This window comes from Mytilus galloprovincialis, chromosome 12 (assembly GCF_965363235.1).
Source record: "Mytilus galloprovincialis chromosome 12, xbMytGall1.hap1.1, whole genome shotgun sequence".
Taxonomy (NCBI): domain Eukaryota; kingdom Metazoa; phylum Mollusca; class Bivalvia; order Mytilida; family Mytilidae; genus Mytilus; species Mytilus galloprovincialis.
In genome coordinates this window covers 13792288-13936466 of record NC_134849.1, presented here as the reverse complement: position 1 = coordinate 13936466, position 144179 = coordinate 13792288, and the positions used below count along the sequence as shown (strand labels likewise).

At 31.4% G+C, this 144179-nt stretch overlaps 3 protein-coding genes and 2 long non-coding RNA genes across 8 annotated transcripts; all 5 read right to left on the bottom strand.

Moving 5' to 3' along the window:
* Positions 1-9464: 9464 nt before the first annotated feature.
* Positions 9465-20059, bottom strand: LOC143054330 (fibrinogen-like protein A). The gene is made up of 9 exons (XM_076227309.1): positions 19942-20059; positions 19029-19097; positions 16335-16406; positions 16090-16161; positions 14761-14820; positions 13250-13389; positions 12539-12635; positions 10470-10634; positions 9465-9702 (listed from the first exon to the last, which is right to left on the bottom strand). Exons 1-9 carry the CDS (start codon positions 20006-20008, stop codon positions 9488-9490), a joined length of 957 nt encoding a protein of 318 aa, XP_076083424.1. The 5' UTR covers positions 20009-20059; the 3' UTR covers positions 9465-9487.
* A 59615-nt stretch (positions 20060-79674) lies between these two features.
* Positions 79675-85187, bottom strand: LOC143055039 (uncharacterized). Of its 2 annotated transcripts, XR_012971922.1 has the most exons (3): positions 84792-85187; positions 80585-80647; positions 79675-79839 (listed from the first exon to the last, which is right to left on the bottom strand). It is a non-coding gene; the product is annotated as an uncharacterized LOC143055039 (long non-coding RNA). The 2 variants fall into 2 exon arrangements; XR_012971921.1 differs by lacking the exon at positions 84792-85187 and having other exon boundaries at positions 80585-81470.
* Positions 85188-86192: 1005 nt separating this feature from the next.
* LOC143055093 (fibrinogen-like protein A) lies at positions 86193-104119 on the bottom strand. 2 transcript variants are annotated; one of them, XM_076228240.1, is made up of 10 exons: positions 104008-104118; positions 94147-94215; positions 93656-93724; positions 92529-92600; positions 92264-92335; positions 91758-91817; positions 91104-91243; positions 89880-89976; positions 89384-89548; positions 86222-86601 (listed from the first exon to the last, which is right to left on the bottom strand). In XM_076228240.1, exons 1-10 carry the CDS (start codon positions 104072-104074, stop codon positions 86387-86389), a joined length of 1026 nt encoding a protein of 341 aa, XP_076084355.1. In that variant the 5' UTR covers positions 104075-104118; the 3' UTR covers positions 86222-86386. The 2 variants fall into 2 exon arrangements, with proteins under 2 accessions (XP_076084357.1, XP_076084355.1); XM_076228242.1 differs by lacking the exon at positions 94147-94215 and having other exon boundaries at positions 86193-86601; positions 104008-104119.
* A 2510-nt stretch (positions 104120-106629) lies between these two features.
* LOC143054839 (uncharacterized) lies at positions 106630-117460 on the bottom strand. Its single transcript, XR_012971841.1, has 5 exons — positions 117392-117460; positions 110802-111218; positions 109329-109406; positions 108182-108363; positions 106630-106947 (listed from the first exon to the last, which is right to left on the bottom strand). It is a non-coding gene; the product is annotated as an uncharacterized LOC143054839 (long non-coding RNA).
* A 2153-nt stretch (positions 117461-119613) lies between these two features.
* On the bottom strand, positions 119614-141042 carry LOC143055092 (hydroxyacid-oxoacid transhydrogenase, mitochondrial-like). Of its 2 annotated transcripts, none has more exons than XM_076228239.1 (14): positions 140879-141042; positions 139940-139980; positions 139360-139403; positions 138922-138975; positions 137838-137992; positions 134717-134913; positions 132991-133068; positions 131763-131868; positions 130311-130466; positions 128834-128932; positions 125757-125835; positions 124688-124784; positions 124042-124199; positions 119614-120539 (listed from the first exon to the last, which is right to left on the bottom strand). In XM_076228239.1, exons 1-14 carry the CDS (start codon positions 140938-140940, stop codon positions 120456-120458), a joined length of 1410 nt encoding a protein of 469 aa, XP_076084354.1. In that variant the 5' UTR covers positions 140941-141042; the 3' UTR covers positions 119614-120455. The 2 variants fall into 2 exon arrangements, with proteins under 2 accessions (XP_076084354.1, XP_076084353.1); XM_076228238.1 differs by lacking the exon at positions 128834-128932 and adding an exon at positions 126706-126804 and having other exon boundaries at positions 140879-141041.
* Positions 141043-144179: the final 3137 nt, after the last annotated feature.

Below are 144179 nucleotides of genomic sequence, written 5' to 3'. Positions count from 1 at the left end.
TTTCCAACCGACTGCTCAACATTGGAACGGAAGTGAAATGCATCGAATTCGAAAGTTCATATTGGTTCATAATCAATTATTACAATTATTTTTTTGAAGAAGTTCCTTCAAAGTGGTAAACAAAAATAAATAACAATGACAAATTATCAAAAACATCAAATAAATAAAGGAACTTAAGGTAGCACAATACAAAGATTTTACTACTTCCAATCTCCAACCTTTAAAATGCTGTAACTTTCTTAAAGCTGCATATAAATCAATAAAAGATGTGTATATAGATAGATAAATGATTAATCGTTTATATGAATGCAATATTTTTGTTTTGCAATCTTTATGTAATCAATTGTTATGCAATTAAAGGCAAAATCTTGGTCAGTTCACTTGAATAAATTTGGCTCTTTCATCTCTATAGCTACACAAGAAATTTTACCGTTATCTTCATCAGCACAGCAGGACCTACAAAGGGGTGTTTCAAATTATTGCTATCGTATTCCATTCTATCAAAAATTTGTAATTAGTGTAAACATCCTTACCACATATCAGTAGATAATGTATGATTAGGTGTAAAATTTGATCTATACATTCTATCCAAAATCTGAGACACCATTTTGTAGATAATGGTTCTAGGAACAACATATAATAAAATCAAGCCTCTCGAGGGATTCATGAACAAGCAAACTTAAATTGAAAGTGAAAATTTCTTGTAAAATGTTGTAGACACAGTTATCATTTTAACTGATTACATAATTGTTGTATAATACTAACATTGCATTAATATAAACATGATAAAAGAGTAATCTGTAAGCTATCCATAGATACCACTTTTATAAATTTTCAAGCATTATAAAGAAAGTTACAGCATTTTAAAACTGGGGATTTGGAGGTATAAAATCTTTGTATTGTGCTACCTTAAATGTCAGTCCTTCTCAAAAAAATACTAAATATAATAAAGTAAATAGAAACGAATACCATCAAGCAAATGAATTAACAGCCTGAATAATTAAGTAATGAAAAGGGAAACAAATCTATTCCTATAACATTCTTCTGAAAAAACAAACACGAACCAAATCGCTTAATTAATATTATTTTGTTTTTTGTCCATAGATTTACGAGTTTTGAACAACGGTATACTACTGTTGCCTTTACTTATCATGCACTCACATTACTCAAGAGATCGAGCATGTGAGCAAGCTGTATCCTTTAAATAAATATAAAAAAGGAGATGTGGTTTGAATACCAATGAAACAATTACCCATCTGGGAATAATGTTGCAAAAAACATATATATTTCCTTTGCGTCAGATGAATATGAAACAGAAATAAAAGCAAACAATTTTATCAGTCACTTCTATTGATTTTTACTTTTTTTTTGTAGTCTTTATATGACATGCTTTGTTTTGTTTTTAAGTAATGATAAATGATAAATGTTGCCGCGAATGACTAAACATTGATCAAAGCATATGTACGCGGTGTTTTATTCCAATACGTTTGTTAAAAACAAAATTATCATGTGAAAGTGTTTACGTCAAGTTGTTACAGCTCGTACGTTGGTGGTCTATATAACAACAATGTGAATGGTAGCTCGAGTATTTACTATTAAAACATCACTAACCAGTAGTAAAATTACAGTAAAGCAAAACTAGAACGACATGAATACAGCATTAGTCTTAATCCTTTGCACTTTATTGGTAACTAATCACTCAGTTGAAGGTAAGAAATCCAGTTATCACTATTTTTTCGAAAACGTAGAATTACGAAATTTTAAATGCTAAATTTAATGTCAATGTTATCGTGTGAATAGCCAAATCCGGGAGATACAGTCCTTAATTTATAAAAAAAAATTAACATTTTGTAACAGCAAATTTAGTAACACAAAAATCTGTATTTTCATGCCAGTACAGATGTGTTTTGCACAAAGAACTTCCTTACAATTTAGTGTACCACAACCTACATGCTGTATCGTTGGCGTCGATAAATTTATTTCTTTGCTTAGCATAGTACTAACTTTCCCCCTTTTATTTGTTAGAAATTAAGATTGTTTCTTTTTTTAGTTATAAACAGCTAAATTAGCAAACTATTACAGAACATTGATTTATTCTTATTTAACCTTAGATCGCTGCCCTATTGACATTCACCATTTGATTTATCTTTTTTAAGTATTTTTTTTAAATGAGATTTGAACTAAACAAATGATTAAACTCAATTTGAATCCTTTAGATTGTATTCCTGTCATGTAATGTTGTCATTTTAGCGATATATTTAACATTTCCATAAAGCCCTCACACAAAACCATGAACATTCCACCATTTTTTTCATGAAATGTCCTGTCTCTAGTCAGGAATATGGCAGTTGATATCAAATATTCCGTTTTTATGTATGTTGGTGGGTTGTTTTGTTGCACTTCCGTGTTTCTGTTGTTTCCAGTATTTTCCTTTTATAATTGGTGTGTTTCCCTCAGTTTTAGTTTGTAACCCGGATGTATTTTCTCTTAATCGATTTAGAACTTTTGAACAGCGGTATACTACTGTTGCCTTTATTAAAAATGACGAAAAGTTTAAAAAAAAAAGAAAATAGACGGAAAATTGAACAACGATGCTTCTGGTTTTTTTCTTTCCATTTTCAAAAATATTAAATGATTTCACTTTTTTTTCAAAATTTGTAGAAAGGATAAATTTTGAAAAAAAAATACTTCTGTTTCCCTAGACTGTTATTGTTATCTTTATGTTACAGGTGAAAGGAAACTATTTCATCATTCGAAATCCTGCTCTCATGACAAACATTCGAGGACAGGTATGTACAAATCTATATTGTTCTGACAGTTACAGGATCTGCTAACCCTTCCGGAGCTCCTGGGATCATCCTCAGTTTTTTGTGAGGTTCGTGTTGCTTAGTCTTTAGTTTTCGTTGTTGTCTCTTTTGTACTATTATTTGTCTGTTTACTTTTAGCCATGGTTTTGTCAGTTTATTTTCGGTTTATTAGTTTATGACTGTCCCTCTGTTATTTTTCGCCTCTATTTTGCAAACCTTTATTTCACTTTAATGACTTGCTTTAATCTTTTAAGGTAGTTGTAGTGACTAAATGTTTGATAAGAGATTTGTTAAAGGTTTCTAAGTCAATGTACTCTCTAATTTAAATTTAAAAAACTACGAGTCACGGGCAGTAATTTCGTTGTTAAAATACATTGGAATTAGTAGAACTATAGTTATCTTATACAGTTTATTATTATCTCAATTTTACCATATTTCATTAAACGATGGAATGAATTAACATTTTATAGAAACATGATTGATAAATACTTTAGATGTATAAAAAAAAGAGTGTTACCAGCTTTATATTGTTCAAAAATCATAAAAGCACAATTTTTCTTTCATGTGCAATAAAGTTGCTTGCTCTTGATTTTAAAAGAATGTTTTCTAATTTTTTTTAGATGTATACACTCTATGACATGTAATTTTTAAAGGTTTCATATTTTGTGTTTGTTTATTAATACTTGGCAAGACATTTTCAAACTTTAAAAAAAATGTATATATTTTTGCAGAATATCCTCTATATCCCTAAATATAGAACCGTTCGACAAAAATACAAACACACCTACACACATTATTTTTGTCATTTGTGTATTTACAAATATAAAGTAGAAATATTAGCAAATAGTGACGATAGAAAAAAGATCTTTTAAATGAAAGTCATTGTTGAAATAGATGATATTTCTGTTTTAATTTTAATACGCACAATTGCGAACCAAGATGGTGTTGATAACAATATCCTTGCAGCATATTACTGTAGAACCAAATTATTTTAGCGGAAACCTTAATTCGAGTTTGACACTTTCAATTCCACTTCGTGGTGATTTGATTTTGCGATTTTTAAATTCACTTGATGTAGCAAGAAAAGGAATTATCACAGTTTTCAATTTTTCGCGACGATTTCGCGTTATATTCTACTCGCAACAATCTTCAAAATAAATCGCATACGAAAAAAGTTGCTGCACAATTTGTGGAATCATTGCGAAGATATTGAGCCCAGGTATGACAAAATTTGTTGTATATCATATATACTATAAGTATCAGTTTCTTATCTTTTCTTTTTAGATGCACAAATATCATCGTCTACCATGATACCTACACCAACATCACCAATGACTACACCAACATTGCCAATGACTACACCAACAACAACAATCCCTAGACCTGGATAAATATAGACGACTTCATGTTAATGACCGTCAAGAAGTTTAAGAAAAAATGGAAACTTGCAACAAGCGTATTAAGTTTTTATATGTACATTGAATCATATATTAAACATGTTGAAGCACTTCTGACAAAATTGTTTGATTACGTATAGAGATTCAATGGCATTCATCAATGTTATCCCTGTTTATTTGTTGCATCACACATTTTAACAAAATTTCAACATTTTCTTTGCGAACAAATTATGCTTACTGGTTGATATTTTTTTTATCAGTTTGAATTCAGGTTCACATCTTCCATTTTGAAAGCCGCAAGTACCTACTTATCTCTTTTATTTTCCAAAACGTATATAAGAATAGACATTTCAAACCAAAATTTATATTTTCTTCTCTTTCTATGTCTATTTGGAATGGAAAGACCTTCAAGAATGTAATGTTCTATCTAAAACACTCTTTCAAACTTCTACAGAAAATTACATTAGCCTCAGTTCTATCAATCTATTTGTAGCAATATAGAAAAAACACCCCAAAAAAAAGCATTTATATTTAGCAAATATCAACAACAAATTCATCAATTTAGAATAACTATGCTGGAACTGTCGGGCTTTTCGAGCTACATGTAATACACTTCTGAAGTACCTGAGCTAACTTCCAGTTGTTTGTGGTGGTTGTGTTGTTCCATCTATATAAATGATTTGTTCCGTTTTGTTTTTGACGTTTATTTTTCCTTTTCCTTTCTCTCGCCTTACGATTCTGTAGTCCTTTTTTTAGTTGAGGTTTTATTTCTTGATTCTATTACGGAATATGTGTTTGCCCTCCTTTGCATCGTATACAGCAATGTACTGCTTCTTCTGTTTTGATAGCATTATAAAGGTATTCATTTTGCAAATTAACGAACATTAACATGTCAAAGGTAAATTTTAAAAGATAAATTCCATAAAAAGTGACAAAATCAACCATCACCAATCAACGAAATGAGTGAAACTGTCATATTCCTGTTTTGATATAGGCATTTTGCAATCAATCATGATATTACTTAAAATATGACTGTAAAATAATCCTATAACAACTATGGCACATCTAATTAGAGCATTTTTAAACCAAAAAGGAGTCTGCATTTACCAGTTCTGACAACCGGGTAAAGTTTGTAGTAAAGAGGGGCAAAATATATCAGATAGGCATTCAAACTCATAAGTCGAAATAAACAGACGCCATGGCTAAAACAGAAAGAGACCAATAAAGAACAAATGTACACAACATAAAAACTTAAAGACTGATCAACACGACCTAAACCAAATATTTTGAACAAAGCATACTAGAGCTGTGTGTTGTAAGTGTAAAATCATTTTAAGCAGAAAGTTCAAGTCCAATAATTTTGGAATAAAAAATATATAACTATTTTCAAAATCAAGGGGTATATCCTTATTACCCATTACAACAATAGTGTAAATTTTCAAGTAAATTAGCACTGTTTAACCCTGCCGCATTTTGCGCCTGTCCCAAGTCAGGAGCCTCTGACCTTTGTTAGTGGTGTATGATTTTTTATTTTCGTTTCTGTGTATATTTCTGAGTATAGTATGACGTCCCTAATCACTGAACTAGTATATAATTTTGTGTAGGGGCCAGCTGAAGCACGTTTCCGGGTACGGGAGCTTCTCGCTGCATTGAAGACCCATTGGTGGCCTTCGGCTTTTGTCTGCTCTTTGGCCGGTTTGTTTCTCTTTGACACATTATCCATTTCCATTCTCAATTTTACTCATACCACATCTTCTTATATCTAAATCATCCCGTTTTAGCGTACAAATTTATGAACATGTACACATGGGCAAATTTACTAGATAGTGACACTTTAAAAAACTTTCCGGAACAAATAACCATTAAATTTTCCAAATCGAGTTTTTCATTCCTACTTTGTAAAACGTCACAAGCCTGAGCAGAGTTGATGATTATGAGCAAGGATTATGTTGAATAACGTTTTGTCTTTTTTCTGAATTTTGCTGATAAATATTTCGCATCAAGCATGTCAAGTTCACAAATAATATATGATTTTCTTGAATTACATTTGTATATATTCTTATCACCTTAATTATACGTTACAGAGTTATTTTTATTTGTTCTTGTACACTTTTTTTTCGCTTTTCTGTTCATTAGATCACACACTATACGGACTTCATATACAGGAGTGTGCTCCTTACGCAGAAACTGCTCAAACAAAGTTATAAGGAGTACAGATTAAAATTTACACTCCGTAATTTTACGGACACCATCAAGAATGGTGTCTTTGTCCAAAATAGCTAAGGGCAATGTTAGATTGTGGTTTGTCATTACGTCGTCTAATCTTATAATTACCCGATTGTGACTGTTTTGCTGAGTGTGAATTTGCATTGCTATAAGACGTGTAACGGTACTTTTCTATCCTAAATTCATGTATTTAGTTTTGATGTTAATTTTGTAATTCTCATCGGATTTTGTCAAATGTCTTGACGTCTTTTCGGTTATATTCATGTGTTATGGTAAAGAAAGTTAATCACTGCCTTCATTTATTAGATTTGATTTGGTTCAACGTAATTTGTACGATGTATTACGTTTGCAGTTTGATTCAGAATTAACCGGACATAGAATATAGTTAATTGTCTAACTGCTACCTCAGTTTGATATTAATAAGTATTGCAATTTTCATTGTTATTTAATGTTATATCAGTATTTAGTACAAATATAATCTTACATCAATCCTAATTCTATATTATTTTTATTAGATAGTTTTATTCATTCAAATGTGACGTCAGTTTTTGTGTGCTGTTTTAATAGTTAAAATGTGACGTCATTTTTTTGTCTCTCTTTTTTACAATTTTAAATCTATCGTCACTTTTTGCGTTGAGGCCTTAAATAACTCGGCTGTGTTTATTTTTGTGTTGGATTATTTCGGTTTATATAATGTATCCGGTTGTTTTCTGTAATTAGTTAATACTTTAGTTTGATCATGTATATCTTTTATATAGTCATTTTATAAATTTACTGTTTGCAAAAGTATAAATTATTCTAAATAATAAGGATGTTCTTATCCCAAACAGAAAACCCTAGCCGTTTTTGGCACATTTTGTTTTGAACTTTTGGTCCTCAGCGCTGTTCAACGTTCTTCTTGTTTTTGCTTTCGAACTTTTGTATCTGGGCGTCACCAGTAAGTCTTATATGGACGAAACGCATTTCTGGCGTATTAAATTTTAAACCTGGTGCCTTTCGTTAGCTATTATTCGTGTGTTTCTTTGTCCAATATGTTCTCCTATTTAATTGTATTGTAGTCCTGTAATATTGTGTTGTCATTTTAATGTTATATTTAACATGGCCAATAAAGCAGGAGGTTTGGCATGCCACAAAACCAGGTTCAACCCACCATTTTTTTCCTTAAAAAAATATCCTGTACCTCGTCAGGAATATGGTCATTGTTATGTTATAGTTCGTTTCTGTGTGTGTTACATTTCAACGTTGTGTTTCGTTTTTGTCGTTTGTTTCCTCTTAATTGTGAATTCACATTATTATAAGACAGGTTACGGTACTTTTGTATCCCGAATTCATGTATTTAGTTTTGATGTTATATTTGTTATTCTCATCGAATTTTGTCTAATGCTTAGCTCGTTTCTGTGTGTGTTACATTTTAATGTTGTGTCGTCGTTCTCCTCTTGTATTTGATGCGTTTCCCTCGCTTTTGGTTTGTGATCCGGATTTTTTTTTCTATCAATTTATGAGTTTTGAACATTTGTATTCTACTGTTTCTTCAGGCGTGACCAGCTAATTATACACCCCGCCATTGTGTTACTGTGCTATGGTCATTTTTGTATTCTTGTCCCTCGGTTTTATTATTTTTTGTATTCTATAGACGGAAGTGCCTGTACTAAGTTAAGAATATGACAATTGTTTTTCTACTCGCTTAAAGTGTTTATTAGTAAATTTCTGATATTGACATTCGATTAAGAACTTATCGTTTGTATTTTTGTTATTTTACTTTTTCCTTAGGACAGTGTTAGCTTTTGTGTTAGGAGCTGTTTAAATGATAACAGACTTGATTGTTAGTGTAACATTGTAACATAAATATAAAACAATTACTGGAAGATTTACAGGTTCTCCTTATGGAGGACAAAATTCCAAAAGGTAACGGAAACAACAGTATTGGTATTGAGGTCGATCCGGAACTTGTTTATCATGTGTTTTTTTAAAACACCATTGTCCTTTATTACAATGTATAAGTCTTAAATGAAGTTGAATTCTTTGAAACGTCTTTGAAGTCATGCCAGCTAATATATTGGACCTTTGTTTTATCTGTTTGGTTTTGTTTGATGTCGAATGCAGATCATTTTGACTCTCTATGTTATATATGTTAAAAGATTTTGTAGACAACATCCGATTTACAATTTGTCTTGATATTTTCAGAAGTTGACCTTTTGTGTTACGTATAAGAAGTTCTCGTCATTTCCCAATGTCTTAACACATTTGGCGTTATTTTGTCTGCTGAAAATGAAATATATCTATATAGTTGCCGTATGCTTTATTGCCACCAAATGTAGATGATGATAACATCAACGCAACATTTGGGTAAATATGTTATATAAAAGAAATAAACATAGTTTGATTGACTTTTTCAGTGTTGTTGACTTGTTTGCGCATCTTATCTTGCTGATTATTTTTGACAGTTTCCAAAAAAAAAAAATGGATAAACAAACAGAGTTTTAGAACACCTAACGATCTTTTACTCGTTTTGTAGGGAAGATTTTTCAGAATGTGTTACACCTCATAGACATAGACAAAAAGACACAATTTGACCAAAATGTTCCACCTTTAGGAGTCAAATGCATGAAAAAATTATAAAAGTTTTACAAACACCCAAAGGAAGATTCAAGCTATTTCGTTCTAATTTGGATGGTTAAAAAATTCCCAAATCATATATCTTAGTCGATGATTATCTTTTGACTCCTATTGATGACAACTGTTTACCATTACTAATGCCATAAGACAAATGACTACGTACTTATAATACTCATATTTGGTAAAAAGTTTAACTGTTGTTAATGTTTTCTTCTATTTATTAAAAAATCTTCAGTTAGCAATCTTATGATAAAAAGGTTTTTTTAATCTTCAATGTGTTTGGTTTTAAATTGTCCTGTAATCAGTTTCTTTAAAATATGTATCTGAAATAGCTTTGAATGAAACGATCGCATGTCAAACAAACCTTCATGAACATCAACTTCATAAATATAAACACAGACATTGATTTAGTTTTTTTTTTTTTATTTTTTTTTTAAACAATTATAGTTGGCGTATCATCATAACTGAAGTTTTGGCTATGTTGTTGCTAAATTTGCTCCAATACGATTGACTGTTGAATTTCCCGTTCAGAGCACTGTAGTTACAGCTTTTATGCCACCATGGTCCCCCAGATAATACACACGCTCTTTCACTTTCATCATTATCCTGGTCGATCGTTGAGAACTTCATCCCATTATGATAAGCCATGTTATCACCTTTATTAACAATAAATAGTAAACTGATAGAACAATAATATTTATATTGATATAAATAAATGTTTGTTTGTTTTCAAAAAAGAACAAAAATACATGAAAACAGTTTTTGTAAGTTTTACTCAAGATGGAAACCATGTTTAAAACATTTCATTTAGAACACACAATGTATTCTTATTAACGTGAGTATGCTAGTATTCCCCCTTCCTATTATATTTTTTATTTTTTATTTTAGGTATCTCGATTTACACAAAAAGAAACCAACTAAGTTGTTTCCCCCTATTGATTTATTGACATTTTTTCTTAGATTTCAATATACAGACATGCTCTTTAAATATAAATGCTGACTAATTTCAATTTGATGCATGTAAAGTTGGTGGGAAGATATTACAATATTATGACAAAATTTGAAGTTAAATGTGTACACTTCAGCAAATTAGGTTTTAGTATGAACCAATGATTATAACGACAAAAGGAGAAGATATTCTGCACCATGGTCACGTGATATCTTATGTATTTCTTAAACTGTGCTTATAACTTATAAAATTTGATTAAAATAGATTTCAAAACATAAACGTGACCTTGAGACCCAAGGGGTAGGTACCCTGCTGCAGTGCCAGATGTTATATAATTTACGACACGTTTTCATTGATTTAGTTTCATTTAATAAACGCAGTTAAATTATAAGATTTTAAACCAAAGTTTTGGTGTTTTTCGTTTATTTTGTCCAATTCTGCAGTAGATCGATTAATTGAACTTTCGTATCTTACCTGCATTTCCACTATAACTGCCAATAGTCAGTCTGTACTTAGATGCTGCATTGCCTACCATAAACGTTTTATACAGAGCATACTTTTTTGTGTTAGACCTGTCCGTTAGGTCTATTCTCAGTTCATATTTACCACTGGATGTCAGCTTATGTATGTATTTGTTTCCTACAATACACATAAAACACTAAATTTGTAAAATGCAGAAAACAGATAAAGGTTGGCTCTTTTTTATAACAATATGAACTACAGCATAAATACTACACGACTGTATGTATCATATATCATTCGAACCGAAAATGTGTGTACTTCAGAAAACAAAATCAAAGGTCAAAAACAGTTTTCAAGGCAAAACTAAATTTATTATTTAATTCCAATTATTAATAGATATAAGAAGATGTGTTACAAGTGCCAACCATATAACTCTACATCCAAGTCACAATTTGTAAAAGTAAACCATTAAATGGTCAAAGTACAATACTCATTATGCAGTAGAATGATTGAAAACGTGCACCTATTTTCTTCTTTTTCCAAAGTGAAAAACAAATCATTAAATGAGTATCCTGAGTAAACGTATGCGTCTTTACCCCCCCCCCCCCCAAAAAAAAAGGGGGGGGCGGTTTTACTATTTAGAGCCATGTTTTTTTCAAAAGGAACAACCACCGTCAAAACTATACAAAATGTATATCTAAATAGAAAAGATATAACTGTCTGTTATGCCTCAATGAAAGTGGAAACCTGAGTAATGGTCGTGTATGTTTTATTGAATACATGAAAAACTGCTAACAAAACATTTTTTCAAACAGACTTATATTTTAGTTTAAACAGTGTTATGTCGTTTTTTCAGAAGTAAAATGTATCAATAGGATAAGACAGATTGACATCTTAAAGAAGACATTTTTTATGAAAAGATCAGCCTTTTGTATGCTTTTTTACGTTTTAAAATTGAGAAAATTGTGGTCAATCAACCCAAACTAAATGGCACTAGATAAGAACTTTTTTCCAAGCAGGCCAATTTTACATCGCTTTTAACATATGTTACTGTAGGTTGCACTTTGTAAATACAGCGGTTTCTCAAAACACGCCTCTTTTGTGGAAATCTTGAATATTCATAGAAAATTAATTTTGTTTACATACTGGTTCCCAGTTATGCTCTCTGTGTTCCATTTCACAGATACATAACATGGGAATGTTACCAGTAACTAAACATGCGCATATTGTTTACATTGAAATCTGTGGTAACCTTTCATTCGAGGGAGGGGTAGTTAAGAAAATCAGTGTTAGTTTAAACTCTGAGAAGTTCAGGACACATAAACGTTGAAAATATGCCGCACAGCCCTATATTTTGACCTTTGAAAAAAATTGTGGTGCATATGAAATTTCAATTCTAGGATAAGATTTTTTTTCAAAACTTCATAGTAAAAGTGGTACAGTTGTAGCCGTAAAAGGAGTTCCTATGGGAAATTGCATTGTCAATTTTTACAGAAATGCAACCTGTAACGCGTAGCAACTTTAATACGACATTTTTGATAAATAGAACCGCCTTTTATCCGTTTAAAAAGAAAGAAAGTTTCGGTTGTTCAACATGTAGCGTGCTTTTATTCAGCATTATAGAACATTTCAAAACATTTCGTGTCACTTTTATCACCGGAAGTGTGTGGTTGTTTAAGGCAAAATATTGTTTCAAAAAACATCGCGATTTATGTTTAAATGACCGTGTCCTTAGAAAGCCTTGAACCTTAAAAAGTAGATGTCCGGTTCGTGCATATCCTAGGCGGACAATGTCTGCATTTTTTTTCAGTTAGTTATTTGATAGTAGAAATTTCGGAAGTTAAAAAAATATCGTTTTAAAGAACCTTACTCACAAAAAAATTGGTAGTACGTATATGAATTGAAAAATTGCAGTTTTATTAATTTATTGTGGTAACAATACACCAAACGACTTTTTGACGACCATCTTAAATTCAAATAAAACCAGGACTGTGCAAATGTTTAGAGTGCATTATGAAGTGAAATTCAACTCTTTCAATATTCGACTTTTTCCTATTCCGTCACCGCACTACAAAACTTACCAAGCCAGTATTCACCGTTTAGATTCCCAAATCCGTTCTCATAATTTGTCCATTTCTTCTCAAAATCGACTGATCCATCTAATCTTCTTTGGATAATCTAGAAGATTCATATGCCAAAACGTTTATTTGATTGAATGAGAAAATCTTGTAAAACTAAACTTATTATTTTTGACTATACGTTATTAATATACTCGGCGATTACTGTGAGGAGTGTACATATTGAATTCGGAATGTATTGACATTGATTTTCTGCAAAAATAATTAAACAAAATTAAAATTTTGAACATAGAAATCTACTTATACATTTAAAAGCATATACGAAGCTTAAAACGCCAAGTCTTTATGTTGGAGTAAACAACTCTTAAAGAATATTCTTTTAACTTGATTTATACTTTTTTGTATGAGTATACTTTGTCTCCGTTTTGGTTTATTGTCTCTTCATTTTGTGGAATATTTTTTGAATTTCAAATATTTTGGCCTAGACCATCACTGAAGACACATTTGGATTAGAAATGCGCATCAGGTACAAATAAGTTGGTACCGTTTATATAATAGACGTTGTTGTTGTCCAAATTTAAACCTTAGTGATGTGAATCATTTTGTTATTACATTACTCAATTTACATAATAGTGAACGAATGTTAGTCTCATAATGGGTAACCAATGACGAAAAGAAATATCCTAAACTGTGTCATATATATTTGAAACTCACAGTCCAACCCCCGGCATCTGTTTTCATATCACAATAAACCTTGACCTCAGATTTGTCGGGATATATCTTGTATACACCAGATTCCGATTTATATTTCCTCAGCTCTGTACAATCCTTCGCTAATTTTATATCACAGATTCCTGAATCAATGATATAATGAAAAATTACAATCGTGTAAGTCATCAAACGGACATTTCTTGGCTTTTTGTTACTTGTTTACATCTAACATGTCTAAGTCATTTGGTCTTTTGTAGAGAGGTATCGTATTGACAGTCATAACACATGATTCTTTTTTATATGTTCTTGCTTTTTAAATAATTTTATCAATCCTTCTTAGGAGTCACGTGTATCTGGCTATGGTAGCAATAAACAATAAAAAAGCAAAAAAGAAAACTGGAAGGAAAAATGATTAGAATGATTAAAGTAATTATAGTACACTTAGACTTAAAAAAACATGAATACACATTCACACTAAGTAACCTGATTATAAACCATGGTATTGACAAAACTTATAGTTATTTTAAGTGCAACTGTGACCTGGAGAAATTCCAGAATTTTTATAGTTCTAGAACTATGGGAGACAACTACCGATCGATTTTATTACATATACGAAAGCTCTTTTTTTGAGAGCCCAGGTGGTCGTGTGGTCTAGTGGGACGGCTGCAGTGCAGGCGATTTGGTGTCACGATATCATAGTAGCATGGGTTCGAATCCCGGCGAGGGAAGAACCAAAAATTTGCGAAAGCAAATTTACAGATCTAACATTGTTGGGTTGATGTTTAGACGATATATATATATATATATATATATATTTCTTCCTTTTTTTTTCAAACAACAATGATATTTTCTATGATTTTCTTTCGTTCTTCAAATAGGGAGTACAACAGATTAAATCAGTTTGAAGTAACAAACAAATCTTCAGAGTAAAGAATCCAAACAAATTTCATTTCATCAGATATTCTTGAAAACATTTTCAATTTAGAATTTAGATTAGACAGATGTTGAGATCTAGAAGTTCAAAGCAGCCAGGTAATTTTATATCTTATTAAGATATATTGATGATGTTCTTTTCTTTAATAATCCAAACTTTTCTGGTTCAGTTACATTGATATATCCCCCAGAACTATCAATTAAAGAAACAACAGACACGGCTTCCTCGGCCTCATTTTTATACCTTAATTTGACATGCACAGTCATCTCAGTACCAGAATCTAAGATAAACAAGACGATTTTCATTTTTCCTCAACTGAGTAGCAATGTACCAACTTCATCTGCATATGGCATATACATTTTCTATTCTAACCAGTTATATTATAAATTTCTGCCTCCATAATTATGTAATGTTATGCCGTGAATAAATTATGGTAATGATTATTTATGTTTATTTATACTGTTCATGTTTTACATGCATGTATGTATGTAACGCAAAATATATTTTGTTCTTCTTTTTAAAAGGAAGCAAATTAACCGAATTTTAGATTGTAAACCAAATTAACAATTCTTAAACTTACCTTTCACGTCCTGTTTCATCAATCTCAATATTCTTGAAAGTTGCTTTTCTCCGCGTGATTCTAAATACGATATATATATTTAATGTTATAAATCTAGTAGTATGGCTGTTTCCAAAAATGCATGCTTATTTCAATTTAAGGTGGTATGGGTGACGTTTGTCATATTGGATTGTAAAAAACAGAGATTCTAAGGTCCAGATTTTCAATCAAGTAAGCAAAATCTGATGCAGGAATACAGATAAATACTGCGAATTTTCAAAAGAACCAATTTATAAGAATATAACTTATAAATTTCAAAATATTTTGACAAGTGTATATTATTTTGGTTGATTTTTTTATTGTTTTTAATTAGGCATATTAAGGAGAGGTAACTCTGAAACAGTGCATTTTCTAAAGGAATCTACATGGAATTTCCCTATTTTGTATTTTAGCCGGTGACCATATCTTTATTTTTGATATTCTCAAAGCCGTGTCTAAAAGCTGTTTTTTCGAAACTAATTTTACAATTCTATCATTTAGTTTAGTTTCCAATAACAAAATGGTGTATTTTCCTTTATAATCCGTACAAAATGTGCCATTTTGTCTTAATCTGTTGCTTGAGAAAATGCACGGTGACCTATCATTTTTTTTTATATTTTTGAACATATATCAATATATACATGATATACTACGTTTTGGCAAAGTATGACCAAATTCTATTATTTGTATTTTAGACTCCCACCTTATGTATGACCAAATTCTATTATTTTTATTTTAGACTCCCACCTTCATAACTATTTGATACAGGTTTATTACTAGTTATCTGAAGTATTGTATTAGAGTCTAAAAAGGTCCAATAAATAGAACAAAATTGAGACACAAAAAATACAGGAGAAGTTATCACACTTGACTATTCAAATGCTAGAACAAAATATCTCAACCTGAACATTTTTATGGTTTATTCAGCATTTGGTTATTGAATAGTGAAGGATATTTATCTCCAAACTATAAGCAAGATTTTATAAGTATTATTCTTAATTTGTCCTACAGGCCTACCTGACCATTAGACACGCGTGTAGCTCAATTTACACTACTTGGCTGCTACACGAGTTAATGAACATGAGGTTGATAATAACACCCTTTGATCGATTTTTTCTTCTGTTATCTGGGATTTGCTATCCCCATTTGCATGAGGAGTAAGCTATATCCTTAGATGAATAACTAAAAACATTTTTTTTGGTAAGGACTTTTTTATGTTGATATCGACTTTTGTATTTGCAATAATATCCCGTTGTAATTAAGAGTAAACTTGTCAATGCATTCACTAATCTAATGCAGAACTTAGGGTACCTCTAAGAATCCACTTAATTTCAGTCTTTATTTGTGTATTCAGTTTGACGATATCCTTGTACACTGCCATATCTTGAAATTAAAAAAAAATGATTTTGATATAAATGCACAGTATATTTCAAATAGAAGTTGTAATAACAAAAATCAATTAATTTAATTGTTCATGTACGTTAATTGTTCTTTAAAGCTACTGCGGAAATGACTTAAAACATAGCATTGCATTGAAAATCTTCACTTCTACTTACTACTAAGAATTGTCTGTGTATCCTTTTTAAGCTCTTTTGCAGTTTGGTAATTCTTTTCAGTTAAGCATATTCCTAAAATTACAGGATATCCACATATGAAATTGAAAAAAAAACATACATCAGATGACTTTGAAAGCTATAAGTTCTGGTGTACAAAACATGATACCGTTAATATTGTTAATTTTAGAATGTATTTTCCTTTGAATAACAAATTATTTATAAATTAAGGTCGGCCGGAAGTTTACAGATATTTCAAACAGTTTGCCAATTATATAAATATTTTCTTGTTGATGAAAAACATTGATGAAGTTTATTCATATTGACTTTGTTGAATTGAACAATAAAATGACTTATCAACTGACCACCATTTTTTATTAGGTGAGGGAGGAGGAGACGGGGGAGGGGTAATTTTGCTTTCTTGAAACATGATTTTTGCTGATAAGAAAATAATGACTTGCCAGAATAGATCAGCTATCTGTCTTAAGATGAATAACAACTAAATATATGTAACACTCCCAAACGTGTCCTTCCCCCAAAACGTGTCTATTTCTCCCAAACGTGTCTTTTCTCCCTAAACGTGTCCGAAATGTACAATATTTCCCAAACGTGTCCGATTTCATAACCCCCAAACGTGTCCGATAATTGTTATTCGCCAAAACGTGTCCAATATTTAACGCCAAAACGTTACACGTCTTTTAGCGCTTTTTCATGTATCTCTTAAATAAAATCGCTGATAACGTTTACGGCAATTCTATGATGGGAGACACACGTGATGAAGATGTCATTTATCAGATTAAGTTAGTTCGATGTAGGTTTTTAATGATTATAATAATTGCAAAATTAATCTGTTATTATTAAGTAACTTTGACTGCAGTTGTTTATTGTCCAGTTGCAAGTATTTCATATTCGTTTAGAGCGAACATACACATAGTTCTGGAGTTGAATTAATCGTTAACTTTGTTAATTCTTTTGTACTTATAAACTCCGATGATGCCTTTTATATTTATCCGAATATTGCATGGCAGAGTTTTAACAGTATTTTTTTTTTACTTTTGTCAATAGTTTGTGTGTATTTCAAAAGCCCATCAAATTATAAACTTGTTATCCGGGTTTTTAATAAATTTTAGGTTTCCACCATCACTAAAGACACACGATAAGAAACATAACGTCCAGTGCCAAATATTTCATGCATAAGTTTTATAGATTCTTTTTTTTATGAATATTACTGTTATGTGATCAACGTCGGTTTTAAATGCAAATTTATTTTGTAGTGTATAAATAAACTTTAGAATGTTGATTACGTATTGTCCAGTTGCAAGTACTTCATGCATATTTAGAGCTCACAATAGTTTTGCAAGTTTTAATGTTTTTACAGTTGTACTGTACACATTAACTTTAAACTAAACTTTAAACTGATGATCGCGTATTGTCCAGTTGCAAGTATGTCATGCATATGTAGAGAGAACATACAAGTTTTAATGTTTTTGCAGTTCTATGTAGAGAGAACATAGGCTACCTGTTGTTTTTTTTTTTTTACATTTTAACATACATGTTTTAATGTTTTTACTGTTCTTTTGTTAAGATAAACTCTAGACTGCTGGTTGCATATTGTCCAGTTGCAAGTATGTCATGCAAATTAGAGAAAACATACAATTTTTAATGTTTTTTTTCAGTTCTACTGAATAAATTAACTTTAGGCTGTTGATTGCGAATTGTCCAGTTGTCAGTATTTCATGCATAATTAGAGAGAACATTAAAGTTTTAACGCACAGAGAAAGGGACACTTTGACCCGTTAACTGTACTGTTTAACTCAACATGTTTGCTTACAATTTACAAACGAAATAGCCGAAATGACGCCCCCACTTTAAGCCAGTTTAATTCTTCCGTTTTGAAAAAGTACTTACGTGCTTATGTATATTTTTAATGAAATGGTAAAATTAGTATACAATGTACGTTAATGTAATAGCAATAACCAAATAACGCTTGATATGGACACGTTTTGGGGATTGGACACGTTTGGGGGTTAGTAGAGAAATGGACACGTTTGGGCGTTTATACAAATGACACGCTTTGGCGCAGTTTTCAACTAGACATGTTTGGGGGAATCGGACACGTTTGGGAGGAAGGACACGTTTCTGAGTGTTACATATATACTAAATGGAAACATGTGTATATGCTTGTCATGAGCCTTAAACCGGTTGTAAAAAGGCGAAGAATACTGAACTGATGCTTATCTATGTGTTTGCATATTCAGTTGATGAAAAGTTTGTTAAACACATGAGTGTTTCCCTTTGGAATAAGTTGAAAGTTTTTGGACACAGGTTAAGACTGCTAAATCAAAAAGGAAAGCTAAAATTGTAAAACTTCTCTAAGTGTATATACTATTCAATAATATTACATAATTCTTTTATAACCTATTCTTTTGATTTCTTAACTGAAAATAATACATTCCTAAATGCATGGTGAAACATAAAAGCACAAAAATACTGAACTCAGAGGAAAATTCTAAACGGGAAGTTCCTAATTAAATGCAAAATAAAAAGCTCAAACACATTAAATGAATGAATAACAACTGTCATTTTCCTGACATGGTACATGCATTTTCTTATGTACATTGAACCTGGTTTTAAAGCTAGCTCTCACATGTATGACATTCATATTAAATTTTTTCATTAGCATTCTATAAAATTTACCTTGTAATTCATGCAAAATATCGTCTACTCTGGAGTCTTCCTCTGATGATTTTCGAGTATTCCGCACATCTGAAATAAAAAGTATGACAGATGCCACTTGTGTTTCAGAAACCGCCGAATTCATCCCTAGTTGAATACGACTTTTTTTTAAATTGAGTGTAGTTTCGCCATTTAATTCATAAATCTTGATTCTTTTATCTAAACACAACGATTTCAATTTTGATCCCTCCGAATTGTGAGTGTATGCTGTTGTTAACTTCAATAAACAGTTTGCTGTGTTTTCCTGTTATTAAGGTATGTTCATATGTGGATGTTTGGGAAACCAGAATAGTAGGAAATGATTTTATTTTAGAAATAACACTTCATAGATTAAATGCGTCGCAATTTCGCTTCATCATTTACATGTAAAGATATGTTCGTTTTGTTGAATTTGAAATGTTTAATGGGAGAAAGAACAACTTGTACAAATCCGCTACAATGTGAATATTTGATAAATTTGTTTTTTGGAATTAAAGGGACGGACATGTGTATCATTTATTTATAACATTTGTATATTACAAGTGAAGTAGGCGCTTTATACAATGTATGACATATTATACTGTTGAATGTTCCCTTTCTGTGTATATGCTTATCTAACAATTAAATTATGCAACATAATTACAAATGTTTTATGACTGTGATTGCGCAATTTGTTTTGTTTTTTTACCTCCCTTGAGATATTTTGATATGCAGTCCATAAGATTATTAAAAAAAAACCGACACGTTGAAAATTTGAATAATTTCACCCGACGAACAAATATTTCAAGGTGAGATATATTAATATTAATATTTAAAAATCACAGTCTTTAAATGTTAAGATATTACCTTAGTGAAACCGGATTAACTAAGATTAAAAGTATTTTATATATCTCACCTATATTTCCTTGTTCTACGAAACAATTAACAGCTAACAACAAGGCACAAAACAATATCCAATGCATTATGTTGAATATGTTTGCTTTTCAAGTGTTTGATGCAAAATACTAAATATCTCGAAATCTTTTCCGAAAATGATTGGTGATGTGTATATTTTTATCAATATAGCATGACTTTCACAAAGTTCCACATGTTGCATTTGACAGTTGATACTTCATGATTCAACAAAACGGAGTATATTTTTCTTCAAATTTAAACATCGATCCATATCAAATATCAGTCAACAATATTTTCCGACAATAGTAGATCTAACAAATAGAAAAAAAATGGCCGACAGGCTTTTTTACAAGATAACATTATGAGAAAGATTCACTTAAAGGTTTTTTTAGCATTACGAATAAATACCAGCTTAACCAAAGGGTAGACGAATTTCTTATTATGGACAAACAAAAAATTGTAACTAGTTACTATTTTTCTTGTTAAATCAGTCGTGCTGCTCATGCTCGGTACCAGCAATATGTTTCGTTTGGTAATATCGTAATCGTGGAAATGGATGTGGGTACATTATGTTCGTTACAATCATTGACACCCATACTCCCTAAAGATCAAATACAATATTATGAGTTCGCCAAATATCGAATGGCTGAATTCGATGTTTATAGTACAACTCAAAAGGGTAGTGGTCTAGCCTTAAACCTTTTGCAAAAAAAGGATTTATAAATATATATATATATATATATAAATATATACAACTCGTCTAAACATCAACCCATCAATGTTAGATCTGTAAATTTGCTTTCTCAAATTTTTTGTTCTTCCCTCGCCGGGATTCGAACCCATGCTACTGAGATATCGTGACACCAAATCGCCTGCACTGTAGCCGTCCCGCTAGACCACACGACCACCTGGGCTTCATAACAAAGCTTTCTCTGGCCGTGTGTTACCTTTCCTTGTCAGTTTTAATCTAGCAGCGTACTACAGTACAGAATACGGGCGAGGGAAGACCAAAATATTTGCGAAAGCAAATTTACAGATCTAACATTGTTGGGTTGATGTTTAGACGAGTTGAATATACATAATGTACACAGCCATGTATCACCATCATTGCTGGTGATCCGATGGATAAATCTGTTGTAGAGTTGTCACTGACTTAGACGTACTTATTTATATAAATATATATATATAGATAACTAATCAATCCAACATTTCTGATATGAATGGTTTTAATTAACTAGTCTAGTACTTTCATGTTTTAAATAACAATCTTCAGATGAAACTATACATGATTAACGTAACTATGTAACGGTAGGTATTTAACGTCATAGTTGTCGTTGAGTATATAAAGGGAGATAAATCGTATTACACTTAGTCGAGATATAGAAGTATGGAACGTCATGATTACACAATAGAAAATGCATAGTTTGCATTCAATCGTGATTTAAATTTTAAAATAAAATGTTTTTCCTTGACTTCCCGTGTAATTTCACAGCCCATATGCATTTAATAAAATGGAAATATTTAAAAAAAAATCCTCCGCCACATTCGTCTAAATGTTTGCTGAGGGGAGTTTTTCTGTAGTGTGGCTGCCGTATCTGTTGTCTGTGAATGCGCACTCTTTCCCTGTTTGGCCGATATGAATTTCCTGGCAACCATTACATTGAACACAATAAATTAAATTCTCGGATTTACAAGTAATGTCTTCGTTGGTGAAAAGTGATAGACCATTTGGTATGTTCATTCCCTTGCCGACATGGATATATGGACATGCTCCACAACGACTATCTCGACATTTTGACACACTGAATGTTCTTTTTTGGTCGAATCTTGCTTGGGGAAATAGTCGTTTAAGGTTTTGTGGTTGCCATTTACTTTGTAGAAGTGTTTCTGAATTTATTAAACGGCGCATCTTTTCATCCTGACAAGAATAGATCAATTTGCTTTTGCAATGGGAATAATTTTAAAGTTACGGGGATTATGTGTAATGACGAACGGTATATCATCGTTGTTATTACTCTGCTCCTCTCGGGTGGAGCGTAATTGGTTGATTTGGATCTGTTTTGCCATTTCAATTCCCATTTCTATTGAAGTCTCTAGATAGTTTTGCTTGATCAAAAATGACTGTAGTTCCTCTAGATTTTCTCTCATACCTGCCAAAAATAGCACCGGTTCACGCTCGTTTAGTAAGCTTCGATGTCACAAGCCTAGATACGAACATTCCACACGATTTAGGCATAGAGGCAATACAATATTGGGTTGCAAAACATCGAGATACAATACCAAATCGATTCACTGTTGACTTTATACATGTTATACTCGATTCTACTAAACTTATTCTGGTAAACAATTCTTTCTATTTTAATGGCAAGAACTATTTGCAACATCGGGGGACAGCAATGGGAACAAAATTCGCACCAACCTATGCAACATTAGTCATGGGCTTCCTAAAATAAAGACTGTATCAAAAAGTTGAAAATAATTTTGGAGTTGAATTTGCAAAAAAAATTAAATTATCATGGCAAAGATATCTCGATGATTGCTTCATTATCTGGACCAAATCCGACGAAGAACTCCAAGTATTTTCGGAAATACTAAATAACCTTCATACCTCCATAAAATTTACGGAGGATGAAAATTTCAATCAATTGCCGTTTCTAGACATTCTTGTTATTAAAGATGGCACCGAAATTAAAACAGATATTTTTTATAAAGAAACTGATACTCATTAGTATTTAGATTTTAATTCGTGCCAACCATCTCATACCAAAAGGAATATCCCCTATTGTTAAGCAAAAAAAATATGTACAGTAGTCGAGGATGAACATTTGAGAGAGGACCGTCTAGAGGAACTACAGTCATTTTTGATCAAGCAAAACTATCCAGAGGCTTTAATCACGGGTGCCATTCGGTTCAACGAAAGAAATGATCGTGAAGACATATGAAAAGTCAGTAAATAATCTTATTTAATTAATTACACAGACAAATTTACAATAAAATAAAGCTGTCTGTCAAAATGGTTCAACATTATGATCAGTATGTGAGAAAATCTAGTTTAAAATTACATAGTTTTTACAAAACAAACAAAAGGCAGATTTCTTCTCGACTTTTCGATGACATAAAAAATGTAAACAAAGACGATTTTTTTCACAAATTGGAATAAAATAAACTACTTTTATCCGAATAAGGGCATTCTATTTGAATGAATCAAATGGTTCTCAAAGTTATGGTGTATAAACATAATCTGAAACGTGGTAAAAAAAGAACTATTTACACAAAATTGATTTTTCGGATCGTGAAAGATCAGATACCGTTTTTTTGGAAGATCGTGAAAAGGATCGTGAAAGATCTGATGCTACGAAGACGTTCAAATTATACTTCAATTATATGATAATTAACATTTGTTATTGGTATTGAGAAAAACAAGATTGGCCAAGATCCTCAATAAATTTAAACATTTAAAGTATTTATATTTTCAAAACAGTAAATTTTATATTATGACCCACCAATGTATGTATATTGTTATAATCCTACAAATTACACCCGTCACTTGAAACTTTTGTTTAAACATGGACCTCTACGCAATCCATATTATCGCTTGCTCAAGATATATAAGCGGGGTAACAGGAGATTTTATTTGTACAAGTACAAATAATACAAAACAAATTATTATTTGTGCATTTGTGAACATGTTATTTGTAAAATAGTTGGCTGATTGTAGGATGAAGGATTTTATTGTCATGTGAAGAACTCATTTATCACGAGTTATAGGATAACTACATTTTGTATTTTGGATCCTAAAATCTACATGTTCATCAGACAGGATTCACCTGACCTCGACTTTGCCTCATTTCATGGCTGAAGGTTTAGTTTTGTGGTCAAGTCCGTATCGCGGATTCATTAAGCTATAATAGGATAACTGTCTGTTGTTAAGGTTGTAAGGTGTACATTTTCGACTCCTGCAAGGTTTCAAATAACATTGACCTCATTATCATGCATCATTTGGCAATGCTCGTTTTATGTTGTTTGGCATTTTGTTTATATACCTATATGTAATAGCGCCACGGTATTTGGTGTATGGTGTCTGTGTGTCTGTCTGCATGTTTCATATATGACGTCAATTGTATTTGATATATTGAATGATAGTAAGATGTCTATGTTTGGTTGTCGATCAGGTTTCATATACTTTCGACCTTATGTTCCGAATTAATTGGCCAAACATAACATTTGTATTTGTCAGTTTCTCAGGTACTGTAAGGATCGGAACACCTATATTTGGTGTACCAGATGTTTGTAGAGATTTGTATGGCATGGTTCATCTGCCCCCTTTTTATGAATCATTGACAATCTTAAGCGTATTTAACGCTTCTAGTAAAAACCCTTAATATTACAGACGTTCAACAAATATACTATCATAAGTACGAGACATTTCAGCATTTGCGCTCTGGTATTCTTTAGTCTGTACTCTGTAGTAAAAAGTTATCTCATTGAAAATAAATCCATATCTGCTACGTTGTATATAAAGATACATAGAACTTAAGAAAGAACTGTTACACAAAATGTTGGTTATTGTTCAATCTCAAATTGTTCCTGAAAGATGTTGTTTTTGCTATAAGTTTTTGGTTGATGGTTAACATTTAAGTTTAAACGTTGCGTACCCATATTATTGGTTAAATAGTGGCTGTTTGTCTGAATTGTACTTGACTGATTCTCAGAACTGAATTTTTCACACTGATTTAGATACGTTTTGAGTTGGGTTTTTTTTAACTTTCGTGGTAAAGTGTTGAATTAAAAAATAATAATTGTTTTAATGTTCATTCTTATTAAAATAGTTACAGGCTTCAACTAGTTGCGGGTATATCAAATGGTAAAAGAAATATTGATTTCTGATAACTAGTATTAAGTCTGCTCCCGTATTATCTTTCACGATCAAAATAATGCGTTGCTTGATCTTTCACGATCAAGTTTGATGAAAATTCAACAAATTTCAAGGTTTTCATAAACAAATTAACGCTTTTAAGGGAAGAGCATACTTTTATTTTACTGTACTATCGGATACACCAAAGATTAAATTTCAAATATATCATGATATATGGAAATATGGCCATTATAGGTACAAATAGCGTGTCTTGTTTAATTAATTCGATAGACATGCATTGCGCCTTTTGTGTTTTTTCAAATAGTACTGCATATTTTCTTTATCTTATTGCAGAGTAATGTTGAAGAAGTTGAACCATGTTGACAGACATATTTTTTTGTTCGGATTTGTTCCGCGTTTTGAAAATTAAGCGATTTTTTCACAGATTCTGAACTAGAATTTACATTAAATGTCTCACGATCCGGTACCAGAGCTTTCACGATCGTCTCGCAATACTTGACTCCCGTTATATATTCTTTCAGTGACACGATCATTTCTCTCGTTAAACCGAATGACACCTGTGTTAATAGAAAGGGGAATTAAAATGGCAAAACAGATCCCAATCAACTAATTACGCTCCACCCGCGAGGAGCAGAGTAATAACAACGATAAAATACCGTTCGTCATTACACATAATTCCCGTAACTTTAAAATTATTCCCGTTGCAAAAACATGCAAAAGCAAATTTATCTATTCTTGGTCAGGATAAAAAGATGCTCCGTTTAATAAATTCAGAAACACTTCTACAAAGTAAACGGCAACCACAAAACCTTAAACGACTATTGACCCTAGCAAAAAAGAGCATTCAGTGTGTCAAAATGTCGAGATATCATAGTCGTTGTGGAGCATGTCCGTATATCCATGTCGGCAAGAAAATGGACATACCTAATAGTCTATCACTTTTCACCAACGAAGACATTACTTGTAACATGACTTTTTTTGTGTAAATCCGAGAATTTAATTTATTGTACTAAATGTAATGGTTGCCAGGAAATTCATATCGGCCAAACAGGGAACAGTGTAACCGAAATAGTGCACATTCACAGACAACAGATACGGCAGCCACAATGCAGAAAAATCCCCCTGAGCAAACATTTAGACGAATGTGGCGGGGGATTTTTTTAAAATATTCCCATTTTATAAAATAAATATGGGCTGTGACGTAACACGGGAAGTCAAGAGAAACATTTTATTCTAAAATTTAAATCACGGTTGAATGCAAACTATGCATTTTCTATTGTGTAATCATGACGTTCCATACTTCTATATCTCGACTAAGTGTAATACGATTTATCTCCCTTTATATACTCAACGACAACTATGACGTTACATACCTACCGTTACATAGTTACGTTAATCATGCATGTATAGTTTCACCAGAAGATTGTTATTTAAAACATGAAAGTACTAGTGAATTAAAACTATTCATATCGGAAATGTTGGATTTATTAGTAATCTATATATATTTCTATACACAAGAACATTAATTGTAGTGATCTTTAAGTATATATATATATATATATATATATATAAACAATTCTAAATTGAAAACTACATTCAAACCTATGATTGCGTTGGATAAAAACCGCAATTTTTATACGTGTCCATGTAAAAAAAAAATCGTTGTAGAAGGGTCTAAATACAGCACAAACAACATTTTCCAAAAGACCAAAAATGTGAACAAGTATATTTTAACAAAACGCATTTGACTAACTGATGTGCTTAAACCCTGCTGACTGCGATAAATTGATCACAAGATGTAACAAAATTGATCTTAATAATAATTTAATACTAAACAGAAAACAAAAAACTTGCGGAAAAGATGTTATACCACAAATATGAAGTGCAAAAGTTTGTACACCAGATCCGGATTTCGACAATAAATGTCTCTTCAGTGATGTTAGGGGTCGAAACGGTATTTGGAAGTCCATATAATTTACCTCAATTTAGGTAAGACTCTTGAATTTTAAAGAGTCAAAATAGGATGAACGGATTATGTAAACCGGAGGGAAAATATGATACAAGCCTTAGGTAGCAATACACAGTTAGGAGTTTAGTTTCGCATTTTGGCCCCTGTGGATTTTTCAATTAGGAAAGTTATTGTGTAATAAAATTCATTTTTAGACAGCTGAGTGCTAATTCACCCTTCAAAGATGGTTTATAAGAGCATCAAGATTATTTTTTACATGTTTTATTGGCTGTTTTCTGTTTGACAATCCGTATTTTCATAGCTAGACCGGTCATCGGTCCAGAAATTAATGTAATGTAATGTTTACACACACTTTTTTCTACACGAAGTTTTTGACGCAATTTTACAAAAAAATGAGATGCAAGACATATGATTTTCATTGGATTTGCTGAATGATATATGTACACAGTTTCAGAAAAGGTATTACTTCAAGCGATTGAAATTCTACTTTTAGCCAAATTTTGGGGAAATATGTGACATCTTTTCTCCCCTTTTTGCAATATTTTATAACAAATAAATGCAGATTGTTGCCATGGATACACCCAAAATAAGCTTGATATTGCAAGAAAGCAATGAAAAGGGGATGGTAAAATTTATAAGGGCAAATTTGAATATTTTTTCCTAACTGTTTATTGCTACCTTAAACGAAAAAATATAAACAAGTCTAAACCTATGATTGCGTTGGATAAAAACCGCAACTTTGTATCTACGTTGGTCATTCTTTTTTATGAAACAAAGCAATACCAACTCTTTCAATTTGTCCTTTAGTTTGGAAAGTGCAATAATTGTGTAAAGTGTAGAAAAGTCAAAAGTTTATATACTTTTGCAAGATGAGAGCGAGTTAGATTGTACGTTCTCTAATAGATTTTTGGAATTTTTAAGTATCCACATCTGATTCACGCCACCTCTAGAATAGGCAGTTTCACAATAACTTTGAAGCCCGTCTTTGATTGCTGATAACATAGATGTTAATAATTTCGAAAAGGGTTTCGTGGAGCACTTGGAAGACTCAGCAATATACCGTTGTGTGTAATAACACTTATGTAGTTTAGGTATCCAATACATCCAATACAGTGATTGAAATTCCAGTTTTTCATCTTTGGTTGAAATTCCAAAGAAACATAGAACAGACCTATGATTATCCAGGATTTCCTCTTTGGTAAGTGTTGTGAGGGTAGATGTTGAGTTTCCAAGCTAAGTGTCAATACCTAATTCGTTTATCTGCAGTTAATGTAATGAGTTTTACACACAAAAACGATGTTGTTTGGGACAACAAAATATTTGCCATGGAGGTAGGATAAGTGTTTTGCAACCTTTGGATCTTTAAAGATTGACGTAAAATGGGCATTGATAGACCCATTCAGTTTCAGTTATTAAATTATGACAGTGCCAAGACAGTGGCTATTTTACGGTTGATTATTTAATGTGACAGTGTTAGTATAAAATAAATGATATGATTTCAGCTTGAAAAACACGTTTGTTGTTATATCCTTGGTCGGGAACTCTTCTCCATAAAATGTTTTCACAAAACGTCAATTTTACCATCAATTATCATTTGTTCAGTACATTTAACATTTACAATAAATAAAATCCTTTCAATTCATATGGTGAAGCAAAACTTTTAAAACATCGTTTCAACTTCGACTTGTTTGAAATTTGTATTCCCAAAATGTAATATTGCTACATTGCTACAACCAAAAAAGGGACTACTTTTTCTTAACCCTTGCATTTGTAATTTATTGAAATATTTTTGATGTATTATTTTACAATATTATTAACATAAGTAACATCATTAACCGTCGTAGCATAAAAAGTAGAATCAACAACAACACTAGCACTGGATCTATTGGTTATTGGTTATACTTTGCTTAAATTCAAACTAATATATTTTTTTGAAATCTTTTTAACGGACTTTTGTTGGCTGTTTTTCTACATACATGTACACATACAATATTATATGTTTTTAAAATATCAATTAAACTCGGCATTTTTTTTATGTACCAATTTCAAGTCCAGAACAGTATGGTCACTCTCATTATTTATTATAATAAATTTTATTTACGAATAGGAGTTTTATACAACCTTGTCTATCTATGCAGTCGGTTTTGTTATTTTATTGATAGTCTGTTAAATTTGGCCGTACAATGACAATTCTCCGGAAATTTTGCAGTCTGCCAAATGCTATACAAGAAAACTACTTTGATTCTGATTTTTTTTTCAATTCAAGATAGTATTAGTGACTTCGAATTCATTATCAATAAATGAAAATAACTGTTCTCGTCATGAAAAATATTGCACAGCTGTACAACACGCCGTAGTAATAACTTTTGTGTATGGATTTCAAATCTTCCAACACCAGACCCGATAGCCAAAGATTTTGTTAAACTTTTCTCATTAATCACGGGTTCATACGTTTTATGACTTTTATCATTTCTTTAAGTTTCATTAAAATAATATTTGGATGTCATAAATGTGCAATTAAATATTTGCCGCTGGACGTTAATCAGCTACCAATACAAATAGTTAGCTATTGCAGGTCATTTTGTTCCTAATTGTGTCTTATTTGTTAAAATGTTATTCAGCATGTTACAGTTATGCAACGAATATTAAGATAGACCCCACATCCTTGCAATTTTTCTTTCTCTATGTTGAGCAGATTCCGCTGGGCCGTGCAGTTTTGGCAGTTATTCAGTGCCTGGCTAAAAAGCTCCACAATTCTTCTTCCGTCTTTCCATGTTATACTGTCAGTACTCTCTTCTGTTTCTAGTACCATTTCTTCAATTTCGTCATGCAAAGTTGTATTTGATTTATTTTTGTTCATCTCAAGTATTTCCCTTGATCTCTCTGCTCTTTGGCTGATTTCTCCGTCTTTTAGAAACGGCATGGACATTTTTTTAGCAGGTACTTTTTTTTAAATTCGCGCAACCGAATTTATGACGTCAGTGAATATTCCGCGAAATATGACTTCTTTTAAAGCGATGTCGCGAAATGTTAACGTTCTTATTAGAAACGTCGCGAAATTACAACGTTCTGGTTACCAACGTCGCGAAATTACAACGTTCTGGTTACCAACGTCGCGAAAACAACACGAAAAGTTTTGAAAACGTTATTATCTGCCCTGCTACTGTATCGTATTCCCTTAACTGCATGATTATTATCTTCAACCAGCAATTTGATTTTCTTTTGTTACAAAGTTTTAGTGTATTTTCGTATAAAGCATAAACACATATATCCTGGTGTTAAGAAGTAGATATATATACAATATTAGGTCAATGACAGAACAATATAAACGTTTTTGTATGAGGCTGAGAAACTTGGGAAGGGCGAGGTTTTACCGAGCTTTTCTTCAGTTTTTGACCGAGTACATACAATTTTATATTGTTCTAACATTTATATAATATTGTTTTTTATACTGCAACTTAAATTAATACATTGATAGCTATTGAAATTGTAAAAGTAATTTCAAACTTATTTCCATCCCTTAATGAACCTCTGATTGTGGAAAAGTAATCCATGATAAAATTGACATTGCACAAAACATTAATATGTAACTATATTTAGGAAATAAACACAACTAGATTTGTAATTGCTAGCAATAACGGATGGCACCCTCGTCCCCCCATTGCCAGGATAAAGGCAGCCATTTTGAAATTTCCAAGGTCAAAGAGCGTATCTACAAATGGAATTAATGATTTTTGTAAAGTTTATTAAGTTTGGAGCATTTTCAAATTTTTGACATTCTAGTCATTTCCATGGTTACGGCGGCCATTTTGAAATTTCGAACTCCAAAATGCAATTCTGCCCATGCCAGTTATTATTTCTGTAAAGTTTCATCTAGTTTGCACCATTTTGAATTTTTTGAAATTTTTGATATTTCTACTGTTTCCATGGTTACAATAGATAATTCCAAAATTCTAAAAGCAGGCATCCAATTGCCAGATGTCATGTTATATATCAATACAGTTTCATAGATCTCTATGCAATATTCTTAAAGAAAATGCAGCTCTTATGTATTTGTCCATAGGGGTCCTCGTTATGTTAAAGTTCAAACATTATTGGATCACTCAATTCTTAGAAACACGATGGACAAAATGTGTGGAAGAATAATAAAAATAAGAAAAAAAAGAAACGTAGAATAACAATACGTCACCCCAACTCCGTTGAGGGTGCCATAACTAGTTGCAGTTTAAATCATCATATCTGCTGCTGGATCGGTGACAGTTTTTTCACAAGGTGTCTTCTTGCTTGATTGTAAGATTTACCATCCTTACCATTCATCTTCTAAACAAATATTTAATCCTATTGGTCGCTGTAAACCATTCCCTTAAATACAAATCAACCAATCAATTGAAGTATTTGAATTTATTGTAAGATAAAAGAGTATGTGAGATAGAGTTCTTCTTAATTATATTCTTTAAGGTTTATAATTTTGAGTTGACAATTTTTCATCTCTGGCGCATACCTACTGGAGATAGGGCAAACAAATGAGAGTGCCGATATACCCTGCTCACAGACCATAAACATAAATTTTGTCAAAAGAAGGACGAAAGATACCAGAGGGACAGTCAAACTCACAAATCAAAAATTAAATGACAACGCCTTGCTAAAAATGAAAGAAGACAAATAGACAAACAATAGAACACATAACACAACATAGAAAACTAAAGAATAAGCAACACGAAAAAGGTTGTTAAAAATTTGTACTCATCATTTTAATTACAAATAGAAAAAAAAGGTAAAGGCTCTCAAAAGCCTGCGTCGCTTACCTGACTATACTTGGGTTTATGAAATCATATACTAAAGATAAAATCGGAACAGATACTTGAAAAGTGATTGCGGCCAAATTAGGTTTAATATTGGCCCCATCATTTAATAATAAATCCTGGTGGCCATCTGGAACAGTAAATCAGCAACAAAGGTGAAAATCTTCATCAGCACCTCATAAGGAACGTTTATGACTTGTGAAGTTTCATTCCAAGCAGTTGTCCACAAAAGAAGACATTTGTATGTATCCCCATTGGGTCCTATGTTAAACTAAGTCCCAAGCTGGCGGTCATCTTGGATGATGGATCGGCTACAAAGAAACAACACTTGGTCAGCACCTCATAAGGAATGTTCATGCTATGTTTGATTTCTTTCCATTCAGTGGTTCTCTAAAGGTAAACATTTGTATGTATTTCCCGTAGTGTCCTATGTTGAACTTCAGTCCCCACTGCGTCCAACTTGGGTGATGGATCGGCTACAAAGTAACAACACATGGTCAGCACCTTATAAGGAATATTCATTTTATTTTTGGTTACATTCCATTCAGTGGTTCTCTAAAAGAAGACATTTGTATGTATTTCCCGTAGGGTCCTATATTAAACTAAGTCCCCCATTGGCTGCCATCTTGGATGATGGATCGGCTACAAAGTAACAACACTTGGTCAGCACCTCATTCGAAACATTAAAGCTATGTTTAGTTTCATTCCATTCAGGGGATCTCTTAAAGAAAATATTTGTATGTATTTCACTTAGGGTCCTATGTTAAACTAAATCCCCCGCTGGCAGCCATCTTGGATAATGAATTGACTTCAAAGTAAAAACACTTGGTCAGCAAAACTTATGTTATGAAGACACGATTATTTTAAAGTAAACACTTTTAAGGTAACCATATAAGTGTTGCTATCAATTACCAATAAATCAAATATCTAGGTTAACACATTTATTTTGTGTTATGATTATTCTGTTACGGATTTTCCGTTTATTCTTTCACATTGAAAAGCAGCCGTAGTTTTTGTATACTCACCCATTCTTTCTAGTTAAATATTCTTCTAAATCCATTCTACATATAACTTTAGATATAGCCATAGAAAACATAATCTTAATCGATATGTCATACATTGCACATATATATTTTCTAGGGAAATTCTTTCAGACATCACAGGAGGGGCTTGGTTGTCTTTTCTTGCTTTGAGACACTGTACACATGCCTGTAATTCAAACATACTATTTTGTATTTATTATTAATTGTATATCTCTTATCCCCTTCTTTTACAAAGTTGTGACTCCCTCGAGAAAATTTGACCTTAAGTTGATTAATGTATTATTTTAGGTTCCTATCACTCTCCACGTGTTTTGAAACTAAAGCATCCGATTGTAGTCAGGATTATGACATTTGTTATCTACTCGTTTGATGTGTTCGTGTTTTTTGATTTTGCCATTTGCTTAGGGACTTTCCGTTTTGAATTTTCTTCGGAGTTCGGTATTTTTGTTATTTACCTTTTTAGAGTATTATTTGTATTCGCTTCAAATAAGGATAGAATTGTTCATCACAGTATCGCAATCTACCTGTATATAAGCTTTGTACAAATAGATTTTATTTCTTGATGTTTGATTGTACTTATAAAAGTTGTTTGTTTCTTTTGACTTATCATTGGTCGATAAGTTCATGCTAACTATTTTGTCAATGTTAAAAGGTAATAGCATTTTAAAACTCTTAACCATTATCTTTATAACTTTTGACATATTTGAAAATCGGAAACCTCAAAATATTGTTTATTGTTACTCATATATATTTGAGATATACCTGTAAATCGAATATCTTCCGAACTTTAACGCCGTAATGCAACAAGCTTGTAAAGTCAGATCTAGGGTTAAATATCACCTATAATATATTAAATGCTTTATAAAATTATATGTCATAAGCTTTGCAACATATATATGTAATCCAGACTAGTGAAAATAAAACACAATATAATTATAGTTTAACTACTGTCATACTTGAATAAACTTACTCCAAATTAATGACAAAATGTGTAATTTTTCAAATATCCAATCAGCCATATAACCGATTCATTGCAATACATAATTATAATACAACTGCATGGGTACAATATATATACGAATACATTTTGTATTTGCTGTTTTGAACCAGAATGTTTGATATAATTTAATATATGTTATAAAAGCAAAGTTCGACGCATGATGATAAGTTTTCTTAAGTTCTAAGTATTCATCAAAGATAGGTGATATACGTCAATAGTGGAACATAGGGGCCTCGGTGGCTACTACTGTTACTACTGTAATCACTAGCCAGTCAACACTGAGCTTGTGAGTTCGAACCCCGCTCGTGCGAGTGCACTCGACTTCAGTCTTAATTGACAAGTTTTGTCAGTTTTCCTATTGAAGGTCGGTGGTTTTCTCCGGGCACTCCGGCTTCCTCCACCAATAAAAACTGGCCTCCACGAAATAGCCTAAATGCGGTGCTTAAAAGTGGCGTTAAAACACCAAAAATCAAAAAATCAAATCAATAGGGGAACATTGCCAGTAATGAAAATATTGTATAAAATAAATGTGAATCAATTTTCTCAGATCTATTCTATACACCTAATTTGAAATTTAACCCTGCTGTTTTAAAATATAGATTTAAAAGTGAGAGCTACCGTACTATTTTTCAGGCTACACGTCGTCCCAAATTGTCAAATTTTGCATAGATTATAATGGATAAAAACACGTTTAGAATTTTGAAATAAACTATGAGAAGTTAAAACTTGTGTTCTTGCTACTGGTAAAAAAAAATGCAAAGATCACTACATTTTTTTACTATAAGAGTTATCTGCCCTTATATGGCTAAATTGAAAATTGAATCAAACAAACAAATATTCAGTATTTGTTCAAACAGTCTATATTATGCACGTTATCGCTTTTTTATTTAACCAATCAGTCTAATACATTAATTACATATGTGCCTAAATATTTGCAGATAGAAGCAAGTAACTTTTTACAATCCAAAATGGCGGGATACAGTTAATCTTCCTTAACCGGACCGTAAAAGGGCTGTATAGTCATTTAAGGTGGTTAAAAACTTCCATTTGTCTACCTTAACAGTTGGAATATACGGGAAAAAATAAAAAAGAACTCTGTAGAAAACTGACAAACACTAACCTTTATAATATTTCTATTCTCAAGAATTTCTTTAATCTTTGATAATGTGTGTTCAATATCGCTTTCCTCAATTGTCAAGACGTTTCTTTCAAATAATTTGTTCTTTTCCTTTTCTGTCCATGAGATAGTTACTGTTCTCAATGCCTTTGGTTTGGGATGCAATTCTATCCAATCAACGGCAGGAAGATTTTCTTTTCTTTCTTCATGTTTGAAATTATGTTCGTCAATTCTTCAATAGATGGAGTGATGGAAGTTTTTATATCTCCTTCAAACGTAAAGTTAAGAAAAACAGATCTTCTGTCTACATCCATGCTGAGAATGATATAAGGATAGAATTCTGGAAGAAAATGGCATAATTCTACATTAGTTTTCCATCTTATATTTTATCATAACTTATTCTAGCAGCTTCTGTCGTACGTATGTGAAACTAAGGAAATAAACAAGTATGTTAATAACGAATTTGCAGATGACAAACTAGAACATCAGTGTGATTGTAATTTCTTGTTGTTTCTGAGATACGACTTATTTGTTTGCAATTATTGATTATACCGATAACTTATTTAGATGTTTCCTTTTCCCAGTCCCTACTGGTATTTTTGCATCTTTCATTTCCTGCGAAAAAGTACTTGTTCTATATTCATTTTTTAACACTTCATTTATTTCATAGCATGCCACATTGTTAATATCATGCATTAAGTTTACGCTTAAAAACAAAGGGTTTTGTTATGATTATAATTATATCTACATCCAGTTGAATATGTATTACCGAATTCATTAACATTTCAGTATAGATCAGTATACTTGAAAATAAAGGTTATTGCTTTTGTTTTGGTAACAAAATGAAAAATGATCACTAAAAATGTGACACACATGCCTTTTATATTTCGAAAACTTGTGTAAAATGTATTTAATGATTCTTTAAAAGTAATAACTATTCCTAAAAATTAAAAGAAATGAACGATTCGTTCATGCAGTTTCTTAAATATCTGAAGAATATGCCATTTTTCATATAATATACAGTTCCGAACATTTTGTGAAAACCCCGAACTTTGTTTCATTTATAAAAGATGGCCATGTTTCAAGTTTGAAGATCTATAAAAGTCCTGTAAACGTATAATTAAAATATATTTCAAATCAACCCGTTAGATAAGTTTTTCTCACAATTGGTTTAAAAGTACACTCTATACATTATATTTATATATTAAATTCATATGTAAATTTTAACGTTATAATTATCTGATTGACTGAAAAATTAAATTAAAACTACGGTGTTTTTTTTCCAATACCCCTTTTAAAAAAAAACGACCGCGATTTATCAACACATACAATTTGACTGATGAATTGCCCGTATCCTTTCTGAAATACAAAATATTTCACAGCGGTCATATGAAATATTCTGTATTTTCCATTACTAGGACCCAATTATCAAACAATATTCGGAATATATATCGTGTTATCCACGTGGTGTTATCGTACGCTACAATATTAGAATTAAAATTATTTCAAAATATTTCCTTACATGTTATTGTCTAAAAACTTCTCTTGTCCTATAGAAATAAAGGTGAAAAAGTACGAATTTCAACTGAGTTATATTAAATAAATAAATATATATATATATATATATATATATACATGACATATATATACAAAAATTCTATATTTACATAAAAAAAAAATTATCGGAAATCCCATTATTTTTATAGTAAGGTATATAAGAAAAAAATTCTGATGACAAGCGCCTGTGGGTCAATTTGAATAATTAATTCTTCTTCAAACATAAACTTATTTTTATAGGGATACACATGAAAGCTAGAAATTAATTTATTCCTTTTATATCCAAAAAGAAGATTGTAAAAGGAGATTGTTCATCGTTGAATGAAGTTGGGAAACAGTTTGCAGAAGGGTTTTTATAAACAAATTGTATATACCAATTGTCTTGGTATTTAACCTTTTATCTAATTATTTAAATTTTTATATATCGAAACTTTTTTTAGGAACTCAAAATGATATAAGCTTCAACTTTATATGAGAACTTTACTCGATTTTTCGCTTTAAAATCGTAAATTGAGTTCGAATGGTTTAAGTTGCTTTATTTTTTAACGTACATATTTTTTTATTTATACTTAGAATTATCAAAATTAATATAATCTTACAAATAAAGTAGCCACAGTTCTTCTCTTTTCAATATATAACGTACATAAATATTAAAAATAGGTGTATTTATACTACATCCTATAAATAGACTTTTTAATTCCCCGGGAAATTTCACACTTATACATGGATACGTAAGAGTTTATTTTTAAAAAAATAAAATTTTCTTTGAACACATCACGATTTCTTCTTAAAATAAATAATATTCGGATTGCTATATTTAGGGCAAATTTTATATAAAAAACAAATCAATAATAATTCTCCCAACTTAAATAAAAAAAGAAATATTATGAAACGTCTTTATATCCCATTTTTTTAAAATCATAAGTTATCTTTCGCATGTTTCGTTCGATAAAATTAATTTCTCCTTTTTTGTTTATTTTTAAATTCATAAAGCAATATCAAGGTTTATGTTGACCCTATGGCTAAAATGGCCGTATTTTCACCTCAAAATTTACTCTGAGTACAGACAAACCTAGCTGTGCATCTGAATATATTTTAAGGCATAGCATGCCCTAAATAAATAGAATTCAAATGCATTGTATGATTTAGAAATTTCATAACTTAACTGGATTTTGCCGTGCACTTTTTTTCGTCCCTGCAGAAGATGAAAAAAATAACAAACAGTTGAGTTTCCCTTGATATGGTCCACTCAGATACACAGTTAAATCACCAATTATTGCCAGGTATCTATTGTACATCTATTGTCCATGTCAATCAATATCGCTCACTTCAATTATTACATGTACCTGTTGGGAAGTTCTCAAACCTGTTTCCGAACTTAGTTTATTTTGGCACCTTTTCGAGGAATGAAAAGAAGTGCACTGCAAATCCTGGTAAGTTTTTATTTTTCTAAATCAAAAACATATTTGAAATTTATTTATCTAGGGCATGCTATGCCTGGATATTTTTACAGATGAGTAGGTTTATCTGTACTCAGAGTAAATTTTGAAGTAAAAATACGACCATTTTAGCCATAGGGTCCACATGAACCTTAAGTAGTTTTCCGGAACCCCCCCCCCCCCCCAAAAAAAAAAGTTAAAAATGATGAATGTGTTAAAAGTGTTAATTGTTTTGATGTAAATTTGGAAAAGGTTTGAACCTGTAGCTATGCGAAAAAAAAATTTGCTTACAAAAAAATAATTATTTTCAAAATTGATGTTTGTTGTGTAAATGATCCCATGGAAGTTCACCTTTGAAAGTAATAATACCTGAAGAATTTTATGCACACAATAATTGTCTATGATGAAATTTATACTACATTGTACTACACTGTGTGGTTTATTGACTTTGAAATGTAGATTTCACGAAAAATTGTAATTTGTTGGGTTTTTGTTATCCTATCATGACATGTATATATACATGTCCATTGCAGGTGTCACAATCGGAAAAAACTATATTACATACACTTCCCGACACTTTGTTAGTAAAAATTACACATGGTAACGTCATAACCTATGGAAAGCCAACGGGGTCAAAAATTTTAATTCGTAATTTGTCAATTTGTAATTTGTAGTTGTGTAATTTCATAATTCGTAATGCGTAAATTATCAGTTTGTAACTTGTATATTTGTAATTTCAAAATTGTTAATTCGTAAATTGTCAATTTGTAACTTGTGACTGTGTGATTTCAAAATTCTTTATCGGTAAATTGTCAATTTGTATATTGATGTTTTGTAAAAGAGGGACGAAAGATACAAAAGGGACAGTCAAACTCATAAATCTAAAACAAACTGACAACGCCATGGCTAAAAATGAAAAAGACAAACAGAAAAACAATCGTACACATGACACAACATAGAAAACTAAAGAATAAACAACACGAACCCCACCAAAAACTAGGGGTGATCTCAGGTGATCCGGAAGGGTAAGCAGATCCTGCTCCACATGTGGCACCCGTCGTGTTGCTTATGTGATTACAAATCCGGTAAATAGTCTAATTCGGTAGGTCACATTCATGAAAGGGAAGGGGATTGTAGTTACGACGTAAGAAACATATCCGATATCATTTGAGAAACGGTTATTCCATAACGGTCAACCAACTCGTGATGGCGTCCGTAAAATTTACGAAGGGATGATTTCAACTTCACCATTTGGAACTCTTGGTTTAATAGCTTCCTTGTGAGCAATAACCCTCTATCAAGAAAATCATGATACGAAATGCAAGCACGGGAATATCGTATCAATTGGGAGATATATACCCCGTATGCAGGTGCTGCTGGAATGTTGCTACTCAGAAATGGAAAGTTCACAATTGGAAAGCTGAAATCATCTCTTTTGTCGTAAAGTTTTGTTTTCAAGCGACCCTCATTGTCAATTTCTAGATGTTAGTCAAGATTGTAACTTGTCGATTCGTGAAATGTCGATGTGTGAAATGTCAAAGTGTTAAATGTTGTCGTTGTATTATGCTAACGATCATTATGACGACAGATGGCGCTCGGTTTCTTCTTTTGTAAGTAGGATCACCTCCATATGGAATATATATCTAACTATTAAATTTACTGTACTTGTCACCAAGCCTGGGAGGGTGTGTCACTTCCTCACGGTATTAAGGTATATACAGATGTGTCGCTGGAATGGGCTTCCTTATCAACTTTGCAAATATATTTCTGTCTCTTGGCAGGATATGTCTTCTTAATATTTGACCGGGTCAAAATTAAACGAAATACATGAAATATGAGACGGCGCTGGAAAATTCATACTAATATCAGTGTTCTCCGGTGCAAATATTTGACAATGGTAGACAAACAATATATTTTATGTCTATTTGTCTAAAGAAACTGTGACAGTAAATGATATGATGTGTTTGCCAAACAACTGTTTACAAAAAGGCGCAACTTCAACCTATTTAAGTCGAAGAGTTTTAATTAACTCTCATAGGAGTTTTCTACCCTTTTGTATTTGAAATCTGTATTTCCCCACAACCATTCAAGTGATTGACCTGGGGTCTTTTGATTTGAGATCACTGACCTATGACCTCAAAATTGAGGTCAAGTTCAAAGGTCAATTTGACGTTCTAGATTTTGATCTTTTCTAAAAATTAGTTCTGGTTCATTATAAAACAATTAAGTCTTCTGCATAAACCTACTAATCTTTTATATCAGTTTGATTTACCACATAACATCAACACGGAGTGACATTTTCTAACATCGTTTTTTAAATTTCATTCATATTATCGAGATGGAAAGACCTTCAATTGTTCTCTGAAGAATTGGTTTTTAATTGTTTCTGAATTATTTCAAAATGTGATATTCGAATATCCACAGCATTGAAACATGTGTTTTTTTTATTCTGGACAGAAACAACATTACCTCAAAATTAAAATTTATTTGCACAGGAACACATTGTGATGTTCACTTTTGACCGATTTATCATAATCCTTTTATACATGTATCGATTCATAAATATAATATGATTGCGTTTAGATTAGATTTAGGGTTGTTCTTAAACTTACATTTGAAAATATACTTCAAAACAACTGTTCTCCGCTGTTTTATTGTTCTAGATATTGGCTTCTTTGTTGTTCAATTTTTTGTGTCATATTTCATTCATCGGTTTATCTATGAAATAAAAACACGCTTTGAAAATAATTCAATTTGAGAATCTTTTAAATAATATGATTTTAGTAGTATCTGCTTATGTAGATTGCATATTGAACAACTGTCATACAAGTGGGAGATTGAGCTAGCTATAAACACAAATTTAATCCACCTTTTTCTTCCATAAATGGTTGTTCCAAGTCCAGTATATGGATATATATGCTTTTCACTTGTTCTGTTGATTGATAATGTTTGATTGTAACAGTTTCTATGGTCTTTCCATTTTGAATTGACCTTGGAGTTTTATATTTTTATTATATATTTTTTCTGACACAACCAGTTCGCATTTGTACGGGAAATTCATGATAGCTTGCTTTGTTTATGTGATTGATAAGTTCTAAGATAAGGCCGCATGTGACAATCTACTCAATTCAAATGAAATATATAAGAGTATTTTAAGAGCTGTCTTTTTGACACTTTTTCTACACAAACTTGTTATACTTATTAAATCCTTGCCTGTGTTATGTATGCACATACGTTTTAATATTGTATTTATATAGTATCATATATCAAAACGCCACCGTTCAGTGTATGTCTATTTGTTTTGGTTTAAATATCCTTTTGCTCGATTAAAGTCATTTCAATTGGTATTTTAAAGTTTGTCTTTTATGTTGTAATATTACACTATAGGTTCTTGTTAGGGTGAAGATTGACGCCGGATACAACGTTTAAACCCGCTGCATTTGTATGCACCTTCCTAAGTAAGAAGTATGTTGATCAGGGGTTTTCGCTTGTTGATATGTTTCATAGGTGTTTCTCATTTCTCCTTTTTTACACAGATCAGAACGTTTGATTTCGTGTTTGTATTGTTTAGCAGTAGTAATTTTTTGGGTTCTTAATAGCTTGCTGTTTTGTTTTAGCCAATACTCTTCGTTGAAGGCCATGATTTGGTCTATAATTGTTATCTATTTATGCATTGTGACTCGAATGGAGAGCTGTCTCATTGGCACTTATACCTCATCTTCTTATATACCCGAATCTCTTATGTTTCATATCCATCGTTATAACCATCTAGAACCGATCAATATCCTGACATAAACATTGCTGTGTATATTCTTTTGTTCAACAAGTATTTCATTTAATTTTGTAATGTAATTTGAGTAAGCAAAATTTACATGATTTAATTTTACTATAAATTTGTTTAAGAAAGTATCTATTTGATAACTTTCTTTTTGATGAAAGTTAAACAACGCAAAACATAATAACATATGTTATCAAATGTAGTCTAGTAAATTCAAATGTTCAATGTAATTCAGTAGGTTAGAAATAGATACATGTGCTGTAAAATTAGTTCCGATCAAAAGATGCGTTTTTTTGTTTTTATTATTTCCCAATGAGTCTTTTGAAGAAAAAATGTGCGCTAAGTGTGGAAAATTGTCAGACTGGTTTAATGAGATTTTTTTTACTTGATGCTTAATTTGTCAATTTTCGTTTGTCGACAAACCGTGCGTCAAAATCTTTTCATATACTTATATTCATTCTTTGATGATGTACATGCACTAAATGCATTTATGTACATTAACAACAAAAATGTTTAAGAAGTTAATTTTTTGACAAAATCAGATAAAAAGAAAAGTTGTGATGCATTTTATGAAAAAGCTATGGTTAATAAAATTAAGAGTCATATTATCAGTAGCATCCGACTAATAATAAACAAAAGACATTTCAATTGCTTACCTGAGACAAATGTTTGGAGCATCCATGATTGAAAAAAAGACGGGTTAATACTCTGGAATGTTATAAGGTGGTAGGTACCAGTTTTGGTGTACCAGAACATGTGTCCCACGCAGAAATTTTGTTAAAGTTAAGCATTGAGGTATACAATTGCATCATGTGGACTAAAAAAATAAATGAATGTAAATTCTAGGCTAGTGTACTACACAAGTAAGTACTTGCATACACAGGTTGGGGATTTCCTTCACACATTGGTCCAATCAGGTGTCAAAATTGTGGTCTCCTCACCTGACGGCATCCAATCAAAGTGGGGAAATTATTCATTTTTTTTGTAACCACAAATATCTTGAGATTTGATGGTAAGGATAAGTTCGGACAAGGCTTTAATTCACTGAATATCCTTTATCTCTTGAATTTTGCCTAACATTCTTGTCGGCTTTTAGCAGGATTTTGCAGGTGAGCATTAGATTGGTATCAGAGGATCACATTGTTTGCCTTATTTGCAATGCATTTATAAATTTTTAAATCTCCATGCTGGACATACACCCACATTTAAAGGTTTTCTATATATATTTACATAAGTACGCACACATCTTAGTTCCTTGGAACCATACATTTTATTTGTATATAAGCTTGAATGAATTTTCAAGAAAACAAAATCATAAATCCATGAAATTCTAAAGATTTCTTGTAAAATAACTGGTTTCTGCCACCTAAGAAGTTTAAAACAAAGTATTGAACTTTTTTTTGCTCTTTATTTCCGTTTGTAAGAGTTTTCATCGATAGGAAAAGATCCTTCTATACAATTTCAAAAAGGTGAATGTTTAATATTTAAAAACAAACCACGTTAAACTGTTTTATTTACTTGAAAAGGTGCTAAATTTGTCTAAAGGTTTGGATTTCAAATCATAATCTTCTAAATACAACTATGCAACGCAATTTATGAAATAGTTGCATATTTAAATGAAATAGGTTCAAGTAACTCCAATACAGAACTTTTAATTTTAATCACTTGTTGTAAAATTACCATGCAGTGATTGTAGGTCTATGACACCTCTTAAATAAGAGCAAGGTCACCTGTAATCATCGTCTATAGTTTTACATAATTATCCAAAAAAGCCGATGAAATACATGTTAGCGTTTGAAATTGAGAAACAACACTACATGATTATTAATTAGCTCTCGACTTTGCATAGATGATCGTACATGGTACAACTGGGCAGAGCTGATATTTCCAATGCCTTTAGAACAATATTTTACAGTTATTTCGTATGATATTATGTTATTGCACTGCTGCAGCATATTAAGAGGTCCGATACCTTTGAAAATTATACCAAGGACGTTAAAATGTATATGTTTTTGAGATTGGGATGGGGAGGGGGAAAAACAATAGCTTAGGTGTTGACAAGAAATTATGTACTTGAAATGGCATATGACTCTGATTACATAAATTTTTACCTTGTAGTTTCCTAACGGAGACCAAGACAATTTCGAAAAATAATACCATAATATATAAGACTTTCTAAACAATAAGTTCAACAAATCAACTATCAGCAATCAAGGAATGACGCATTTTATTAAGTTGTTATGGAAATCGTTGCATTATGACCAAATTTAAACTACGTCCATGAATAGTAGCCAAGATTCAAAGGAAACAACTTGTTCCACACATAAAGTTGAATACAATTATATTTAGGTATTGCCAGGTTGAGCTATTTTGATTCTAAAATACATAATTTCCTGTCAACACCCAAGCTAAATAAATAAAATATCAGGTACTAGATATGATAAAATAGATTATTTCAATGATCAAACTTTTATTCAGGCTAATTTTTAACGCGGATAAATCTTTACACATTCAATGTAAATAATCCATGGTTGTTCGATATATATTCACGATGCTGTGTATCTCATCGAATAAGAAAAGTCTATCTGACACGACAATCGTGTTTATCATATATGAATACATAGAGATATCTATCGTGGTCTGAATCCTGTATGTTGATCATTGCCTATATGCTATCTGACAATATTATCTTAACTATCATATGTATACAATTTGTACATCTGAATATATATTGCCGTTTTGTATGATGTCAATTGTGCATTAAACATGTATAAGAACATTCTTAAATGTTGCCATGACTTTTTATTTTCATTTTTGCTGGTTCTGTTTATATATACCTGATATAAAATGTATCGATATACACGAAATTTGAACAAAATTGTTTTAAAATGGACGGTCAAATCACTTGGAAACCTAAGTTATAATAAACGGCACTAGTTAACGTTGAGTTCATTTTATAACCATACCTGTTTTATTTGTTTATAATTTTATATTTAGATTTCATCAATTTCATTATATTAAGCAAAAATTGAATAGTTTTCCTCATTGAGAATATAGATATGCTATACACTACTACCGAATCTTTGAATCAGAAGAATCTTGAAAGGTTTGAAATATCTGTAGACTAGTTTTGTTCTAATGACAACCACAACAATATCCCAGTCAACAGACTAATAATGGCCCAACGTTGGCAAATTGTCGGTCCGTTGGTCGACCGTTGGTGTTGGCAGAACATAATTGGCACAACGTTAGCAAATTGTCGGTCCGTTGGTCGCACGTTGATGTTGGCTTCACATCATTGGCCAAACGTTGGCAGATTGTCGGTCCGTTGAGATGAATTTTGATACATTTGTTGGTGATGGCTACACAACATTGGGCCAACGTTAGCATGACGATATTAAAAAGACCATTCGTCGGTGTTGGCAACTTTTTTATGCCAACGTTGGACCAACGTTTCCCCGATGTTAAGTCAGAAAAGGTCGATGGCTGTGCTATACCCTTTCGAATCGTATTAGGGCTACTGTTGTCCACGTTATTGCTCCATTCCCTTTGAAATTTGGTCTATATCAACGATTAGAAAAAATGATCAGACAAAATATATTTGTACATTTGTTAAAGTTTGTTGGGCCAATGTTGAAAATACATTATAAGCTAACTGTGGATAACACTTTACGTCACACTATATAAAAACCGCCAATGTACATTTTGTCAATTATGGTTTACAAAAGTGGAACGTCGGATATCGGTAGGGTATACTTATCTCGATTACCCATATAACAACTAGTTTTTGCAATGTGGTGACTCGATAAAATTATATTGTTTACAATTATTATTTAAATTATTATTTGTTTTTCTTGTTATTTAAAGTGTCATAACAGTTACTTTTATTACTCTGTACTATTACCACTGCTACTTTTACTATTCACAGAAAGTTTTTAACTTTAAACATTATTAATAATCAATTAGTATATATATTGTTGCGACGTAAGCAATATATATACAGCTGTTACATTTTGATAAGGTTGAATACAAGTAACACGCTGGTCAAATGATAGTTGCTATGGTAATATAAGTTTAATGGGATGGTCAGAATAGTGGTCATTTCCCGCCTTGCAGAGCATTAATAATACAGAAAACAGAATTGTCTTCAGGAAAAAAGAAAAGAAAACATGTGAGTTGTTAATTTCTACTTAAAGTTAATATCGTACATTTTTTTTGTTAGAAATTTTCATGAGAGCGTGGTTATCACCGGCCGGGGTCCATTATACTTCAAGATGACGGAAGTAGAAGAAAAACGTTTATGAAAGATAAAATAAAACCCACAGAGATATATATTCTGAAAATAAACAGTTATAAACTGATCATAGCAATGTATTTCAAAAGTACCAATATAACGAATCATGATAATGTATAATTTGTAACGTTTGTAAATAGTACGTATAATATAGATATATATATATTTGTATATTTGTATATGCTTTTTCTATTTCCGAATTATTTATTTGTAATAAAATAACGTAATACTATTATTAAATTGCTAAAGGTGTAATACCACCAAATCATGATACGTCACATCCGGTTGTATACGAAAGTAGGTCTAGAAAAATATTCCCTTGAATTTGACAGTTGTAGGTAATTAATCCTACAATTTATTGCAGTAAAAACATTTCTGTGTCATAAACATATCTCTTGGGTATTTCAAAACACCATTATTTTTTATTTAGGATTTCTATAGAAAATTTTGTAATCTTGAGGTTACATGGTGACTAAACCTTGTACACAGATAAATTAAGGGGAGAAATTTGATTGGTTAACTTCCAATGATGGTTATTTTCTTATATGCAATGAAATGTTATGTGAATTTTTTTCTATAGTACTGGACAGGATAACACTTTACTCATGCAAAGTATTTCTTTATTTGAAACAAAGATAAATTCTGCACATTTTTTTGAAAAGTGCAAATTTAACAAAGACTAATAGGGGGAAATCAATGGTGGTATTACACCTGAAGTTAAAACATCTTTTTCTTTACCAAATGCAGACCTTTTCTCTGAAACAATAAAAGACACACATTGTTCAAAACTAATAAAAAACATCAGAAATGCGAAAAAAAGGAGTTATCGTTAATTAAGTTGTAAATTAACGTACGTGTAGTATAGATTATTTATGAATCTTTCACATTCGTATTAAAAGTACACATCTCATATCTTTTCCAAATTCACAGTCAGTATAAACAAATATTTTATCGATACACAATTTTTGTAATTATTGAGGTAGAATTAATTCTAAATATTTCAATAACTGACCAACATCTGGAATATATATAGGAAATTGCAAATTATCAGACTCTAAACTTGACCTTCTTGCTGTGTTCCGCTTTGAAGCCTGTTATACCGTATCGAACTCCGAAACAGCGGTTACGTCCTCTTTACTACGCTACGTTGACTTTAACGATAGTTTAGCGAAGCAACGTCACCACTGTTTCGGAGTTATATACCGTATGTTTCATTCAATACACGATATCAAGACAAACAAAAGAGATGACTACTTACTGTGCATTAATACACATATCAATTATTCTTTATATATTACGAAGATATAATCCAGAATTCTGAAATAATAATAATTAGCGTTTGTTTAATGATCATGTAAATAAAAAAAAATTAATCAACATAAATCTGTTTTTAATTAATTGCTAAAAACATAAAAATTAGGAGATTTGGTATAATGATTACCAACTTTAGCATGTATCACGTTTTAATTTGTAAACCTGAACTAGCTCAAAATAAAAAAAAATATTTTGATTGACAATGAGACTTCTACCTAAAAGAGACCAAAATAACACTAGCAACTATTGATAACCGTATGGCCTTCAACAATGAAAAACCCACATTGTATATAGCAAGCTTTACAAGGCCCTATAACGGCATCAGTATTTTCCATCAACGCATATATTTTGTAATGGTTGTGCTTGAAAGATACCAAGAACAATGTAAACATGTCATATTATTAACTGTAGATACGTTTATCTCTTACTTGTTGTTTCCAATTGCTTTTATTTTATTTAAATCAAGCATCATATAATTATGTTGCAGATCAAACACTTGAGTACATCTGGAGGAGATTTTACCGTATGATCCTTAAAGATGTTTTAATAAGTAAGTATTACACTTTATGAGTTCTTTATGGCAAATTATACCCACAAATCCTTCTAATACTAATGCATTTCTGACCATTAGACAAATTACCAATATTAAAAAAAAAGAAAAAAAGATTGGTTATTTAAGATTTTATTTTGTATTAAATAGTGTTTAAATATCAAGAATATACATTGATTTATATTATATATATAGTAGGGAGATTACGCACGCATGCATAAGGCAAATACACAGTTGAAGTTTACTTATAACTTTATTACAGAGTCGGTCAGAAAAAACCGTAACTGTAAAGAGTCTTCAGATAAGGAGATAGAGGATGCAGCTAAAGATTAGCTGCGGTTTAGCCTTGACAGAGAAGGTGGCAGGAAACAGAAAAGGGAAAGAAAGAATAACATAAATGATAATGAAAATGTTGAAATTCAAATTGATGAGGACCATACGCGTGGTGACGACCAATGATATCAAATTTCAAATAAATAAAGTTTCATCTTCTGGATTATTTAATTTTCAATCTGGATCTGGAACCAATACAACTAAAATTACATCTCATAAAAAAATATTTGTATGAGCGACTTTCCATAAGCCATACGTCATTTGTGCTGTTAAAGAAATAAATGAAATTGATATGAAAAAAGAAGGTGTGGTATGATTGCTAATGAGACAACTCTTTAAAAGAGACCAATTGACACAGAGTTTATCTGGTCGATCCATCAAACATTGTCAGAGAAATATCTTAGTGTCACACAATATATGAAATTAAAGAGGCAACATTCATGAAATAAACAAGGACAGTAACAACAATGGGTAACACACAAATACAGAATTGCTACCTTAAACTTTGGCAGTTTGGAACACAAAAAAGATCAAATATTATGTGCTCCGGAGTATTTATCTTATCCAGCTCCTCATGGCGCATCCATTATGATTTGGTTGATACAATGGATAAAAATAAGAAATATCTACCTTGGACCAACATAGTGCCAACACAGAAATAAGACATATCTACGTTGGACCAACGTAGTGTCAACATAAGAAAAGATATTTCTACGTTGGACCAACGTTGTGCCAACATGAATTTTGTTTTTCATACAATGGGCCAATGTTGGCTCTATGTATTGTATATAACCGTACAATGTTAGGCCAACATGAAGCCATCATGTTGGGCCAACGTATGCCCACTTTGCACATATACTTTGGGCCAACGTTAGAATACAACGATGGGCCGATGCAATGATATACGTTGTGCCAATGTTGGGCCAATATACTCATGTTGTCTGGGATGTTTCGTTGGTATACGTTCTTATTTTTTTTGGCCTTTGGAAAGCACACATTATATCAATTACCATCGGTAAGTTTGAAGGATTTCAAATACATCCTGCAACAAACAATACTTTTACAAAAAAAGGTCTTCCATTAAGGCAACTACCCCGCATAAAGCAGCGGTCCAGGATTTGATTTTATTAAAATTCTGCACAAACGATACCTTAAATGTCAATAAATTAATCTGAATTTTATCACGAAATTAACATAATAAATACCATATGCAGCTGAGATTATTTAAATGATCACATGTTCTGTAACACATTTGAGAGTAATAACATTGATTATTAATTTTCTTTGCAAAATTTGTTTAAAAGTAAAAAATGTCAAATAAATTATGCATTTTATTACGTTGCTATGGAAATCGTTGCATTATCACACGAATAGTAGCCAAGAATCAAAGGAAACAACCCATTCCACACATAGAGTGAATACAATTATTTTTAGGTATTGCCACGTTGAGCGTTTTTTATTCTTAAGTACATAATTTCTTGTCAACACCTAATCTAAACAAATTAAATATCAAGTACTAGATATGATAAAATTTCAATGGTAAAACTTTTATTCAGGCTAATTATTAACGTGGATAAATCTTCACATATTCAATGTAAATAATCCATGGTCGCTCTATATATATTTACGGTGTTGTGTATATCATCGGATAAGACAATATTATCGTGTTTATCATATATATGAATACATATAGATACCTATCGTGCTCGGACTCCTACTGTTTATCATTGCCTATATGATATCTGACAATATTGTCTTAACTATCATATACAATTTGTACAGCTGAACATACATTGACGTTTTGTTTACTTCCGGAGCACCTGAGATCACCCTTAGTTTTTGGTGGGGTTCGTGTTGTTTATTCTTTAGGTTTCTATGTTGTGTCATGTGTACTATTGTTTGTTTGTTTGTTTTTGTCTTTTTTAGCCATGGTGTTGTCAGTTAATTTTCGATTTATGAGTTTGACTATCCCTCTGGTATCTTTCGTCCCTCTTGTATGATATAAATTATGCATTAAACATATATAAAAACTTTCTTAAATGTTGCCATGACTTTTTAATTTTATTTTTGCTGGTTCTGTTTATATATACATGATATAAAATGTATCGATAAACACGAAATTTGAACAAAGTTATTTTAACATCGACGGTCAAATCACTTGGAAACCTAAGATATAATAAACCGCACTAGTTAAAGTTGAGATCATTTTATAACCATACCTGTTTTATTTGTTTATAATTTTATATTTAGATTTCATCAATTTTATTATATTAAGCAAAAATTGAATAGTTTTCCTCATTGAGAATATAGATATGCTATACACTACTACCGAATCTTTGAATCAGAAGAATCTTGAAAGGTTTGAAATATAGTTTTGTTCTAAGGACAATCACAACAATATGTTTCGTTGGTATAAGTTCTTTTTTTCTTGCCTTTGGAAAGCACACATTATATCAATTACCATCGGTACGTTTGAAGGATTTCAAATACATCCTGCAAAAAACAATACTTTCACAAAAAAGGTCTCCCATTAAGGCATCTACCCCACATAAAGCAGCGGTCCAGGATTTGATTTTTTTTAAATTCTGCACAAACAATACCTTAAAGTACATGCAGTATACCATAAAAGTACCAGTAAAATACATTTAAATGTCAATAAATTAACCTGAATTTTATCATGAAATTAACATAATAAATAACATATACAGCTGAGATTATTTAAATGATCACATGTTCTGTAACACATTTGAGAGTAATTACATTGATTATTAATTTTCTTTGCAAAATTTGTTTAAAAGTAAAAATTGTCAAATAAATGATGCATTTTATTACGTTGTTATGGAAATCGTTGCATTATCACACGAATAGTAGCCAAGAATTAAAGGAAACAACCCATTCCACACATAGAGTGAATACAATTATTTTTAGGTATTGCCACGTTGAGCGATTTTGATTCTTAAGTACATAATTTCTTGTCAACACCTCATCTAAACAAATTAAATATCAAGTACTAGATATGATAAAATAGGTAATTTCAATGGTAAAAATTTTATTCAGCTACTTTTCAACGTGGATAAATCTTGACATGTTCAAGGTAAATAATCCATGGTCGTTCCATATATATTTACGGTGTTGTGAATCTCATCGGATAAGAATAGTCTATCTGACACGACAATTGTGTTTATCATATATATGGATACACATAGATGTCTTTCGTGCTATGAATCCTATCTGTTTAGCATTGCCTCTAACGCATCTGACAGTATTATCTTAACTATCATTTACTATTTGTACATCTGAACATATATTGCCGTTTTGTATGATATTGTGCAGTAAACATCGACGGTCAAGTCACTTGAAAACCTAAGATATAATAAACGACATTAATTAACCATGTTAACGTGGAGATCATTTCATAACAATACCTATTTTATTTGTTTATAATTTTATATTTAGATTTCATCAATCTTATTATATTAAGCATTTAAGCGAATATTGAATAGTTTCCCTAATGAAAATATAGATATATTATACACTTCTACATAATTTTTGAATCAGGAGAATCTTAAATGGTTTTAAAAGGTTTGAAATATCTGTAGACTAGTTTTGTTCGAAGGACAACTGCAACAATTTGTTTCGTTGGTATACGTTTTTATTTTTTGGCCTTTGGAAAGCACACATTAGATCAATTACCATTGGTACATTTGAAAGATTTCAAATAAATCCTGCAAAAAAAACATTTAACAAATTTTATTCAAATCAAAAGTGACATGCCATAAATCATTACACGATATTTTAAAGGTTTAAAACATTTATTTTGTATACTTCAACAAGATGTTATTTAGCATTTCTAGTTGGAAGTCCTGAAACAGCAATTTTAATTACAGACAGGAAGAGAAGTTTACTTATGATAATTACATAAAATGAAAATTCAAGAAAATCATTTTTAATAATTTCATGAACTTTAGATGAACAGTTCATGAACTACAGGTGGACAAACAATGTTCATGAATTGAATTACTGATGAACAGTTTTTCAAATTCCTCTGGTATGATTCTTCTTCCTTTTCTGAATTTTATTCTCATACATATCATACATATGTCCAATTGGCCGTTTCAGAATCTAAAACATCATGGATGATTTCATTGTTCGTACCCCAAAGTGAAAATAACGTTACGTCATTGGTTGAATTTCCATTGTTTATAACGTTTAAAACCAATCAAAACGCTTTGGTGTACGCTTTTGAAAATATTACCCAGGATGCATTAGCTTCTGAAACGGCGAATTTGACGTTTCCTTTTTTGACATTGACGGGTGATATTTGGCATAAACTGAATAGCCATGAGATGTCAGTTTAATATCAATTTGACCTCTACCGTTGATCTTAAGGTCAAAATGATTGACGTTTGGTTCTTGACCATTGACTTTCAACGTAAAATAATTGAGTTGAATATATAAAACCCTAAAACTATATATATTTTACAGGCTATGTCTTTTTACTCCACCGAACGAATACTTCCTTGATGTCAAATTCATGTTATATAAGGATAGTTTATTATCTGCAAAATGATTAATATCATTTTTTCAACACATGGAAACATAATATGAACAATACTTCATTTGAAAGCTACGATGTAACATAATTACACTCACTGAGCTTGATATTTTGAATAACAAACCATATGTTAATGTTTAAGTATGACAAATTCCAATTAATGAAACGAACATCACGTAAGTTGACAAAAAAATCGAATGAAAAAATGTGTTTAAATCACGAACAGCTAATTAAATTTGGTTCAAAGATTTATATACTAATTATTTGGTTTTTGACAGGGCAAGACACACAAGATTATTTATAAAATGTTCAAAAGTTGAATTAGTTGTGAACCACAAGATCACGTCCAACCCTATACTGCTGGAAAACCAAATGATATTACTGTATTTGTTCTTGATATGGGCACAACTATCAATTTAAGAGGATTTTGAAGTTAGCCTGCTAAAAAAAAGAATATAAAATTAGGAAATGTGATTCGAAAGACTATGAAACAATTATCACCAAGAGTACATGTCGCTGTATTTTTTTAAAATATTATCAGCTATACATGTACCAATACTGTAAAGTTCTTTTTGAAAAAAAACAAATAAGTACTTTGAAAGATCGTTTATTTAACTTGCGTTTTGTTATAAGACAAGATAATTATGTACAGCTGGTCTTAAAGACGTCTAGATATAGTTGATTAATTTATTTTTGCAACATATTTGTGAATAATAACGTTGATTATGAATTTGCGTAATATTTAAAATTGTTAAAAAGTAATCAATACACAATATATTTTCCTGCTTTAATTAAGTATAAATTGAGTAAATATATGTATCAACTTTATTTTTTACTATTTCGAGGCATTTCAGTAAATACAAAATACTATATATATATAGAGAGAGAGCCAATAGCCCAGCAACACTGGTGGACCCCATATTATATTAACACAATATACATAAATCATGAGTAGCAATGCACTATAAACTATCTTTCATTTAAGAATTCAAAAAGATAATTAGTAAATTGTGTACAAAATTATGTTGCTTTGTCATCAACGGTCCCGCCGGCCAACAAAAACCAACAAAAACGATATACATTGATCAAACCTCATGTAAACTGCAGTCAAAAGACTTTATTTTAAATAAAGTGTAACATGTGGAAAACCTGTGTCCCAACCCCAATGCTCGAAATACCGTCTTGACAGTTATAGGTGGACTGTATATAAAGTAAGTATACTATATGAGATAAGTAATAATAACATTAACGGTACCAATTTTCCTGCACCAGATGCGCATTTGGACAATACATGTCTCTTCAGTGATGCTCGTGGCCAAAATATTTGAAATCTAAAGCTTATATAAAAGATGAAGAGCCAAAATCTAAAGGTCCAAAAAGTATAGCCAAAATCCGTGAAAAAAATAATAAGTTACTCTTTAGTAGAATGCCTAGTCCTACTTAACAGAAATTAAAATAACAATTTGATTGAAAATGAACTTTATTTCACTATTGTCGAGTCTCAGCTAGAAGTTACCAACAAGGGAAAATATTCCCGTTTAATATTGATATCACGTGATATGTATACGTCACCGTTATTTAAGTAATTTTCCAACATAATATCAAAACGTTCTTTCTGCACCAAGAACGCCCATTGTCAAAACACAATAACGGGATGTACATTTACTGTGAAAGTACACCTTCTATCAATAACAACTTGCACTTTTGAAACCTTTCAAGTACATCCTGCTTCAATCAATTCTGTAATTCTATTAAAATCAATAGAAAATATTATTTGATTGTCATTCAGATGACTGTCCCTCAGAAACCACCTGTTCAGAATTTAAGCATGTGTAGGCCCCTGTCCGACAGTTAAAAGTCTGCACAAGCGATACCATATAGTACATGCAGTACCTAATAAAATAACCCGTAAAATACCTTAAAATTTCAATGAATAGATTTAAGTTTTGTCCCAAAAATAACATAGCCAAATATATACAACTGGGTATATTAACTCATCATAGATATTAACATGACCACAGTAGATATTTGTTTCATGTTTATGACACATCCATTACATCAGTATATCTTTGTCTGCAAAATTTGTTGAAAAGGTACAATTTCTAGTGTTCATTGGAACAATGTATAGGTTGCAGTAACGAAAAGGTGCATTTTACTTTTAAAATTTGTAAAGATTGAAAATTTTTCAATGCATGAACTTGAAATGACGACCCAATGAGGTTATCACATTTCATAGCTTGTTTGTGTTGACTGATATCTGCACTTCGGTTTTTGATTCTGAATATATCCCTTTGTTCTAAACTGCACTTTTATTGCCAAATAAAGTACTTTGAAAGATCGTTTATTTGACTTGCGTTTTATTATAAGACAAGATAATTATGTACAGCTGGTCTTAAAGACGTCCAAATATAGTTGATTAATTCACTTTTGCAACATATTTGTATATAATAACGTTGATTATGAATTTGCGTAAAATTTAAAATTTGTTAAAAAGTAGTAAATACTGGATATATTTTCTGGCTTTATTTAAGTATAAATTGAGTAAATATAAGTATCAACTTTATTTTCTACTTTTTCGAGGCATCTCAATAAAAAACTAAATACTATATATATATATATATATATATATAGCATTATAGAAAGAGAGCTGATGATAGCCCAGCAAAAATGGTGGACCCCATATTATATTAACACAATATACATAAATCATGAGTAGCAATGCACAATAAATTATCTTGCATTTAAGAATTCAATAGGATAATTAGTAAATTGTGTACAAAATTATATTGCTTTGTCATCAACGGTCCCGCCAGCCAACAAAAACCAACAAAAACGATATACATTGATCAAACCTCATGTAAACTGCAGTCAAAAGACTTTATTTTAGATAAAGTGTAACATGTGGAAAACCTGTGTCCCAACCCCAATGCTCGAAATACCGTCTTGACTGTTATAAGTGGACTGTATATAAAGTAAGTATACTATATGATATAAGTAATACTAACATTAACGGTGCCAATTTTCCTGCACCAGATGCGCATTTGGACAATACATGTCTCTTCAGTGATGCTCGTGGCCAAAATATTTGAAATCTAAAGCTTATATAAAAGATGAAGAGTCAAAATCCAAAGGTCCAAAAAGTATAGCCAAAATCCGTGAAAGGAATAATAAGTTACTCTTTAGTAGAATGCCTAGTTCCTACTTAACAGAAATTAAAATAACAATTTGATTGAAAAGGAACTTTATTTCACTATTGTCGAGTCTCAGCTAGAAGTTACCAACAAGGGAAAATATTCCCGTTTAATATTGATATCACGTGATATGTATACGTCACCGTTATTCAAGTAATTTTCAAACAAGATATCAAAACGTTCTTTCTTGCACCAATGAACGCCCATTGTCAAAACACAATAACGGGATGTACATTTACTGTAAAAGTACACCTTCTATCGATAACAACTTGCACTTTTGAAACCTTTTAAGTACATCCTGCTTCAATCAATTCTTTAATTCTATTAAAACTATAGAAAATATTATTTGATTGTCATTAAGATGACTGTCCCTCAGAAACCACCTGTTCAGAATTTATGCACGTGTAGGTCACTGTCCGACAGATAAAAGTCTACACAAACGATACCATATAGTACATGCAGTACTTAATAAAATTACCCGTAAAATACCTTAAAATTTCATTGAATTGCTTTTAGTTTTGTCGCAAAAATAACATAGCCAAATATATACAACTGGGTATATTAACTCATCATAGATATTAACATGACCACAGTAGATATTTGTTTCATGTTTATGACACATCCCTTACATCAGTATATCTTTGTCTGCAAAATTTGTTTAAAATGTACAATTTCTAGTGTTCTTTAGAATAATGTATACGTTGCAGTAACGAAAAGGTGCATTTTACTTTTAAAATTTGTAAAGATTGAATATTTTTCAAAGCATGAACTTGACATGACGACCTAATGAGGTTATCACATTTCATAGCTTGTTTGTGTTGACTGCTATTTCCACTTCGGTTTTTGATTCTGAATATATCCCTCTGTTCTTAACTGCACTTCAAATAAAACTTAAAGCAGTAAATCTAAATATAAAGACAAATTGAAACATTATACTTGCCAACACAGCTGAAGCATTTCCAAACAAAAATCCTACCTAAAACTCTACCTTTCCAAAAGGTGTTAGCCTAGCCATCATGACAGCATGGAGTTGAATGAAAGACAAATGTACCATTTTAATGTTATTCGTTTTTAATATTTATTGCATTCACACAGGATATACGTCTTAGGCAATTGGTTCATAATCAAATATAACCATTATTTCTTGAATAAGTTCCCTAAAAGTGGTAAACAAAAATAAATAACAATAAAAATTTATCAAAAACATCAAATAAATAAATGAACTTAAATGTCAGTCTTGCTCAATAAAATGCAAAATAGAATAAAGTAATTATAAACGAATACCATCACGCATATAAATTAACAGCCTAAATAATTAAGTTATAAAAAGGGAAACAATCCATTCCTATTACATTCTTCTCAAAAAACAAACACGAACAAATCGCTTAATGAATATTATCATGCACTCACATTATTCAAGAGATCGAGCATGTGAGCAAGCTGTCTCCTTAAAATATCAAAATAGGGAGATGTGATTTGATAACCAATGATACAACTACCCATCTGAGTTGAAATAATGTCACCAATTATAGGCCACCATACGGCCTTCAACGGTTTTATACAACAAACAAAACAAATAATTTGATTTACAAGACCTCGAAAAATAGGAATCAATGTTACAAAAAACATATGTATCTCCTGAAAGTTGCAAAAATCATATGTATCTCCTGAAAGTTGCAAAAAAACATATGTATCTCCTGAAAGTTGCAAAAAACATATGTATCTCCTGAAAGTTGAAAAAAAAACATATGTATCTCTTGAAAGTTGCAAAAAACATATGTATCTCCTAAAAGTTGCAAAAACATGTATCTCCTGAAAGTTGCAAAAAACATATGTATCTCCTGAAAGTTGCAAAAATCATATGTATCTCCTTAAAGTTGCAAAAATATATGTATCTCCTGAAAGTTGCAAAAAGCATATATATATCTCCTTAAAGTTGCAAAAAAACATATGTATCTCCTTAAAGTTGCAAAAAACATATGTATCTCCTGAAAGTTGCAAAAAACATATGTATCTTCTGAACGTGGCAAAAAACATATGTATCTCCTTAAAGTAAGATGAATAATATGACACAGTAATAAAAACAAACTATTTTAACTGTCACTTCTATTATTTTTACTTTTTCTCGTTGTAGTCTTTATATTCCATGCTTTGTTTTGTTTTAAAGTAATGATAATTGATAAATTTTGACAAGAATGACTGAACATTGATCAAATCATATATGTAGGCGGTGTTTTATTCGAATGATTTAAAAAAATAAATAATTATCATGTGAAAGTGTTTACGTGAAGTTGTGACAGCTCGTACGTTGGTGTACTATATAACTACAATGTGGCTGGTAGCTTGAGTATTTACTGTTACACCATTACTAACCAGTAATAAAATTACAGTAAAGTAAAACTAGAACGACATGAATGCAACATTAGTCTTAATCCTTTGCGCTTTATTGGTAGCTAATCACTCAGTTGAAGGTAAGAATTCTATTTATCACTTTTTTTTTTCGAAAATAAAGAATTATGAAATTTTATATGCTAAATTAGAAGTCAATATTATCGTGTGAATTTGAGAGTTCTGGAGATGAAATTTAATCCACGGTTATTGCAAAGGACTTTAGAAACTCATAATATGTTTTTGCACAAACAACTTTCTTACAATCTGGTGTATCAAAACGCACATGTTGTATCATTGGCGTCGATAAATTTATTTTTTTGCTTAGCATAGTACTTACTTTTCCCCTTTTTTTTTTGCTAGAAATTAAGATTGTTTCTTTTTTAATTTATAAACAGCTAAATTAGCAAACCATTACAGAACATTGATTTATTCTTTTGTAACCTTAGATCGCTGCCCTATTGACATTCACCATTTGATTTATCTTTTTTAAGTATTTTTTTAAATGAGATTTGAACTTAACAAATGTTTAAACTCAATTTGAATCTTTCAGATTGTATTCCTGTCATGTAATGTTGTCATTTTAGCGATATATTTAACATTTCCATAAAACGCAACACACAACACCATGAACAATTCACCATTTGTTTCATGAAATATCCTGTTTCAAGTCAAGAATATGGCAGTTGATATTAGAATTCCGTTTTTATGTATGTTGGCGTGTTTAGTTTTTTTTTTGTTGTTGTTGTACTTTTTCTGTCTTTTCCAGGGTTGATGTGTTTCCCTCGGTTTTGGTTTGAAACCCTTATTTGTTTTTTCTCAATCAATTTAGAACTTTTGAACAGCGATATACTACTGTTGTCTTTATTAAAAATGACGAAAAGTAAAAAAAAAATATATATATACAGAGTTACAGTATCCATTTTCTAAAAAGTTAAGTCATTTTTTCTCGAAATTTGTAGAAAGGATAAATTTGAAAGAAAAAAAAATACTTCTGCTTCCGTAGACTGTTATTTTTATCTATATGTTACAGGTGAATGGAAATTATTTCATCATTCAAGATCCTGCTCTCATAAAAAACATTCGAGAACAGGTATGTACACAACTATATTTAATTGACAGTTACAGGATCTGCTTACCCTTCCGAAACACCTCAGATCATCTTCAGTTTTTTTGTTTTGGGTTCGTGTTGCTTAGTCTTTAGTTTTCGTTGTTGTGTCTTTTGTACTATTTTTTGTCTGTTTATTTTTTAGCCATAACGTTGTCAGTTTATGTTCGGTTTTGAAGTTTATGACTGTCCCTTTGGTATCTATCTCTCTTTTACAAACCTTTATTTGACTTCGGTGACGTTCTTTAATCTTTTAAGTTGGCGGAGAGACTAAATGTTGGATAAGAGATTTGTTAAAGATTTCTGAGTCAATTAACTCTTAAATTTAAATTAAAAAAATTAGGGATTACAGGCATAAATTAAAATATATTGAAATAATAGAAATATAGTTATCTTACACAGTTTATTAAGGGACACTCAATTGTATCATACATCATTATACGATGGAATTAGTTTATATAAAGAAATTGATTGATAAATACTTTAGATATAATAGAAAAAGGATTGTCACTGGTCAGCTTTATATTGTTGAAAAATCATAAAAGCACAATTTTTTTTCGTATGCAATAAAGTTGCTTGCTCTTGATCTTAAAAAGAATGTTTCCAAAAATAAAATTAGATACATTTTATGACATGTAATATTTAAAGTTTTAATCGTTAGATTTCGAGTTTTGTGTGTTTTGATTTTTGACAAGACATTTTTAAACTAAAAATATATATTTGTGAAGCAAACCCTCTATCTCTTTAAATAAAGAACCGTTTGACAGAACAAACAAACACACCAACACACATTATGTGGTTGTAATTTTTGTATTTACAAATATAAAGTAGAAATATAAGCAAATAGTGAAGATTGAAAAAAGATCTTTTACATTAAAGTTATTGTTGAAATGGATGATATTTCTGATTTAATTTTAATACGAACAATTGCGAACCAAGATGGTGTTTATATGACAATATCCTTACCGCATATTACTGTAGAAACAAATTATTTTAGCGGAAACTTCAATCCGAGTTTATCTCTTTCAATTCCACTTAGTGGCGATTTGATTTCGCGACTTTCAAATTCACATGAGGTAGTTAGAAAAGGAATTATTACAGTTTTTAAATGTTCGCGACAATTTTCTACTCGCAAAAATCGCGAAAATAAATCGCAAACGAAATAAGTTGCTTAACAATATATGGAATCATTGAGATCAAAGATATTTAGCTCAGGTACGACAAAATTTGTTGTATATCATATTGGTTTTGTTTCTTTTCATTTTAGAATCACCAATACCATCGTCTACCATAATGTCTACATCAATAACATCAATACCTATACCACCAACACCACGAACAACAACAATCCCTAGACCTGGATAAATATAGACGACTTCATTTTAATGACCGTAAAAGTTAAAGAAATAGTGTATACTGTTACAAGCGTATTCAGTTCTTATAAGCACATTGAATCATATATTAAACAATGTTTAATAGCCGCCATATTCTGTATGTGTTTGCCTGTCCCAAGTCAGGAGCCTTTAATGTAATCGTTGTCGATTGTTTTGTGTTGAATATTTGTTTTTGTTTATATTTGTACATAAATTAGGTCTTTCGTTTTCTCGTTTAAATTGTTTTAAATTGTCATTTCGGGGTAATTTATCGCTGACTATGTGGTATTGGCTTTATTCATTGTTGAAGACCGTATGGTGACCTAAAGTATTTAGTTTTTGTGTCATTTGGTCTCTTGTAGATATTTGTCTCTAAGAAATTGTGTTTAATGGAATCATTTCAAATAAATTTTTCATTCTCTAATCGAACAAAATTTGAAAGATCAGTACCATTTAATTTTACACCTATGTGTATATTAAATATTTGTAAAGGCCATGTGTTATGTTAAGAAGAAGAATTCAGAAAATAACCAATAAATGTATTTAGGCAGTACTGTTTTTGCATCATATTTATATATAATTAGTTTTAATCTGTTTCTCATTTTATCGCCTTGTGAAATGGTCGTTATTATAATCAAAATTGGAAATATGTTATGCAGAAAATATAGTGTTTGCATGTGCTTTTTGTCCCCTCAACCGTGATCTTATTGGTTTTTTTATTATTGTGGGCGAAACCAAAAGAATACAAATTTTACTGTTAGGACACACACAAAATGTCATAGCTTAAGGACATATGACCTACCGAATGTGACATACCGAATTAGACTATTAACTGTTGTTTTTTTATAACATAAGCAACACGACGGGTGCAAGATGTGGAGAGGAATCTGCTTACCCTTCCAGAGCACATAGAATCATCCCCAGATTTGTTTGGGGTTCGTGTTGCATAGTCTTTTGTGTTCTATATTGTGTCTAGTGTACTTTATTTGTCTGTTTTTCTTTTTCTTTGTTAGTCATGGTTTTGTCAGTTCATTTTCGATCTATAAGTTTGACTGTCCCTCTGATATCACTCGCCCCTCATTTTTTAACAGTTTTCATCAATCTTTATTCGATACTGCAATGTGAATTGATGGAAATGACGGAGCGGAAAATAGAATGAAAATAGAATAGGGTACAGCAAGTTTTATGTTTATTTTGTCAGAATTGGTTATACAAAAAAAATTCCTCTTGAATCAAATAGCACAACACACTATTGGATTAGACTTGACATAAACACATGATAATTACAATGAAGAGATACAATGATGCTAAACTAATGAAAATAAATATAATGTACTGTCGGAAACACTCTTTTAACCTTTAAAAGATAGTTATACCAGCCTCAGCTCCATCATTCTATATGAACCAATATACAGAGAGAAAAAAACAGAAGAAAAAACGAAACAATCACACACAAAAAAGAAAAACGAAATATGTTTCTAGCGTTTATTCTTATCAAAAGTCAGCAACAGATTCAGCTATAATACTAAAATAACGAGGTCAAATTTGTCAGCCGTCATCACGTAAAAACGATGAATCAAAGAATTCAACTTTATATATAACTAATATAGTACAATGTTGTTGATTCAAAATTACTCCACTCCAGACCTTTTGTATTCCACATAATTAATATTGCCAATAATTAAGTTTCGGGTCAAATCCAATACCGAAACCAACAGATATTAACGTGTTACCTATTACCTTATCTGTACGTTCCGCATCTGACAGGTGCACCACCAAATGCTGTATTTAGGATTTTGCAATATACACGGTTCGTAATCACAGGGTTGACACTTCTAAATTCAATCATTGTCACATTGTTCCCAATTGTAATATTTTAATCAGTATGACTTTCTAAGATGACAATACGAATAATAAAAATCTGGACTTAAAATAAGGCGTACAGGTATAGCATGTACAGTTTTCAATTTGTTAGCCGGAATGACGTAAAACAGCAAATCAAAGAATTCAACTTTATTTATAACTCATAAAGGACAATGCTGTTGAAATACTCCTTTCCAGGCCCTTTTGTTTTTCCAAATAAATAATAATTTCCAATAATTGATAAGTTCCAGGTCAACGGGTTCAAACAGAAAGATGTTGAAAGCAGAGAAAACTGTGTATCTTATAATCGGCATGACTTTATCAGATGACAATACCAGTACTAAAATAAGGCATACGCATAGTTATATTCTTTAATTCAGTCACATACCCGCGATATCAAGGGTGTGTTCTAGTCTATACTATTAAACGAGAAGACCTCATTTTGTGTGTCGCTTCTCTTCTTTCCACAAAAAATTAATCAGCATGCCTCTGTGTCTTATAGGTACAGTGCATAATCGCATTTGTCATCCATTCATATGATTATTCAGATTAAGTTATTTTGGGAGATAAACGAGAAAAAAGGCGTTCGGATATGTTTCCGTCATTGGACGAAATTTTAAGTCAGATTAGACTTCTGGTTTGCGTTTTTCTGTATACTTTGAACATACATACATACGATAAGACGTGTCACGGTACTTGTCTATCCCAAATTCATGTATTTGGTTTTGATGTTATATTTGTTATTCTCGTGGGATTTTGTCTGATGCTTGGTCCGTTTCTGTGTGTGTTAGTTACATTGTAGTGTTGTGTCGTTGTTCTCCTCTTATATTTATGCGTTTCCATCAGTTTTAGTTTGTAACCCCGATTTAGTTTTTTGTCCATGGATTTATTAGTTTGAACAGCGGTATACTACTGTTGCCTTTATTTATATACTACGAATAAAGTGCATTTTCTTTCTGATATCCGTCATTGGACGAAATTTTAAGTCAGATTAGACCTCCAGTTTGCGTTTTTCTGTATACTTTGAAACAAACAAATACATATATTACGAATAAAGTGTATTTTCTGTCTGATATCATTTTCAAGTTTACTATCCACGGTGGTCACAGAGTTTATTAAATAGAGAGGGTCTGTATAATATATTAATGACCGTCGTGGATAGATTTTTTAACTGAGAATTGAATGTAAAATGAAAATACACTTTATTTAAAGTAATGAATGAAAGGAGGAAGGGGGCAGGACCTTTTTGGGACGTCGGGAACGGGTGTTTTTAAGATCGAAATTTCAGGAATGACCATTTCGGGATCCGGGATTTCTATTTTCGAATTTCGGGATTTCCAGATATTTAATTTGTATTAAAATCGGAACCTCGGGATTTCATGTTTTTTAAGCCCGGGATATCGGGTTCATGACCCCTCCCGGTCCGACCCCCTTTATGAATGTTCATGATATACAGATAGGCGCTATTATTATTCTATTATTATTCATGTGTCATTAAAATTGATAGAGAACTAACAAAAAAAAGGGATTTTTTTTGTGGAAAAAAGAGGAGCCGGGCTAGAAAAACAATTATCCTGTCCCAAATTTCGTATGACTTTTGATACCTTTTCTAAAATTCTCCAGTCATTAAATTTTTTACAATAAAAATAAGATGTGGTTTGAATGCCAATGAGACAGCTGTCCGCAAGAGACCAAAATGACACCGAAATTAACATTTAAAGGTCACCTTACGGCCTTCAACAATGAGCAAAGCCGATATTGCATATCTTGATACAAAAGGTCCCGACAAGACAATGTATTTAACAATTAAAATCAGAAAACTAACAGCCTAATTTATGTACAAAAAAATGAACGAAAAACAAATATGAAACACATAAACAAACGACAACCACTGAATTACAGGCTCCTGACTAGAATGTTCATAATTTACTAAATGTAGTATGTTCGTAATGAAATTAATAGAAAACAAAAAAATGGGAATTTTGAAAATAAGGGAGGATGGTTAAAAAAAACATTTTCCTTGTCCCAAAGTACCTATGACTTTTGATACTTTTCCTGAAATTCTCAAGTCATTAAATTTTTTACAAAATTCTTCCTACAACACTTTGCATACTTTCAACCACGCTCTGAATGCCCGCTATTTCGCGGATGTGTTCTAGTAAACTTAGAATAGAATAGCCAGGACATACTTCTTACATATTATTATCATAGTTTTAATAGGCAAAAAATAAAACGCCACCTTGGACGAAAAAACATTTAAAAAACCACACGTTTAATGTTGATGCAACACATGAGGAAAAATGCAAACGAACATAATTAATTTTCCCCTTACTTTTCAAAAATCTTATTAAAATAAGTCCGTTACTGTATTAGTTCATTTAAAGAGTATCTATATACATTGTTTATTACATCTATTTGTGTATGATTTCTAAAACGATTTTAATAGCAAAAGGTTACAGATAGCTATTTTAAGTATAGTTGTCAATTATCGTTTTCATAAGTCCGTCCTTCTTTTCCAAAATGTGATCTACTGTACACATGTAAGACTCATTCATGGAAATCACACAACGGGTTCCACATATGGAGATGCATCGGTCACTTTTCTTGAGCACATGAATTCAGAATTGTTTGGGGGATAATTTGATGTTGCTCAGTCTCGCGTTTCATACACGAAACGCACGTCTTTTCCTGTTAATAGCACCAGAGACATATAATAATACAATGATAGCACATCCCATCAATAGCACATTTTATCGACAAATTCTAGTAAAACAAAAATATAAGTGTCAACAACACTTAAGGATGTTCGCAGCTCAGTTTCAAAATAAATAACTTTTCATCAAACTAGTATATATTGATATGGGATTAATTGAGGAATCGAGATATTAGATATTAGAAATTTGGCGGGAAAATGTTATCTCTTGACTTTTCATAGCTTTATCATTGACCAGTCAAAGTCATCAAATACTATGAAAAAATAAATAAGATTTTTTAACACTTTTACAAATGGCTTATAATTAATACATGTAAAAGATTTATAAAAAGAAAAATGGGGGTTCATGGGCAAAATTTTTTCAGGCATTTAAATGGATAAAACCAGAGGATTCCGAAAATCTGACAAAAATTCCAAAACCTGACAAGCAGACATCCTTAAACACGCTTGTGTCCAAATCGCTCTGTCAGACCCATCAACACCAGGACGGCCACAATCAAAAACCCAATAGCAGGATGCATTCAAATTTATAAGATAAAAAGAAAGAAAAATAATAGCACTAAAATAAAACGCGTTTTGATAACTGATATCTATTCTATTCAATTATTGATCGATTTTGCCAAATAAGGGTTAAATTTGAAATGTGTTTTATTTCTGATAACGGCAAGCTCATAAATAAAAAAAAAGTTTCTCCAAAGTTTACCGACTGGAAGAATTTGTGGGAAATTGCAATTCCAAAGAAAACATATTGAATGTTGAATATTTGCCTCACAATAAATCAACTTCGAATCACTCAAAGGGTTATTGTAAAAGAAGTTCCTAACGTAAAAGGGGCAATAGCTACGAGATATATAAAAAACTAAAGTAAGTTTTTTTTTTTTTGATGAATCAATAATGAAAGTGAAATGTGAAATTATTATTCGCTTTTAGCAGCCAAAATGGTTCAATTGTGTCAAATTAAGCGAATAAACATTGATAATTACTCATTCACTTGCAAGTGAAGAAGTTGACCTCATTTAAACCGTATTCATGTGAACTTCAATTTAACCCTTTGCTAGAGATTGACAACGCATGCATTGTACGTGTACTGGTTATTTAAAGAAAAAGAATGTCAACAATGAAAGCGAAACTACGGTAAATCATTTGATTACTGATTCGATCCATATAAAATCATTCTTATACGGTTAAAAACAATGAGAAACATATATTTTTGATCTATAAAATAAACTCAAACAAACCTTAAAAAATCCAATTGCACGTGTTGGTTTAATCTATTCATATCTTTATTCATGTTTACATCGCTGATATGGTCATCTGAGGTCAAATCGACATGAAACGAACCTATATATTATCTACCCCATGCTCTGTAAACTGTTTATTTTAGACTTTTGATAGTTTGGATAAATATTTTACCTGGTTATAAATCAAATATAGAATTTGAGTCAAATCGGTGACCACGAATTTGACAGTTAGTGCCCCTTTAACTAGAGAGTGTTATACAAAAAGTAGTTAATGGATTTATCGTCCTCAATCAGATGGGATATAGCTTAAATATTCTGCTATGTAGAAAAAACTTCGGTTAATCAAACATCAGTCAGGTCACCATATTTCTATATCGACTAATGCTCCTGTAAAAATATCGTATACACAGTAAGAAAACCGGTCTTGTTGAGATTTGTATGCTTTTGTTTCTTTTTCTTTCAACATGTTCAATTCTTACATGTATCATATTTTTTGTATGCCACACATGTTTATATTTCGTTTTCCTGAAATATAGTATATCATTCTTTGTTTTGTTTTTAAAATTAATTATTGTTTGATATAATTCATAAATAAACAAGTCTCCATTTTGAATATATCAAAAATGCACGGATGATTTGTTATGCTTTCTTGTTAATAATTTGACAAGGATGCACCAATTTGTGAATAGTCTTGTGACTATAACAGTCAGAACAGTTTAGGTTAGCATGCAGGTTGGTTATATATATTTCTTGTTAACATCTTATTTTTATTTACTTGGATTTTTGTAACAAAAAAAACATTAATAAAAAATGATTGGCTTAATAGTATAATAAAGTACTTTTCGGAATTTGCAATTGTAGATTTAGCCTATCAACTTTTAAAATTTGATTGTCTCTGGCTAGTCTTGTGTAGATGAATAAAGCGTATGGCCTATCAAATTAAAATGTTGTGCCTTTTCTGGCAATACGCACAAGCTTAAGACGGAAAGATCATAGAATGATTTGAAGACATTTTATAAGATTTTTGAATGATCATAGTCGGTGTTTGATGAAAAGCTACCATTTAAAGTTATCGTAAATTTAAAGGTAAGAATCCGTATAATTAGTTATTTAAGGTACCAGGATTATAATTTAATACGCCAGACGCGCGTTTGGTCTACATAAGACTCATCAGTGATCATGCTCAGATCAAAATAGTTGTCAAGCCAAACAAGTACAAAGTTAAAGAGCATTGAGGACTAAAAATTCCAAAAAGTTGTGCCAAATACGGCTAAGTTTCTATTCCTGGGATATGAAAATCCTTAGTTTTTCGAAAAAGACAAAGTTTTGTAACAGGAAATTTATAAAAATTACCATATAATTGATATTCATGTCAACACCGAAGTGCTGACTACTGGGCTGGCGAATATAACCAATTATATAACTTCATAAAAACTACATGAGAAAAATTAAAGAAGAAGAAACCTTGATCGGCCATGAAAGAAATAACTCTTAGTCAAAATTAAGTTAAAACGATATGTCATAGATGATATCTAAAACTGACTGTGGGGTAATGAAAACTCATTATGGGTTATTCATGCGTAGAAGTTCCTTCGGGTGCATTCAATTTAGACAGGGATATAATGAAAAATCATTGATTTGAAATATTTATAATAGTTGAACATTACCCGCTTGACAAACAATTATGAATGCTATACAATATAAAAGTACACATTCACTATTTAAAATATGTCTTGTATCCAATGGAATTATTAAATGGTTAACTAAAATGTTCATACCCTCACTAGACTCATTACACAAGTTAAACATCACATGCTTCAAGACATCTGTGATTATATTCATATTCAATATATTTATGCCACATTGATTTTTATATCATATTGTATTTACATAGAATTGTTGCTTTGATAAGGTAGGATATTTCTTGCAAGCTTCATCAATATTGGCCAAGTATATATTTTTTAGCTTATCTTATCTTGTCCAAAGCTCCAATCAAGCATTTCTCAACAACAAGCGTCCGTTGTCCGTCTTCGTCGTTAACTTTAAATGACCTTTGAAGCTTGGCAAAATTTAACCACATTTGCCCACCATCGTCATTCGGGTATTTTTGGTAATATGTCTAAGTATAACATCGGATATTTAACACGGCTGTCATTAGTAACAACATTAATAGATAGAAATGCAAGGCTTGTTTTTTAAACTGAAATTAATAGAGAATTTTAATCCGCAGCACAAATGTTCTAAATATTGTGACCTACATATTGTCTATCTATGAGTTTGAATGTCCCTCTGGTATTTTTCGCTTTTATTATTGTGTATTTATTTAGACACAACAATATTAGCCTAGAAAGGGGATTTATAGCAATAACAAGTCGAGCAATACTAGGATCTTCTTTATCAGTATATTGTAATATAATTACAATTAAATGCTACATATATGCAGTCTTCCGAATAAGATATGTTTGGCATTCGGGATTTGGATAGATGTTGGAATGCGTGGATGTTAGGTGTCATTTATATATACAATGAAATTTATTAAATGAAGAAAACAAAATGCGAAACATATGTTAAAAGTATGTTAAAAGCCTGCATGTAACACGAACAATTATGGAATATGTGTTATTTATTATATTTAAAAAACGACAGAATATGAAAATAAGATATAAAATTTCATGATTATTGATTTCATTATATAATTCAATATCCTTTGAGTGTATTCATTAGTATTCATTTACTTGAGAAATATACAAATGACAGGATTATACAATAAAAAAAACCTTTAAATTGATCAAAGCTTTGATTTAACTGCTTGATTTACATGATTGATATTTAAATAAATGAAACAAACGCAAACTACATTCTTACTCAAGTTCATGTGTTCAAAGTGAAAGTGTGTAGAACTGGGTAGATGATAGATATAACGCTTTTGTTTGAGTTATCAGCGGCTTGGTACGTGATGTTGTCCATTATCGTTGAAATATATGCATAAAAAATCGTATGATGTATTAATCTACTCAAACATGCAATTTGAACATATAAGCAATAGAAACGTTTCGGCACAATGTCTCTTAAAACAGGAACTGAATGAACGTGGCGAGAATTTACCTATTTTTGGTGAATGACCTACATCAGTTAAATTGTGCTTGACTAATCAATTTAGTACTACATGTTCTAAGAGAAACACGAGTAGAAAAAGATAAGACACAAAGATAAAGAGTGATTATACAGCAGTTAGAGTAAGTGGAAGCTTTTTCCAAATGTACAATTTAAATCATTTTATAAGCATTGGTTTCTTGAGCCTAACCATTTTGAATCAGTGAAAATAATGTGATGTAAAGTATGTCTATCATTATAAATATTTTGACAAGTCGTTGAGAACAAACGCGCAGGGCATCAAACATATTGAAAAAATCCAGAAGTAACACCTTCTCACATCGAACAGCATACGGTGTTACAGTTGAATTCCAGGTGCAAAATTGAAAACAACACGTTTAATAATTTCTTTGCGTTCAAAGCGCTTTTCTGAATTTACCTTCATCACGAACGCTCAATGTCAAACATTTGAAATCCGAAGATGTATAAGTCAGAAACCGTTGAAGAGCTATGTCAAAAATACCAAAAATAAATAGCCAAATTCATCTAAAGCCAACTTTGCCTGAGGGAGTTGAAACCTTACTTTCTTCATAATTTCAAAATATATAAACGGACAATTTTAGTAAAGTTTGTTTAATCATGTTCCGAAGTACTGACTACTGAGCTGATGAAACCCTCGGGGACTGATAGTTCACCAGCAGAGGTATCGACCCAGTGATGTTCAAAATTGAAATATCACGTTTTATAATTTCATGCATCCGACGAGCTTTTCTAGATTTACCTTCATCAGGAACGCTCAAAGCCAAACATTTGAAATCCGAAGATGTATTAGTACCGACAGGGTGTGCCATTATGTAATCATATGGAATTAAAATTATTTTTGTTAATTTCATACTATTGTTTGCGTCAAACAATTGTTTAATACTACACGTATGTATACAAGTCATGCTCACATTACTTGAAGATCTGTGAAAACAGTGGAAGCGCTAGTAAATAAACTCATCATAGATATCATGACTAAAATTTATATATACGCCAGACGCGCGTTTCGTCTATAATATGCTCATCAGTGACGCTCGAATCCAAAAAAGTTAAAAAGGCAAAATAAAGTACGAAGTTGAAGAGCATTGAGGACCAAAATTCCTAAAAGTTTTGCCAAATCCAGCTAAGGTAATCTATGCCTAAAGTGATGAATTGAAAGCATTATTATCTTTTATTTATATTCTTAGATGTTACCAGCATACTGAGTCTACTTAATTTTTTTCTTATATATATATGTGTGGTTATGAATATAAAAGTAACAAACAAAACATTACAATATATTAATTGTTATTATATCTCCGTCTGTCTGTATAACCTTAAGAACACCAAGATTTCTTGTATCAGTAAAAGTATAAACTAGTTACAGGTTCTCCATACGTCCTCGAAAGGGTATTATGAACATGTATACACGACACAATAGTCAAATACACACATTTTCAAATTGGTCAATATTATCCTTTAAAATCTAAAACTGGTCTCATCACTATAATTAAAGTTTATATAGAGATTACCTAACCATCATCCCAATCACTGAAGATATACACATATATAATAAGATAAATACTAACTCGTTGTCTCCAACTCGGTTTACTCGAAATTGATGATGATTCGAACTATTCTCGTGGTCTTCAATTTTGCTCTATATCAATATATGCATTTCTACTCATGATGAGTGAAAATTGGATGAGTCGAAATTTCGTTTGACTCGAACATAATTTAAGACCCAATGTTAATGACTGAGTACTATAACACAGTGTTATGTTAGTCTTAGATACAAGCATTCAAATTTTTTTATCTATCTCTAACTTATACACATACAGGTATGTTAAAATATGACGTTGGGGATTTAAATGGATTGTAGAGTTAATCTGACAAAACATGTGTAATTAAATTTTAGGTCACTGACCACTGTATCAATTTATGAAATACTTTTTCGAGGAGTATTTAATCAAAATTGAGACTAGTATTAGACCGTGTTCTAGTAGTCTTGGATAAAAGCCACAAAACCAAGTTCAACGCACCATTTTTTTTCTTAAAATGTTCTGTACTAGGTCAGTAATATGGCAGTTATTATCTTACATAGACAAAAGGAGATGTGGTATGAGTGCCAATGAGACAACCCTCGATCCAAGTAACAATTTATAAAAGTACATCATTATAGGTCAAGGTATGGCCTTCAACACGGAGCCTTGGCTCACACCGAAAAGTAAGCTATAAAGGGCCATACAAATGACTAGGGTAAAACCATTCAAACGGGAAAACCAACAGTCTAATCTATATAAAAATGAGAAAGGAGAAACACTTGTGAATCACATAAACAGACGACAACCACTGAACATCAGATTCTTGACTAGGACAGTTCGTTTCTGTGTGTGTTACATTGTCTTTTTTTAAAACTTTAATGTTTCTGTTGTTTCATTGTTTTCCTGTTATAGTTGATATGTTTTTCTCGGTTTTAGTTTTTAACCCGCATTTGTTTTCTTTCATTTAATTTATGAACTTCAAACAGCGGTATACTACTGTTGCCTTTATTTACCTAGGATTATCTTCGATAACAATCAGAAATAATTAATTATACATATTTTACAGTTAATAAAAAAATATGTTCTACTAGTAAATGTTTTAAAAACATTAAACTGCAATCATACATTAATAAGTGTGGGTGTGTTTACATAATAGTTATCAAAGATACCAGGATTATAATTTAGTACGCCAGACGCGCGTTTCGTCTACATAAGACTCATCAGTGACGCTCATATCAAAATATTTATAAAGCCAAACAAGTAAAAAGTTGAAGAGCATTGAGGATCCAAAGTTCCAAAAATTTGTGCCAAATACGGCGAAGGTAATCTATGCCTGGGATAAGAAAATCCTTAGTTTTTCGAAAAATTCAAAGTTTAGTAACAGGAAATTTATTAAAATGACCACATTATTGATATTCATGTCAACACCGAAGTGTTGACTACTGGGCTGGTGATACCCTCGGGGACGAAACGTCCACCAGCAGTGGCATCGACCCAGTGGTGTAAATAGTTATCAAAGATACCAGGATTATAATTTAGTACGCCAGACGCACGTTTCGTCTACATAAGACTCATCAGTGACGCTCATATCAAAATATTTATAAAGCCAAACAAGTAAAAAGTTGAAGAGCATTGAGGATCCAAAGTTCCAAAAAGTTGTGCCAAATACGGCGAAGGTAATCTATGCCTGGGATAAGAAAATCCTTAGTTTTTCGAAAAATTCAAAGTTTAGTAACAGGAAATTTATTAAAATGACCACATTATTGATATTCATGTCAACACCGAAGTGTTGACTACTGGGCTGGTGATACCCTCGGGGACGAAACGTCCACCAGCAGTGGCATCGACCCAGTGGTGTAAATAGTTATCAAAGATACCAGGATTATAATTTAGTATGCCAGACGCGCGTTTCGTCTACATAAGACTCATCAGTGACGCTCATATCAAAATATTTATAAAGCCAAACAAGTAAAAAGTTGAAGAGCATTGAGACTCCAAAGTTCCAAAAAGTTGTGCCAAATACGGCGATGGTAATCTATGCCTGGGATAAGAAAATCCTTAGTTTTTCGAAAAATTCAAAGTTTAGTAACAGGAAATTTATTAAAATGACCACATTATTGATATTCATGTCAACACCGAAGTGTTGACTACTGGGCTGGTGATACCCTCGGGGACGAAACGTCCACCAGCAGTGGCATCGACCCAGTGGTGTAAATAGTTATCAAAGATACCAGGATTATAATTTAGTACGCCAGACGCGCGTTTCGTCTACATAAGACTCATCAGTGACGCTCATATCAAAATATTTATAAAGCCAAACAAGTAAAAAGTTAAAGAGCATTGAGGATCCAAAGTTCCAAAAAGTTGTGCCAAATACGGCGAAGGTAATCTATGCCTGGGATAAGAAAATCCTTAGTTTTTCGAAAAATTCAAAGTTTAGTAACAGGAAAATTCAAAGTTTATCAACATAATATCATTATTAACATTATACATAAGACTTTTGTATGTGATCAACTGAAACTTATTAATCGGCTTCTTTATAAGGTATATTTTGTAAGCTAGATAACCCAAAGCTAATTCCACAGTCTCATGTTAGAAACAGTCGAACTCAAGCATGTTAAATCTCGTATTGTTGGTTCATGTCTGTCATGTTTGTTTTTCGTAAATTGTTTTGTTATTAATTTGACCGTTGGGTTTTTCAAATGAATTGTTTCATATTTTACAAGCCGAGGCCTTATATTGCCGACTATACGGTATTGTTTCTTTCATTTTGAAGGCCGTACGATCCACTATAACTGCTAACATCCACTTCATTTGAACTTTGGTGAATAGTTGTCAGATTGGCATTCATACCAAATTGCCTTATTTTTATGTGGTGTAAAGAATGATTTATTTTTTATAAAAAGACAGATCAAATATGAAGGAACAGAAATGTTTTTAATTCCTAGACCTACCTACTGTCTATTTTGATCAAAACTTGGTGAAGACTCCTTAGTAGAGTTGTTGCCGTTGTAAAATGATTTCACCATTTGTTGCAATCTGGCTTTGTTTACAAAGAATCTGTAAATTATTGTGTCTTTTGTTAGTCTTTTTTTTTTGTCCTGATGAGTCATGTTTTCTTTAACTGAATGTTTAAGTTTTGTTCTTATGTTGTGATGGTAAAATGTTTCACTAATATCCCAGTGGGGTGGGGGTTCCATAAATGTTTAACCCCATGTCACAGTCTCTATATGGCTGTCACAAGTCAGGAGTCTGTAATTGAGTGGTTGTCGTTGGTTACTGACTTTTATTTCGTTTTTAGTCTATTGTTTTGTTATAAATTACGCCGTTCATTATTTTGTTTGAAGTGATTCATGTCGTAACCATACGGTGATCTTAGTTGCTTAAATATGCCTTGATTGAGCATGTTTGTTATCTTAGACAACGAGTGGCCAAATGACATACACATATACATTAAAGTAAGAAATGTTTTATTTGGCCAAAAAACAAAATTGTACGGCCACGGCTTGACAAAGAATGGGACTGCCGAGAAACATAATTGGCAATCCCTAGTATGTATAATTACACCTTATTGTCCATTCCGTATATCTAATTTCCACATTATTGTCAATTCCGTATTCCTTATTTCCATATTATTGTCCATTCCGTATTCCTTATTTCTACATTATTCTTAGTTTTTATTTCCTCGTTATTGCTATTCCTTATAATGTCATTTCTGTATATATCAACATAATATCATTATTAACATTATTGCTTCCAACATATATCGGATGCTTCATCGCTGTCTTTGACTGAAGCTATGACGAAGAATTTGGGATTAGAATCAAAATAAACTATCAATCATTTCAACCTGAAATATAGAACAAAAACAGCAAAAAATCGAACAACATGATATAACATATAAACATATTCGCTACAATTGAAAATTAAATCTTAAATTATAGTAGTGGATGGATTGGGTATTTTTTGAAACATCATTTGTTAATTATTTTGTGTAAAACCATCCAAATGGTTTACATAGCCAGGCGACAATGTTGTTCATACTTGTTGGTGTTTACCATATCTCAAATTAAACCACAGAAGAATTTTGGACCACACAATTTTTCTTTGTTGTAGCATTTCGTGTATTTTCGAAATATGAGACTTCAAAGTATCTCTAAAATCAAAAAGTGATATAGCCCCTATACTATAACCACGACAGTGTATAACTAAAATTTAGAAGGGGATTCAATTTGGAGGAGACATTTTATTCTTGGTACAAGCTCCCCCTATTTCATGCCACCTTTACCTTGCCACCATACCCTGTATTTTTTTCTATGCAGTCCTAAGCTACAGCCATCGAATGATCGTTTAGCTTCTTCAAACGCATTTTTTACAATCGAAGACCCAACAACCAAAACTGACTTGTGTTCTTGTTGACCAAGAGATTGCATTTGCTATGCAGTTGAGTCGTCCTTCGGTAAAGCATGCTTGAAATTGCATATTATACACCATTGTTTGCAATACGAGCAGTCGAACCAACTGCATAACTCTTTTCGATTTTGAAAACTTTTTATTCAAAATAACAACCAAAGAAGATTTATCTGTGTGAATCATAATTTGTTTGTCTCTCAATTCGACCATAAATAAATATATGGCCATTAGTATTGGTACAAGTTTTAAAAAAAGTCATATTTTTCATTATTTCTGTTCCGTGCCATTCAACGGGCCTAACAAAATATGCCTATTGTCCAGAAAAGTATACACCACATCTAAGTTTGAAATTTCCTGTACTATCAGTGAACAAATTGAACTGTTCATTAGTCAACCAGATACTTTTACCAAATGTACAACTTCGATTTAATAAATCTTGAAATGTATATCCTCCTGGTTGATAAATATTCCGTATCAACTTCACCAATAATACATGGTGGTCTTGATGTATAGATTCTGCGTACTGACGTTGCTTATCATCTTAACAATGTGTTATATTGTTCTTTCATTTGTCTTTGTTCCATTATCAATATTACTTTTACTGTTTGGATTGTTTTCTGTGATATCCATTTGACGTGGCTCGGTACTTTTACATCCCGTCAATGTGTTTGTATTATCTTTCATTTTTGCTGGTGTGTTTTGAATATGCGACTTTTTGGGTTTCTTTGTTTCTTATAACGTGACTCTGTACTGTAAAAGATCCCGTCATTATTTTATTGTTCTATTATATGTCATTATGCTATAGTTGTTATAAATTAGAAAATACTTTGAACGAAAAACGACAAAATTATTTAAATCGCGTAGTCGTATCAACCATTTGTGGGTTCTTAAACATTCTAAAGAACTTCTGGACAATTTCAAATCTCGGTTTATTTCTGAAATTAATTATAACCTACGTTTGATTTTCTAAACCTGTATGCCAACATTCCCGATGTGAAATTATAGAAATGTTTTGAATAACCATTGAATGACAAAATTTCTTCCTATGTGACGTAAAAATTTTCCTCCATTTTTTACATGCCTGTACCAAGTCAGGAATATGACAGTTGTTGTCCATTCGTTTGATGTGATTTGTCATTTGATTTTGCAAAATGATTGGGGACTTTCCGATTGATTTTTTCTCAGAGTTCAGAATTTTTGTGATTTCACTTTTCATGCTAACAGAAACTCGAATAAAAGTTCTTGTTTAACTACTCCACACATTTCGTCACAAACGCGCCTATTGAAAGCTCTCACTTCAGGAATTTCTCTTACGCAGAAATCCAATTAACCAACTAGTTATTGTACCGCTTTCAGTGTAACCTTTTTACTTTTTAAAATGAAGAACAATTTTCTCTTTGTTTCTCTCAACTTATCAAGCGTAATTCTTATAACCATTTTTATAGTGTCAATTTCTAAACCCAGAAAACTGGTTTTACCTGATAAAAAAAATGTTTTATCTTCTGCTAGCGGAATGTCCATTGATGTACAAACGTCATGAAAACTATTCATAAGTATTAAATAAAATTGAGAATGGAAATGGGGAATGTGTCAAAGCGACAACAACCCGACCATAGAGCAGACAACAGCCGAAGGCCACCAATGGGTCTTCAATGTAGCGAGAAACTCCCGCACCCAAAGGCGTCCTTCAGCTGACCTCTTTTTTGAACATTTGTTCGAATCTACTTTTCCGACAAGGCCAAAATCATCCAGATAATGCTCTACGGATTCCTGTCCCGATCTTAACCAGACAAACCATTCAACAAGAGAGACACATTTTTCAAATAAATTACAAGCAGCCGTTAGACCCATAGTCAACGCTTTTTCGAAAAGGTAATTATCATCAAATTTATTATTAAAACCAAATAAATCAAAATCATCGGAAAGTACTGGTATCAATCTAAATGCCGAGGACATGTCCCTTCGTCCCTTGAGCGATTTGGCCCTTGTTCACTTATAGTATTAAGAACCCTGTCAAAACAAGTGTATAGTAACGAACAATTTTGAGGGTCAATAAAAGTATTTATACTTTTACCAAATGGATATGACAAGTGATGAATGAGACGCCATCCAGACGTTTTTTTAGGAACAAGACCTATTGGAGATAAACGCAGCTTTTTAAATGGCTTGTATGCAAATGGACCCGTAATTCGGTCTGACTAACTCCTTAACAAGTTTAGTTTCAAGTTCTTTGTTGTTTTGATATGCTGAAACTAAATTGTGGGGTTCGTGTTGCTTATTCTTAAGTTTTCTATGTTTTGTCTTTTTCATTTTTAGCCATGGCGTTGTCAGTTTATTTTCGATTTATGAGTTTGACTGTCCCTCTGGTATCTTTCGTCCCTATTTTATGACTATGAACACACATTTATTTCGGATAAAGGGTATATGCCTACCTGCATATGTTCCACGTCCGGTTTGTATGAAATTTAATCTATTGATGGAACGAGAATTACCCATTCGTGAACCAGCCACATTTTGAGGGACCCTACAATTTATGGCAGGATGGGGACCAAACATTTCTGAATGTATCGACATTGTAGTAAAACATATACACCTTTGTTTTTGAACTCGTAACATTTCCTGTTAGTGTTAACCATACAAACCCCAGGACTAGGTGTATTTGACTGCATTGTATGAATATATAAATGTCAAAAATCTTAGTCAACTGTAGCCCATGATATAGCTGGATTTCTAGCTTGCTTTAGACGAAACTGCTGATCATAGTCCTTCCAACCGAGCCTAATTGAACAACTTTCTTCCAATTTGATCGAATACACATATTTTAAAATATTTTGTGTATCTTCTAAATGCACCCCATTTTCTTAATACTTGTGTAAATAAGAAAAGCATCTACCAATGTGTTAATATCAGTAATCTTTTTACTTGGTTTAGTTTGGATAACCAGCTGTCCGTTTGTATCTAAAGCCAACGAATTTGATTGCTCTGTGCATGAGTTTGTAATTCTAATATGACGTGCTTCTTTCGCTTTGTGAATAAACTCATGCTCTAAATCCAGTAAAATTTGTTTGCACATGCGTATATTGACTACTGCAGAATTATGATTTTTATCAAATCGGCAATCATTTAATATATTTCATTATATTTCATTGATAACAAGCTGTCAAACTGGTGACAGAATAGTTTATTGTGAAGGTCCATTGACCTCTGCTATTCCAAAGTCTATTCCAATTGGGAAATATAGAGCAACGGTTATTTACAGAGGTCAACAAAATGACAACATTAAATGCAACAAGAGCATGGAGCTCGGATACACAACCAAAAATTGTGAAAATGATTGGAAGTGTAGAATCTGTGGTGAATCAGGCCACAGGCAAAATGAATGCACCAGTGAAATGTCTTCTGAGCAGGAGCAAGAAGGTGCCACGATCGCAAATCATGAAAATCATTATGATCCGAGTGACGTAAACACACAACCAACAAACAACAATGAAAACCTTGATGCTATGCAACCAACTGAAAATGAAGCACATGCAGAAAACGATTCTGCCTCAAATACAATCACTTACGATGATTCTATAAGATCACAATCAATCTTGACTGAGGACCAGAGCTCGAGCCCTATATGTGATCAACAAAATCAACCTCCGGCAGCAAGACCGAAAATAAAACCAGGTCGAAGGGAAACGAACAAACCCTCACATACACCCAGTGAGGCTACCAGCAGAAATTCCCGTGGTCAATCACAAATCACCAGTTTCATTCACGGTCCAAATCCGTCTACACGTAGAAACCAACATCAAGATACTCCAGTCAAAACTTCAAACAGAAGTGGTTTAGAGAAGTCTCCAGTGACGCCCACAGAGAAACTACATGACGGTGCCAGTAACAACACAAGTAAAAAATCAAAAACAACAAAAATCTAGTTTAAGTTCTGGAGATATCATATATATTGAACATTGAAATTAACAATAAACTATTTCAACTTAGTTGATATCATTTTTTATCATATAAAATTTTTTTTAAAAAATGTCACTGTATATAACACTTTTCACTTTTTCTTTTCTCATTGCTGGTATATATTTAGAATGTAGTCCGCTGTATTCTAATTTTCTGATTTTGGCAAGTGATACCTATTACAGATTAAAAAGTAAAGAAACTGTAAAATACAAAACATTTAATTGGTATCAAACTACTTATTTTTTACAATCATTATTATCAAGCACACTGTTAAATGTTTCCAGTAAAGCTACATTGGAAAAAATCCAAATTTTATTAATCTGTTCATATTTCTTCATTCAAATTCAGTCAGAGAGGTCTTCTTATCCTAAAAATAAAAATAAATATCTTTTAACATGTATGTGTATAAATATTGTTCTGTTTTTTAAAATTGATTTGCATATGTATTTCAATATGAAACACATAAATAATTGTACTTGTATTTGTTTAACAAACATTGAGTGTGCTAAAATTAAGAGGCACATGTCAATGTCTGTTTTTGAAGTCACATGGATGACCAAAATAATGACCTATGGGGTATATGTAAAAGAAAACAATAGATTGTATCTATTTACGAATGTATATGTAACTTGTTATTGTATGTTTTTAATAGAAACAAATTGTGTTAACACTTTACTTGTGAATACATGTAAAATCATTCAAACGAAGTACGCATTTCATCCTTTTTGCAAAAGGATTGTAAATACAAATACAGGTAAAAAATTTACCCTGTTTATAAACATTATTTACAAAGATAACAATCATGACAATCATAACATTGTCAATAGTAAAAATTGTATAAACTATAAAATAAACAATTTAAGTTTCAAATGTAAAAGAAAAACCAATAACTTATGCTTATTCATAAGACAAATCGTAAATAAATGTCCTAGAACAGAGAAAAGTGATAAAAATAAAACAACTGAAAAGATGTCTATTTATAGTCTCGTGCCCTGTGAAGGTCAACTTCAGTGTGACCCAATTGTATCACTCAACGGGAATTTACCTATGTTAACTTTTAAAATACACAGAAGACCGTATTCAAAAAGACTACAAATAAATTAACTACTCACCAATCATGGTATTTAACAAACATCTTCATATCTGTACAGTTAATTGTAAAGGTCTGCAACAATCTGATAAAAGAAAAAGATTGATTGAATGGTCAAAATCCCAAAAATGTGACATTCTTCTAATGCAAGAAACACACTTTACAGATAATTTAATAAACAATTTAAATACTGAATTTGAAGGTAAACTTTTACTGAGTAATGGTTCTAGCAATTCAAGAGGTATTGCCATATGGCTGAATAAAATTTTAAACTTTAAAATAATTGATGACTATAAAGATAAAGAAGGAAGACTTTTACTTGTTAATATTGAAATAAATGATACTATAATAACAATAGTTAATATTTATGCACCAAACAATCCAAAAAGCAGAAATACTTTTTTCAAAACTGTCCATACATTAATAGAAGAAAAAAGTTTAGGTCAACTTATTTGAGGAGGAGATCATAGTGAAATTTTATCTCAAATTGATTCAAAAAGTAAAACTAAACAACAAAAAAATAGGAAAAAAGTTCACAATTTAAATAAACTTATAAAGTCCCTAAAACTCAATGATGTGTGGAGAACCAAAAATCCAAATAGAGTTCAATTTACATGGAGCAGAAAAGATAGGTCAGAGTCAACACGAATACATTATTTTTTAATAGCTCCAGAAGTATTCAAAAACTGTGTTTCATGTGACATTAGACCAATAGTATTACAATACACAGACCACAACTGTGTTTCTTTAAAAATAAATTTAAACAGAGGCCAAAAAGGAAAAGGATACTGGAAATTAAACAGCAGTGTACTTCAAAATGAAGACTATGCTGAAATAATTAGGAAAATAATTAAAAATTTTAAAAACAAAGCTAAAACAAGAACAGATCTTGACATACTGTGGGACAATTTCAAAATAGAAGTTAGAGACCAGACAATAAGCTATTGCAAAAGAAAAGCTAAGAATAAAAAAAACCTAATCAGCAAATTGGAAAAAAATTTAACAGAATTAAATAATATTATTGATACATGCAATAATAAAAACAACAATAATATATTAAAAGAAATAGATAATATAGAAAATGAAATAGGAAAACTCTATAACGAAAAAATAAAAGGGAATCAAGTAAGAGCAAGGGTAAAATGGGTTGAAGAAGGAGAGAAAAATTCTGCATATTTTCTAGGGATGGAAAAATCAAGACAGAGTAGAAAAACAATAACCCAATTATATGATGAAAAAGGTCAAATTACAAGAGATCAAGACAAAATATTAAAATTAGAAGCAAATTATTATAAAAATTTATATTCTACAAAAAACCCTGAAATAGAAGCAACTAAAAAGTATTTAGATTCTCTCAAGGAATATAAGAAATTAACTGATTGTGAAAGTAATTCTTGCGAAGGGGAAATAACTGTTGATGAATGTACTGATGCGATTTTTAAAATGAAACTTAATAAAGCACCTGGGCTTGACGGACTAAATGTGGAATTTTATAGAACATTCTGGGATGAACTTAAATCTTTTATAGTCTCCACTTTCAATTACTGCTATGAAAAAAGAGAACTATCTAACACTCAGAAAGTTGGCTTAATCTCTAATTTATAAAAAGAATGATCCCTTTTCTCTAGACAATTACAGACCTATTACTCTTTTAAACTATGATGCTAAATTACTTGCTTATGCCTTAGCACAAAGATTAAAACCCCTGCTACCAAAGATTATACATACTGATCAAAAAGGATATGTCAAAAATAGGTATATTGGTTTCAACATAAGACAAAATCAAGATGTCATAGACTATTCTGAAACTTTCAAAATTGATGGGGCAATTTTATTTCTTGATTTTACAAAAGCATTTGACTCACTAGAATGGGACTTCATGTTTGAGACTTTAAAAAAATTTGGATTTAAAGAAAATTTTATAAGGTGGGTTCAGACAATGTACTCTGATATTAAAGGATGCATTATTAATAATGGATGGGTTTCCTCCCGTTTTAGGGCATCTCGCGGGATCCGACAAGGATGTCCGTTATCATCCTTACTATTTGTTTTAGCTGTAGAAGTTATGGCGATAAAGATAAGGGAAAATAAAAACTTAAAAGGACTAGAAATAAAATTAGACGGTAAGAGTAACACCCTGAAAATCTGCCAATTAGCTGACGACACTACTCTATTTCTTCAATCAAAAAAAGATGTATCTCTAGCAATTAATTTAATAGAAACATTTGGTACTCTCTCAGGTTTGAAATTGAATAAAACAAAAACTGAAGGAATATGGATTGGTCGATTAAAACACAGTCGGGAAAAATATGAAAATATAAATTGGTGTACTACACCAATCAAAAGCCTCGGAAGTTACTTTGGTTATAATAAACAAGAATGTCAAAAACTTAACTTTGAAAAACAACTGTTAAAAAGTAAAAAAATAATATCTGATTGGAGTGAAAGAAATCTTACTATCATAGGAAAAATAGTTGTCATCCAATTTTTAGTTTTACCAAACCTAACATATGTTGCATCAAACACTATTATTCCTAAGGAAATGTTGCAAGACTTTAAAACTTTAATATACAATTTTATTTGGAAAGGCAAAAGAGATAGAATAAAAAGATCAACACTTTCAAATGATTTTCTGGAAGGTGGACTTAAAATGACAGACATTGATGCTTATATAAAATCACTACATATCAACTGGATTCTTAAATTAAATGAAAATAAAAATGACAACTGGACAATTATTCCCAAATTCTACTTCAACAAATTAGGGAAAAATCTTCTTGTATTTAAAATGAATTTAAAGAATATAAACGATATTGATAAAAATAAGTTACAATATTTACCGGACTTCTATAAACAACGAATTAAAGATTGGATAAGTGTAAAGGGAGGTAATACAAAATATCCTAAAAATTTTCTTGAAATTAGAAAACAAATTTTGTGGTGAAATGATAATATCCGGTTTAATGGAAAATGTTTAAACTTTGAAGATTGGATAAAAAGTGACATTATCAATATAAATGATGTAATTGATGAACAGGGCAATATCTCTGAAACTATCATTTTAACTAAACTAAAATATAAACAAAATTGGATAAGGCAAATATATATGTTAAAAAAAGCAATACCAACTGATTGGAAAACAATTCTTTGCACTGAAGATTCATTCAAAACTAAAGTTAAATTTATAAACGACTTAAAAATTATGCACAGGACAATTACTCCCTTGATGAGTACAAAAGAACTCTATAAAATATTCACACTGAAAAATAGTTGTGAAAAACCAAATGGTTTTATTATGTGGGAAAAAATATTTGGGAAGCACTTAAATTCTAAATTGAAAAATACTTGTGTTTTCATTTTTCAATATCTAACTGATAATAGATTGAAAATATTTAGATGGAAACTTATTCACTACATACTGCCAAGTAATGAACTTTTAAACAAGTGGAAAATTCCTGAAGACAACTTATGTAAGCATTGTGAAAAAAAGGAAGACTATGAACAATTTTTGTCAATTGCTCATATAATAATGACTTTCTAAAAATAATAATGACATTAATGAAATCCCTAGGTATTGAAAAAGATATTAAAAACCTAGAAAATTTAGTAACAGGGTACAAAATTGAAGATTTAGCATACTTTGATATTAATTACATATTAACTATTATATCCTTCTCAATATACAAATCACGTTTTGTCTCAGAAAAGAAGACAAAAAAAATTAAACATTTTAAACATTTTCCAGAAAGAAATTTCAGAAATTATTGAAATAAACAACTTTAATAACAAAAAAACTAATCAGATAATTCTAAAAACAAATAGATTCATTGCAAAGATTTAATTGAATCAGGACTAATCTTTTTACGAAGCACAAAATATTGTGAACAAAATTGATTATTGTACACAAGACAAATATGGTAATATTATAATCAAGTTCAACCATGCATGTTCAATGTTTGTAAGCATGTTCAGCCATGCATGAGTCACCACATGTAAATTATACTGCATTTTTTATATTTCAAAATGTGTATTTACAAAAGATAAAAAGAATTGTTATAGTATAAATGTATCCGTACGTTTATTAATTAATGTGGAAAAATAATGTATCATTTCGGATGTCTAGTGTTCCAACTTGTTACACTTAAATTATCTATTTGTGAATTACACACATACATTTCGATAAAAAAAGATCAATAGATAATTAAAGAAAACTTGAATAGTAAACTCACCATATATAATCGTTAAATCCAGTGGATAATATTTATATAATTTAGACGACACACATAAAAACTATACCCGATAACGCACATGCGAAAAACAACACTGTGCCCAATACTAATGGAAACACGAATCATACCGATAACGGAGTTGCTTCCGGAAAAAAAATACTATGAAAAAGAGAAAAAGAAGCAAAATGTAATGTATGTGTATAATCACAATAATTTATCAAATATATTTTGTGAAATATTTTATGTTATGAATACTAATATTATGAATAAATAATACCTTGCCAAATAGTGCTTCCCTTAACTATTAGGTAAGCTAACATGAGGGATACTAAGTTAAAGCTGTAAACTTAGTAAATTGTTACAGCAAATATGCAATAAAGATATTGTTACGTTGAAAAAAAAAATATATATATATTTCATTAACTTAAAACGCTTCTCAAATCTTCAACGATGCACATCATGTTGTTATTAATTCATGTATTATGACTGTAATGTGTTGCAATTCAAAATTGACATATTTGACCTAGATACGACAACCGTTCATGCTGGCTGTTCAATTCCTCCGTCTGAAAAATCACATTGCCAGTCGTTTGCTTGTTTACAATAAAAAACAAAAAAAGGGAGTTCCATGGAAGCGCATTTACAAACCCTCTACACTTATACACATTGAATATTGAGGCATAATGTTCGTGTTCTTTTAGCCCTCACTATCGCGCGGGCTAAAATAATCACAAATATAATGCCTATCCATGTTTAAACTACAATAATTTCTTAAGCAATATACCCAAATCTACATATTAACCATTACTTAAAGTCCATACTTTTTATCTTTCGAATATGTTTTGAAACAACATTTGTTAATTCATAAGGAACCCAATTTTTTACGTCTTCTACATTCTGCTGCAGCGTGGGAAAGAATGAATGACGTCACAGTTATCAACGTTAAAATAATCAACGTCACTCATATTAAATTAATTCAACCACGTGCAAAAAGCGGTACAACTCCCAAAACTTAAGCCAACTTTCCTACGATAACTGGGTTTATTCTTCATAGGAATAAATCTAAATATTTGTCTCATTGGCAATCATACCACATCCTCTATTTCTTTTATCTTCATGCTGTATCTTATATTTAACCAATGGTTTTTATTCTTTGACACAGATCAGTGTGCATAGTAATAGTTTGGTTGGAGTAATGATATTTTTGCATTTTCAAGCTTTCAAACTGAATTTTTGCGTGATATGCATGATTCAAACAGATACTTTGTTGATGTATAACCTTTTATTTCTTCCAACCCCTAGTATAATTTTTGAATGCTATATGGCTTGCCTGTTTTTCTCTTTGGGTTCTATGTTTAACTGTGTTCCACTGGACGACCATCTTGGGTTTTCGATTGGCAAATAATACTCAAATTTGAATATTGTATTCAAGATTTGATTAAATGTTTGAAATAAGTAAAAAAAACTTCGATAAATTTTAGTATATAGGAAGTCTATAAAAGGAAACACATGTCCGATACTAGAAAAATATTTCAAATTAAACTGAAGCTCAGAATTATGTTTCAAAGTGTTTTTTTTTTTTTATTGAAGTCAAACTAAAGTGTTCTAATCATCATAACTGACGCCTTGGCCTTGTGTCCGCTGAAATGAGACCAGTGTAGTCCCTTGCCGAAGCTCCTGTTAAGAGCACTATAGCAACATACTGTATTCCACCATGGTCCACAATTTTTTAAACAATTTCTTCCACTTCGATCACTATCCTTGTCTTTTGTTGAAAACACCTTTCCATTATGCTTGACCATATTATTCCCTACATGTATGAAAACTGTGTGATTGATAGTTTAAATTACTTTTGAATTAAATTAAGATAAACAGTGATTAAATTGACCATTTTAATTGTATTTCTTATTTCCCTGACAATAAATTAACTCGGAGTCGGTAGTTGAGAGCACCCTTTTCCCAATGATCGTCTACAAAACAGTTTCACAAATAGAATTACATGATAAAATGATTGTTTTTGTCTGTAGGGCTGGTCATCATTATGAATGTCATGAATTTCATGTGCTATTGATAGCAATGCTTTAACACGTTTTAAACTTTCAACGATTAAAGGTTTTAAAAGGGCACAAGCTACGAGATATAAAAATCCTAATGCACGATTTGGTTTTTTTTCAATCATTAATGAAGGTGAGTTAGTGAAATAATAATTCGCTTTTAGCAGCCAGTATGGTTCAATTTGATTGAATTGAGCTAAGAAACATTAATGATAAATTATGCACTTGCTAGTGAATAATTAGACCTCATTGAATCAGTATTTATGTGAACTTCACCCCTTAGCTAGAGATGGAGATTCTAATCATTCGGTCTTCAACATTTTACACATATTCAGTTTAAGGGTACTTTTTAATATAAAAAAACGGCAATAATTAGGACAGCTATATTTTACACAACAGTTTATTCGGAAATTTATATTTAAATAGAATGCATCGCTATATGAATAATGTCAATAAGTAGTAATTTTAACCTTAACAACAAATTGGAACAGTTGTTTGATCTTTAACAACAATATTTAGTATATAAATGCATGTCTTGAATTGGTAACACCATTGACCGGATTCTATCAAAGGATGACATAAAATTGTTATAATTGAAGGAACTCTTCATTTTTCCCATTGCATATGTCTGAATTTAGTTGCTATTCTACTATAGAATAGAGGGACACATTTAAATGTTTTAAACAATGACATCATTTTACCAAATATTCCCTCATCGAAAAATGCATGTTTTTTTAATGACCCATACATGTGAAAACAGACAATATTTAATAATAAGTCGAAATGATTGGGGAACAACTTTAATACCTTTATATTGTAAGAGCAATTAAGGTACGTTTGTCTTTTTCTCTAATTAAGGAGGTTCGCTACTCAGTGTCAAAAAACAAACTTCTCATGACACAAGTATATATTGATAAGGGATTATTAAAGGAACCAAAAGAGCAACAAAACAAATATAGGTCAATGTGCTTGTTTTTGAGATTTTAGCTAATGAAAATTTGCCGGGATAATGTTCTCTCTTGATTTCTCAAAGCTTTATCATTACCATGTTTAAGTGCTCGAAAACTATTAAAAAATAACAAGGATTTAATAAGACTTTTACAGATGGCTTATAATTGTACATGTAAAAGATTTCTAAAAAGAAAAATGGGTGTCAAACATGTCAAAGGGCAATTTCTTTTAAGGCATTCAAATGGATAAAACCAGAGGATTCCGAAAATCTGACAAAATTTCCAAAACGTGACAAGCGAACATCCTTAAGCACAGGAGGATTAAGCCCCATTTATTGCACCATCATAATTATAAGTCAAATCGAAACAGATAACAATGCGATTACATATGTATGGTCATTTATTTTATCTAAGATCCGCTTCAATTTTACTTAGTGACGCGTAGTTGTATTTAGCTAAACCTTCCGGATTGTAAGTCATTCAATGCTCTTCAACTTCGCATTTATTTGTAATTTAATTTTTTTTTAGATTCGAGCGTCACTGATTAGTCCTTTGTTAATGAAACACGTGTATTGCGTACACAGTTTTAAACCTTGCATCTGTGATCAGTTCTTTTATCTAGCATTTTAACAATTTAAAAGAACATCATAAGTAAAGACAACAGTAGTATACCGCTGTTGGGAGGTTCATAAATCGATTGAGAAAAACAAATCCAGCTTAAAAGCTAAAACTGAGGGAATCACATGAAATATAAAAGGAGAACAACGACACGACAGAAACACTAAAACGCAACACACACCTAATAGAACTATAAGATAACAATAGCCATTTTCCTATTTTTGTACAGAACATTTTTAGAAAAAAAAATGGTGGGTTGAACCTTGTTTTGTGGCTAACCAAACCTTTCGCTTTAAATGATTTGTGTCTTGACAAACAGAAGCAACCAAATGATAATTTGGTATCTATACTGCACTGAAAATATTAGCTAGAAGATATCCGAACTCTGAACATAATATAATATAATCTTTGAACTGTGGATCGTTTTTTGTTACTATTGAATAAACAATAGTTGTGTGTTGACACAGTTTATATTATGCTATTTTTCTATTTGTGTCCAAAATCAATTAACAATCAGAAGTGTACAGGACACCACACGTGACATATACAAATTGTATATTTATACCACTACGTCACTACCGACTCTTTCGAACTTTTAGTCAAAAGAATATCAACTGCTTTATATGAAGTATGAGGGATAACAATACGTTGCAGTTTCCTTAGACACGATTGACAATAATCCTATGGCCGTCTAATATAAGATTTTGAAGCTGCATTTTTCTGTAATCTTTTCAGTGTTTGACAAAGACAGTAAATGTAAAAGCATGTTATATACACGTTGAACTCCATATGCATATGCTCTTGTTACAAGCTTAAGTTGCTAGATAAGGAAATTCGAGAGGTTAAAAAAAAGAGCATGTAATCATAATTGATATGAGTAGAACATATCCAACTAAACTGTTTTTCTATCTATTAAAATTATCACAGTGAAAGGATATGTTAAAATGATTGAGAGATATATTATCATTACCTGCATTACCACTGTAATCCCCAACGGTCAATTTATACTTGGACGCTGCATCGCCTACTATAAACGTCTTATATACAGCATACTTTTTGTTATTGGACAGGTCCGTCAGATCGATTCTCAGTTCATATTTCTCGCTTGATGTAAGGCTGTGTATGTTTTTATTCCCTTAAATATATATGATGCATTAGTGTCCTTCTTAACTTTATAAACGACAATTTACGTTCTGACAAAGTTAGAACGTTGAATTAAATTACTTTCATTTATCAATTGTGGTTTTAAATGTGCTTTTTAGAAAAAGGCAACAACTAATATTATTTTTCCATTTCAAAATATTAAATGTAAAGAAAAGTAAAATATTCTAAGAAAAATGGTCACGACTTTCATCTGCATACTATGATGAAGCTTTTTGAACAATGGAGTTCTTACAGGATTACATTACCCGCCCTTTATCCTAATGTACGCTTTGTGTGTTTGATTTTTCTTATACTGTACTTACCTAACCAGTATTCTCCATTTTTATTACCAAATCCATTCTCATAGTCTTTCCACAATCGGTCGAAGTTTTCAGATCCATCGGATCGTCTCTGGATAACCTAGTATAAATGGCAACATGAATAAATATTTTGGGAAATGGTAAAAACAATCTTATAAATTATTTTAATAATACAAAATAATTTGCCGTTTAACTGTTTAAAATAGCAAACATTAAATTTTATAGAATTACTTTTAGAATAACTTGAATGCAGCACGTTTTGAACCGAACTTGATGAAAATATCAGAGTTTATCGGATTCGTTGGTTGTTGGCTTTTCAAATCACTTCAGTCTAAATAATGTGTGAACAATTATGAAAAACGACGATTATTCAACTTGTTTCGTCGTTTTAAAGACGTTTTACTTTCTGTAGAAAGATTAACAAAATGTGGACTTAATGACCCTTCTCTTTAAACTACTTGTTTATGTAGAGTATGACAACACATTGTTTTTTCCCTTAGGAATTGTAATCAAACTCGCTGCACCTTCCTTATTTTAGAATTCTTTTTAACAGTTTTAATTTCTCAGGTCATATATAATTTGAAAGCCTTCCCTTTGTAATATCGTTTAAAAGAAAATATTTGGCTTAAAAGTTTATTATGTGATTCCTACTTATATAATGTTTTTTTATGTTAATATAGAGAAGATGTTGTATGAGTACTAATGAGACAGCTCTCCATCCAAGTTACAATGTATAAAAAGTTAACATTTTCGAATCATAGCATGATATAAATTACATGGTTACAGACTATAGTAATACAAACGTTTAAATTTTCTCCTTTCCGAAATTAGATAAAGATACTGAAATTGGGGTAATGAATGGATGAACACTTCATGCATATTTTTTAAAAGGGTTATTATAAATGTAACCACCTTCATCATAAAAATAGAGCTAAAATATGTGTTATACACCAATCAATTAATCAATTAATCAATTTCATCAATGATCATGAACATTAACATTTGTTTTTGCAAAATTAAGAATGGGAATTGGGAATTTGTCAAAGAGACAACAACCCGTCCATAGAACAGACAACATCAGAAGGTCACTATTTTTTAAGATTTCACTGATCGTTTTACTTTTAAGTAGATAATTCAAGTCTTGCACTTTCCATGCCTTTGCAGCCAAATGTAAATGTGTATGGACATTTTGGTCAGTCGGTTTTAATATCATTATATTAAACTTACAGTCCAGCCTCCTCCATCTGTTGTCATGTCACAAAAAACTTTGACCTCAGATTTGCCTATCTGTATCTTGTATACACCAGACTGTACTTTCCATTTCTTCAATTCAGTACAATCCTTTGTTATTTTCTCTACACAGGTCTCTGAATCAATTATAGATAAAGAATAATCATTGTGTAGTGATTAAAACAATCATGCGCATATCTAGTTTCTGCCTGTCAAAGCTAATAGTTCAACTGAAACATTTAAGATCAAAACAATTTTGCCTTGGCTTATATTTCCTACATCAATTTGTGTTGTGGCATTCAGTCTTCTGACAAAATAATAATTATATGTTGGTACTAAATAAAAAAAAAGGAAATTCATATTTGACTTTACAAAATTCGATATTTTCATGAATTTTGAAATTGAAAGGTATATCATAGCTTTACTTTAGACAAATACCCTTCCGGAGCACCTGAGATCACCCCTAGTTTTTGGTGGGGTTCGTGTTGTTTATTCTTTAGTTTTCTATGTTGTGTCATGTTTACTATTGTTTTTCTGTTTGTCTTTTTTATTTTTAGCCATGGCGTTGTCAGTTTGTTTTAGATTTATGAGTTTGACTGTCCCTTTGATATCTTTCGTCCCTCTTTTACTTTAGACAAATACAAAACTTGCCTTTTACGTCAAGTTTCAACAATCCCGGTAGTCTATCAACTTGCTTTTCACCATGCGATTCTGAAAAATATATATGCTTTTTTAATTCATCAACGTCAACTTTCAGCATTCTGCCAACGTATAAATCGTTTAAAGTGGATTAATGTATAGTTGAGTCAGGATTCGATCTCAAGTCAGTTGTACGTTGTAATGACAACGTTTATTGGTTCTAAAAATTATCTAGGAAAGTTTTAGTCTTTATACAAAAATGATGAAAAAAAGCCATTTAAAACCGAAATATACTACTTATCGTAAAATACTTTAGCTGGATTCAAAATAAAACTCATTTAGGTTCCGGTATTTTTTCTGGACCTATTTTCAAAACTTAAATTTGTAAAAATGCATTTTAAATGTCATCAAAAACAAATAATATATAAATAAAATGTGTTTCGGTTGTTCGTCTGAACATGCTTGTTCGTTATTTATGCCTTTCAATCTAGAACTATGCATTTACAGAATGAAGATACCTCTGAGAATCCACTTAAGATCGTTCTTTAATTGGCCAGTCAGTTTTATAATATCCTTGTACACTGCCATATCTAAAAGAAAAAGCATAATGTTAAGTATGACCATGAAACATATTAGACTCTCAAAATTAAAAATAAGTTATGAGGACATTTATTTGACATTAGAGATAAAGAAATGTTGCTCATTACTGCTTACAATTCGTTAAAAGTTACATTCAAATATTAATATGTGTTCCCCTAGTTATATCTTTGTTCTTATACTTACTGTTGACAATCGTTTGTGTGTCCTTTTTAATGTCCTTTGCAGATTTGTAATGATTTTCCGGTAAACATATTCCTACAATTGTAAAATATATACACATATTTATAGCTGACTATGTGATATGGGCTTTGTTCATTGTTAAAGGCCGTACGCTGAACTTAAATTGTTAATTTCTGTGTCATTTGGTCTCTTGTGGAGAGTTGTCTCATTGGCAATCATACCATATCATCTTATCTGTTTATACATATTGCATTTTAAGAAAGTGCTCCCATGAAAAGTTTCTATTAAGAGTAGTTTTATTCACTGTTAAAGATAACAATGCATTGCTTTTTGAAAAACAAATAAAACAAGTGCAGTCCCATCCCATTTTTACAATATGCAAATAGATACAATATCTAATAACTTTAGTTGTTTAATAAAAACTTTTACAGACACAACGATTTTTCACAAATAGATGAGTGTAATTATACAAATATTGGTTAGTAATTGGAAAAGAGGGACAAAAGCTACCAGAGGGAGAGTCAAACTCATAGATTGAAAATAAACTGACAACACCATGGCTAAACATAAAAAAACAAACAAACAAATACTAGTACAGGAGACAAAGCATAGAAAACTAAAGACTAAGCAAAAACTGGGGGTGATTTTAGGTGCTCTCTAAGGGTAAGCAGATCCTTTTTTTTAACAATAAATAAATATTCTTTATTCTTCAAATTGCTTGTTACAACTTTACTTCATTGTCTAAGCTTCAATAAAGTATCCATGTGAAATACTCTCTGAGTATCCAGGAAAATACACAGAATATAATAAGATATAAACATTATTTTTTTCCATCAATTAAATCAATCTTTTTAAATTAATATTTCTCCACTCTCGACAGTTACATTTTATTTATTTAAAAAGCTCGGCAAGCCTCGCGCTGTAAATAATAAAATTTAACTGTCTAGAGTGGAGAAATATCGTAATACACTTGTTGCAGTGTAGGAATCTATATTTATCTGGTTAAAAATAGTTATATTGTAGAAAAGTCAAGCACTGTAGACATGATCAATGATGGTAGAGTATACAGTTCAAACAAAATCAGCTAAATTATAGAAAATTAGTATATAAAATCAATCATTCAAATCTACCTTGTAATTCGTGAAGAATATCGTCTACTCGTGAATCCTCCTCGCTTGATTTTCGAACATTTCTCACTTCTAAAGAAGAAAATCAAAAGTTGGCTTTTAGACTATATGACCGAAATTAGGATAACAAGTGAAACAAGTTCATGTTATGTTGCGATGTGGATTTGACACAAATAATATTAAAAACAAATAAATGGTAATCTTAAGAAATGGTTTTATATAACTTAAATATGGATTCAAACAATTTACATTTTCCTTTCAATACATCTTTATAGAATTGTATGTGTTACTTCTGGATCATTTGCAGTTTTATAATGACTTTAGAAAAAGTCAAGTATTGTAGATTATTAACCTTAAACATAATCAGATAAATTGAAAAAAATAATACATTGTATTTAACCAATTTCTCTGACTAAAGTAGCTCGTTGATTATCGTTTACGAATTCACTTCTTATTAATTCTCTAATACAGAAAAATAATAAAATAAATTCTACCTTGTATTTCGTGAAGGATATTGTGCACTGTTGAATCCTCCTCGGATGATTTTCGAATATTTCTCTTTTCTTAAAATAAAAGAAAAAGAAACATTTTGCTTAAAATTTAACTGTTTCGGTTTTTATACATCTTTTGCTTTCAAATATTTAGCTCTCAGCGTTTTTTGTGGAGGTAATTCAAGAATAAGCGCTTCGGACATATGACAATTGTTATGAGTTTTTTTTCAGTTTTTAACAAATATTTCTAATAGAGGGAAATATTGATCTAAACGAAATGTTTAATATTGAAATATAAAATATCTGTAGAAAAAGTTGATATTTTATTCATAGATTTTAACATTTCCTTTTTCATATCGGCCCTTGTGTCAACCCGAAGCAACTTTATAAACTCAAGGCACAAGCTATGATCAAATATTGATCGAGAGATAATACCGGAATCTATTTAGAGAGGAAAATAATAAATTATTTGTCACTTACTAACCAAATACTCTTTTTTTTTAAGGGTAACATTTGAATGTTCCTCTGGCACAATACACAAAAATATTTCTTCCACTTAGATATATTTAGGATTATCAAATTCCACCATGATTATATATTATATTCCTTAAATAAATAAAAAGTGATAGATAAGCGATTCACACAAATTTTGGGAAATTTAATTTGTCATATGTTATTAAAAAATATCATCCTCATGTACAAAAAGTACTTATAACAATATCAGTTCAAGACTTCCACTTAAAAAAAGAACTAATTGCAAATTTTCTTATTCATCACAATCGATAGTTCAAGTATTTTAATCTTATAATAATCACACTGAACGAAACCCAACTGATATACAGGCATTACAAGACATTACTGCTCTAGAGGGTGCATGCATTTTCATTAAAGTAAACATATTGGCATTTTAATGCGATACATTTTTTTAATGTTTTTTTCTCATATTTATCATATTTAATACAAAAAAAAACCTTCTAGTATATAAAATATACCAATACCAAATAACGGTTTAAAGTCAAAATTTAATCCTGGTATCTATGACGAGTCTTTTTTTTTTTTTTTTTTTTTTTGGTTCCATGCAAATGACAAAATAACTGCATTCATATATTTTAGCATCTTTATCCTTATATAATTCAAATTTTATATAAAAAATGATTCCAAGGGAATCAAACTGGTCATAAATAACGATTCACTAATCATGATGCTATATGGACGTTTTGAAACAACATGAACAATGCAATCAAATTGTATATAAATTAGAAGATGTGGTATCAGTGCTAGTGAGACAACTTTTCATCCAAGTCAGAACGTGTAAATGGTAAAAAATAATATATCAAATAACGGTTTTAATATATTTGTAACATTCAGAAACATGTCCATCCCCCAAACGTGTTTATATGACTTTACTGCACTGCAAAAATATATCTAGTTGCTAAAAGGCACCAAAACGTTCCCTTTTAAGGTAACACGATACCGAATGACGTTACGCCATGAGTTATCGTTCCTGACGTTATCGAATAACGTTCATACATATAAGCCAATGCACCGTGTTTTGTGTGACATTTTTAACGGTAACTTTCCCTAGATGCAGAGTGCCGAGAGTTTTGACGCAATACGTAGCGGTTATTTGACATAGATTGTTTTATCGTTTTCCGGCAATCATTCTGCTCATTGTTAATCTGTAAAAAGTATTACTTTACTTTTTAAATATTCTGTTTCTTTGATATTTAAGCATCTGCACGCTTTATCTATATATGTTCTTATGCATAACAGACACAGTTTTATCACTTTATTTTTATGCTTGTATAGATATAGGAAGATGTGGTGTGAGTGCCAATGAGACAACTCTCCATCCAAATAACAATTTATAAAAGTAAACCTTGGTTTATTTTTGCAATAAGTACTTATTCATGATTCACGGCGTATCCCCATGAAATTTTGTTTTGAAAGTAGAAATCTAATTTATAGAAGCTTGAATGATGTGTGAAAAAAAACCGGGGAATTTTACAACTATAAAATTCGTTTTAAAATGGTCATAAAAAAAAACAGCTCGGACAAAATTGAAATTTATTTGGATGAGAATACGGATATAATTAGGGGGAAAAGCACAATACAAGCAGACGTTGAAAATCATACAAAAAATAGTTTGTTTGTATGGAATGTAAAAAAGTAGTTATTTGGTCTGTACAGAGTAAATTCGATATAGTTTTGGAAATATTTTAAAATACAGTGCCAGTTTTGTAATCGTATAAACCAGGTCTACTCAGGACGGAAAGTAACATCGGAATGAAGCATTAGAAAGTTAACGAAGGCTGAGAAATACATGGGCACTTGATTCGGCAGAAATAAAATAACAAAATTAAGGTTCTGTTACAGTCTGAATAAAGCCAGGCCCGAGTATCCACTTGCGTCTACAAACGCAAGTTGATAGTTGGGGTTGGCTGTAGTCAGACCGATTTCGTGTTCCCTGATTCCGTTATAATTCTTTTCTTGAAATTTACATGCAAACGACTGACTTTTTATTATTCAAACGGCGAGAGACTGTAAAAAAGCTAGATCTTGAAATCATTTAGATTTTATATTCGTGTTAATTTACGCTTGCATGGGTATTCGGTGGTTTTTTTTAGTTTTGAGTTGGAAATAATGGACATGTACAAGTTGGGAGACAAAACGACTGAAAGAAAATTAACAAAGTTATCTTTTAGGGCTCTGAGGGCAATATTGCTCGCATACTAGGCTTTGGAAAAGGCCCGGAATGTTTCTTTCTTAAAATTAGTTTTTAGAACAAGTATACAAGTATATATATACATGTATCGCGTCAGTTAAAATTTTCCCGACCATCATCGCGGATGCCCTGCCTCTATTGCAAAACCTACCTATTGTTTTTATTGTTAACTTGTTCTCGTCCTGAACATGCATGAAATATTTTCCACTGGACGTTAAGCAACCAATAATCAAAGCAATCAATCCTACAATCTACACCCGTCACTTAGAACTTTAGTTGTTAAAATTTAAATCTTTGCCTCTAATTTTTTCAAAAAAATCGACAAAGTTTAAACGCAGACCGCGAGGAAGATTAAAATTGAACAGTTACGCAAAACTTAGTATCTACGTTACCGCTTGCTCATTATTAGTACAAATTAAAAAACAAATGTGTACATGTACATGTTATTTGTACAAAAGTTGGCTGATAGAATGATAAAGAGAGATATGTGATATGCAATTTATAAGATAGCAACAGCTGGGCATTAATTAAACGACATCAACACCAAAGACATCAAGAAAATCGTGACTATAATGCTAATTGGAATAGTATCTTTACACTTCTTATTTGTAGTTTTAGTAAACGTTGAAAAATTTTGAGTATGTGTAGTATAATTGTCACAGTGACATTTCAGTCTCTTGGTAAATATTAGTTTAAGTCTTAAAACTTTTGCTCTTCTCTAGAAAATTCAAACCATAATGAAATATAAGGAGATGCGGTAACATTTCCAATTAATCAACTTTCCACCAAAGACAAATTACGGAAATGCTAGCCTTCTTACATTGCTATTACATTTCAGATCTCCAAATTACCATTCCATTATATGAACTGCATATTCAAAAATACTTATAGAGCACGTATCATCATATTGTTAAACATTTTTCCATTCGACCGTTAATTCCACACTTAGTATATATAGGGTTAATTCGGCTAATTATTTAGGACTACAGTCGTTTTGCTTCAACTTTAAAACTATGTACCTGGTGTTACTACTCATATTATAGGTGCGCATATCGTCTGGCTTTTCTTTTTTGTTTCATGACAGGTTGCTGGATTAGGCATTTTGATAAAATACAAAGGCACACAGAGTACAGACTCCGGCTTACATCCTATACCGGTTGAATTTCAAGCTGGAACTTTTAAATTTCGCAGTTGTTTTACTTATATAAAGAATGCATATATGATCTCAAGATTTGTTGTCAATAATTTTTTACAAATGACAGAATGTTGAAATTTGTGAAATTTTGCATACAGTTTGCTAACCCGAATAATTCAGTCCCTCCCCGTAATCGATCTCTCCTACTTACTTAATGTAGTAAGCGAAATATAACGACTGAATTATTCGGGTTAACAGTTTGCAAGGTTTGTCCGACTTGCTGAGCAAAAAAGTAACACATTTACACCACGCAGAGTGTATGTACCAAATCAAGAATATGACAGCTGTTTATCATTCTTTTGATGTTTTTCAGCTTTTGATTTCGTCATTTTATAAGGGTATTTTTCGTTTTGAATTTTTCTTGGAGTTTTGTTATTTTATTTTTTGGAATGTGTTTTAACAGGATCATTATTTTTCCTCATAATTTTCACAAATAACAGAATGTTTAACCTTTTTTGACCTGTGCATGAAATGTGTCTTTTATCATGTCAAGTTATAAACAACTGTTTTCAAAATTGTATTGTATCGCCCGAACATGCATGAACTATTTGCCACTGAACGTTAAACAACCATCAAACCGAGCAATTAAAAAACTGTTAAATGAATCAGATTTAAAAAAAATAATTATATTTCTGTATCACGGGATGCAGTGATGATACCACCATTGTCTAATATGGAGTTAAAAATCAGTAGTTCAGATGAATCTCACGTTAAATGTTTCATTTAATTTTCACGTAAACTTAACAAAAATCTAAAGGTAATTTTTATGGTTTTAATCAAATTTTAGAACAAAGATATTATTTAAATAATTTTATTTCAAATATTTACGTGAATTTAATTTGTACAAAATTCCGGTGATTTATGCATGAACTATTATCAGAAGATTCACATGGAAGCTGTTCACGCAAGTTTCAAGTATATGCTCGTTTGATGTGAAAATCAGACGATATTAATATTAATTCATATGAGTGAAATTCCATGTGCAGGACGAAATAAAATTATATCTGATTCAGTAGAATTTTATATTGCATTACAAGACACATTTTTTTTCTCCATTTCTCTGAGAAGGAATAACGTTATATTCCGTACACCATAACGTCACACGTTTTTGGCCAAATTCTAGGCCTATCGATCAACTTTGAAGCTATTTATTTCAAAAATAAGGATGGTGACATATGAGTTTCTATACGTGTATGGATTCACTATGCAATCCTGGATATTATGTTAGTTTTTTGTTTTTCTTCGTATATAAGAAAATAGCCATCCATCCGAAAATCTAAAAAGGTAAGCCGAAAAAAAGGCATTTCCCCTATATACCTAAGTAAATTTGTCGCCAAAATTGACGTCTTCCTATGAAAATTACAAAAAAACAAAAATGGTGACCCCCATTTTTTATTACATATTCCGATGTTACTCGATTCAAAGTACACGTATACCAAAAATTTTGGAAATCGGGAGATATGCCATTCGGTATCGTGTTACCTTAAGAACGTTCAATTGCGTGCATTTATTGAAAACATCCACATGTGTATTCAATCCCCAAATTGTGTCCAATTGAAGCCTTAACGTCCCCTTTTTGTGAACGTTCAATTTTGACCGAATTTAAAACAACCAAACGGGGCTCTACCTACTGAATTTATTAATGATATGTGTCGTCCATAACATGTTTGAAATGTTTGCACTGGACTTTAAGCATCAACAATCAATCAATCTTTTGTCCTTAATATGCATAAAATAATTGCCACAAAAAGTTAAGCAAGCAACAATCGGTTAACCCATTATTTTCTGCTAGTTGATTATTTAAATTCATAAACTTCAAATTGAAAAAAAGAATATGCCTATGTTCTTCATAACTAAATAGCTAGTTTTTGTTATATATCTCACTACAAACCAGTAAAAGTGTGAAATGACATATATCTGTACTCGACAGTACTGATTTTTCCTCGACCAGTCTGAATTGGTCTGAAATTTACTTCTTAATACTCGACTGTAGTCTGAGCAATACTTAATAGTCTGAACTTGTACTTAACCATTTTAAACCCGACTAAACAATGCTCGGCCTAGTCTGAACCATACTCGGTCTAGTCTGAACCATACTTGACCAAGTCGTAACAAACCTAGGCTTATTTTTGTATCTATACATTGTATTTAATCAATTTAGGAACTGGAAACTTGAACAGTTTCAAATTATAAATGTATTCATTATGGCATTAAACCAAACTTTTACAATAAACAGAATATTACTTCAACACCATATGTATCAACAGTTACACATATATATATATATATATATAATATTTCAAATAAACATAAAACAAACTGATCAAATTATCTCAAAACTGAATTGTGACTAATATTTTCAATGTTTTTCAAAAATTTTGAATCTTTCAGATAAAGTTTGTGGTTGTTGTACAATTTTAATCATTTAAACTAAAGCCTAGTATAGCTTTTATAGGGTGTCAGTTGAGGAAAGTCAATAATGCAGTGAATTTTTGTTTTTTTAATAAAATACATATACATGTAAAATAGTATTTAAAGTTACTTTATCAATTTTAAAAATGACACCTTTGTTTTGTAAAACCATGAATGGAGAACCGGTGCTTTGCTTTTGCGACGTTTTTTTTCAAAAAAAAATCTTTCATTTGCGCCACAAACCATATTTCATTTGTGCCAATATTACAGGTAAATACAAGTAGATAGTATAAAACAAACTTTTACTAATAAAGTTTGCATAATTAAACATATTCCTCCGAATCAGTCATCATATAACTTATATATGTGGTCATCACAAATTACAAACTTATCTTCTTTTTGTCTCTGTTTGTTTTGATAAAGCACAGTTTTGTTATAAAACATAAAAGAAAGCACTAAATAAACTGGAGTAAAATTATGAGACAGTTCTAAGCACGATACACTATAGCAAAGCTGTAAGTCTGTTCTGTCACAAATCACAAATTACAGACTTGATAACCTCTGCGTTGTCTCTGAATTGACCATGTATAGCTTGACAGCTCGTGCAAACATGTGAACACTACACATAATTTTAAACCCATTGTGACTTAGATTTGTATCAGAAAAAAGTATGAACTCCCTCAAATTTAATTATCCAGGGGGAACACTGTAGAACAAACATTTTAGAGCAATGAATATTTAACTTTTCTGTTATATATTACCTGCTTTACCTATAAAATGGCGCAATTAAAGTTTAATTTTTTGGCGCAAACGAAATATAACCTCGTGGCGCAAATAAAAGATTGGATTTTTTTCAAAATTTGCGCAAATGCAATGCGTCCAGCATGAATGTATATAATCATTATAATCAAACTTCCATAACAATACTTGAAAACTTTAAAAAAAGGAAAAACGTTGCAGTAATTTAAAAAAAAATGTTTCATTATAATTCTAATATATTTTGTCAAAATTAAAGACATGGCATACAATAAACACTTAAGAAAGTTTAATTACAGTCGTACTCTACTATTCATAAACTCGTGTATAACTTATCTAGTGAATTCAAAAGGCCTTACGATTTAAGGTGTACAGGATGTTGCAATTTTGGATGAATGTTATTTAGAATTTAATACTCTCTGATCAGGTGTGATCTGTTATATGAGATAGCCCCAAACAGGAGGTATTAATTCATAAACTAATCAGACGAACAATTTTATTAATTTTATTAATTTATTTATTATTTTTATTTTATTTTTTCAATGTGATATACATCACATGTTAAATATCTCAAATTATAATAAAAGATATATTTCTAATATAAGGTTGGACAAATTAAGTGATATTGTTGGCTGTTGCTACATCTACCTCAGTTAAAAAGAGATAATTATATCACTATAGTATGTAACCATGAAACCTATGTATTATTTTTTTTAGATTTTTGGAAAATTAAGATTAAAATTAAAATTAAAAAAAATATGCCAAACAAGAAGCACCTTAATAAGGTTTTATTATCCTCAGGATAAGTGTAGTTTTTAGGTAAAAGAAAATCTTTTATTTAACTAAGCTCTTAAACTTTAAGATTAATTAAACTAAATTATAATATAAGATATTCTGATTTAACCTTCTCTGAGATAAATCTGAGAATCATATAAGGATGTGAAAATCGTAATACATCTTTGTTCTATTGTGGCTGTTGTCATGTCAGTTAAAAAGAAATTTATTTTAACAGTTAAAATTTTTAAAAAAACCTAGAGGTTATTCGGTCAAGTATAGTTCAGACAGGTCGAGTACTGTTCAGACCTTTGGTCGAGTATTGTTCAGACCTTTGGTCGAATATTGGTAAGACTGAACAAAATAGGTCCAGTACAGGTCGGGAACGAGTTAATAGATATAGAAAGATGTTTCAGACTGGTCAAGTAATACTTCATGCTATTTTCAATGTCAAAGAGAAGGATCAAGTACAAATCAGTACAGTCGAGTACGGTTAAGGGTAATGTCAAGTACAATTCAGACTGGTCCAGTAAAAATCAGTACAGTCGAGTACGGATATAGGCCATTTCAGACTGTTACTGATATGTAGTGACTTATTTCAGTATGCTTTTTTCTGACGTTTATTCCTTAATTTGTCCAAATTTAGAAGAAATTTACTCTTTTTTAATTGTTCGCTTCCAGACAAAAATTTGCCGACATGTTATCCGTAACTTTCGCGTGCATGACCTTTCTCGTAAAAAACGTGTGGTCGTAATACGCAAATGTGAAGGGGAAACCCATCGTGGCAGAGAGAGTCAACAAACGTATTCATCTCTCCGTCATCGAAATAAACTATATCTTATTGTACATATTATACACGTGGTTTACCCAATCCATGTTTTTGTTGATCGTTTACAAATGCTGCAATCGGTAAATCTCGGCTCCAAAACACGACAATTAATTACCTGTCATATGTTCACATCAACACTGACCGACTGAAATATTTTTTTGATGATTATACGATATGGATGCGTAAAAATGATAAAATTGTTCACAGAAGACTAAGTTTAGGATATGTGATTTCACCGGTCACTCGTTTCATATGACTTTAACAATAATACAAACCGGGACAGTTAAAAAGATGATGCACATTTAAAATAATTTAAATTCACATCTTGTACTTAGTAACGCATATTGTTTTAAACATATTATAACATATCCTGTTAACCAATACATGTATTTCTAACGATTGTGTATACGTAGTCACTAATCAAAACAATCAAACAATCATTTTAAATTAATCGACGTTATAAAAACAACTCATTTTAAAGACATATGACGCAGACCCAATTTGACAACTTCATTCTATCAAACCATAAAGATTAAATCATTAATTGCTTAGATAATTACATGTAGCTATTTAACAGTAAAGTAACAAAAATACCGAACTCTTTCGGTAAATTCTAAATAGAAAGTTCCAAAGCAAATAGCAAAATAAAAAGCACAAACACATCAAACGAATGTCTTATGCCTGACTATGTGCATTTTTTTTTGTGCAAATGATTGCGTTTTTTGTTACAATGACCTTAATTTTGAATTTCTGATGACGAATTCAAGGTAAAAGTGTTGAATGACAAGGGAAAACATCCGAGAAGTACGAAAAATAGGAACACGACGAAAGACGTTAGACCTCTATAATTCGTTTGCCAAAGTATTCCGCAAACAATGACTTTTTTCTTTTGTTGCCAAATGTACAATGGCAACAACCAGCAGAAAGCCCTGAGCGCCAAATCTATTCTGTATCAACCACCGACCAAGTTCGAGTCGGCGATCATTCAAGTTTACGTCAAACAGTTCCGCCAAAGGTTTGAAGTACCTAAAACGTAATTAAAGTAAATAAAAGAATTTACGAGAACTTGTGAAATTCTTTAAAAGATTTAAAATAATCACAAACTTTATAAACATTATGGTTTCTTTTTGATAACTGTACATGTTTGAATCGAAATATTAATATACATCTCACCTCCGTTTTCTTCAATTATGGAACAATAAACTGTTGATATCAAGACACAAAGTAATATCCAATGCATTATTCTGATTTCGATTGTTTCTGAATGAATACCATAAAATGCAATGTGAATCTTTACCGTTTCCTTTCGTGCAAACTCTCATTAATATAGCATGACTTTTTCAACGTACCATGTGTCACATTGGACATTTGATACTTTTGATACTTTTGATAAGGCAAAATTGGATAAATGATATCTTATACATCAACAATGTGGATTACGTTTCTGTAACAGAAATTGTTTGTTTAATAAATATATTTCTAAAAAATTGTGCTGGCATAAACCAATAACTTTACGTTCTTTCTATATGATTCATGACACACAGGCATACAACCATATTGCAGCATTTTAATGTTTTGTTTAGCCATCAATGCGCCATTTTTAAAGTCAGTTTAGTACAAATAAAAACATGTAATTAAATAGTAATTATAGTGATTAAGATAATAATCAGCTGATGAGCGGTACGCTGAAAAGAATCACACATGCTCAAGAATAATATACCACGTAAAGTTAACAATTATTTGTTGTAACATAACTCATTTCAATAGTAAAAAAAATTACAAAACATTGTCCAATTTAAGACAAAAGTAAACGGACAGTTCGAAATTCTGAAGCGTAGGACAAATCAAACACTTTTGGATTATTGACATTATATTCTTTAAATTTTATAAATGAGATACCAAAAGAAAGAAGAAGGATTAATCTTTCAAATTGTGATATTTCATTATGACATAATTATTACATAATTAATTGTTATGTAATTACTTGCTGTATTGTGATTTCTATACTTGAAAGAATCTAACTTCTTTGCACTTCATAGCATCCCAAAATATTTTTTATATTCTTGCACAACACAGTTTGACCTCCAAAACAGTGTCCAAAATAGTTTGGGATACTATGAAAAACAAAGACGCTAAATTGAGTGAACATCACAATATAACAACTAGTTACATAACAATTAATTATGTAATAATTATGTCATAATGAAATCTTCACAATTTGAAAGATAAATCTTTCTCCTTTCTATTGACACCTCATTATAAAATATAAAGAAGGATGAAATGAAATACATCAGTTTAAAGTTGTCTGATTGGTAGTGAAAAAATCTTTGTACTGTGCTACCTTAAGTTTATATAAAACAGCTAACAAACTTTTATAGACGATAATTAATATGGTTTACAAAATCACTTTCCAATTAACAACTATATTCGCTTTGTAGTATGAGTATGAGAATGGAAAAAAATCAGCATTCTTGATTTTACTCGCAATTGCAAGATTTTGACAAGAGTTGATGCCCACAAACATCTTTTCCATTTTTTAATTTTAATTTAGTAAATACAGGAATATGTCAGTTATGCGACAAACTATCTAACAAAATAATCTCAATTATACCATATTCGTCATTTAGGGTTTTGCATGTAAATGTTTCTGTTCAACATGCTGCCGACTATTAATGATTGTAACAGCTAGAATTCTGTTACGAGATTTCCCGAACCAGATAAATATATACCTCAGGAGAACTCCACTTATACAACATTCGATTTTTCCCGACATGACGAACAAGAAAATTGATGGTTTAAGAGCGGGGATCTCAACAACTGACACGGATGGGGATGATCCGTAGAATTTATCCTGAATATATATTAAAGAAAATTCTTGGCACAAACTTTAAGAAAATATATAGTTACTGGAAGAATACTCAACATAAATACGGCTATTTCTTTATTTCAATTTGATGTTTTATATTTTTTCAAGTTATTTCAAAATTATGAAAGTATCTTCCTCGTGTATATCATTGATTCATTGTCCGTTTCTGGCTTGATTGTTTGTCCTCTGGTTTGATTATCTCTTCAAGTCTATAGCTTTTTTGTATTAGGTTTTCGATAACCAAATATTTTGAGACATCAATTGTTGAAATGCGCATATGGTATAGTAAGATTTTTTATTTTGAATGTTAATACAAAACGTGTTTGAACGTTAACAAACTATTCTATGTATCATGAAATGTCTCTTGATATGCCAAACAATCATAACAAACTGTTTATGCATAGCAATCTCAGTTCATTTTAACTTTTATTAATTTACCCCTTGTTGTAATGATAATTGTTTTTCTTTTTTTAATTCCCCAATTTTTCGACCTGGGGTGACAGGTGAAGATTGACTGTTTAGCCCTAATTTTGACCATAGACCCATAATCATTGTTGAAGACCTTATGTCTCTATGCATTTCTGTGTAAAAGTTATTAGAACAATCCAACAACAACTCGACTAAATTTTACTTTTATTTAGTATATTTTATAATTTTGCATCAATTATAGTTTGTTTTGTCAGTTTAATGTTGATAAGATTTTACCAATTTTTTTTTTAATTAAGTTGTTAAATTACGTTTACAGTGCTTACTTATGATTACGTATGTCAAGTATCATTTAGCCATTCAACATGGCCAGATTAAGTCGTGATCATCAATTTTATGCTATTTTGTTACACCGTTTTAATGTGTCTTGGTAGTTTGCAAGTACGCAAACTTTATGAGTCTTGTCTGAAGTATGATGTTTAGAGATCGATGATGCACAATATTTACTATTATGCTTAACATCGTCGTTTTTAGATATCCCGGACATTTTTTGTCGATTTTTGATGACATTTTTTTTCAGTCCCGTGCAATATAGATGTGAAGAATCGTTCTCCATTTCTATCCCCATACTACGTTGGTAAAAGCATGTTGTTCTTTTCCTTTTCTTTTCATCTTTCCGAGCTGCTGTAGTTTCTTCATAGCTGCTAAATCGATGAGAATTTCTTCTCATCCATTCTTCCTGCTTTTTTGTTATATTAACAATTCTTGCCATTCTTCTTCTATATAAAAATTTTATCCTCTTTAACGCTGTAAACCATGTCCTTAATAAAAGAGAAAAAAAAGTAAACCGGGTTTAACAGTAATTTAGTAATAATTAACACCTTTTTTAGAATATATGTTGTTACATTGATTAATTACTTGAATTCTGACTGCTTACTTAAAATAAAAAATATTTCATGCATGTGAACAAATGAACATTAAATACAATAGGTAAGTTCTGTAACAGAAACCGTCCGTGATGCAGGCCAGACTGCCACCTGAATATGAAGGGTATATTGATTATGATTTTACCTCGCAACAGGCTACCTATTGACCCTTCAAACAGTTGTTGCAGGGGTTCTTAACGTGCAACGAGCGTGGTACCCTCTTTACACGAGACATAGGATTTAATGTCCCCATTTTGACCGGACGTATATGTACAACCCACACTTCCAAACGGACATCCCACTTTGGGAAGGGTTTTACTTCTTGTCATTTAAAAATTCCAAAGTGACCGCATGTCTATTTCCAAGTTAAAGTCTACATAATTGAGGATATAAAGTCTTAAAAGTATGCCAAATTGAAAAGCCAATAAATATTAAAAACTTCCAAGGTTGCAAGGTTCAGTTGACAATTTTGTTTCTTAATAGTTGAAACATTCAAATAAAGACAATTTTAGTATACTGCTGCTCAATAGTCATCAATCGATTTAACTGAAGCAAATCTTGGTCATAAATCAAAACCGAGAGAAACACACCTATTGATAACTGTAAGTCATATCAATGGCAAATCGCTGACTACTGGGCTGGTGATACCCTCGGGGATTGATAGTCGAAAAGACAATACAGTGATAATAATCAGATGTCTTAATATGTTTTACTTCACCATTTTTGCTAAAATGACGCTTATCTGAATGGAACTGGACGAGAAAGCTATACATTTTATTTTCAAAAGATCTAGAGTTTAACAATATGCATAGCATAGTAACTATTGAATTAGCAATTATATTCTATCAAACGGATTGCTAAACTTGATTTTGATGATAAGTCAACCGATCATGCTTAATCAGTTTGAAATAATTTGACTTGGAACATAACTGTATAATTCAATTAATTAAATAATAGACGAAATATAGATGAGAAAAAAATGTATTCATCACTGTACGCATTTTTCATGTTTTTTTCAAGCTGACTAAATTTTAAACTGACATAGAATATAAATAAAGTAAAATTCTGTATACAGATTTAGAACAAACATTTTTATCGAATATCTATATCAAATAATCAGTGTACATACCCATTCTTTTTTGTTAAAAGCTCTTCTATATTCATTTGACTTATCACGTTAGACACATGCATAGGCAAATTCTCGTAATTTTGTATGTTATACATCGTACATATTTCATCTAAAGTGTTGCTTTTATTCATCACGAGAGCGCCTTTTTCATTTTTCCTTGCATTTATGCACTGCACACATGCCTGTTATAAAAACAAGTTATAGTTATATTTTGCTATCTGAGTTGCTAAAACAACGTTACATGAAAAGTCGATATGTTTTGCTTCTCTGTCTATAATTTGTATATGTAAGTATCAATACATGTTAAAAGTTTATGTTTGACTTTTATCCTCTCATTAATTAGCCGTATTTGGACAACTTTTTTGGAATTTTGGTTCCTCAATGCTCTTCAATTTCAAACTTGTATGGCTTTATACTATTTTGATCTCAGCGTCACTGATGAGTCTTATGTAGACAAAACGTGCGTTTGGCGTATCAAAATATACTCCTGGTACCTTAGATAACTATTTACAATGACTATATGAAAGTATCTCTCTTTCAGAAACATTTGTTAGGAATTAAAAACAAGTAATATACAAATTTAAAAGCATTAGGGCCTTGGACTGTTTTCTCCTCTTTAATCAGATGTTGTCTCTTTTACACCTTCCCCGTTTCAATTCTCAGTTTTATTTAGTCGAAGTAATAGGTACAAACTAATACGTTTTGTAAACATATTATCAGGAATGTCAATGTGTCATTAACAATGTATTTACTTGTTCTCTATTACAGGTACTAGTACTAATACTTGACTGAATTCTTGGACGTCTTGTGTTAAGAATTATAAATTTGTATTCATAATTGGCTTCAAAAATACTACCCTTAAAAAGAATATACTGTTAAGTTCAATTGTAAAGTTATGTACTGGATCAATATTTAAAGAAAACTGTGACCTGAACTTATTCATAAATACTTACGATATATTCCAAATTTTTAAATATACTTTAAGATAAATGTATAGAAATATTCAGTATCAACGATTTGCTGATTCACCTATGTGAAACTGTCGGTATGGAGTGTTTCTTTTTCCTAGCATAGTTTCCATTAAAAGATATGCTTGAACATTTGAAACCTGATATTGTCTGGAGTTACTCATGCATAGAATATATACCTGTATGTCAAATATATTCTGAAGTTTGATGCCGTAATCTAACAAGCTGGTGAAGTCTGCTCTCGGATTAAATGTTATCTATGAAAATAATTTAAGAATTGCATATTTGTAAAACCTGTTTCTATTGTAGGTACAATGTAGCTTTCAGGTTATGGCTTCATTTTTTAAAGTTATTTATGAAGATAATGATATCTTAAACACAAATATGTAAATTGTCAATTTTTATGACATCCGAATCAACGAGTAAACAGTAAAATCACAAAAATACTGAACTCTGAGGAGAATAAAATCTGAAATTCCATAATCAAATGGCAAAATCAAATGACAAAACACATCAAAAACGAATGGACAAGAACTGTCATATTCCTGACTTTTTCAAATGTAGAAAATGGTTGATAAAACCTGGTTTTATAGCGCTAAACCTCTCACTTTGGTGACAGTCTCATCAAATTCCGTTATATTTACAATGATGCATGAACTAACCAGACATAATAAATAAAATAGTCAAAATATGGGTACAGCAGTCATCATCGTGTAACAGTTTTAAAAGGAACAATTAAACAGAACACAAAAAACATTTATCTTCAATCACATTCATTGATTCGCGTGTCTGACGTCAGAAAATTGTATACGTCACATAAATTTGTCGTTCAATGTATATACAAACAATTTAAAAATTTCACATGCGCAATGTTAGCATACAATCAAAGTATGTAAGAATTAATTTCAGAAATAGACCGAGATTGAAAATAGTCCAAAAGTTATATAGAATTTATAAGAATCCACAAATAGTTCATTTCACTACGCGATTGGATAATTTTGACGGTTGTGGTTCAACGTATTTTCAAATCCATAATAGAAATATATCATAATGACAAATTATAGAACAATATCATATTGACGGGATCTTTTAATGTACACAGTCACGTTTTAAGAACCAAAGAAACACAAAAAGTCGCATATACAAAACACACCAGCAAAAAATGAAAGATAATACAAACCCATTGACGGGATGTTTAAGTACAGAGCCACGTTAAATGGATATTACATAAAACAATCCAATAGTAAAAATAATATTAATAATAGAACAATAACAAATGAAAGAACAATATAACACCTTGTTAAGATGATAAACAACTTCAGTACGCAGAATCTATACATCATGACCATCATGTGAAGTTGATACGGATTATGTATCACCAAGGTATTGGTACCTTCTGATAAACTTTTTAAGAAAAAGGACGAGACGTTCTTTGACATACCCCTGGTTCATCAACTTTCTGCTCAGACACTGATGACGTTTTACAAAGTCTGAGTAGGAGCTGCAAATAATTTACCCTATTTCATGGTTCATACTCTGTAACCCTTGATGATAAACATAATAAATACGTTTCTATCTCTAAAAACATCAGATAGATACTTTTTAAATGTCTATGAGAAATTTGGGTTGTAGAAAATTGATATAACACTAACCTTCGGTATAATCCTATCCTCAAGGATTTCTTTAATCTTTGAAAAATTGCTTTTGATATCATTCTCTTCGATTGTCAAAACATTATTTTCAAATAACTTGCTGTTTCGTGTTGTTGCCCATGCGATAATAAGTGTTGTTAATGCCTTAGGTTTGGAATGTACTTCCGTCCAGTGGAAAGACATAACTAGTTTCTTTCTTTCTGTATTCATGGTTATGATAACATTCGATAATTCATCCGTTGACACGGTTTCAGAAGTTATTATTTCTCCCTCAAGCGTTAATTTTAACAAAGTAGATTCTTTATCAACAGACATATTGTAAATGATGTTGGTCTATTCTCTGTAACTATTCTTACTTGTAATTGGTAAGAATTATTCTGCAGGTCTCTCCAATACTTTGGTGACGCTAAGACAACTCTTGAAATAAACAAAATTTAAATTGTCGAATTTTCCGATTAAAATAAAAACTGTTTATTGAATTAATTCTTATTGTGGTGAGATTTGAGATTCGAGAATTATTTTCATATAAATAATGTTATCGCTATTTTGTGCATTTTTCTTTTGATCTTTTTTTGTGATAATTTTCATATTAGCTTCTCGCTTGAGATGGAAAAATTATCGCTAGAAACTAAGGACACGTGGCGAAATTGACATGAAATTGACAACGTCGCCACAGGTAAAATAGCGATAAACAGATTATCATTGGTCATCTCAACTCGATTGCTTTTCTCACTTTCGCTGTCAAACAACATATAGTCGTATGAAGTATTGTTCCCCTACCCATTAGTTCATGGCTATGTATTATGAAATTTGTCTCCAACTATAAAAACAAATGTCGAAAAAAGGACAAATTTCAAATTACAGACAAAAATTCATAGATTACATTTTGTCATGGTAAAAGGAGAATATCCAAGGTTAAATGTTTGAACATTAAGACAATATACCATGTATGGATTGTCATGAAATTTTGTTTAGTCAAATAATTTTGAATAATAATATTTTTAGAATGTTTCTTTGATTTGATAATAACAGCTACAACCAAAACGGTAAATATATTCACTTATTAACAGAAAACTAGTTTTGCTCATCATAGGTATATAAATATATATTCATTGACATAATTTCACTGTGAAAAAAAATTGTTCAAAACCGAATTTTATGGACCAAGACACTTTTCATACAGAAATATTGTTCTGGGCAGTATTTCATTATGACTTTGAACTATATGATATATATATTGTCGGACTAGCAATATTTCATGCGAACAATAAAAAATTCCAAAGATCTTTTAGAGTACATACAATCTAACTCTCTTTCATCTTGTAACAGTATTAAAACATTTGACTTTTCTACTCTGTACACAAGTATTCCACATTCCAAACTAAAAGACAATTGAAAGAGTTGGTATTACTTTGCTTCATAAAAAAGAATGGCCAACGTAGATACAAGTATCTTGTCTTAGGGAGGGATAAATCATACTTTGTAAAGAATCACTCTGATTCAAACAAAAAATTCCCTGAAACCGATATTATCAGGATGCTTGATTTCATGATTGACAACATATTTGTAACGTTCGGAGGACGTGTTTTTCAACAGACTGTCGGCATCTCAATGGGAACAAACTGTGCCCCTCTACTTGCCGACTTGTTTCTTTATTATTATGAGGCTGACTTCATGCAGGAACTTCTTAGGAAGAAAGATAAGAAGTTAGCAATATCCTTTAACTCTACTTTCCGCTATATAGATGACGTTCTTTCACTAAACAATTCAAAATTTGGTGACTATGTGGAACGCATCTATCCTATCGAATTGGAGATAAAGGATACTACAGATACAGTTAAGTCGGCTTCATATCTTGACTTACATCTAGAAATTGACAATGAGGGTCGGTTGAAAACAAAACTTTACGACAAAAGAGATGATTTCAGCTTTCCAATTGTGAACTTTCCATTTCTAAGTAGCAACATTCCAGCAGCACCTGCATACGGGGTATATATCTCCCAATTGATACGATATTCCCGTGCTTGCATTTCCTATCATGATTTTCTTGATAGAGGGTTACTGCTCACAAGGAAGCTATTAAACCAAGAGTTCCAAATGGTGAAGTTGAAATCATCCCTTCGTAAATTTTACGGACGCCATCACGAGTTGGTTAACCGTTATGGAATAACCGTTTCACAAATGATATCGGATATGTTCCTTACGTCGTAACTACAATCCCCTTCCCTTTCATGAATGTGACCTACCGAATTAGACTATTTACCGGATTTGTAATCACATAAGCAACACGACGGGTGCCACATGTGGAGCAGGATCTGCTTACCCTTCCGGAGCACCTGAGATCACCCCTAGTTTTTGGTGGGGTTCGTGTTGTTTATTTTTTAGTTTTCTATGTTGTGTCATGTGTACTATTGTTTTTCTGTTTGTCTTTTTCATTTTTAGCCATGGCGTTGTCAGTTTGTTTTAGATTTATGAGTTTGACTGTCCCTTTGGTATCTTTCGTTCCTCTTTTATGTTATGATACATTTCCTTTTATCATATACTTTAAAAGTAAATTTCTTAGTTAGTAACCCTCTTATCAATTGATAATAGATAAATAAAATAACAGTACAACCAAGTTATTAGAGGCCAGCGCTGGATCTGGATCTTTGTCTGTTATTGACTAGTTGGCATTGTAACCAATGATTTATAAAACAGAGAAAATAGATACCATAGAGATATTCAAACTCATGCGGCGACGAAAAAAAACTGACAATATCATGTCAAAAATACTAAAATAATAAAAGCATTGAACGAAACAGAACAGAGAAACAGTGTTACATTGTTAAAGTTTTAACTCCCGATAGACACTATGTTGTACCGTTTTACCCCTGATGAAACTAAGTGTTAGACGTCTTCTAATATATATACTGTAACGTAGCTGATAACTTCTATGACATTTTGTAATTTTGTATCACATCTCAAAGACGTAATACAACGATTAGGGAATGACTGAATCAGATGAGATATGCGTAGGGATTAACGATAAATATTGCTATTATGACCTTCTATCACAGGAGCGTTTTACTCGATCAATAGTACCAATCGTAAAATATATCTACTTTTTAATGTTCATAAAGAATTTGAAGGCTTTTTTATGTTATTTTACGTACTCGCTCAATATAACATAATGTATTCAAATCCAAACATAATGTGAATCTAATTACATTATTATAATATAATTTTCTTCAAAAACTTACGTCTATGTTGACATGAATTATCATTTATATGGTCATAATTAACTGTTTACAAAATTTTCTATTTTTTGAAATATTAAGGGGTTTTAACCGTGGGAAAAAATTACCTGAGATGTATTTGGCAAAACTTTTATAAAGTTTTGGTTCTCAATGCTCTGCAACTTCGTTCTTTATTTGGCATTTTTAACTTTTTTTTTATTCGAGCGTCACTTCATGATGAGTCTTTTGTAGACGAACTCGCGTTTGGTGCAAATCAAAATTTCAATCCTTGTATCTATGATGAGTTTATTTGAGTACACACTCGTGGTAAAATTTGAATATATATTGTTTGGGCTCTTCCAATCATACTCCCACGTCATATGCTTTTTTTATGAATGAGCTATCCGACGTCATTGAACGATAACGTAATAATATAGCATTCTACGAGAAAATTCACTGTTTTGAAACCGAAAATCAATACAGCAGGGACCGTAATGTGTTATATAAGCCTATCGCTTGAGGTAAAGTATTCAGCATAAAGGGCCAACCAGTTATAAAACCTGTACAAATTCAAACTCGCTTGAAATATTTTGTAATTATTATATATATATCATAGTCGAAAATAAACTTACAAACGCCATGGCTAAAAAAGAAAAAAAAAGCCAACAGACAAACAGTCTTTCACAAAACACAACATATAAAACCAATGGCTTAGCAACACGAACTCGACCAAAGCTTATGATTAACGTTTTATTAAAAGAAATAAGTCAACGTATAAGTATTAACAAACTATTAATGCAGGTGCTTGTCCTAAATATGCGTAAACATGGTTAAGACCAAACTACCAATTAAACAAGCATAACACATACAATGTATGCATCACGAACATTTTATTTCCAATGAGGGTTTTTAAATATTTATTTGTGTTGATCTTTATTTCATGTATTAATAGATACGGAAATATGTGCCTAAATTTAGAAATAATATTAGAATAAACGTAAGCAGAAAATGGTTTCATTTTTTTCAAAATTTATTTGTCAGGTCATATGACAAATATATGCTTAAAAAGTTAATCATGTTAATAGATCGTATAAATAATAGTATAGCTGCGTGTCCTAAACATGGGTAAACATAATATGGTAAAGACAAAAATACCAATAAAACAAGCATAACACATGCATCAATAACTTTTGATATCCAATCAGGTTTTTTAAATATCTATTTGTGCTTAATTTTATTTCATGTATTTATAGGTACGGAAATATTTGCCTAAATTTAGAACTGAATAATTTCATAATTAGCGTTAACAAGAAATGGTTTGCAATTTTCTAAAATTTATTAGTCAGGTCATATGACAAAAATATATGCTTAAATGATTTATAGATTGTCCAAGACAACATTTTCAAGATTCAAAAGAGAATGTATAACCTGTATTTATTCCATACAAACACATCAAGAGGTCATTTAACTACTGTGAAATAGTAAATATATTTCTATTATGATTTGTTGAATTGTATTATATATACGAACTATATATATATGATAATTGGGAAATAGGTTAAATCATATATTACTAAGGTAATGAGGTCATCACGTCTATTTGTGAACCGGGAAGTAAATGAGTCATGTAATGTCACAGATGTATATGGTAAAAAAGGTTCCAACAGGGATTTACCAAATTCAATAAAGTTTTTTTTTTTATCTTATGGGGATAAAAATGTTGTGATTAGAAGAGACATACATATTTTATTTACCCTAAACTTGAAATATTTATAAAATTACAAATGAATGACATAATTTGGGGAAACCTCTTCTCAACAGGGAATAGTAATTAAGCAAAAGTGATTGTCAATTTGTCAACATTTCCAATAAATACCAATGTATTTTATGAAGAAGTCCAAAATTTAAAATATCTGTATAACCAAGAGGTCTAATGTTTAGGGTCACATATCATCATAAGACTGATAAATGTTATTATCTGTTAAGACAGACGAGCGCTTTCTCTTTCTTGCAAAGACAATTAACAAATGAGGAAGGTAGTAGTCGTGGGGGTAACGTATATTTCAGTGTTTCTCGTGTTTCTCTTCAAAATATTTAATAAATCAAGTTAATAAATTCATCATAGATAATAGGATTTAAATTTTGTATTTGCGCCAAACGCGTGTTTCGTCTACAAATGACTCATCATAAAGTGACGCTCGAATAAAAAAAAAGTTAAAAAGGTCAAATAAAGAACGAAGTTGAAAAGCATTGTGGACCAAAAATTCGTAAAATTGTTTTCATTTTTTCACATGTTTCATTTAACAAAACGAAAATGTTCTTCATGTTCTCATTTTGTCAAATCATATTACTATATTTAATTTAAACTAATACCTTTTTCATCTATATTTAAAAAAAAAAAGATTGCAAATAGCTATATATACAATTGAGAACTGATCATGTAACCCTAATATTTCATTACGACAAAACGATTGGTTAACCATGTGTTAACTAAGAAGTAACCGGCAGCGAATTTATCAAAAGATGGTAATTTGGACATGGATGAAAGAAGACTAGATGACTCAAGTAAGGTATCTTCACGATTGGAAATAGATAATAATCAAATGAAATGACATAATAACCTGATGGTAGGATTAACTCTGAAAATAGTTAATAGACGAGCAAGATCGGGTTTTTTTTAAACATTACAATCATATTTTTTATAACTTCTCCTTTAACTTGAAGGGTGATAATTGTACAGTGCAAAACGACATAGAAACGACACAAATAAAAAGAAACGAAACGAGAGAAAAAAACAGAAATAAAAGAAGTTAACAAATAAAAAAAACCGCAACGAACAGAAATGAAACGAAATTGATAAATAAAAAAAGAACAAACTTTTATAAGAATGAATCAAAACATTATATAATGATAACGAAATATATATTATTTCTGTTTCATTTTTAAAATGCATGATCATTTGATATTTCAATTTATTAATTCAAAGTTATCATTTGTTCAAGCTTTTTGTAAACATTGAGTTAAACAATATTCTTGGTTCTTCGAAAGTGTGTATAACATGTAAGGTCATGTCTTCAGGGGCAGCACAAAAGACTCTGTTTTCAAAAGATCTATACTTTCCCGTTTCAATTAGGAGTAAAACGAATAATACCAATTCAATTGAATTGAAAAGAATGTGATGCAAATATCAAAAAGCTGACAACCCTATCAAGTAACAGTTCACACAAAAGAAAAGTATGGCCGTTTATTATTTCGTTAACTTTTTCAGAGTTATTAGGTACCCTACTTGCACCCCTATAAAATGAATGAACAATGTGTCAGCATAGGCTACATTTTTTGAAAAAAAATATTAGCAAGTTAAATATTTAGTCTTACATATTGTTTTCTGCAACTCTGTCTTGTCCAGAAGAAAGACATTAATGAAATTAAAAAGATTTATGCACCGATTTAAATAAAAATTAAATCATATAATCAATGAACGCTATATTTAGAAGAAAAAAAATCGGGGAATTCAACGTTTATATTTTTAGAATGTGTATTTCCTAAACAACGAATGACATGGATAATCAATATTGCAGTTAAAAATAACATTTCTCAAAACATCGTGTAAGCTGATACAGAGTTCTTTTAGCATTGCAAATAAAAAATACTCCTCTTGTACAAATTGAAAAAAAAATCGATGTATTTATAATAAATCTATTTATAAATTGAATAATTCCCTGGGAAATTTCAAAGTAACACGTCATGCAGAGACGTTTGTATGTGGAATTTTTGTATGTGTAAACCGTGATACGATTTTGGAATATATATCTTCAAATTATGTCATGGCAATTTGTATAATAATTTACAATAGAAAAAATCAAACACATATATATTTAAAACATCTTTTTCATGTTCTTGTAAATATATTTAAAAAAAAAATGATTTCATATGATAAATTTAAACTTTTTAAAGATTTATTTGACAAAATAAAGTAGAATTCTAAAATCGAAAATGTTTAATGATTGTACACTGTGGAAAGTACAAACCCTCATATGCATATTACGGTAATCTATTCATGGTGGAGAAAATATTTAGTATTGTATGAAAAGTAAATTTAGAGGACTGATGTCAAGTAAGGGGGGATACTTATATGATATGTTATCTAAGAGATCTTTGATTTGTTTAAGTATTCACATATTCATCTGATCCATACCACCCCTAGAGAAGTAAGCATCACAATCAATTCAAATTTAAGTTGATTGCTGATACACTAGAAGTTGACAGAGGCCCGTATACTGTTGATTACTAATTAAATACAATTTTAGTTGTTCATTGGGACACTTTAGATATTTGGATAAATTTAAAGATCGCGGTTTAGATAGCTATAACACCAGTTTTCATCTACCATTGTCTACATAATAATGTCTGTACCAAGTCAGGAATTTGACAGTTGTTTTCAATTAGTTTCTTGTATTTGAGCTTTTGATTTGAAATTTTCGCCATTTGATAAGGGACTTGTGTTTTGAGTTTTCCTCAAAGTTCGGTATTTTTGTGATTTTAGTTCTTTTTAAGGAATCCATTCGTAATCTTTGTTTGAAATTCCAAAGTAAGATATAAACAAACCGTCATATATTTAATTTTTCAAGTTTATTGTTATATAGTTTATTGTGTATCTTGCATTAATTTGTAGGATCCTTTGCGAAAGCAAATTTACAGATCTAACATTGTTGGGTTGATGTTTAGACGAGTTGTATATACATAACGTACACAGCAATGTATCACCATCATTACTAGTGATCCGATGGATAAATCTGTTGTAGAGTTGTCACTGACTCAGACGTACTTATTAATATAACTATTTTCTGTGACTGTATCTTGCATTAATTTGTAGGATCCTTTACTATAGATAGTTGAGCTGATCTGTAACAATAACATCTCCATGCCTTATATATCATGTACTGTAGTACGCCGCTAGATTAAAACTGACGAGGAAAGGTAACACACGGCCAACGAAAGCTTTATTTTTTGTGAAGTCCAGGTGGTCGTGTGGTCTAGCGGGACGGCTACAGTGCAGCAGATTTGGTGTCACGATACCTCAGTAGCATGGGTTCGAATCCCGGCGAGGGAAGAACAAAAAATTTGCAAAAGCAAATTTACAGATCTAACATTGTTGGGTTGATGTTTAGATGAGTTGTATATACATAATGTACACAGCAATGTATCACCATCATTAATGGTGATCCGATGGATAAATCTGTTGTAGAGTTGTCACTGACTCAGACGTACTTATTAATATAACTATTTTCTGTGACTGTATCTTGCATTAATTTATAGGATCCTTTACTATAGATAATTGAGCTGATCTGTAACAATAACATCTCCATGCCTTATATATCATGTACTGTAGTACGCCGCTAGATTAAAACTGACGAGGAAAGGTAGCACATGGCCACTGAAAGCTTTATTTTTGAAAGTAGACACATTTTTTCTGTTCGAAAAACTAATTAGTGAAGCTTGGTTCAAAAACATAAAAAAATCAAATAAAGTAAGAAGACTTTTGGGGACTGGGTTGTTACAATTTCTGTTTGATGTTTAGGAAAACATCAGGCATCAAATAAACACATATAATTATTATCTATAAATTGTATTATATCAAAGCTCTTAACAATTTTGTGATTAACAAATATATATATATATATCTAAAATCTGATTGACATAATAGTGCATTCAAAAAATTTAAATCAGTTCAAATCTTTCAAATCAAACAAACAAAGACACTTGCATATATAATATACATAACAGTGTAGGTTTACAGTATACAATGTTACAATGTAACTATATATCACTGTAAAACAAGACTAGAATTTACAGACAGTTATGAAATGTAACTAAGCAACAACAGAAATATTGAACTAACCCTAAAAGTTAGTCAACTATACTGAAGCAACAAGGACAATACAAAATAGATGATTGAAAGTATTCAGTAATATACAACTTGATTACATTTTCTAACTTATTAAGCATGGATTGAAAATTAAAAATATTTTTTATGGGAAGTGAGATATTTAAAAACAAAACAATGTGATAGGAGAGAAAAAGAAAAACACTTGTTTCCTAAACATAAGAATCCAATTTACATGTGTTTACTTCTCAATGGTTACTGTTTGGCTTGAAACTACCAGATGTTATATGAAGTTAAGGATTTCATTTTTTTTTTAATTATTTAAAAAGACATGAAAATAATAGAGCTGTTATTGAAGAGTTTACACCACTGAATGGGATACGTAAATATTGGTGTATTGCTGGTACCCCACTACTACTAATTCATTCCTATCAGATCGATAAGAATAAACAATATTGATAAGTACCAGAACAATTACCCTGTATTTGCTACATCTGATTATCTATAAAAATCACTACATTTGTTCATTGCATAAGAATTGTTATAACAACTTCATTAGTAATTCTTCATACTGTTTTCAAACAACATTGCGAAGTCGTCCTCTGTCTGTGGTCTTGGTGACAATTTATTAACTCTATGCTGAAATTTAAATAGAAAATTGTGTTAAGACGAAAAAATAAAAAAGTTCAATTTTAAACACAATAAAATTATGGGAAAATTCTTATTGGCACTTCATGGATAAAACTAGAGGATTCCCAATATCTGACAAAATGTCAAAACTAAGAGTAGTGAACATCCTTAACTGATGCATTGTATTTTTATTGTCTCATATCATCGGGAGTGTGCAAAACATTTAATGAAATAACCCAGCATTTTAATGTCATTGAACAATTTTCTAACCATCCTTGTTTCAACTTATCCCCTTTTAGCACATACCTGAGGTAATGTTCCCTTGACTAGAGCAGGTATGTCTGCTGATGTGTATCTTTAACACATACCTGAGGTAATGTTCACTTGACTAGAGCAGGTATGTCTGCTGATGTGTATCCCCTTTAACACATACCTGAGGTAATGTTCCCTTGACTAGAGCTGGTATGTCTGCTGATGTGTATCTTTAACACATACCTGAGGTAATGTTCCCTTGACTAGAGCTGGTATGTCTGCTGATGTGTATCCCCTTTAACACATAGCTGAGGTAATGTTCCCTTGACTAGAGCAGGTATGTCTTCTGATGTGTATCCCCTTTAGCACATACCTGAGGTAATGTTCCCTTGACTAGAGCTGGTATGTCTGCTGATGTGTATCCCCTTTAACACATACCTGAGGTAATGTTCCCTTGACTAGAGCTGGTATGTCTTCTGATGTGTATCCCCTTTAGCACATACCTGAGGTAATGTTCCCTTGACTAAAGCTGGTATGTCTGCTGATGTGTATCCCCTTTAACACATACCTGTGGTAATGTTCCCTTGACTAGAGCTGGTATGTCTGCTGATGTGTATCTTTAACACATACCTGTGGTAATGTTCCCTTGACTAGAGCTGGTATGTCTGCTGTGTATCCCCTTTAACACATACCTGTGGTAATGTTCCCTTGACTAGAGCTGGTATGTCTGCTGTGTATCCCCTTTAACACATACCTGAGGTAATGTTCCCTTGACTAGAGCTGGTATGTCTGCTGATATGTATCCCCTTTAACACATACCTGAGGTAATGTTCCCTTGACTAAAGCTGGTATGTCTGCTGATGTGTATCCCCTTTAACACATACCTGAGGTAATGTTCCCTTGACTAGAGCTGGTATGTCTGCTGATGTGTATCTTTAACACATACCTGTGGTAATGTTTCCTTGACTAGAGCTGGTATGTCTGCTGATGTGTATCCCCTTTAACACATACCTGAGGTAATGTTCCCTTGACTAGAGCTGGTATGTCTGCTGATGTGTATCCCCTTTAACACATACCTGTGGTAATGTTCCCTTGACTAAAGCTGGTATGTCTGCTGATGTGTATCCCCTTTAACACATACCTGAGGTAATGTTCCCTTGACTAGAGCTGGTATGTCTGCTGATGTGTATCCCCTTTAACACATACCTGTGGTAATGTTCCCTTGACTAGAGCTGGTATGTCTGCTGATGTGTATCTTTAACACATACCTGTGGTAATGTTCCCTTGACTAGAGCTGGTATGTCTGCTGTGTATCCCCTTTAACACATACCTGTGGTAATGTTCCCTTGACTAGAGCTGGTATGTCTGCTGTGTATCCCCTTTAACACATACCTGAGGTAATGTTCCCTTGACTAGAGCTGGTATGTCTGCTGATATGTATCCCCTTTAACACATACCTGAGGTAATGTTCCCTTGACTAAAGCTGGTATGTCTGCTGATGTGTATCCCCTTTAACACATACCTGAGGTAATGTTCCCTTGACTAGAGCTGGTATGTCTGCTGATGTGTATCTTTAACACATACCTGTGGTAATGTTCCCTTGACTAGAGCTGGTATGTCTGCTGATGTGTATCCCCTTTAACACATACCTGTGGTAATGTTTCCTTGACTAGAGCTGGTATGTCTGCTGATGTGTATCCCCTTTAACACATACCTGAGGTAATGTTCCCTTGACTAGAGCTGGTATGTCTGCTGATGTGTATCCCCTTTAACACATACCTGAGGTAATGTTCCCTTGACTAGAGCTGGTATGTCTGCTGATGTGTATCCCCTTTAACACATACCTGTGGTAATGTTCCCTTGACTAGAGCTGGTATGTCTGCTGATGTGTATCCCCTTTAACACATACCTGTGGTAATGTTTCCTTGACTAGAGCTGGTATGTCTGCTGATGTGTATCCCCTTTAACACATACCTGAGGTAATGTTCCCTTGACTAGAGCTGGTATGTCTGCTGATGTGTATCTTTAACACATACCTGTGGTAATGTTCCCTTGACTAGAGCTGGTATGTCTGCTGATGTGTATCCCCTTTAACACATACCTGAGGTAATGTTCCCTTGACTAAAGCTGGTATGTCTGCTGATGTGTATCCCCTTTAACACATACCTGAGGTAATGTTCCCTTGACTAGAGCTGGTATGTCTGCTGATGTGTATCCCCTTTAACACATACCTGAGGTAATGTTCCCTTGACTAGAGCTGGTATGTCTGCTGATGTGTATCCCCTTTAACACATACCTGTGGTAATGTTCCCTTGACTAAAGCTGGTATGTCTGCTGATGTGTATCCCCTTTAACACATACCTGAGGTAATGTTCCCTTGACTAGAGCTGGTATGTCTGCTGATGTGTATCCCCTTTAACACATACCTGTGGTAATGTTCCCTTGACTAGAGCTGGTATGTCTGCTGATGTGTATCCCCTTTAACACATACTTGAGGTAATGTTCCCTTGACTAGAGCTGGTATGTCTGCCGATGTGTATCCCCTTTAACACATACCTGAGGTAATGTTCCCTTGACTAAAGCTGGTATGTCTACTGATGTGTATCCCCTTTAACACATACCTGAGGTAATGTTCCCTTGACTAGAGCTGGTATGTCTGCCGATGTGTATCCCCTTTAACACATACCTGAGGTAATGTTCCCTTGACTAAAGCTGGTATGTCTGCTGATGTGTATCCCCTTTAACACATACCTGAGGTAATGTTCCCTTGACTAGAGCTGGTATGTCTGCTGATGTGTATCTTTAACACATACCTGTGGTAATGTTCCCTTGACTAGAGCTGGTATGTCTGCTGATGTGTATCCCCTTTAGCACATACCTGAGGTAATGTTCCCTTGACTAGAGCTGGTATGTCTGCTGATGTGTATCCCCTTTAACACATACCTGAGGTAATGTTCCCTTGACTAGAGCTGGTATGTCTGCTGATGTGTATCCCCTTTAACACATACCTGAGGTAATGTTCCCTTGACTAGAGCTGGTATGTCTGCTGATGTGTATCTTTAACACATACCTGTGGTAATGTTCCCTTGACTAGAGCTGGTATGTCTGCTGATGTGTATCCCCTTTAACACATACCTGTGGTAATGTTCCCTTGACTAGAGCAGGTATGTCTGCTGTGTATCCCCTTTAACACATACCTGAGGTAATGTTCCCTTGACTAGAGCTGGTATGTCTGCTGTGTATCCCCTTTAACACATACCTGAGGTAATGTTCCCTTGACTAGAGCTGGTATGTCTGCTGATGTGTATCCAAATGCAGCCAGACCATCAGGCATTTCTAAGTCTTGCATGATTTGTCTAAGTCTGTCTGATAAAATTGGACCAGCATCTTCCTTTCTTTTATTTGTGATATCAACACCTGTGATGAAAATACAATTAAAGCTTGATTTCATGGTAAATATATTTGTCTGACTTTGTCTGACTTTGTATAATTTAAAATTTTACTTTATTCAAATCATGCTATCATTGTTCACACCTGTTTCTCTTTATTCCTATCTTTCTATTATAGGTCAAACAATTTCTCTTATCCCTATCTTTTGATCCTTGATTACACTATTTTCTCTTAATTCCTATTTTCCATCATTGGTTATCCTGTTTTGGGGTAAATATTAATATCATTCCTTTTTGTTTCTTGCAATATTGAAATATTTTTCTTCTCATGTCTAAATTTGTTTACCTAGTAACATTTCGTAGTTTGTTCACCATAAGTTTAACTATTCAGTTATAGTGTTAAGTTCACTACTGTAACAGAATAACCATGTATAATTTAAGATGATTTAACAAAAGTTCTTAAATATTTTCTTATAGGAAAAAATAACTGAAAATCAAATCATCTCTGATACTTACCCAAAAACTCTGCTGCTTGTAGATGGCGCTCTGGACAAGCTGGAGCAGTAAAGTTGAACACAGCAGGGGCAGACACTATAACAGATAGTCCATGTGGCTATAAGAAAATAAAACATGGGTCATTTATTGTCACACTATGGTGACTTCACTAATATTCCTTATTTTCGTGAACAGGTGAATTATGATATTAAATGTTCAACAAATGAAAAATTTTCTGAAAACTTATATGCTGAATTCTTCAAAACCACAAAATTAAATATCCCTGAACATTTAAGTTTTCCGAAATCCATGAATATTGGTATCCACGAAAATTAATAAATTATATTCTGGATACATTGTATTAGAAAATGTTCATATGTGTCTGAGTTTTTGCTAACTTTACTGGACATTTTCCCTCTTAAGAAATATCACTTCTCATTTTAATAGGTCAATATCTCTAATCTGCTGCAAATTGAGGTTTTCAAATCTCTGTTCAGTGATATTGCACATGTTTAGACTATTAACAAGTGACTGAGTTTAACCATTTGTGTAGATATAAAACAAGAGCACTGTCGAATAAAGGTTTAAACACTTTTGATTTATTAAATATATGCACAGAACTGAATTTTTTTAAAGAATCTTCTCTGTGGAGAAGAGAAATTACAACATAAGCCTACATCAGAGTCTGACAAAAATCAATCAATCTTATTTTCTAGCAGTTTTTACCTAATAATAGATCTATATTTTTTCCACATAATAATAAGGAGATAACTGTATTGTATTTTAAGCTCCGACGGCTTTAATTAGTGATTTGATGGTTACAAATTAAGTTTACTTGCAAAGCTTTAGTGAAGTCAGCCAACAAGTATTCGTGACCATCAAATCACCAATTGATGCCATTGGAGCTTAAAAACCATATTGTTAGCTCCACTTTCATGAAACTGATAGAAAACAAACCTAAATCATACATTTTTTGCCCTTATGTTTTCACAGCATCAATTGTGATTTTATGTCATGAAAATTTGTGACGTTATCCAATCAAAATGAACGTAACAAACAATGTTGCATTGTAATTATCAATGAATCTTACCACCATAGGATGATCATCATCATAATCTTTGGATTTGAAATTCTTAACCAGTCCTGAGATAGGATATGACATTCCATGGCTAAAATATAAAATATATAAATATCTTGATTTCAAGGTTATAAGTGGACTGCTGAATAATCACTCATTAAAAAAGAATGAAATCAAATGAAAAAACTTTAAATTAAGCATTACATGTTGATAAAGTTAAGTTTTTATACCAATTTATCAGTTCTCAAACGTATTGAATTTCATGCATCATATCATGAATGTATAAAAATTTCTCAAATCTGGTTATGATATGAATAAAAATTTCTCAAATCTGGTTATCTGTTTCACAATTTTACAAAAACATAATTAAATTGAAAATAGCTTCATATATCAAATTAAGAAAGGAATAAGTTATGTTATTATGGATAAAGTTTCAAACAGCTAATTATTGTAGATTTATAAAAGTGTAAGCAGTAAAATGCATAAGTTATCCAAAAGTCAAATACCAGCCAGAAAGCTTGAAGCATTGCATCAAACATCCATAACACATTCATAACAAACAGCTCAGAAGTAGTAAATGAGTATTTCAAAGAAGCAATATTTAAGGCAGAAGACCTTGTAATGGAGACAACTCTTTCTTAATCTGTTATGTGTTTTATAATAGTAAGTTCCATCAATGATCATGATGATTTGTATGCATTAATATAAAACAGAATTTAAATAATCTGTGTTATGTGGTAAGTTAGAATATATGTTTTTGAAAAAAAATGAGACAAACTTTTCATTGATCTCTCATGCAAAAATAAAAAGTGGTTAATACATGCAATCACCAACAGTTGTTCATTATGTACATGTGGGTTTCCAAGTAAATAGGTCATTTAAATGTACTCTTATTGTTTGTTAAATTCTATTTGGAATAGTTTGTTCCAGTCTTTTTTATTTGATTTTATCTTCTTCCTACCATAAATGGGTTCCACTATTACCAAACCCAATACCAGCATAACAGCTTGCCATGTGCATTTCTGATCTAGCCTCAACATCGCCTTTGTCGTAAACAGCTCTGAAGTAAAATACGGGTAAATCTGAAATACATTTCTTTTTTTGGGGGGGGGTGAGGGGGGTGGGGGATTTCATGAATCCATTGATCACTGTTGGTTGCAACTCTGACAAAATAGTGTATAGATTAAATCCCACATTAACTACAAAAATAATTTTTAAGAAGATCATTTTCTAATATCGTAATCTTTTTTTAAAGCCAGATGCAAAGAAATAGCAAAAAGCAATCATAACTCAATGAACTTTCTTGACTTTTTTTCAGATAATTTTTTTTCTACATTGAACTTATTTTTGGTGATATTAACTTAAAGTTGGTCTGTTTCTATCCAGCCTATATTCACAATATTGTTCTAACCCCTTAAATCTCGAACATAAATTACTCACAAAAAATAATTTGTTTACACTGTACATATAACTGTTAGCCTTAGAATATGATATATTTATATTACCGGTATATGATTGGATATATAATGTTAAAGTAGTTTAAATTATTGAGTGCTAACTTTCAGTTAGAAAAAAACAGATATTTACACTTAACAAATAGTATCTTAGATTGAAAAAGTTGTATGTGCTTTATAATTGCAAAAGAATTTGGAAATGCTGCATGCAGAAAATTATCATGCTATAAAAAATTTAAATGCAAGGTCCTCATTTTTTGTGAGACCTTTTTTTGGTCATAATTTTTCACAATTTTCTCAGCTTTATTATTTACAACATCTCAAATGGGAACTTTAAAAGTCATGGCCCTGAAATTTGCATATAACAATTTATAAAATTAATTCCCTAAGAAAAGTACATTGTACATTACATATTTTCCCTTTAAATAATTTCCTCCATACATGATCTACAATTATGGCCATCACGAAAGGTGTATAATCAAAATTATTAAATCAAGGAAAGGTTGTTATTTTGACATGCAAATGTGCGCCAAAAACAATGAAAATCATACAGTAAATTACAGTTACATCTTAATAATTCTATAAGTGGTTGCTATAGTAAAGTATAATAACACAAATAATGCATTCAAAGACCACCAGTTATTAAAGAAAAAAAGTCATGCTATTAATCATATTAGTCAATATTAAAATAAAGAGAATTGGTTTGCTGTTAGTTTACCATCACATCTACAATTCTAGAAAGTACAAAGTCAAGGCAAGCAGTAACATACATAAACATGATCACAGATGCTCATGTAACCACACAATTAGAAGTATTGCAATAATCATTACAGTTTGGAATCACTTTGGTGTTATCAAAGATATCCATTATATATTTTCAGTGATAAAAAGTTTCCAATTCTTAACAGAATTGTTGCATTTTTCGTAAAAAATACTTTCCCCATTTGACACACATTGCTTTTAGAAAATGTCAATCCAAATTTTAACCCATTTTAGTAAATTTACAAATGTCTAAAATGATAAGAGCAATAAATCTATCAAAATACTATGAATTCATTTATTTTTGTGGTAACCAATTTTTGTTGATTTACAAAAAAATTGCTAAATTGTTACTATTCAAATTTGTAGTTTTACCAAAGTAAAAAAAACAAGACTATTGAAATTCAGTATTTTGTTGAACATATTTCATTTCATAGTTTACCTGAACCCATGAAATGCACGAAAATAGGAATACTACACATAAAAAGAATTCACAGTAAGCAAGCTAATCAATAAAAAATGGAATACATTAAAAATATAGATTAATTCTTTGTAAAGGTCAATCTTAAATAAAACACATTAAATAGGCCAATTCATAGAAGGATACATTTGACCATGGCAGTTTGAACCTTAGTTTTGAATAATTTCTTTATACTTTGATATGTTTTATCATAATTGGTATTGATTATAGCACCAATTGTCAAGAATTGTATGTCAAAAAAATTTTAAATTGTATTTTCAAAGCCTTTAAATTTTGTTTAACTTAAAATGAAAATTTTAAGATAAATAATTAATGTATTCCATCTTATCACTTCCAACCAAAGAACCATTAAAAAATCAAAAAAAAAAATCATGAAATGTGGTATTCAATCGTACCACAAATGAACACCTCCATTACCAAACCCAATGCCAGCATACGCTGATGCCAATCCCATATTTTGTCTGGCTTCATCGTCATCTGCATCATAAACTGCTCTTTGAATTGAAATATTCATTAATTTCATTAGCTAATATTCTATATATATAATTAAATAAAAATCATGGACAACACTTAATAAAAAAAGTAACTTTATCGCGGCGCACAGTTTGTTTGTAATTGATTTGTTATGTGTTTTTATTATATTATGCTATTGATGTTTTCTCTTGTAATGATGTCCTCATCATTCTTATGGAAGTTACAATGTACCCCTTTGTTAAAGTTATTGACTGGATATACATGATATAAAAAGTCTTTTTTTCTCCATTGTAAATTCATATCTTTAATCCTCATTCTATCTGTGTATAAAACTGAAGGAGAAGTCTTTTTCCATGATGGGTCTACACCAGACTACCTATGTGAAGATTTGTTATTACTAACAGGACATGTAGGACCAACAATAAACTCATTGTCAGCTTCTGTTTGATTTTGTAACCATTGTAGCAGTGTACTGTTCACCTTACGACATTTTATAAGAATAGACATTTTTTAGCAGAAAGATTTCTCATTTTTCTGACCTTAACGTTTTATAATATGGCCTCATCATAGCTGGACATCGAGAAAGTGAAATTTCACAAGTCGTATCAGCTTGGGGTTTGTTTCTAATCATATGTATGCCTCTATATATTCTTTAAATGAAAAAAAAATAGATGTCAATGTTGAAATCTTTGTTTATTTTGATCTTTCAAATATAAAAAAGAAGATGTGGTATGATTGCCAATGAGACAACTATCCACAAAAGACCAAAATGACACAGAAATTAACAACTATAGGTCACCGTTGCTATTTTGTAAAATTTATTAGACTGGTCCTGCGGAGTTACTTAATACAACGGAAATAATTCATTCAGAAATAGTAAACCAGTCGATCAATAGATCCGAAGTGAAAAATAAGCAGGAAATTTGAAAATTACAAAAAAAAATTGAAAATTACGAAAAAAATATAGCGACGCGCTTGCACTAGATAGCGCTGCGGTCAGTGCAATAGGACAGCGGGAAATTGTAATAGCGCTGAAAATCGCAGCGCTAAAACGGTCTGGGGAAAACACTGTAAAGGTGTACAAATACTTTATAATGGAATTTTACTACTAAATATTATGAATACAAGAATGCAACTTTTTATTTTTGACAACCTGATACTGTCGGATAAATAAAAACCTTGCAATATTATTTTGATTTACACATGTGATTAACAGTAGTTATCCTTTTCAAAATTCAGTCTATTAATGGTTGCTAAGCTCTTTTAACCTTTTACCCCCAAATAAATAGAGTCTTCATCACCTCATTGGGTATTACATGAAGTTTTGCTCAGAAAAAATTATATTGACATTCCTTTTTCCAAATCTTATTAACCAACTTTCAGTTTGCATATGCATACCTTTTAAGATATTTGTTTGTCATCTTTAAAGCATGCATGCACCAGATATCACTGATTGGATTACAACCTTGGTAGGCGGGTCTTAAGTTTGGATTGGCAGGTCTTCCAGTTACTCTGTCTCTGTAGGGTATTGCTGTGTAGGACTCAATAGCATGACTGAAAAACAAAAACAATACTTTATGAATTTCATACTTCTTAAGTGCTTTCCTGAATGTACTGTCCTCATGGAATGCTCAAAACGAATATTTGAAATTCAAAGATCTGGAATAGTTGAACCGCTGTATGACCAAAAAAAAGAAAGAAGAAATTAGTACTATGGTAGCTAAAATCATGATTGGCAGTCACCAAATTAATTAACAAGTCTATTTACAGTCAGGGGAAGTATTTTTTTTCTATTTACTGGAATAGGGAAATAATTTGGGAAGCAGAGTTATCTCCCTTAGTCATTCAGATTTGTTATACTTATATAAGGTAATAAATATTTTGTTAGTTCTTCAAATAAATTGTTAAACTCCAAATAGAAGAAAATAAAAAGCAACACAAGAATGTTAAGGACATTTTTTAACCCCCAAAATAAAATAATATCAGGGGCTGTATAAAAATTTCATCTATATTTTTTTCTTTCTTAAAAGAATAAAAAGGTAATATCATTCAAAATTGATAAGGAAATGAAATTATGATAAATTTATTCAAACAAGTAAACATTTCTTACTTTTTTAAGTGTATAAAATTACTAATATAAGTATTACCACTGGACAAATTAGTTCAAAGAGGGTGATGACAGATTACTTTAATGTCAAGTGTTTGTAATTTTTATTTTATATGTTTTCATGCATGAAGGTCATTTATTACTATATGTTTTGTGTAATTTGGTGCAAAAGCAATTTCTGTTTTTCATTTTTTTTTTCTTCATCATGAAATCAACATTTTTTTAGTATGATCATGCAGATATCCACTATAATGACCTTCATCACAAAAGTATTAATAATAAATTGTAATTTCTTTTTATCAACATTAATTTAACATTTTTTAATGCTACTTAGCCATTGTCATTTTTCAGTAAAAAAACAAATTAAAAATTTTAGACTGCAATTGCTCTGAATGTTTATGTTAAATAATTAAGATGAGAATATACATTTCAAATATTTAGCTCCCATATTTGACATTCATAGGGCTGTTAATATATTATTTCTTTAAAATGATTCTCTCATGTCTATTTTCAAATACTTGTTTCAGATATTTCAATAGGAAACATATAATACATTACTGTAGTAATAAACCATAATTTAAGATGTTTCCACCACTGGCCTTCTTCAATATCTTTAAAAGCATTTTTAATAATGGTTTTTTACTACAAGAATATTTTTAAATAGTTACAAAATCAAAGTTTAAATATTTTTAAATTTGTGTCCTTGACAAAATATCTGTCTTTTTTTATTATTTTAAACTAACCATAATACATCTATACCACTATAAGCTGCTACTCTTTCTGGCATAGTACGTAAATGTAGAGGGTCTACAATGCCTAATGTTGGTCGAATAGCTCTATTGGATATTCCTACAATAAAGGTAAATTAATATATTGTAAAAGTCCTCATTCTATTTCTCTAAATTAGTAAGAGTTATTTCCCTTATAGATATAATAAAATACAGTTGTGGTATTGCTTAGTTAAAAGGGGCTACTACATTTCAGAATGCAACTTTTTTTTTAAATTTAAGTTCTGTAAGAGTTATTTCCCCCTTAAAAAAAGCATTTATATTTTATTAGTTAATTTCTGACAATTCTGGCCGTTTGCTACTTTAATTAAGGATGTACTTAGGTGAGGTTCTGGATTTTACACTATTTATTAATTAGTTAAATTATATGATGTCACAAAGCAGAAGCTAATTTTTATTGCAAATGTCAATAGGTCAATCGGCTAAACAATCAGGTCAGTCCTAGACATGCTAGAGCAAAGTTTGGAATATGGGTTAATTAATATTCTGCAATCATGATAATGTATGTACTAATTACCTATCAGATGTTATTTCCCTTGACTATATATGAAATAAGAATTGGTTACAGGGAAATAATATCGTTATAAAACATGAATTTCGCTGATATGTAACAGTTCTACAAATTCCCTGAAGTCAATATTTGAAAGTATCAATTTTAAATTCTAGATTTAGAAATTTCACGTAAGTACATTCCTTAGACATGATCTATATCAGCTTATGGCAATTGTTCTTAAAGATTTGAACGAAAGTGTGATCTTTGAATATTGTCGTTATCGGTTCTGTTTTTGATTTTATTTAAAATGATTTTACACATAACTAAACATGTATAATTACTCAGTAATTTAGAGATATAGTTCTACATCTTATTGATACTTATATTTTGGTATTTCAAAAGGTCACGATTTTGAATTTCATCAACTTACAACTATATATGTTTTTGTAAATATAATTCCAGCCTTTATTACCAAAATAAAAATATATAGGACTGTTTTATGCTGGATTTTTTAACAATATAATTTTCCTTAGATGAAAATTGACAAATAAGCCATTGTAATTTTATACACAAGACTGTGACTTAAGTTAACAAGTGAGTACCCATTGCATTTCAGGCTCTTGAAGAAATGCTGTATAAGAAAATCATTGCTTTACATTCTATTATACTGTAACATAGTAACACACAAACCTGTTTTAGATTTCAAGGGGAGGTAATCAAACACTGATGTTCCTGTTGTTTCACTTCCTGTTCCTGCTGTTGTTGTTACTGAAAATAATTAAAGGATGATATGGAATTAATGCAAACATTACTGACAAAACAAAACTATAATTCTAATATGACGTGCTTCTATCGCTTTGTAAACAATACCCTGATGAAATTCTTGATATATATATATTTAGGGCAGACTCAGAGATATACATAATAATGGCTGTTAAAATATGCCTCCCACATAAATCCACATGTATTGTTACCTATATACAAACGTTTGTCGATTTTGCTGTGTTAAAAATTGTAATTGAAATTAAATCTGCAGAACCCTTATTTATATTCTGAGGCATAACAAAAAAAAATTAATGCACTAGAGCTCAGGAAAATGTACCAAAATAAAATAGAATTTTGCGAAAATTTGGGAAAGTTCTTGACGCATTAACATCATTTCAAAACATGACGCTTATGAATGAAACAACAAAGTTAAAAATGTGCTGCCTGCCCTCTAAAGATGGCAAAGTGAAGACTCACTAAACATTAAATCAACATGATCCAGAGATAAATTATAATTAACCAGAAAAATCTGAGCAATTAGCAATTGTTTTAAATTAGAAAACGATTATTGGACATTTGGTACAAAAAGGTCTCATTCTTCTGGTCCAACAATGGTATCACTGGTTTTGACTGTCTGACTGGTGTCCTTGATCAACTTAGGTTTTCCCTTTTTTTTTTCTTCCTTCACATACCTGTCAACCTGTGACGATGAAAATGCAGGTCATGACCTGCATTGAAGAATCAAATCTCAGGTCATAACGCGTACGAACTTTTTCGAGCTGAATTTCAGTATTTATGGTACATTTTCTAATAATGTATATCAAAGATACCAAAACATCAATGCATGTTCACTTTGTTAAGTCATTTTAAATCTAATTAAATATTAATTCATTAACTTTTAAATATTTTTATAAATTTGTGTAACTCAGTCTTATGTGCTTTACTTTTTGAGAAAAAATACTACAATCATCAAACACTTTTACATGTTTTAATGTAATTCTTAAATGTTTAAGACTATTGACTATGTAGCCTTTAACCACAATGTTTTTCATTTAACAAGGAAATTAGACTATGATAAAATATAGTAATACAGTTAAAGGAAGTATAAATGTAAAAAACAATTTTCAACTTTTTTTTAAATATTGTATAAAGGTATAAAAATAATGAAAAGTTATTTTTCAATATGTATTTGAATTTTATATTTTTATGATTTAATCTTTTTCACCCATAAAACGTAAATTTAAGGAATAATTTTGAAAGGTGACAAATAAGGGGAAGTAACTCTAGTTCAGTTTGTAAACCAATGGTGCAATTTATTTACAACCTAAAGCTAAGGTAATTGGTGTTAATTAAGTGTCAAAGCTGTCAAGTGAAGTCATGCACTTAATGGGTCACTTAATTTGATAGTTTACATAGCTAGATGAACTTCCTGTTCATGGATGAATTACGAATTTGCCGGTATTTCAAAGGAATATTACTTATGAAATCAATCTCAAGGCTAAGAAATACGGGTGAAAGCGGGTCATTTTCGGAATTCCCGGTTATTTCAATGACCCGGCGGGTTTTCCGGGTGATCCCTCAGAATTGTGAAAATCTCTGGTCACACCCGCAGAATACAGGTCAGTTGACAGGTATGCCTTCGTGTACTTACTTGCAATAAGTGGCTTCAATGTATGAGTAACAGGTAAACCTTTGCCAATAGGGGCATTGACATAATCTAACAATTCTGCTGATGGATTGCTGGCATACAAATTGGCTGCTTTACATGTGTCCATCACTGACCCGCCTCCTACACAAATATACAAGTCAAATTGCTCCTCCTTGGCATAATCTATGGCGGCCTGAAAGCTGCAAAACAGGAAAGGATATACAAATTTTTACAGAATTAAAAGATATTAACATAAAAATAAGATCATGCCACCCGCTTGCTTATAACATTTTAAAGGGACAAAACTTGAGAACAATATTTTATTCAACTTTATTGAAATATTGTGGTAATAAGCAATGATAAGCATTGTGTATAAGTTTCATAATATTTGATTGAGACTATCTTAAGTAAGAGAAGGGAAACGAAAAATTCAGCAACTTTTCCATTTGTAAAGGGGCATAACTAAATAACAGGAAAAGTGAGGCCACCAAAATTCAAACTTGACATGTGTTTTGTGGTAATAAATATTGAACATAAGTTTCATAACATTTGTTTTGAGGCAAACTAAAGTTAGAGAACAGATTTGTTATTGGGAATAACTCTAGAATGGTTAAAGCGATTTCGCTACCCAAATTCAAACTTGATCTGTGTTTTGTGGTAATAAGCATTGACATAAGTTTCATAAAATTTGTTTGAGGCAAACTAAAGTTAGAGAACAGAAACCAATTTTGGGAAGTACAAACAGACGTTCAGACGGACAAGAGTAAAACTTAATGCCCTCTCATCAACTGCAGAGGCATAACAATATCTTAAAGTCATTTTAAAATCAGTGACATTCCATCACATTTTCAAGCATGATGAATGTAAAATAGATCGATCAATTGTTGGTGTTAAGAATGACTTTCACCCTCTATGCTCTCGTGTTGGGACAAGCTCTTATTGGTTGATGAACGTATACTATGCAGTGTTCCAGCTAGCATGAAATGGAGGGGCGCCGCGCCCCGCCCCCGAAATTTTGCGCCCCTCTGCCTTTTTTAAGCGCCCCTGCGCCCCTCTGTGCCCTTTTGAAAAAAAGTTTAAAAAACGATCTTTTTTCATCATATCGTCGCCATTTTGTTGAGTTCTTTATACACACACTTCATTAAGACAACAGATTAAAATTGTTGACACTTGTTACCTGTATATAATCACCTATTTGATTGGAGTCAATTACTTAATCAGGTGAAATTTACGACCCTGTCTAATCCCTTTGCCCTGAATCACCAAACATCGAAGTTAAATGAATTGATTATATTAACACCTGACGATGCAAAATAGAATTTATAAAATAAATGTGAACGGTGTTCATTTCTAATGTATTTGTTATTTATAAAATAACGTTCATTTAGAAGAAAGGTTTCTATCAAATATCGCAATTGTTCTTCTATTGTAAATTCCGCCGATTACGGAGCACTCGAAAGTCCGATTTTTATATCATTTTTTCTTAAATTGAAGTCCGTTTTGACTAACTTTAATATTGATATTATTAAATACGCTCAACATGAAGTAAGGCAGCAACCATTTGATTTTCTGGGGGGGGCTATGGTTTTTTTTTCTGGACAAATTTTTTTTCCGCCTGCGGCGAAAAACAATCTATTTTTTTCGCGACAAGTCGAAAACAAATTTTTTCTTTCAATTTTAGCATTACATATGGTGGCAGCTGAGGGTGAAACAAACAATTTTTTTTTCTCAGAATCAAAAACAAATTATTTTTTTCTCCAAAAACTGGAAACAAACTTTTTTTTCAAAAAAAAACCATAGCCCCCCCCCCCCCCCCAGAAAATCAAATGGTTGCTGCCTAAACGGAGATGCTTGTTGAATTGATAATAAACTTACAAAATTGAAATAATTTATTATTGTGCCGATTACGGAGCTCTCGAAAGTCCGATTTTTGTATCAATTTTCTTATTGAAATCACAGGCACTTGTTTCTATCCATTGGAAGACCCCCATCAACGTATATTTCCGTAAATACACGTTGATAGGGGGTCTTCCAATATGAATAGAAACAAGTGCTTGTGATTGAAATCTGTTTTGACAAACTTATTGATTTTATTAGATACGCTCAACATTAAATATACCATTGTATACGGAGATGCTTGTTGAATTGAACAGACAACAGTGAAACAATGTATGGTTATACAGAGATAGAAACTCTCCTTATTCAATAACAGGACTTTATAGCTCTTGTGTCCTCAGCAGAACTTACAGATCGTTCCTTATCTAGTCTGCTAGAGCTATTTCATTCACCTTGTCATTAGGATAAAAACCTATTATCCATGTACCCTCTTGTTGCGCAAAACTATTCAGTGTTGCAATATGACATGTACAACCACTCAGTACAGCAGAGGTGGAGAAAATATTCTCTCAGGTCAAATTGATAAAGACAAGTCACAGGGCAAACTTGAAAACACAGACATTAACAAAAATATTAACTGTAAAATTAAACTGTGATGAAACTAATGTGTGACAACCTTCTTCAAAAAGAAAAACAGAAGATTTGTCATTGTTGTTTAATATTATTTATTTGCATTTGAACTCTTCTTTGAAAAATCTGTAGTTCTGAAAGAGAAATGAATATAGTAATAAAATTGAGAATGGAAATGGGGAATGTGCCAAAGAGACAACAACACGACCATAGAAAAAAACAACAGCAGAAGGTCACCAACAGGTCTTCAATGTAGCGAGAAATTCCCGCACCCGGAGGCGTCCTTCAACTGGCCCCTAAACAAATATATACTAGTTCAGTGATAATGAACGCCATACTAATTTCCAAATTGTACATAAGAAACTAAAATTAAAATAATACAAGACTAACAAAGGATGTCTTTTATTGCTATCAGTTTGATTTTAACTTATATGTTCTAAATAAATGATTTTTAAACTTGTATATAATAGCTATTTACTAAGTTACATGCTTGCTAAAAATATGTCTTTATGTGGTAATATTAAGTATTGGATTTTTTTCAGTGTTTTTTAAAAACGCGCCCCTCTATTTTCAAATCCTAGCTGGAACACTGCTATGTATTTGTCTTTGATCAAACTACATGTACCCCACTTAAACAATACATAGGGTTTGTACTTGCCTTTCATTGGTGGGCTCCACTCTGACATTAGAGTACAGTTTATAGTTGACTTTATGGTCATCCAATGATTGCAGAACTGTTTTTACACAATCTAAATCAACCAGATGTTTGTCGGTCATCAAACATACTTTCTTAGCACCAAAGTTATTACAATCCTGTAACATAAAATGTCTGTCATAACATTTATTCTTAAAGGTCATTGTGTCCTTGTAAAAATATAATATTGTCAGCAACTGCTTTCACAAATATATCATGAATAACAGCAACCAATATCAACCACAAGTATCTGCTGGACTATTGTCTGTCCATTCCTTTAGGGGTTTTTTGGCTTCTATGGAACGGATTGATCTAATATTTTGTATCCAGTTTGATAATGGTGAGTTGTAGTGTGTAAGCAATTTTTTTGCACAGTTGTTCATGAGTAATTTTAACATCGGCTGTGAGGCCATTTCCTGTTTGCTGATACTTTGAAATTTAAAAACACTCATTTCTCATGGAAAAAAAATCATCAAATTTTCTAGGCTTCAATTAAAGGGAATGATAAGACATGATTCAGTATATAAGTTATCATAAAAATTTGTAAGCCATCCTTCTTAGCTTACAAGGATCAGATGACACTTTGTTTGTTTCACATCAGCCAATAAAATTAAGGTTTGTATATGATTACAACAAAACCAGAGGATCCTGAAAGGTCATAAAACAGAAAGTAGAATGCTGCATTGTCAGTATGTTGGTTCCCTCCGTAAAATATTCAGTATGCCTTCTGAATATGCAAGCCACTCAATAACAGTTTGGTACCAGTCTAAACTGTCAGATCCTTATTAGAGGCGGGTCGGAGGGGTCCTGATCCCGAAATTCTGGGCTTACAAACATGAAATCCTGAAGTCCCGAATTTAAAAAAAATAATTCCAACATCCCGAAATTCGAAAAAAGAAATCCCAGATCCAGAAAGGGTAAATCCCGAAATCCTGAGCTTAAAAACACCCTATCCAGACGTCCAGAAAAAGGTCCCGCCCCCTTCTTATTAGGTAAGCAATGCATGGACACAGGATCTTTATTTAAATCAGATTGACCTATAACCTACCATTCCTACTTCCTTTGTTACTCCCTCTCCATATCTGATGTTTGAGCAAGCCATCTGAAAAATATTATGAAATTAAATCATTTCACTCTCAATAGGAATAATGTGTTTAAAAAAATGTAATGTCTAAAGAGAAAACAAGAAAGAATCAAAACTAAATATCAAAGAAAATAAGTGTGAAAAATGTCACGACAGTGGTGGGTTCTATGTTTTTTATTTATCTTAGGTTGATTTTTTGCTTTCCTTTATTTTTCTTAACCAATTGTTCTCTACTTTGTATCCCATACCAACCCTTTTTCATGAGATCAATTTTTCTGCTAGATTCATAAAACATCCTTTAATTTCAACCTATTTTTGATTTCATAAGTACATGGTATAAACATGATAAATATGTGAAAAATCTTATAATGCATAAAAAGGAAAGAAACAAACAAAAATCACCTCAAATGCATATTCTTTCTCTGCAGCAGAAGTTCCAAAATGACCTGAAAAAAATCAAAGATTCATTTTTTACATCAGCATGAAATCCATTTTTGTACAGCAAATCCAGAAAATTGTTGTGGCTAGTGATTCAAAATTAACCTTTGCACTTTTTGAAATGTGCTGACTTTGACAAATTTTAAAACATGTTGGGAGTCTTTAGTGTTTTTTACTTCCTATACCAGCCGGCAACCTTTGAAATGGATCCATTTAAGAATCAAATTCAACCTTATTGACAAAGTTGAATTCAGCACCTTCGGTAAATGTGAAACTAGTCCTTTGTGTTTGGAGGGGTACCACAAAATCCAAGAAAATTGATACTGCACCAGCAATATAACTTTCAAAGACTTTTTTTTATTGTTGAAGACTCTATGATGTCCTCTACCTGTTTTCCTTTTTCACTTTAAAGTTTTCAAATCTGCACAATTTTGTACAATGCATATCACTGTGGTTGTCTAATCCGTCATATATATCTTAAGTTAACATGCTTTATATTTATGTCATTTGAACTGAAATAAAAATCAAGATATATACTCTATACCTTTTAATTGAATCCCAGCTATCTCAGGTTGATTAAATTTTCTGAAATCATAAAAATGTATGAATGTTTTATTCAACAATCCTAGCTACATATACCATTCATGATTAATGTAATTGTCTTGACAAGTATAGTTATAGTTATACACATACACAATACTTTGTAACTTGAAATTGTCTTGAATATATCTGACAAGATATACAATGTATTTTACTGCTTATAAATTTCTTAAAACATGTAAAATCGTGAATGGTATATGTTTGTAAACCAAGCAAAAAAGTATGTGTGTGTACTGTATCCCTACCTACACTAATTTTTATCCCCCACCCTAAAGTTTTTTGGACCATTTTTGATTAAGCATTGTCATGACTGTTAAAGTCACAATGTTGCTCCCATAAAATGCCATAGACGTCACATGATTTACTCGATGTAAAAAAAATATTAAAAATTTTTAAAAAATCCCTACCTACCTTCCCTATTTTTTTTTCAACATGTGACAGTAAACACACATACTTTTTTGTTTGGCCTAAATGTGATCAGCAAATCAAGATTAAGAAAAGGGGGAGACTTGAGATCCAAAAAAAGTTTTTTGACAGGCATGACAGGTATAAATTACATTTACAATTATCTTTGATCTATGAAAATGAGTTGAATAAATCTGTATAGCCATAAATTTGTCATTTGAAGTACTTTATAGTACTTTGGATTTTTCCTCATTTTCATTTTTTGAGTGCCAGGCACCCCCCCCCCCCTTTTTTTTTACCTGAACTATGTGTCTGCCCCTCCCCTTAGATAGTTCTCGATCCCTCAATAATAGCAACGATTGAGGAATGTCTGAAAGAAATGCACTGAGATATAACTGTGCTCTCGGGCCATAACCAATTTAAAAAGTGAATTTTGCAAGGATCACCAACTTGTCAGAAATGAGCTTCCTTGATTTACCTTGTACAAACTGTGCGTAGTAGCCGAGAAAATCTGGAAACGCTTGTAGAGGCCATTTTCATGTGCTGAGACACTTAATAGGTATCAGGGTAAAGGACAGGTGAACTAAAGATAACAGACAATTTAGGTCACTGAAGATTTTGAACAGCTGATTTTCCTATTTTCATTGTGAAATTATCTCCCATTGTCATCGCGACAAAAACGGATGAAAAGTCATTTGGAAAACGTACGGTATAATGTTCATTTAATGTCTGATTTGTTGTCGATTATTTCTATGGGCTCTGGAAAAAGACGTAGAAGTTTGTGAAGACATAACTTTATTTCTTAGTTTAAGGTTAACACATTCGTGTGATGAGTCAACCGACTCTTTACGGATGTAGATGTAGATGTAGAAGGCAGATTAATGGTATACCGCCATCTTGGATTGTACTATCGCAGTACCCAATCGGTCTATAGTTATTTTCCCAAATCTGCAAATTTAAAGACAAATGTGCAATTTAATTGGTTAGACTGTTTTTTTAAATGAAGAAAACTTGCTGATGTATTGCATTAATAAAAATATTTAAACAAAACCGAACATTTGTGTTTTAGAATCAATTTTTCAACTAAGCTAAGGGGAAATAACTCTTATAGTAAAAAAAATTATACTGGAATGATTTGGACTTTTTAATTTATACGTGTAGCAAGAAAACGATTTCGGTGACACCAGTTTTAATCTTTTTTTTCTCAGTAAAACATATTATAAAAACTATCTTCTCACAATTTATTTCAAAGTTCTAACTCATAGATTTCGTTTTATACACAAAAATGTGTTTTGTCATGATCATTCTAGGCAAATTCAGGTAATTTGCAACAAATTATTGCTTGAAAAATAACACGGTGACCCATCATTTTTATTATATTTTTAAAAAGAGCATAGTAAAGTATTCATTATGGAAAAGTATAAAAAAAAACATTGAACGGATTATATTGGTAATCACCGATTTTATCCGAAATTCAATTCTGTGACTACGAATTTGATGTTCTCTTGAAATGTAAAGTTTTGTTAACAGTTAATTCATATTTATGACCATAACAAAATGCATAACTGATTAAGTCCACAACTCTTAAAAGGGGGACGAAAGATAACAAAGGGACAGTCAAACTCATAAATCTAAAACAAACTGACAATGCCATGGCTAAAAATGAACAACAGCACACATGACACAACATAGAAAACTAAAGAATAAACAACACGAACCCCACCAAAAAACTAGGGGTGATCTCAGGTGCTCCGGAAGGGTAAGCAGATCCTGCTCCATATGGGGCACCCGTCGTGTTGCTTTAAAACATGTAAAAGGTAATTCAGAACTGCTCGATTAGCCATTAATAATTTGAAAATGATCAAATTAATGAGAATATATGTAGTGGTACGTAGTATTTAGAAAATTGACAAAGTTGCTTTAAATCCAACTGAGCTGCTAAGATACAGACTAGCTGGTATGGGAAATAAGTTCCACAAAAAAGTCGTATGGAAAGCACCCTGAAACGTAAAAGGAGCATTGGGAACGACCCAATTTTTATGACCAGATACACTTTAATCCGTGATTACGAATTTCATGTTCTAGTTCATCAAAGCAAAATCAGTAAAAACAGCAATTGGGAAGTAAATTTGACTTAATTTATAAAAGAAAACAATGTACAGGGAAACAGATACGTACCCCTAGCACCACAAGGGTAGTCAAGGGAAAAGAGATACGAACGGAGTGTCCGTTTTGCCGTGCGGGATGTATAAATATGCTGCAACGTCCGATCTGGTCTACTTATGTTTGCGAATTTGTGACAATTGAGCAACAACGAAGTAAAACTGCAATAGAATACAAAACAATTTATAAATTGTACGTTCTTGATGTTATACAGAATTATATCGTTGCGTGTTTTCATATTATTTGGATCCACAATGAATGCAACTGATAATTTTACAGAAAAGTTTACCTCTTCTGACATCGGACTCGGACTTCTCTTGAACTGAATTTTACTGTGTGTATTGTTAAGCGTTTACTTTTCTAAATTGGCTAGAGGTATAGGAGAGGGTTGAGATCTCAGAAACATGTTTAACCCCGCCGCATTTTTGCCCCTGTCCCAAGTCAGTAGCCTCTGGCCTTTGTTAGTCTCGTATTATTTTGAATAGTTTCTTGTGTATATTTTGGAGTTTAATATAACGTCCATTACTAGTATATATATTTGTTTAGGGGCCAGCTGAAGGACGCCTCCGGGTGCAGGAATTTCTCGCTGCATTGGAGACCTATTGGTGACCTTCTGCGCTGTTGTATGTTCTGTGGTCGGGTTGTTGTCTCTTTGACACATTCTCCATTCTCCATTTTCAATTTTATACATGCATTTTTAACAAATCTTATAATTTGTGAAATGTAAATCCCTTCAGTTTATATGTGGAGAAAGTATGATTGAATTCTGTTGTCTATTCTAACATCGGGTTCCGACTTCTTTGAAACTGAGTTTTGCTGTGTGTATTTCCGTGTGTTTATTTTTCTACATTAGCTTGAAGTAAAGAGGGAGATTTGAGATCGAACAAAAACATGTTTGACAGCACTGCATTATTGTGCCTGTCCCAAGTCAGAAGCCTCTGGTAATTGTTAGTCTTGTATGTTTTATTTTAAATTTTGGTTCATTCATATGTGTCTTATTTTAATGTGACGTTCATTTTCACCGAACTAAATTAAATACACATTTTTGTTTAGGGCCAGCTGAATTCCGCCTCAGGGTGCGGGATTTTCTCGCTATGTTAAAGACCCATATGTGGCCTTGTGCTTCTCTCTCTGGTCGGGTAGTTGTCTCTAAATTGTTCTCCATTTCAAATTTCAATTTTATTGGAGAAAAGGATGCCATATTGTTCGTACTGGTTTAATAAAAGTACGACGAAGCAATGTCAAAGCGTTTCGGACGATTCAGTGGTGGATCCAGGGGGTTGGAACCCCGCTTTTTTGGGACGATCAATGCATTTGAATGGGAGCATATGGTTGGACCAAACTCTTTTTTTAAACGGCTGGATCCGACACTGCAATTTTATGCACACAAATAATTTTTTTCAATAAATAATGGACACGTTCTTTATTCAGACCACCTTGGACCGCTTGGAACATGGGAATAACCCTTTTTAATGCCAATTTCAATATTTTTCTATCATAGTTTCTGCAGAGATTATATTTGTGTGAACTATATATATATTGACCTGGGAATAACACTTTTATTAACCTGTACGTGTTCTTGAAATAATTAAGTTTTGTTTACTATAAGTTACTCT

What these genes read in the sequence shown, in the direction of transcription:
- LOC143054330 (XM_076227309.1), bottom strand. Translation starts at nt 20,008, where the DNA reads ATGCATTGGATATTGTTTTGTGCCTTGTTGTTAGCTGTTAATTGTTTC. An exon ending in CGTAGAACAAGGAAATATAG is followed by an intron (nt 19,098 to 19,941) that starts GTGAGATATATA and finishes TTTTTATTTCAG; the next exon opens with ATGTGCGGAATACTCGAAAA. An exon ending in CAGATGCCGGGGGTTGGACT is followed by an intron (nt 12,636 to 13,249) that starts GTGAGTTTCAAA and finishes TGAATCTTCTAG; the next exon opens with ATTATCCAAAGAAGATTAGA.
- LOC143055093 (XM_076228240.1), bottom strand. Translation starts at nt 104,074, where the DNA reads ATGCATTGGATATTACTTTGTGTCTTGATATCAACAGTTTATTGTTCC. An exon ending in TATCCTTCACGAAATACAAG is followed by an intron (nt 93,725 to 94,146) that starts GTAGAATTTATT and finishes TTTCTTCTTTAG; the next exon opens with AAGTGAGAAATGTTCGAAAA. An exon ending in GTTGAAACTTGACGTAAAAG is followed by an intron (nt 91,244 to 91,757) that starts GCAAGTTTTGTA and finishes TAATTGATTCAG; the next exon opens with AGACCTGTGTAGAGAAAATA.
- LOC143055092 (XM_076228239.1), bottom strand. Translation starts at nt 140,940, where the DNA reads ATGAAAATGGCCTCTACAAGCGTTTCCAGATTTTCTCGGCTACTACGC. An exon ending in AGAAAGAATATGCATTTGAG is followed by an intron (nt 138,976 to 139,359) that starts GTGATTTTTGTT and finishes AATATTTTTCAG; the next exon opens with ATGGCTTGCTCAAACATCAG. An exon ending in TCAAGGGAACATTACCTCAG is followed by an intron (nt 120,540 to 124,041) that starts GTATGTGTTAAA and finishes TTTAAATTTCAG; the next exon opens with CATAGAGTTAATAAATTGTC.